The 144179-nt window shown below is 40.1% G+C and overlaps 2 protein-coding genes and 1 non-coding gene across 4 annotated transcripts; all 3 read right to left on the minus strand.

Moving 5' to 3' along the window:
* Positions 1–47856: 47856 nt before the first annotated feature.
* LOC121439375 lies at positions 47857–48022 on the minus strand. The gene has a single exon (XR_005973248.1). It is a non-coding gene; the product is annotated as a U1 spliceosomal RNA (small nuclear RNA).
* An 11102-nt stretch (positions 48023–59124) lies between these two features.
* Lnpk (lunapark, ER junction formation factor) lies at positions 59125–114767 on the minus strand. Of its 2 annotated transcripts, XM_041639820.1 has the most exons (14): positions 114626–114767; positions 108260–108348; positions 105472–105513; positions 104384–104571; positions 94630–94688; positions 91360–91400; positions 88301–88384; positions 88164–88215; positions 77475–77672; positions 71755–71860; positions 70278–70348; positions 69405–69575; positions 67892–67974; positions 61072–61206 (listed from the first exon to the last, which is right to left on the minus strand). In XM_041639820.1, exons 2-14 carry the CDS (start codon positions 108284–108286, stop codon positions 61198–61200), a joined length of 1131 nt encoding a protein of 376 aa, XP_041495754.1. In that variant the 5' UTR covers positions 108287–108348; positions 114626–114767; the 3' UTR covers positions 61072–61197. The 2 variants fall into 2 exon arrangements, with proteins under 2 accessions (XP_041495753.1, XP_041495754.1); XM_041639819.1 differs by lacking the exon at positions 67892–67974 and having other exon boundaries at positions 59125–61206; positions 114626–114762.
* LOC121439330 (ATP synthase subunit e, mitochondrial-like) lies at positions 105882–106154 on the minus strand. Its single transcript, XM_041639822.1, has one exon. It carries the CDS (start codon positions 106152–106154, stop codon positions 105939–105941), a length of 216 nt encoding a protein of 71 aa, XP_041495756.1. The 3' UTR covers positions 105882–105938.
* Positions 114768–144179: the final 29412 nt, after the last annotated feature.

Below are 144179 nucleotides of genomic sequence, written 5' to 3' on the forward strand. Positions count from 1 at the left end.
GAGTATCTTAGATGGGATGCTCTTTGCCTGGACCCTAAACTCTGACCAAATGCCTGCTGATAAAGACAATTGCAGGAAGGTGAATCTCTGCACTTACGTAGAAGAGAGGAACAAGGCCTGGGAGTGGGAAACTGTTCTGAACTAGAGAATTAAATCCTAAATATGTAACAGAAAGGGAGTTAGCTACAATGAAAAACTACAGCAAAGGACAGCCACTTCACTCACAAAGCAGTAAAGGCAAAAAGCCTTACCTTTTGGTTTAGCCTTTACCAAATCCCTTGGTTCTGATAAGTCACTCATGAAGAGGGCTGGGCAATTACTGTATAATGTTGCAGCTTATAGCAGGTGTGGACTTTTGTCTATTGATACAGATTTAAGATAGATTTGCTACATTGTATATATGTATTTCTGCTCTTGTTTAAGATATTGTGTTTGTGAAGCTCATTTAAAAATGTAAAGTATAAGTAAGAAATACAGATTAATTGATAGTCATCTATAATAGTTAAACTGTAGTCATGTAAGTTAGGTTTTTCTAGATGTACAGAGATGTAATTCAGATGGACAGATATTCTTCAAATCTTTCAAATGCCTACAGAATATGGCATTTAAAATGTTTTAAGAACTTAGAATTTTCTCGACAATGAGACATTTCTATTTCTAGCTGCACCAATTACTTCAAAGAGGTTTATGGGCATTGAAGAAACCCATTATGGAATTTGCTTTCAATGTGACAAATCTAGCCATTTGGGCAAGAAACTGCTTTTGCTTGGACTTCTTGATGGTATGCTGTATGAAGTAGACATGCAGGACTCACAGAAAAATGACTGCTGAACTTGACTTCTTAGGTGAGATGGTCCTTTGGGGTTCTTGCTTCACAGAAGAAACTGCCAGTCACTCTGCAGAACTCAAAAGTGACTGACAAACTGCCAATATAGGCGGAAACAGTCTTTTAAACTTCCTGCTTCATGAAAAAGTCTGCTGGACACTATGTGTCTGTAGGCTGAAGATGAATGCCTCAATGTTACAAAAGGACCTTGGGTGACTGACCAGGCAGTGAGATGTCTCTGTCAATCCTAGAACTTTGCAAATTGTTTACAATGCACTTCCTGTTTACTTAGGTAATATTATATCCTTCTGGGGTCTTTGGTGGAGCAGAAGACAGTCCTACTTATAGTTTTCCTTAGTTATGATAAAAGATAAATTAAATATAAAATTTTAGACTCACAAAAAATATTCTAACTCTAATTCTTGCTTGATACCCATTTTGTTATATGTAATTTTACTATGCTAAAGTTAAAAAATCTTCCTTTTTAATTAGACATAAAATGGGAGATGACATGGATGTCCTTCTGTATATGTGCTACTTTTATTGGTTGATGAATAAAGCTGTTTCAGCTAATGGCTTAGCAGAGTAAAGTTAGGCAGGAAATCAGAACAGGGACATAGAGAGAGAGTAGGCAAAGTCAGGGAGATGCTATGTAGCTGCTGAAGGAAAAAGACGAAAACTTATCGGTAAGCCACAGCCTCGTGGCAATACACAGATTAATAGAAACAGGTTAAATTAACATGTAAGAGGTAGCTAGGAGTATACCTGAGTCACTGGTCAAACAGTGTTGTATTAATATAGCTTCTGTATGATTATTCTGGTCTGGGCAGCCAGGAACAAATAAGCAGTCTCCACTTACTCCCTGGGCTTGAAGAGACAGACAAACATGAACTTAAATTCATCTCTGTCCCTCTGCAGAGGTGGTTCTTTGTTCCTGAAGTTCCTGGCACATATGTGGCTGTTTCCGGAACTTTCTAGGCACCCTCTACTATAGTCATCACAAGCCTAAAAAGCAAGAGCCATTCTCTTACCCAATTTTTAATTGATGAAACTGGAACTTGTAAGAGATAGTGGAGTCTGCCCAAACCACACAGCAGTCAGCACACAAGAAGACATCGAGGGTCATGCACCTCCTGTCCTGAAACAGGGAGAGTAGTGGCTACTCTCAGAATATCAGGAATTAATACAATGTATACCTGGGGCAAAAGATGGGTGCCATTTTGGAGAGCAGGTTCAGAAAGGGCATAGGGAAGGCAGTGGACTCTTCCAGTGGGTTGGCAGTGTTTGCTAACAGCATTACCCCCCTTGGAGAAGGGTTCTGGAGAACCACGGACCTCTGACTGCACAGGTGCACAGAGCAGCCCAGTGTTGACTGGAGGTATTCTGTCCCACCCAGTCCTGCAGCCGTTTAGTCTCAAAGAAACACACAGAGGTCTACATGAATTATAAACTGATTGGCCTAGTAGCACAGGCTTTTCTTATTAGCTCTTATAACTTATATTAGCCCATAATTCTTGTCTGTATCAGCCATGTGGCTTGGCACCTTTTTTCAGTCTCATTTTGCTTGCTCTGTGTCTGGGTGATGACTGCAGACTGAGTATTTTTCTCTTCCCAGAATTCTCCTGTTCTCATTGCCCCGCCTATACGTCCTGCCTGGCTACTGGCCAATCAGCATTTTATTAAACAAGTACAAGAAATAAATCTTTACAGGGTAAAACCACTGTCCCACAGCAGAGCAGTAATGTACAATCATCACAGTGAGTACAACCAAGCATTAGACAAAGTGCATCACATATATTTTTTTCCTCGAATGCCTATAAATCGTTAAAGGAATAGACATCATGACCCCTGTCTCTGGTAAGAAAAATTGGAGCCCAAGATTACATGTTTAATAAACAGCAAAGGTGGCCAAACACAGGGCTGAAAGAGTACAAACCCTGGCTCTTGACTAATATATTTCCCATGAGGGAGATTATTCACCATATAGGAGTCATCATGACAACTCTTGGCTTGGATAGAAATGGGCCCAATAAATGTCATTTCTATTTGGTCACTAACATTTGCTAAAGGGTAGGGGGTAGAATAAGGTAAATTAAGGCTAGGCCTTGGCAGAGTATCAAGCAGAAAGCTTTCTAGAGCAGTCTCCGCCCATTTCAGCCCATCATCAAAAGCAGACTGAGACCCACAACAGACCCAAAGAGGCCAACCAGAAGTGGGACCGCCTCCCTCGAAAGACAGGTGCCCAGACTTCTTAGGTACACTTTTCCAGGTGGATCTTACTCCAAAGCATCAGACAATCATAGGCCACAGTGGTGTTCTTGATATCACCACAGGCACAACTGGCTTCGCATAGAATTTGCTCTTAAGAACTGCATAGGTCATTCTTAGTAACAAGCAAATAAAGTAAACTTCAAAAGCTCAATTTATTTGTCTTATATCTAATGAGGTGCTGAAGAGAGAACAGTCATGGCATTTCATCAGCCTCGTCGTTCTGGTCAACATACCAGCCACATCTTGTCTGTGAACAATACTGTGAGGGAAACATTGTGACCACATGTCATCTTAATAGGCCGGGATTAATTACTGGATTCACTTATCTCCAAGCTGTTTAACACTACAGATATTTGAATGATGGCAGATAATTGATGGGCGTGCTAACACATCCCGTGACTCTAAGATGCTCTGCTCATATTAACATCACTGAAATCCAGATGTGTTTTGCTGCCAGCATCAGCCAGACTGCAATCTTGCCAGTTCTGGCATTGTCTGTTCGTGTGGGAATGTTTCAAGAACGAGCATGGAAACTTGCAGAGTGACGTCTTTAACAAGGAAGAAAATCACAGAGATCACAGTGGAGAGCAACTTGAGAGCCAGGGATGTGGTGCATGCCTGTGATATCAGCACTCAGGAGGCTGAGGCAGGAAGATGGCTGTAAGCTTAAAGCCAGCCTGGGTTACATAACAAGTATCTGGCCAGCCAGGACTACAGTGCAAGACTACAAGCAGGACCCCCCCTCCCCCCAAACAGAACAAAACAATACCCAGCATGGATCAGGGGGGAAGTCAAGAAGTCCTGCTTACTCCTAGCTGAACAGCTACTGGCAATTGATGGCTTTGGAAGAGGGAACATCTGTCTTCTTTGGGGACACACTCCCTGAGAGGCTACCCACGCTCCAGAAGGTGGTTATACACCCATGCTCATACTGGCAGTACTAAGTGGACTCAGTGGGTTTGATAAAAACGAAGAGCACAGAATTTGAGAGGGAAAAGTGAAGGGGGGGGAGAGAGATGGGGGAGATGGGGGAATGGGGAGTAGATTTGATAAGAATACCTTATACGCATGTATGGAATTCTCAAATTATTTAAAATATAATGTAGAAGAGATGGATGGAGGGAAAGAGAGACGAGCAAGGAAAAAGAAAGGGGGAGAGGAAGGGAAGGAGGGAAGAAGGGAAGGAGGGAGGAAGGGAGGGAGTGAGGGAGGGAGGGAGGGAAGAAGGGAAGGAGGGAGGGAGGGAAGCTGTATGTGTCTTGATGCTCTTCATGGCCTAGAAGAAAACATCCTGTAAAGAACATGGTTGTAGATAGCTCTAAGTTGAACACTTTAGAGTTGGACCTCAGATGGCAAGTTCTAGAAATGACCTAACTTACTCCATTTATATTTCCTTCTGTTAGTTATAGGACTCACGCATACCAACGAAAGCTTAAAGAACATCCAGCTAAGTTATAGGACTCACGCGTACCAATGAAAGCCTAAAGAACATCCAGCTAAAAACGGTTATCACTTAAACCAGAAAGCATCCCCCCATCGTTTAGCTGTGTGTTTCTACCTTTGTGGTAAATGACACAGGATGCAGCCGTTTGTACTTTAGGTTTGGTACAGTCGAGCTTACGTAACATGTAGATCACAGGTAACTCTAGGGAGATAACAATAACCAAAACCTCACTTGTTAAAACAAAATAAATATAGTTTCCCCTCACTATACACGCTTACAGCTCACTGTAGCATTGCTAGAGGACTCCCACCGCAGCGCAGACCAAAAAGGCATGGGGACTCCTCAGTTCACTCGTCAGGGCACAGACTCTACACTTCGCGGAGGAATTGGGGAAATTCTTAAGATGATTGCAGAGAGGAAGGTGGTAGAAAAGGATTAAGTGGATGGATGGAGATAGAGACAGAGACCCACACTGGAGCACTGGACTGAGCTCCCAAGGTCCCAATGAGGAGCAGAAGGAGGGAGAACATGAGCAAAGAAGTCGGGACCACGAGGGGTGCACCCACCCATTGAGACAGTGGAGCTGATCTACTGGGAGCTCACCAAGGCCAGCTGGACTGTGACTGAAAAAGCATGGGTTAAAACTGGACTCTCTGAACATGGCAAACAATGAGGGCTGATGAGAAGCCAAGGACAATGGCACGGGGTCTTGATCCTACGCAATGTGCTGGCTTTGTGGGAGCCTAGCCAGTTTGGATGTTCACCTTCCTAGATATGGACAGAGGGGGGAGGACCTAGGACTTACCACAGGGCAGAGAATCCTGACTGCTCTTTGGACTGGAGAGGGAGGGGGAGAGGAGTGGGAGGAGGGGGAGAAGGATGGGAGGAGGGGGAGAAGGGTGGGAGGAGGGGGAGGGAAATGGGAGGCTGGGAGGAGGTGGAAACTTGTTTTTTTTTTTTTCTTCCTTTTCTCAATAATAAAAAAAAATGAAAAAAAAAAGAATGATTTGGAACAAAAAAAAAAAAAGTGTTTACCCCTTGGTAGAGAATATCCCTCTTTTTACTCCCTTGAACAACCCAAGTCTTGGTTTCTTTGTAAACAGACATGTGTCCTGCTCTGTCACTGGCTCCTTATGAGACTGAGACTCACGTGCATATAAAATGCTTACTAAAAAAATCCTCACAGTAAGAAGCCAGGGATTTGTACATGTACTCCTGTGACTCCTTGACTTTCTGGCCCAGTGCTTAACAAATATTTGCTGAGAAAAACAGGTTTAAAAAAAATCATATGTCCATGATTTATAAAAAAGAAAAAACTTGGTCTTAGAATTATTTGAAAACTTTACTTTTAGAGAGATATAATGGTTTCCTCATATGTGAAAAAGTAGGATTTTTGTTTTGTTTTAGAGCATTTATGCAGAAAGGGAACTGGAAAAGAAAACCTGTGTTACTTTTTTTTAAAAAACAAAAACAAAAACAAAAAAACACCTAATGGTTCAGTGCAAAGAACAAAACAACCAAATGCAGCCTAGGAGTGTTCTTTTAGGGTTGAGCAGAAAAGGGTGAGAAAAGGAACCCCGAAATTAATGGTAATTAAATTTCAGTCTTTTAAGAAACAGATTCCGTTGTGGGGGTAGGGGGAGGGCCCTCTTTTACGGATCTTGAGATGTTTAGTCAAATGGGTCTTAAATGTCAGTCCTCTGTGGGGAAGGGAAAGGGCAATGCGCACAGCTCCTTCCCTGTTTGCTTCAGAGAAATGTGCAAGAAAAACTCAAATTAAAACAAAGAACAACAGTTGTGACCTACCCCTCTCTGGGAAAAAAAAAAATGGGAAAAGACATTTCTGAAGGATGGCTGTGGGTTTTAGAATCTTATAACCAAGTTTTTTTTTTAATTCTAAAAAATAAAGTATTTTTAGAACATGCTATTTCAAAATGTCGTTCTTTTATACAATGAGAAACACTTTTAGCAAATATCCCACATTTACATTACAAATTGCTTTTAGGAAAATAAATCTACCAGACATTAAATCACAGACAGAAGTGCACAGCTTCTTAAAGGGGCAATGAGGTGAAGGGAAGGGCCCTGGGAAGCACCCCAGAACTGACCCTCTTTCCAGGTGGTTCCCCAAAGCACCTGAGCAGCCCTGAAGATGACTCACGTCCTGTCTGGATTTCAGTTTCTTCATTTGGGCCTTAGGATCTCTAAGTCCCATCCAGCATTCTTTCACTATAGTTTAGATTTCCCAAGGTGACCTTAATGGTGATGACAAGGATACGGAATGTTATTCGGGGTTCCTGTCACTTCATCACCCCAAAGCTCTGACCACACCTTGACTCCTTTTACACTTCGAGACAGATGGCAACCTTCTATTGGTATACGTGTGAATATATCGCACACACACACACACACATGCGCACATGTACACACACTCACCCACGCGCACACACATGCGTGCACACATGCGTGCGCACACATACACACGCACACTCACGCACACATACGCACACATGCACACACACGCGAACACACACACACACGCGAACACACACACAAACACACATACACACACTTTGGAAGAATGACTACTAAAGAATCCAGCTGTGGGAATTGTTGCGGCAGCATTTCATGTCACGTGCTGGACACAGCCATGTCGCCAGTGTTAATTGTGAAAGGACAAACACAGAAAGCTCATATCCCTCCCTGAGTCTGCTGGACCACTTCATATGCCCTTCTAAGGTCAGTGTGATGTCCAAGCCAACAACCCCCCTCCTCCACCCTCTGCTGACCGGCGGACAGTGACCCACTTAAGCTTCTCAATGGCACAGCCACAAAGAAAAGGTGCAATTTAATTCTTGCTCTGAAACATAGCCCATTTGGAGGGACACCGGTCACTAGGGTATTGTTAGTGCCTTGAAATGGCCAACAGGGACTGCTGACTCTGCGCACACCACCGGAAAGGCAGGAATTCTATTTGAATTACTAACATAACAGATGTTTGCTGGGATCCACCATGCAGCCCGCATACAGTTATGCTAATTTGGCAGCCCTTCTCTTTCTGTTAGCTCTGAGCCATTAGAGCACCCAGCTAGTAGGTCCTTCTGTCTAACTAATAATTGCCTATTATTGATATTAATTAACATTTTTTGCACCTTTCCTTGGCTTTGACCTAGTATCTGTTGGTAGTCTAATCACTGTGGCCTATTAAAAGTCAAAATACAGGGGCCTGGAGCAGTCAGAAGCCATTTATCAAAAAGCAAACAAGGCCAATTAAACAGGCAGCCAGACAGTTGTCTTGATTCGCCTCTGACTGTTTCTTGATCACCATTATAAATTGCTAATAGGGCAGAAAGCACTAAGCAGGGCGCATCTGCGGGGGGCTGGTTATTGCTCACTCCCTGCCTGGTGACAGGTGAGAGGGAGGCCAGCGATGGTCTTATTGATGCGAACTGCCCATCAGTTGGTAGTTATTGTTGAAGTTCACGATGCTACAGCTGATCCCGTCCTGCTGAGAGTCAATCAAATTAATTAGTGCTCGAAAAATCTCCTTTATTATTTTAGAGCATGGGTACAGAAGTCCTGTGATTTGGATCCAAAGGCGAGGAAGAAAAAAAGAACCTCCACATAGTGTGGTGTGGAAAAAAAAATCAGCTATTGCTTCTTCCATTATTTATAATAAGGGCTGCGGCTAAAGGTTTTTATAGGCACAGATCAAGAGATCATAATAGAAGCATATTGACAGATTTTTTTTTCCTGCAATACTCCAAGGAACCGGCTGTAGCAGGAAAATATATCAAAACCTTATCATCAGAGCTGAGATCTTCTGTGAGAAATCAATAAAGAGTTATACATGGTTTGAGTTTAAACAGTTCTCTGTAGTCATTTAAACATAGTGCATCTGTATAGCCTTTTACCTCTGGAGACAGGTAACCTAGCAACTGCAGGGCTTAAACCGATTAACTACAAATGAAGTACTGTACGCCTATCAAAGCAATTGTTCATCGCCGTCTTTGTTGCAGAGACTAAGCTAATTGAACATGATACAGTATGAAGATAATTAACACCCATGAGTTTGTTAATTGCCTGTTAGCATTACAACACAGTCTCTTGGTTTCTTTTTAACTGTCTGCTTTGTAGCCTCCTACTTCCCTTAAAATGGTGCAGGACCTCTTTAACTAGCAATGATATCTTCACTTTATTAACCCTTTTTTAACTGGGGAAAGGGAAGAAAGAAAGAGAGAGGGGGAGAGGGAGGGAGAGAGGGAGGGAGGGAGGAAGGGAGGGAGGGAGGAAAGAAGGAAGGAAAGAAGGAAGGAAGGAAGACAGACAGACCTCTGTCTTAATGAAGTGTAGTGTGTGCTTGTTAAATGGAAGCTCAACTTTGTCTCCATTTTCCCAAGATTGGGAATTTGTTTTACAGATACTGTACAAACCATGTTTATTTTTCGTGCTAATTTATTTCAAGCAATTTAGCCATTGTAAATGCTCTCTGGAAAAAAAGAATGACCTAGGCCTTCGGTGAGTCTCTTTATTACTCAGCTGCTCTGCTTTTGAGAGGGAGCAGGGAATGTCTTTGAGGGCTGGAATATTAATTGAGGCAGCATCTGGTCAGCAGCTGGCCGGATCTGGTCGTCCTCCTCCTGCTCCCACCAGGCAGGCAAGAAGGAAGGGCTGCTGTATTCACTCGCCAGACTTGTGGGTTCCCTCCGTGCAGTGGACTAAAGGAACCCCCATTTTATCTCTGCTGGATCACTACATGGATGCCAGAAAATCAATTGAGCAGGAAAATCTGTTAATCTAAAATGAATTCAATCTAAGGAATCATTTCTAATAAAAATTTCGATCATTATCTTTTCGGAAAAGCACTTCATCTCCCTACACCCCGTTCCCCGAGTGTGAGTGTTTCTGTCATGATAATACATCGAAAACACCTATTACAAGCGTAATTCAAAGTCAATAGGATTGTCTAACAAAGAACAATTTGCTTTGAGGAATGTGGCTGATAGGAAGTTTTAAGAGGAAATGGAGAGCCAGTGGTGTACAGGACAGAAACGATTAAGAAGCTTGGGCCCAGGACACATGCAGACCCTGATGACAGACCCTTCTCAAGTTGAGAAGGAGCATCTTGGTTGTGTCACGATTATTTAACTTGGATTTTTCTAGATGATCCACCATGTACCCTTACTGTACCATGGTATAATACTTGCTGGTATGCCAGCCCCAAGAGGGCCACTTCTAGTGTCCAATTACAAGTTCTAACATCAATCATAAATATTATTTACTCAACAAAATGAACTACTAATTAACAACTGATGAACATTGTGGCCTTGAAGGTTATAGCATATTAATTATAGTTGGCATAGAAAGCGACTACCTGGCACATTTTCACCACCATTAGCCCCGGAAGTTTTCATGTAGAATGTCTATTAAGACAGCCAAAAAGGGAAAGGCTGGCTTCACTGCTTTCCCACATAAGACTTCTAGGCAAGACCAGTGCCAGTACCCCAACAAGGGTTTTCCTGAATGGTGGGATTTATATGAACAAGGAGACGGAGGAGGAAAAGCTTCCTATATGAGCCTGCACCCTCCCAGCCCTGCATGTGGAAATGCCATGAGAGCGTTCTAGGCCACAGCAGGGCAGGTGGAATATGGTCACTGTCTTATTTTTAGACATGGTTGTTGGCCAGCTCATATTCCTAGCTCAGGATGCAGGCAAGCTCAGCAGCTAAATCACTTGATCAGGCAGCTGGTGGGCCAGAACTGCTTGCATCTTGCCAGAGTCGGGTCTGAATGCATCCTCTCACCTTGAGGACCATCTCATCATGGGCTTAGAGAGGGGAAGCTATAAAATGCCCTGGCCACTGCTGAGCTGCGAGGAAGCAGTCATTTAAAGAGCATACACCCAAGGGTCAGTGATACTCAAAGGTTCTTTGAAAGCAGAATGAACCCACTCACTCTGTCCTGTGGACATAGCTGCCAGCCCAAAAATAATGACCTAGAGACTTATTATTAATTATGAAAGGCTGCCCTTTAGCTTAGGATTGCTTCCAATTAGCTCTTATACTTAATTAACACATATTTTTTTAACCTACATTCTGTCACGTGGATCTTCACCTTTCCCCAGTATGGCACCTCCAACTTACTCTAGGTCGGCTGGCATCTTCCCATCTCCGCCGCCTAGCTAGTGGCCATGCAGCTCTGTATTCCACCAATCACAGTGACACGTCCCCACAAAGGTCACAAATAACCCACATTTTTCCCCTTTGTCTAAATAAGAAGGAAAGGTTTTTAACTCTAATACAGCGAAACTATATAAAATAAGAACAATTATCAGGTAAGAATTACATTCACAATGTTCAGGGCATTTGCATTTGGCATATTTGGAGAAAATACTCTATTATCTATCTTATCATGATGAACTTTTACCCTAACTTGTATTACCATCCTAAGAATACCTTTTTAAATACCTTAAAACAACTTTTAGGTAAATAACTTAAGTTTCATGCTTTCGATCTTGTATACTTTACATCTCTTCTGAATTCGGTAACAAGGAAAGCTGTAGAACTATAACTGTCTACTCTTCAACCCCATCAAAGACCTGAGAAGGATATAATATTACCTGAGTAAGCTGCAAGAACAAGCAAATAAATTCCAAAGCTATAGAAATGACAGAAACATTTGGCTGCCCAAACAGTCACCCAACTTTTATCTGCAGTGTTGGGGCATCCATCTTCAGACTATAGGCCTAGAATATCTGACAGACTTTTCTGTGAAGCAAGAATTTTGAAGGGCTGTCCTATCTTGTCTTGGCAAAGTTTGGGGGTCACCTTCTTTTGTGTCTTGCTTGTCCAATTTGGACAGCATACTATCAGCAGTTGAGGCTAAGGCAGTTTCTTGTCCAGTGACCAACTTTGCCACAATGAAAGAAAACTACCAATCTGAAGTAGATTGGTGCTGCCAGGAGCAGACATGTCTCACTGTCATGAAAAGCCTTGTGTTATTAAAACATCTTAAATGCCATATTCTGTAGGTCTCTGAAGTTTTTGAAGACCTTGAAAACATACCTAACATGACTACAGGTTTGATTATTATAGATGACCAAGTACTAACCTACATTATCCTAAATAACTTTCAAAAACTAGGATTTACATTTTTAATGATCTGCATGGGTATAATACCATTAAAAAGAGTAGAAACATGTACACAGTATGTTCTAATCAAATAATAAATTTATATTAATATAAAAATGTCTACCAATGCAAAATATTTGAGACTAGTAGCTGTTTATTAGTTTAAATGTAGAGAAAAAATCTACCCTTTTTTTCTATCATTCCTATATCCCTCCTATTTTTCTTTTCAAAACAAGATCTCTAAATCTAATGTCCTTTGATAAATTTTCTCTCTGATGATGACCAGTAACAATTTGCAACCAACTCCCTTAAATGATGACAAACACCCATACCCCACTGAATGATCAAAACCCACCCACCCCACCTCTTGGGAACAGGGGCATCGTGCTCTTAAAATTACTTGCTTTTGTCTGTAGTATGATGATGGTATCCTTAGGGGACCCAGAGAAGGTTGGATTCATAGCCAAGTCCTGGGAGAGCTAGCCATATCGTTTGTCTATTGTCCAGTCTCTGTGTAATAGAAAAGTGTGGGGCCTCTCTGAAGTCTTAGCTCATAGTCTGTGAGGCTGGACCATCTTGGCTTGCAGTTTTGGAGTTGTTCTCGGTGTACATTTTTGAGGAAACTGCAACTGAGGTATTCTGAGAGGCTGGATCACCTGGGCTGCTTGTCTTTATGCATAACCAGTCCTATCTGATAACATGCAAACTTTTAACAGTAATGTATATATCTGCATTAACACAAGAATGGAATATACAGTGTGCAAAGGTCAGCTTAAGATGTTTTTTGTTCTATGTTTGAGCAAGCAGGTAAAATGGATCTGTCAATTTTATAACTCTGTTTGGACTGAATAACCAAACTGCCATGAGGCCTCTGTAGCCAACACGATTCATCATTTCTCATGCAGTCTCAGAGCTGTTCCCATGCAGAAGGATCAGCATATATGTCACCTGAACTGTTGTCTGTCTTTGCTTTTTTCCTCACGACTGTAGCTAAGATCTGCCGGATGTCTCCCCCAGTCAAATATGGTCCATATTAATTTTGAAGAAAGCTATGACTTTTTGTTTCCTATTAAAATAAAAGCAAAACCTCTCCCCCCAGGGCAACATATTCTCTGACTTCCATTCTGAGCTTACTTAAGACAGTCTTAAAAGATGCAGGTTGGTTTAATTTAGCAGTTTCCATATTCCAGTGTCTCTCTACAGCTATTGTTTTTTTGTTCATTGGCATTTTAAAAATTTAAAGTCAACAAACACCATACAGAACTCAGACGCCCTGTGTATTGCCCATCTTTACATGGAAATATTACCTTTTATAATATTTTACTCTTTAAAGATTTTATTATTTTAAATTTTTTATTTTTATGACTACATCTGTTTTTTCCTTTCTTTTGCAGCTAAGCCCATTTTTAGGCATACTATATTTGTTCAGGTGTTTTCTCCACCTGGACCTGGCTCTCTAAGCACCTGCAATCACACAGTTAGAGTGTTCTCTGACTATGTGAGTCAAACCTCAACGGCTAAGCTGCAGCTAGGCCCCCCTCCCTGTGGCTCCTATTAGCACATGACCAGCCGGCCGGCTCCATTCCCTTTTAGTCTGTCAGAGTGGAGCCTCATGCATGCAGACGTGGCCTAGAGAGACCCGGCCTAGAGCTGGTCTATCTGCCCCAGCTCCAGCAGTTACTCCTACCTGGTCTCCGGCCAAGGAGGAGCTATGTGCTGGGAGCACACAGTCCACTCAGAACTTTTTTCTTTTTTCAGCTTTTTCAGGCCTTGGTGGATTTACATGCCCCATATCGAATGCCATCTCATCAGGCTTTTGTGGACCACCAGCCCACAAATGATACAGAACATTAATTATGAAAGCTTGGCCTTGAGCTTAGTCTCGTTTTCAACTAGTCCTTATAACTTAACTCAACCCACTTTTTTAAAATTTATGCTCTATCACATGCCTTTTTCCTCAGTACAGCAGGTCCAAATTGCTCCAAGTCTGCTGGTGTCTCCCTGCTTCTCTTGAGTAGCTATTGACTAGTCAACTCTTTATTACACCAATCACAGTGACACATCTCTGCACAGTGTACAAATATCCACAACAGGGAGATCAATATATATTCTGTTTGTCTTTACAGATTGGCATTGAAAGGCCAAGGAATGAATTTTTATGGCTTTTGTTTCTTTGATTAACTGGTGGATGGATGGATGGATGGATGGATGGATGGATGGATCAGTGGGTCAATGGATCCATGGATCTATTGATCTGTGTAAGAGATCATAGACTCAAAATGTATTAGGCAATAATTGTCAGGACCACAAAGCAATGCCACCAAATAATCATAACCAATCCAGAGGTCAGTGAGTCTGTAAGGACACTAAAACCAAGAAACCAAAGTCCATGGAGGTTGTGACTTGTGACAGGAGCAGGAGGAAGACAAAGCTGGGATTTTCTGTCCTGGTGTCTTCCTTGGTTCCCTGCAGCTGACACCGGAAACACAGTCTCCTTCAGCTCAGGAAGAGAAGACCATGACACCAGGCTGCCTTCAGAAGACACTGGTGGCCATGCTGTCCTATTTCTCTACTGAACTCTAATATTAAGGGTTGAAAATTAGAATTAGATAACTGTCCACAAAAGCAAAATGACATGGTGTTTTAGATATCAATTGAGGGGTTCTAATTCCTGATTTGTTGCCCTTTTTCATAGTGGGGTGGAGCTGATTAAAAGACAAAGAACTATTTATTTCCTCTTTAGAGCCTGTGAAAATACTGCTGTTCCTAGGAAGAGCCTCTGCCTAGTTAGCCTAAGGTGTCTGAGAAAAATGGCATCATAACGCAGAATCTTACCTGGGAGTGAGACGCCTCTTCCCAAGCCCCCACCATCCCTTCTGATTTTCATGCTACAGTGTCTCTTCTAGATAAGACGGATCTGTTGTGAAGTTAGATAAGCTATAATCAATGTCCCCAGAAAATGGCAAAATCGTTTGCCCAGAGTATAAGGATTTGACCTCTTTTCCTTTGGTAGAAGACATGGAAAACAGCACTTAAAGACAAATGATCCAGTGTAGGAACCATTTTTCTGCTTTAACAGGCTTCATCTTCTAGTGAATAGAGAGAGAGTCAAGCTTGGCAAAGAAAATGCTTATCTGGGGATTAGCCCTCACAGACCAAGTTCCCTTGAGGACAGAGAGCTGGGTCCTGGAAACATGCTTCTAGGGAGATCAGGCTGAGGACATTAGTCCTGAGAGGACATCGACCTTCAGTCCAGTTCAGGCCAGGCTGTCCAGTAGCCTAGCATGACTTCAGGAGCCAGGGGCCAGGACGAACTCTCTGGCACTCTTGCCTGTTTGTGGTAAACCAGTTTCTCTGGAAAACGAGCCAACATTGTTCTCTCGGTCTCTGTCAGAAAAGTGTTTATCCAGGTACACCAGTTTGCTTCCCAGTCCAGGAGACCTGATGCCCATTAACTACGATGCTACGTCTCGATTTCTCAGGGCTTTCCCTAAGGACCGACTCACATTTTGGTGGCAAAGCCAGTGCTACAGAGCGTAAATTCCAGGTTCAGAGTCTCAATGTGGACCCTGACCCCACTCACAGTGGGCCTCAAGCAAAACACCACAAACTATGTGCCTGTTTGTCATCTGGAAAGCAGAGAAAGTAGCACCTTCTCCAGAAGGGTGTCACTAAGATCGAGTGGCTAGTTCACACAAAATCAGTGCCTGGTGTCAGCATGAGCCAATCTCCATCAAGGCCATTGTCTCTTTTCTTGTAAGTTCCCTGTGGAGGTTTCCTGCTCTCCTTCGTTTACCAGACTGGCACCTTAATCTCACCTGGACTCTCTTTCTTGCTAACCTTGTGGTGTCAGGGTCCACATATAAGCAAATATATAGAATTATATAATTTATAATGTTATTATAAGTGCTGGACACATAAAAGTATATTAGGAGCATTGAAATCAGTTTGTCAGTCATATTTGACCAAAGCTTCTTCATCAGCTCTGTCTATAATTCTAACAATAAGAAATTTATACCATATAAACTATAAATTCTCCTTAAGGGCTGGCCCCAAGCCCAGCAGGAGAAGGCCAACACAAAACAAACTCAGTGGTGTTTTTGTAGAAATTTTTTTGCTCATATGGCTTTGTTTGTGCATTTTATCTTACTGTCTTTTGCTTATATATTATGGTTTCTAATTTTGTGGTTTGGGGGGATTTTTTTACATGCATACCCTTTGTGTGTGTGTGTGCTTTCTCATGGATTTTTTTCCCCTCGGGCTTGTTTGTTTTTCTGTTTGCCTGTTTGTTTTCTAAAGAGAGAGAGAGGCATAGAGTTGGATGGGTAGGAAGGTGGAGAGACTCTTGGGGCATATTAGGGGTGAGTCATGATCAGAATATGTTGTAAGAATTTTATTTAAAAAATTACTGTCAAAAAAAAGAAAGAAATTTATACCCACTGAAGCTGCTAACCCTCATGCTCAGCCACCAAGAATAGAAAGTAAAACAGGCCAGGACTAGTCTTTATCTCTGTCCCATCCAACAGAGCAAGCACCCACTATCCTTCCTTCTGCAGGACCCACCACTGCACAGGACTCAGTAGAACCCTAAATGCCCTGCTGTTGCTGTTGCCAGAGCTGGAAGAGCAGCTGCTATAGCTGTCACAGGCTGGGGAAGCCAGTGATGAGTCAGGGGTAGCACGAGGTTCCTCAGCCTGAACCCTGTATTGGGAACAGTGGTGGCGAGACATATCTTCATATCACTCTGAACTGGAAATATGAGGAGAATAGCAAAAACAGAACGAAACTAATTGATGCCGGCAAATTCCCAAGCAAAGTATGAGAGTCCAGAAGCAGAATTTCTGCGAGGCTGATTCCAGCTGAACCATCCGAAGAACACGATTTCACAGAGTACAATTCCATGCCGCTTCATTACGGGAACTAACGCTGTCTAATTTGGGTTTTTCTTTGCCAGGAGCTGTCAGACTGGGGCTCCTTTCTTCCCGTGAACGGGGCCACTAATGAGGTTTCACAGGTGTAGCACAAGATCCAGATTAATGTACAGGAAGGAAACCGGCTTCAGATTTGAGCTGTTCTTCTGATAAAGTACATCCAGACAACTTCAGGTAGGGATCCCTCCCCCTTCTCCTGAGATGCCCTCTGCTTCACTGTAGGGAACAGAACAACGCCTCCCACCCAGATGTCTGCACTTTAATCTCCCAAACTTGGGATGCTTTTTACCTAACTAAAGGGCTTCTGCACATGCAGAGCTCAGGGGTTTGGCAAGGGAAATCACCCATGGGGAGGGGCCCAGGGGAATCAAGGGTTCTCATTAATGAGAGGAGAAACAGAAACATCAGGGTAGAACACATAGTGTGGGAAAGGTGGCCCATTACCCGGAGGAAGACAGGAGAAGGAGCCATGAGCCAGGGCGAGCGAGGACTTCTAGAAAACGTAAGGAAACCGGTTCTCTCACCAGCTCCTGCCACATCTTCATTTTGATCCTAGAGGAGACATATCTGACTTTGGTTATCCAGAAATGTAGGGTGACATTTAAGACACCAGATTTACAGTAATGTGTTACAGCAAAAATTGGAAACCAATGCATTCTCTTGCCCTTTCTCCTGCTGCACCTTGACCTCCCTCCACAAGCTTGGTGACCCCGGTTGAAACAAGACACTTTCTACTCTGGCTCTCATGACATACCCACAGAGCAGAGCACAGGCCTGCTTTTTTCCTCAGGGCTTTGGGGAGCACTGGTCCTCTACCGCGATTGCCTGGTGGTCTATCTGCCTCCCCCACCAGCCAGCAAACTGCTCTAGGCAAGAACTGCTCCTTGCACTGACCCTCTAAAGCAGTGGTTCTCCACCTGTGGGTTGTGACCCCCATTGGCAAACCTCTATCTCCAAAAACATTCACATTGCAGTTACGAAGTAACAACTAAAGCAGTTTTATGGCCAGAGGTCCCCACTGTACTAAAGGGTCTCAGCATTAGGATGATTGTGAAACACTGCTCAAACGCTTCTTTGTTTCCCCTTCTCTCACACATTACATCTTGACCACAGTTTCCCCTTCCTCCACTCCTCCCAGTTAACCCCCCCCCCCCCGCCACTCCCACTGTTAGGAGTCCCACAAGAACATCAAGCCTCACAACCATACACAAATGCAGAGGCCCTAGCCCAGACCCACGCAGGCTCCATGCTTAAACACTTCTTGGTGGGCCGCTGCTGCTCCCAAAAGCTCCAAGCATCTTATCTACCCGAAACAATGCCTGTGTCATCTGAGACTTTGAGCAAGGTCCAAATGGAGAACGAAAGGAGTGGTGATGGTTCAGAGTGCACCCATGTAGGAATCGCGTCCGGGAGCAGCAGCGCTGCCAGAACAACTTGGAGAGCCATCGAGCCACTGTGCAGGGCAAATCCTGTCCCACTGGCCATTCTGAAAGTAATTACATCATTTCTGCCCTTCCCTCTCTTCCCTCCAACCCCTCCCATGCATCCCCTTGCACTCTCTAAGTCGTGCCGTCTTTTTCTTTAATTGTGTGCGCGCGCGCGCACACACACACACACACACACACACACACACACACTCCTAAACATATAAATGCGACCTGCTCCATCTTGCTAGTGCTACTTTTATGGAAATGTTTTCATGGCTGACCAATTGTTACCGGATAGCCGATCTTTGTGCTCTTCCCTGGGGGAGACGATTTCACCCACTCTCAGCATCCCCTGGTTCCTGCATTTCTTTGTCTGGGGTTGAGGCCCAAAAAGATTTCCCGCTACATGGTAGCATGACAATTGATGTCACCTTTCTTCGGGTCTTGTCTAGGCAGCCGTGTGGAAACATGGGTGTGACTTCTCTGTCATTTTTAGGAAAGACAGACTCACGGCAGACGTCCTGTCCCTCTGGCTCTTAGACTCTTCCCGCCCTTGTCACAAGTCTTCTGCTGTACTGACCGCCAGCTCCCAAATAAGGACATGAAGATTCATTATTAATCATGAAAGTTAGCCCTATAGCTTAGGCTTGTTTCTAACCAGCTCTTATAACCTAAATTAACCCATTTCTAGTCATCTACATTTTTACCATGTGACTTTTTACCTTTCTTCCATTCTGTATGTCCAACTCCCTCTGTGTCTCGTTGGCGTATCCTCTGTGCCTCTGTCTTAGGGTTTCTATTGCTGTGATGAAACACCATGACCAAAAAGCAAATTGAGGAGGAAAGCTTTTATTAGGCTTACATTTCAGCATTGCTGTTCACCACTGAAGGAAGTCAGGACAGGAACTCAAACAGGGCAGGATCTCAGAGGCATGAGCTGATTCAGAGGCCAAGGAGGGGAGCTGCTTACTGGCTTGCTTCCCCTGGCTTGCTCAACCCACCTTCTTATAGAACCCAGGACCACCTGCCCAGGGATGGCACCTCCCACCATAGGCTGGGCCCTCCCTCAATGATCACCAAACGAGAAAATGCCTTATAGCTGGATCTCATTGAGGCATTTCCTCAACTGATGCTCCTTCCTTTCTAATGACTCTAGCTTGTGTCAAGTTGACACACAAAACCAGCCAGCACAGCCTCGATTATCTCCTTTCTCTGCCCAAAAGTCCCGGCTGTACATCCTGCTTAGCTATTGACCATTCGCCTCTTTATTAAACCAATCCCAGCAATATATCTTCTAACAGCACGCAAATATCCCACAACACACCCCCTCTGCCGAAGTGGTCCCTGAGCCTGTGATGCAGGAATCATATGGCAGGTGCATCGGGTGGAGCAGAGCAGCTCTTGTTCTCTGCATTTTAATGAGTCGTGATTTTCTGTATTGGTCTCCATCTGTTGCAAAGAGAAGTGTCTTTAATGAGAGGTGAGAACTACACTGATATGTGGATATGAGGGCAAATATTAGTACACAGTTAGGGATTATCCTAGCTTAGTAAAGAGATTGTAGGCTCTCCTCCAAGACCAGTGACCTCACTAGTGACGGATAGGTGCTAGTACCAGTACCTAGCATGAGCTCCCTCTTGTCAAGCAGGCCCCCATTGTGCTTGTTAGGCTCCCCAATTCTCCCCAAGACTACCCCATCAAGTTCTCTCTCAGTGGCCATCTCTGAGGATTTCAGCTGCTGTTCCCAGGGCTAACCCAGCCCAGCCAAATATTCCCTTTGTTCAAATAACTTTGCTTCGGGTTATTTTGTTCACAGCCATGCTACAAGAGAAGGTGACCTGTTTCGTTTTAAAAACATGAAGGCTTTATCTATATTAATAAAAGAAAAGTTATCAAAGCAATGCAGCTATCTTTCTGGAGGAAGAGGGAGGGAACTGCCTCATTGAGGGATATAAAATTCTGAAGGGAACAGAAGCAAGGTTTTACAAGACTATCTCAGATAATGTCAAGTACAAGAACAAAAGAACATAAACCAAGGCTCAGAAAGGGTCAGACCCTCAAGGAATTTAGGCAGAATTTCTTTAGACACAGAAGCAAGTTTATAGACTAGAAATCAGAGGGTTGGAATGGGGAAAGGCTGTTGTAAATTTATTTGAAGCTGTTAGACAAAAATTGTTCCCTGAGTTATCCTCAAACCATAGATCATGGCTTCTAATTCTTAGAACAAAGCAACTTGAATTGTGTAAAGGGCTCTATTTTCGAAGCGTCATCTTTTATCTTCTTTCAAATTAGTTCTTTAGCTGCTTGACTGCGTCTTAGGCTGTATACACCAGGCAACCCCATGCTCCAAAATTACCAGACAGCATTGTTCTCGCAGATGAGAAAACAGAGGTGTCCAAATGCACCACAGAGTAAGCAAGCAGCCACTCCCTGATTGGCACCCAGGGCATCCTTCTCATTTTCAGTTACCTCAACCCATGTGCCTCGGATGCCATGACTTCGGCCATGCCAAATATTGCCTTCTGTGAGGTTCGTTTGAAATTCCTCTTAAAGTTGTCTACATTAGGGTTCATATTGCTGCATGGAATTACCATGACCAAAAAGCCAGTTGGAATTTATTTGGCATACACTTCCATATTGCTGTTCATCATCAAAGGAAGGAACATTAGCACGGCCTCCTTCAGGTCTTGTCTAGGCAGCCATGTTGAGCACTCAATACTTACTGAATCTGGGCCTTTAGAAACATCTTGTTTTTTTCTCTGTCTCATGCTCTCTCTCTCTCTCTCTCTCTCTCTCTCTCTCTCTCATGCTCTCTCATTCTCTCATGTCTCCCTCTCACTCTCTTGCTCTCTTGTGCTCTCTTATCATTCTCTCTCTCTCTCTCTCTCTCTCACACACACACACACACACACACACACACACTCATGCTCTCTCTTGCTCGCTCTCTCTCTTGCTATCATGCTCCCACTCGCTCACTTGCTCACTCACTCGCTCTCCTCCTCACTCTCTCCCACTCTCTTTCCTGCTCTCTCCCACGCTCGTTCTCATTGCCTTCTGGACTCTGATGCAGCACTGACGTCATCCCCATGATTGAATCTTTGTGTCACTCCAAATTCAATGTTGAAATCCTATTACACGTGAGATAATGATTTCAGAAAGTAGGAGTTCTGGCAGCGAATTAGGCAGAATCCTCAAGAATGGAGCTGGTGACCTCCTTAAAGAGATTGCTAGGGTATTCCATCGCCCCTTACACAATGTGAGGATGAAGTCTCTTAAGACTCCTAGTGTCCCGGTATCTTTTCATAGACCCCATGGCATCCAGAACTGTGAAAATACATATGTGTTGGTCTTAAGCCAAGCTCACCTGCTAGGCAGGAGACAGTTATATCCCTCTACTTCATGTCCCTTTCAAAAGTGTCCTGCTAAGGCTTATACTCCTTTGTCAGAGCTTTGTATCAACCAGTTTAATGTAATAAAAACAGTGAGAGGCATCAAACACATGTTTGAGTTGAAATACTTGAATTATATATCCTCAAAAATAAAGTGGATGGTTTTGTGTTTTCTTTTCTTCAAATAACCTGAACCCCAAGCACAAGTCAGATGCTTCATCTGGTACTCAACCCAAAGCTAGTCATCTATCCCAACACTGAGGGCAACTGTATCAGATGTTGCATACATGTGGAGCCCTGTATAGTCAAGTTGACTGGCGATTCCATGTCGACGAGGAATACAAGCAGATCATCTCCTTATTGGCTGATCTTAAGATCTGACCTCACTCCATTGGTGTCCCTCTAACTCAAGCTCAAACAGACTGGCACCAGAGAGAGCTGATGGCTAATACTAATGGTTCCTACACAGTCTTTGCATAGTCAATGAGGGCAGTGTAGGAAGAAAGGTTTTTCCCAACGGGAATAACATGGTGACTGATATGTAAGGATAAGTGAAGAAAAACGGCTCTCAGCTGGCTTCCTCTTATACAGCAGGACTCGAATTCTGTCTTTTTCAAATTTATTTTAAAAGCCAACAGGGTCCAGATGGAGTTCCCGGTATCTCAGATGCTCTTTTCTAATTCATCATACGCCTTGGAAATAGCGCCATCCGTGAATACAGTCCAGCAGATAAAGTCTGCATTTACTAAGCATGCGTCAGGAACCTTGAGCACAGCACCTCCCTCCACATTATCTCTTGTTTGAGCCACGCCATCACTCCATGGGGTTGCTATTACTTTTGTTATTGTTGAGGACGCCGAGGCTCACGAAGCTTTGTTGTCTAATGGTAAAGCAAGGTTCAACCTTCTGTGGCTGATAACTAGCAATTGCTGGAGCAAGACAATGTTCCAGACCCTTGCTGGACTCTGGATATTTAATTACGGCCTTGATTAGATCAGAAAGTTTCCAAGACCTTTTCCCTTGTAACACATATTAAATAATACCTCCTTAACCTCTCTGCCATTTAGCAACTTGAGAAGCACTTTAGACATACCATCTCATTGATTAATAAGATTCCACAAAGCAGACATCACTTTTGGTTTTATCAATAAAACTGCTGGCTAGAGCATTAGAACTAAGTTAATATGGTTCAAAATGATGAACAATCTGTAAGTAGGGATAAAAGGACATGAACTCTGGCTTGCTAGGTAATATGGCATGGCCCAGAGTTAGGATGCTCATGCCATGAACAAGCAGCCACTCTTGTGGAAGCACCTTCAGCATCGGGTCCAGAGTCAGCTTGAAGGAAACCACATCTTTCTCCGCTGGAAACTGTTTTTGGCTCATGCTGAGCAGATTAAAACATTCCAAACTCATAGCAGGACTTAAGTCAGAATCCAAAACTTTTCTTTGCAATTTCCACAGTGTTTTTCTCTTTTCTAAGTTCTTCACTTAATTGAATCCCTGTCTGCTCCTACCCCTTCCTCAGTCACTTTCCAGAGTACAACAATTTATTGCTCATTCCCTAAACTGCAGCAGCCTTGTGTCTCTTCCCAGTTGTAGATCTCTTCAGTATATCTGTTTTTTAAAGCTAAACTCTTGGTTAAGGAGAAATTAGATGATATTTGGCTAGAGATCCAAAGAAACACAAATCCTACCCTTTCCATGGGGACCAAGAGGCAGAAAACACACAAGGAGAAGTAGTACAGATGAAATATAATACCACTTTCGTATTAGCCAGATGTGTGTGTCTTAGGTGAATCCTATTTCCTATATACCACTGTCGACCATGAGGAAATCCCTCTGGCCATTATGTTATATTTATGTTCCAGGAGTAATAGTGACAGCCTTGGATTTCACTCCTGGAAACTCTCCTGCTGTCGGCCTGCCAACACATACATACTAAATCCTATCTTCAGAGACCACAGAAACTGAAATTCAGTGCACAGTGGGAACGAGGTGTGGTTACAACATCATGTTCTGTCATTTCAGGCCACTCCGTCCTCTGGGTAGCTTCAGACAAATATAAAGCAACCAACAAAGCCAACAGAAGAAACACTCACAAGATAGGAATGGACATGTGTATGGGCATTAATTTGTAGCCCCTTCCTACCACTAAGGCACTAATAAATTCTCTATTGAAGTGTGACTGACAGTCAAAACTAGCCACTAATTTGCCTAATCCACCCAAGCAACCCATCAATGGAGAGGGCAGGAGAAGTCTCGCAAGGCGATCATTTCCCGCTGATAAAACTGTTGAGTTCTCCTAGTCCCAATAGTCAAAGCCACAGCAGGTAGGATAAAGTGTCACTCTTTGGAGTTATAACCTACGCTTTGCATCTTTGCTAGGAACAAAACCAAGAACAACAACAAAGCTAAAACGAAGTAAGTTTTAAAAAAAAAAAAAAGTCTAGCCAAAGCAATTAGTCCCACAAGTCCATCTGTGTGAGACCTGGGATCTTAAGATCTGAAAACAACCACCTTGTTAACAAACTTTAAAACAGCCCAAGTTCCCAGGCTTGCTCTAGAATGGTGCTGCTCAAGCTAAGTATGAGTCCTATGTCTGCATGTGTCACCACGTGTGCCCTCAGAGGCCAGAAGAGGGAATTAGATCCCCTGAATCAGGAGTTGCAGACAATTGTGAGCACCACGTGGGTGCTGGAAACTGAGCCTCAGTTCTCTGCAAGAGCAACAAGCGCCCTTAACAGTTGAACCATCCTTCCAGCCCCACAGTGTAGCCTGTAGACCAGTTATACGACTAGCTCTTGAGAGACTGATAGACATGCCATTTCTCCGGAACCATGACCCCTAATCAGAAGTCTGCAGGCAGAATCCAGCAAACTGTGTTCTCAGAGTCCTCCAGGTGATTCTGGTGTGTGCTTGAATTTCAAGAATCATGAATAAGGCTTCAGAATTATCCGGAAAACTGAAAAAAAAATCAGAACACCTAAGCCCTAATCCCAGAGTCATTTCTAACAAAATCCAAGGAGACACATTCCCTTCCCATCACAGAATGTCATTTTGAATAGCACTTCAGAATTCATGGTTCCCTGCCGAGTGTCCGCAGGAATCTGAGGAGAGCAAAATTGCCAGCCTTGAAGCACTTGAGTGAATAACTTTCAGTGATAGGATCAGGCCTCCAGCATTTTTCAAGATTTCCTCACACAATTCTCAAGCACAGTGAAGTGGAGAACAATCTCTACCGGGGCCTTCAGCTCCCCCGCCCACCTATGTTCTCATTTTTTATACTGGAAGCCTTCTGCACCCCTTCCTGCCTTAAGAAGTCAGTGCCAACGATTTCAATCATTGGTAGTTGCTTTTCAGAGTTCAGCCTCTCCTCAGCTGAGGCAGATTTGTAGCCAACAGTTGTTGCCTAACGCTTCTCGGATTCACACCTGAAGATGGTGTTGCTAGTGTGAGGGGCAGCTCTGCCGGTAGGTAGAACCCAGAGCAGTGAAAGTCACATGCCCTCTGGAAAACACATTTCCTGGCAAACGCAGTTCGGGCTGAGGACCAGACACACAGCTGGTCTAACAGTCTCAGTGTCGCAGCAAGATCCTTCCAAGCAGCTTCAGGGATGTCCAAGGAGATGCTAAACCCATTAACTTAAGTCAACACAGCTACTGAGAGGGCACCATGGGTCAGGGGACACTGTACAGGAGCATAAGACACTCTCAAGGCAATTCTTGGAGGGGATGCTCTCACGCCATACAAAACCACTGTGGAGACCATAAAACAAACCTTGACAAGAACTGTGGGTAAATGATAGTATACAGCCAAAACATTTATAGACCCACCGGCTAAACATGTCTTAGGCCTCAAGGATTTTATTTTTTCCCTCTGAAGTGGCATGCACTACTGACAGCTCATCAAACAAAAGGGAGCAGAAAGAATAGAAAATGCATATTCATGTGTGATAACAGAGGAAAAAGACACTGGAGGAGCAAATATTGATAGGCAAATATTTTCCTAGAGAAAGTGGTATGTATATTTTAGCTTCATAAAAATACACTTGAAAGACAAAAAACAAAACTTTTTTTTTTCCATTTTGGCTTCATTAGAACAACAAGAGGTTTTGTGTCTCCCATCAAAGTACGCCCAGACCCTTTTGTCATGTCTGAGAAACTAGTGATTCCGCTATTAAATTGTGCTATATGGAAAAATCTTGACAAGAGCAATATCATTTATTAGACTAACAAATATGTTAGTTGAACCAGCTTTGGAGGCTTCTAAAATCCATTATACAACTGCAGCTCTTTTTCAGAGACCAGGATGTGTTACAGAGACCAATTCTCAGGATACAGTATGACTAATTTACTGGCATATTCCGAGAGACCATTATATCTTAAGAAGTATAGAAAAATTATAACCTTCAACTTTGGAGAAAATCACTAGCGGCTGATGTGTCTGTACTGAAAACCTCAACAAGTCATGTCTACGGCTCCGAGTATTCTCCCACTCAGCACTCTCAGATGCTGAAAAGGACACACGAAGAGGAGCTACAGACAACAAACTGAACCGGAAGCTTGAGCTCCTTTGGAAATGACTAATATGCACAAGGTCGTCCAGCCCTCCCCCCAGCACTGTTCATACGGGGTTTTCCGCACACTCCAGTTCCCTCTGACCTATTTCATTCCTGCTTTACTTTTTCTACGGGCAGTACACCCACAGAGCCCTTTTAAGGGCCACTTGGTAAGTCCCAAGCACTCAGCCACTTGCCAGTCCTCAGCCTCTGGAATACAGGTGATAAGATGAAGATTCATCATAAAGCCCCAGTGAATCCGCAAGGAGGAAAAGAGCCCTAGTACCTTCATCCACACCGAGACGAGAGGCTTGCCATCAAGCAGACCAGAGACTTGGGGCAACGCCAGCCTGGCTCAACCTTTTTTGCTGGTTTGGCAGCTGCTGGTATAAAGAAGTAGGGATCTGGAAAGGGAGAAGAAGAAAAGAGAAAATGAAAACACCTAAGTGAAAAGAAGAGCCAAGGTCGAGAGTCCAAGGCTTACCCATAAGCAGTTCTCTTTGCCTCTAGGACATAGTTCAGGGAGAAATTGTTCTTGCAGAACTTGTTCTTCCACGCCCTTGGAAAACTCCATATGACTCGTTAGGCCAAAATGGGCTGCAGCGGTGTGCAGCATTTGCTACAAGCCCCTTCATGACACCCTACCCAGAGCAGGGAGAGCAGACGCTTTCGCAACAGAAGGCAAGTTGTACCAACACACGGGAGACCTTTGCCTGGAGTGTCACCCAGATCTCCAGACAATCTTGCTTCCATTTGCTACCATCCAACTCACTGAACTTTAGTGACTGAAAGAGGGGAGGCGTCTTCTCAGGCCTGCAGACCTGGTAAGTGCCACATTGGAACCTCCATACAGAGGGAAAGCTGACAAAATCTTGAGACTCCACGCTTAACCATAGTGCATCATAAAACACGTCTTTACCTACAGTCAAACAGAAATTTCACAGGGGGCTGCAGAGATGGTCTGACAAATAACAGTGCCAAACCTGAGTTCCGTCTCCAGGATCCAGAGTGAAAGAGGAAAACTGGCTCCCACAAGTCAACCTTTGACCTCCACATACCTACTATCTGTCTGTCTGTCTGTCTCTTTCTCTCACTGTACATAAATAAACATACAATAAAGAAAAATAAAGCTACTTTAAATATCTATGTAAAAACCAAAATTTTCTTTAGAAAAATATTTATTTAATCATTGAAAACTTAACATGGGAAACAAAGCAACTATTTTGTTTTTGTTTTTTGTTTTGTTTTGTTTTTTTTAACTTTTTCTTGGAGCTATCAATGCTCCATCTCCTCAGGTCCTCAAAGAGAGCAAGTGCCTGTGAGACACTGTTGAGTAATTGTTCTCTGTCTTTGCTAGGAAACAAAGCACTTCCGTTTAGGATCTATCTCCTTCCTGCTCTGGCAGATCTTCCTGCCTCATCTAAGCCACAGAAAAGATGCTATGAGTTTCCTGTGTAGATCAGACCTGCGACCTCTGGGACAGCTTCACGTCCTTCCTTTGTTCCCCTTGGATCAGCAGGATTGCTTGCAAGTTGCACGTTTGGGGTTCCCAGGTCTTTAGGGCAGCGTACCTTGCTGAAGTACAGCTGCCATCACTCTTCATTCCGGCCACTCTTGGTTACTTGTGTTCCTGTCTGTCCTTCGAACTAAATAAGAAAACAAACCAACAAACAAGTACAGACGTTTTTCTCTAGGCTTGTAATGGAACTTCGGGCTGACTGGGTATTTGGTGAATCTCGGAGATCTGACTTTTTAATTTAAAAGTTGTTTCGAAGGAACACTTGAGTCGAAATTCTAAATAACTGCCTGCCAGTTCCAACTAGCAGGCCTGGGAACCCAACAACAAGAGGCGGGTGTGCAACTGTCGGCAGGAATGAGACACCTTTCAACCCATAACCTGGAGGCTGGGCTGCATAACGACGGTGCGATTGAACAACTTATTCCAATGGAGTGAGCCTTCTGCCAGTGGGTACCACACACATCCTCCTCCTCGTTCTGTTTGTCTGGCGCAGGGTCTTTAAAAATGCTTCCATGTGTTCTGAGTATTTTATGAGCAGAAGATCTCATGTAGAATACAGACGGTAAACTTGTCTTGAAGTCAGATGATCTAGCAAACCAGGAAGTATGCCCCTCCCCTCAGATTATCCTGGCGAGTGAGCGGCCGGCCGCTGACCTTGGTTGGACTGGGCTGAACTCTCTGGCACTCAACCGTCTCTACTACTCCCTGACATCTGGTCTGTTGCCTGTTTGTCACCTCCCTGGATACTTTTAGAGCTTTTAGTCGGCCTGTTTAATCCAGATTGCTTAGTAACACAAGGAGATTGTGCACAGGGTATATGTGCCAAAAGCCTTTTTAAAACTCCTGACCTAGTGGGTCCCCTTTCCCTTGGTTAACTCCACCTAGCATTGCAAGACCTGCCCTCGAGAATACTTTGACTAACTAAAATGTCAGCCTGTGACTAATGTGCCTCTCTCAGACGAGAGCACCGCTCATCTACAGGAAACTCCATGTCTGGTTCTGGATGCTGACAGCCACAGTTACTTTAGATGCTGGGTCCAGCATGGCTGGAGCTGCACATGCAAGAAAGAAAGGTGAGGGGCAAAGTGCAGGGGCTGACTGACGGGAGGGGGCATTGCACTGAGCTACCGGATGGAGGAGAATCCAGAATCAGCTGGATACTTGCTAGGATAGCCCATGGATGGCCTTGAAGGCCACAAAGGGATGAGGAAGCCTGGTGATTTGTGCCTATAATCTCACCACTCAGGAGAGAGAAGCCAAGGATTGCCAAGAGTCCAACCTGGGCTATATTACAACTTTCAGGCTAGACTGGACTATAGAGTAAAATCTGGTCTGAAAAATTGAAACAAGGAAGCTACCCTATAATAAGGAGAAAATACTTTATCCAGACATATTAGACTCTCCTAAAAATTACAAGCTATTGCCATGTTCTTAGTTACGCTTCAGAACCGAGGGATATGAGACCATTGCTGAAGATAGCACATCCCTATGTCGTAGGACATGGAGAAATCAAGCTGGTACCAACCCAGAAGCTTCATCCCTACTGGCTAGCTTTTCCGGGGCTGGGAGGGTCTAGAGTGCCACAAGAGGGGGAAATCAACATTGTTACCAAGCTGCCAACCCTGTAGACTACAGTAACCACTGGCCTGGCAAGACACACCCACTGGTACAATAGCAGAATGTCTTATGGAAGTAACCAACCACTTTCTGGTTGAACTTAACACTCCTGCATAAGATAGAACCTATGCCTGGAACCTTCAATCAGACCAAAACTCCCTGGCTGGCTAGGTCAGACTCTAGGGTAGAACCTAACACAATTATTTTGATAAATGGATCTATTATTAAATGTCCCCATAAGTTCTTGTCTTTACACTCATAGGCTAGTGAGTCTCTCAGTCCTCATCAGAGAAACCTTTCTTTTTGTAGTAGATGACAGAGACCCACAATTGGCAAAGATGAAGAAAATAAGAGATTTTGGGGTATTCAGCTCTAAAAAGACATCTATATTACATTCCGTCCCTGAAGATTCAGGGATCGTTGAGAAGAGGTGGTGGAGAGATCATAAAAACCAAAGGGAATAGATGTCGGCACCAAGCCTATTTGTGAGACATGGAGAAATAGTTGCGCACATGAATTCACAACAGCTGCAACTGTATGTGCAAGACCTGCCCCAGGTCAAGCCAGCCAAAAGCCCACATGGGTGGTGGTGGGGGCATCATGAAGCCACACCCTTAGCTGGGGAACTATTGACAGCTGGTGACTATCCAGGGAGGCACGCTCAGTTTCAGGGATGCAGGCCCTGAGAAGCTACCAATGCCCCCAGGAAATGGCACCACACCCATGTGTGGATTCAGCGGGTGTTATGTTAGAAAGAGAGGGAGGTAAGAGGGAGGGAGATGGGGAGAGAGAGAAGGAGAGAGAAAGTTGGGAAGGGAAAGTGATGAGGGATAGGAGAAGAATTGAAAAGAAAGAAATGGGGATGGATTTGTTCAAAACATGTTACATGCATGCATTGAATAAATTAAATAAAAATAATTAAATAAATAAATTCTTTTTAATGGCAAGCAACTTTTTAAAAACAACAGCTTACTTTTTCATATCATTATATAGTAAAAGTTTAATAGTGGTCAGGCTGTGGTTGTGCAGGCCTTTAATCTCAGCACTTGGAAGGCAAAGGCAAAACCAAAGAAACAGGCTAATAGCTAATAAATATTAGCATAATTTTTTTAAAAAAATATAAAGCACCGTAAATGCAAAATAACAGCAAAGGAAGCATTGGTGCATGTTAAAACATTGATAAGCCTAAATAACATCATCCTAAACAAAAGAAGCAGACATGATTGATCACACACTGCATGCAGGAGATGCGAAGTACAAACAGGGGAGGCGTACAGCGGAGCGTTAGTTCTCTGGGACCGCAGGGAAGACTGTGCATAGAGCACAAGGAAATTCCAGCTTGTTTTATTCCAGCACTGCAGCTTGCATACAGCACAGGATGCACAAACTATTCCAAGTTGGGCAGGTGCTTTGGGAGTAAGACCCCTAAAGGCCAAACAAGCAGGGCAGACAAATGGCAAACGGAAAGAATTTCCAGTTCATGCATGCTATTTCCATGAACAATCCATGATGCACTGGTGGCCTGCAGAACCACAGTGTTGCACAGATGTTAACCATTTGTAAATTAACAACAGAAGTCCACTTAGGATTCTAAAGCAAAAGTCAGACAAGCAACTGTACATTTGTTCCACTTTCAGCAACCCACCCCAATATCATAAAATCATAAAAAAAATTTTACCTTTATTTTTTTTCTTTCAAACAGGGTTTCTCTGTGTAGCCTTAGCTGTCTTTGGCTGTCCTAGAACTTGCTTTGTAAACAGGGTAGACAAACACAGAGATCCTCCTGCCTCCTGAGTGCTGGGGTTAAAAGTGTGTGCCACACCCACCTGGCTAAAATAACAGAATCTTAGACACAAAAGGATCTTGGAATGAAATAAACAGATGAGATACAGAACCTCCCGAAGACAAGTCGACTTACACATCAGTACAAAAATAATTTCTTTAGGATTACTGAATGAGAAGTGGCTTCTGAAGGGAAGGTCATGGGAATACCAAAGCACAAGGCAAGGGAACAGCTGATGGCACCAGAACTTTCCCTGTGACTAGGTTATGACATAACGGAAGAGACTTGTGACAGCACATTGGCCATTTAAGTCAAAATGTTAAATGTCTGTGGCTTCAAACCACAGTTTCTACACTTAGAAATGTAAGCAAGGAAGATGTCTGGCGAGTCAGTGCATACCGTTTCTCATACTGGCATTCTATAACCACTAATAACTTAAAAATAATGAAATACCATTAATAAAATAAATTGAAAATGAATGAAAAGTATATAAGCAGGGTTTTTAAACAAATTAAGACATATAATACCATGTAGGTATTATTCAATCACAAAAATAATGATGTGATTCAATATTTACTAATATAAAAAAATTAAGGCACATTGTTAAATGTAAAAGAAAAATTAAAGGCACACTACTGAGGTTTATAAATTTAACAAGAAATTTTTAAGACTGCAGCATCTAAAACAACTCTGTTTGAAATACAGAAAGCCATATGTCCCAATTCTCAATTTTAAAAACTTATTATTTATGCATGTGCATGCATGTGTGTGTGTGTGTGTGTGAGAGAGAGAGAGAGAGAGAGAGAGAGAGAGAGAGAGAGAGAGAGAGTTGTGTGCACACACACGCACCTGTGGAAATCATAGGACAACTTTCATAAACTGGTTCTCTCTACTATACGGGTTCTGGGGATTAAATCTGATTGTTGAGTTTGGCAGCCAGTAGCCTTACCCACTGAGCCATCTCACCAGCTCTGGCGAAATTATGTCTAATATATAACACAGTAGGAGCTATAGTTGACAACAGTTAATTATATTTCAAAATAGCTCACAGAAGGGATTTTTAATTTTCCAAACACAAAGAAATGATTTAAAAAATGAAATGATAGATACGATCATTTATGTGTATTGAAATGTCACAGTATACCTTGTAAGTATATAAATTACCATGTATTAATTAAGATTTTGATTTTAGAAAGCAATTATCACTGATTTCTCAACAGCTTCTAGTGCTTTTCTCCAGCCACCAAAGCCTGACTGTGGGTGCAGGGTGTGCTTCAGCATGTGTAGGGGGAAGCCCCTTCCGCTGCAGTGAGTTTAGGATTTGCTGGCCTGTGTTGTTACAAGAAACCATTTACAACCCTGAGTGCCAAGCCTAAAGTAGGCATTCAGTTCAGGAACACTGTGGCTCTGTGATGTTCCCGTTGACCAGACCACACACCTGTGGTGACAGTCGCCACAAAGCTTGCTTGTACCACAGTCCAGACTCTTGAATGACCTCTGAAAAACCCCTGTGTCCCTCTCTTCCAAGAACTCACTTGTGCCTTCTCCCCACCCCACCCAAACCAGCTGGAGAAGTTGAGGGCAGCCATCCTTCCTTAACTGTGAGATGTGGGTTGCCAGACCTGCTCCATCCCTCCCCCGTTCTGAAATATATGATGCTTGAGTTGTTCATATAAAATGATATGTTAGCATATATAGCCTAGTGACTCCAAGCCATCCCTAGGTGACTTATGGTGTCTAATTCAACATAAATACTCTGTAAATCATTGTTGCACTAAATTGTTCACAGAATAATGACAAGAAAAGAAATCTTCAATAGATACAATATTTAAAAAATATTTGCAATCCTCGGTTGGCTGAATTCAAGATGAAGGACCATGAATACAGAAGATCAAATGTATTTTCTGTTGCACCAAAACTACTCATGCCCTGTAGTGTGAGCTCCTCGCTGTTTGACTACCTGCTCCCTCAAAAGTAAGGTAATACCCCAGGCTCCTTTTTGTGGGATCTATAAAGGAGAGGTAACTGGCGATCAGTGGTGTGCCCTCCGGGAAAATCTCATAGTGAGCAGTTCAAGAGCGAGGCTGCCCAACCCAGACAGTTGCTATCTACAGAGATGTACCTGGACTGACTTAAGGAGACTTTGTTGCCAAGGCTTGGGACGCAAGCAAGAGGCACAGCTCAGGCTAGCTCTGGTTCCCAAGGCTCTCTTTGCCTAAGTGAGTTTTTATCGCAAGCATTACAGGAGCTTTGGTGCCAGGTCACCGATTCCTGAGAAAGCCCGGAACCGACAGGGAGGGCTGAAACTGCCTGAAAAACATTTCATACTGTGTTACAAGCCAGCCCTGCCACACAGAAGGCCCCTATTCGGCTCGCTCCATGGTTCTGAAGTCTCTTCAAAGCACTCAATTAAAACAAAAATGTTGCTTCTATAAAACTCAGGGCAGACTATTACGGAGCAAACAGCTGCCGTGTCATTAGAAACACAGGAAATGTTCTGAAGAGGGGATGCTTGGTGTTCCCAAACTCTTCTTCTGTGCCCCAAGTATGATACCCAGAAAATGAAGCAGTGTGTTAACTCGTGTTGTTGATTTTGTTTTCAAAAAGACTATTATAAAAGAGATGAGTATTCGCTATGGAAGTATGTGAACACAGAGAAAGATCAGACTCACGATCTCAGCACTCTGAGTCTGCTCTTTCGGTGTTGGAACGTGTGTTTTGTAGCACACATTTTCTAATTCTTGAAGACATATTTCAGACAATGTCGTTAAAGCTTGAAAAATCTGTTTTTTTGCATAACTTTGGTCTATAACCATCCAATGGACATGACATCATGAGCTAATAATGTCCCAGGAAATAATTCTGTGATAAATAGCCTTGTGTCTCTCTTGATGCACATCAGATCACCTCCTGAGGGCGGCTTTACAGAACTCACATTGAGTAACAAGCTCTGGTTTGGGTTAATTAAAAGACAATATATTAAATATTAAAAGTAATAGCATCCTTACTTAAATTCCTACAGTGTCCTTTTAGTGTACCCTACTATTAAATATGTCATCAACCATTAATATACTAGCAAAGAAACAACTTTTTTCTCCTACAAGGCCTTTCTGAGTTATGAATCCATTTTTTGTAACTTATAATTCTGTTAAAACTGTCAACTGTGGCTAATCCTTAGGAAATAAAGCTTGATTTTTTTCTACTTTTCTTTTTTTTTATTGCATTTCCCCAGTTTTCTACAACAGACATAATAGCACGTTTACAGTGTTTCATAAAAGTAAAAGATTTTCAAGTAATGTGCATTCGTCCAACTCAGTGCTTTAGAAAAAGCACTATAGATGGCAAACACTGCTGTCTTCCTGCTTACTCAAGACCACAACAGGGAAAGTTGTATTACATATTTAAAATGAAGTTAAGTCGATTTGCACAAGATTAACTAAACTTATTTATAAAACCGTGTAATCATTTCTTTAGTGCTCCCAATATGATCTGCACAAACTTAAAGTGGTAAAGCAACAAAGCCCCCCCTTTCCTGAAGATTGATCTGGGGACACACACAGTCCACACTTAATGCTCAGCTTTGTCTCAACATATTTTCTGATTTGAAAAAGAAAGAAAGATAAATTGAGCAATGTTCCGAGAATGCCTTGGTGCGTTCATTATCCTCGTGGGTTTGGTAAGTAGCAAAGGAAGCATTACAGCATATAAAACCTCAGGCACAGAAAGTACAGGAATGAAAGTTAACTTGGGCAACAACCTTCTCTTGAAAGGAGGAAAAGAGAACTGATTAAATAGTTGATGTTGTGGGAGAAGCGAGCACCGCTACTCTTAGAGAAGGAACCGGACACTTAAAATACAAAACATTCAGAGACAAATGCGTACACCATATTAGTGTTCATCTTCCTCCATGACTCCTGATGTTACAGGCAAGATACACTACTTCCAACAACTCAAAGAAGGGGGCTTTTGAGAAAAAGCGGCAGAGAACTCTACTAAAGTCAAATATACTCACGTTATCATTTGGTCCCTGTAAGGCACACCAGGCTTAGATTAAATATACTCTGTAATAGTTGGGGCTTAGTAAGCAATGTTCTTTAATGTGTACCTGAGTGTTTTATATTTGTTCATATCTTGCTCTACTTTATTCCGTTGTTTATACTTAAAATTAGATTTATTTTGTATGCTCTTATTTTAACAGTATGAGTCTCTAGAGAAGAAGTTTTATTGACCTGGTTTCTAATACAGCTTTCTTTTATGTGTGTTTAGTAGATGCCTATAAGAATCTGTAAGCTAAAGCATTCACCTAGTGGCAGCTACCCAGATCTTAGGCACAGGACCATGGAGAAGATACTCACTAAAGGGTTATAATGGCAAATGCAAATCTGGTAATTAAAGACAAACTCACATTAGCCTAAATACTTCATGCCACAGTTAATGCTTGCTTCTTCCCCTGTTGCCATGGAGATGAAGAGCAGCTGGTGGGCCCTGTGTCTGTGGTTCCCCAGCTAGCCACGGCCGCACATCACAATCACCTGGGGATCTCTTAAAAGACCAGACTCTAACTTCATTTCCCCTCCCTGAAGTTCTCACTCAGTGCCGGGATCATCAACTAGGCTTTGCATATTCAGCTCCAGGATTTTCATAAAAATTGGTTTTCTCCAAATTATTTTCCAGTCTAGTGCCATCAAAGAGCAAGAAAATATGTAAAACATTTAGTCTATGACATTTTATAAAACTCCTACAGTTGTCCAGATGTTTGAATTGATTCAAATATTTAACCAAAAAAAAAGTTGCATTTTGATGGGATTTCATTAACAGACCCGATGCCAGAATATTCCTGCAAAAATAAGCTGCTTCACCCTCTTCTGATTCGACCTTTTAAGCAACTAATATCTATCACTTACAAGAGTTCCCTGAGCAATTTATAACATTAAGTAAATTTAATTGCTTAGTGGTTGATTTGTTGTTTTTTTTTATTTTGTTTTGTTTTCTGTTTTGGCTGTCTACCAAAATGGAAGAGACTATAAAGACATTTTCCACTGTAATTCTCTATATTTTTTTGTCCTCCTTTGCAAACAAATAAAATTAAGTGCTGAGCGAGAGAACAGACTAACAAGACCTACAAGGGAGGGGGGAGGGCAAACGAAGGCACAGCCAAAGCTGGCTCTCCGGTCCTGCGTGGGATACCTTACCTGTACTGAGAAATGGAATTTTCCCATTAATGTTTTGGGCTGAACTTGTAAATACAAGAAAAATAAGTGTCTGCTGGAGATTGAATGCTTTCTGCAGCAGATGCGAACACACTGGGAGTTTACAGCCTGTGCTGCTTCTGTTGATTTGTCTACCAGGCTACGTAACCAGCTCCTTGGAGACCAACAGTGTTAGCCACACAAAGGCCTATGAAGCAGGATTAAATTAAAGAATGAGTCTACGTCTGTAAAAGTTCTGTGCCCCCAAGGTACCACAGCCACTTATCTGAGTGAATGAATAACATTTTGGCTACAGATGGGGTTTTAAAAGGCATCTCAAGTCTTTAGTCCAAGGATCAGGCTTGGCGGGCAGAATTGTGGCATCCCGTTCCTATGTAAGACTGAACCTTAACTGGGCTATCAATCCAAGAAGAGGGTAGGCAGGAAATGAGTTCGGCCAGGGTAGTACAGCCTTCCTCCACTCCCATTCTCCACCGGGGCTGGCTTTGCAGGGCTTGAGGTGGCTGGCGCCCCTGCCCACAATGCAGATGCTCTCCTCTGAGGATCTCTTTGCCCTCAGTGCGCTGTCTCTTGACTCCCCCTGAACCCTGAGCTAAGCCTCCTCCCTGCAGCACGCCCATCTATGTAAAACGCTGCAAAGAGGATATAAGCAGTATAAAATCCTGATAGAACAAAATAAAATGTGCACCAATGTGCATCTGATAGATGTAGCAATTGATTTGTGGATTAGGTTTTTATTTTCAGCCCATTGAAAAGAAATAATGTATGGAGGCAATCTAGTACTAAGCATTTTAGAAAATCTATTTGAGATCATTTCTGCAGAAGCCCTGACAGTTTGTCATAAGAGGGGAGGAGAGCAAAGGATAATTGTCTCCAGTCTAGTAAAACACAGAATAACTGCCATCACACTTGAGTGAGCTTATAGCCAGCCGGTCCCAGGGCCTCCAGAAGATAGAGCAGTTAATGTTCCCTTTTATTTCAGAGGTTATGTCACTTGTATCACAGATTTATACCATGATACAGCAATTTCATCCAAACAGATGGATAATGATGTCAAAGGCAGAAACCCTGTTTTTATTGAGTTTTGCAAAGATTGCTCAGATAGCTGCTTCAATTGAAAAGCCCCAGCAGTCCTTCAGCTCTTAATCTTTGTAATCTCAGTGGTATTAAATTTCATCATTTTTGTTTGAAGGAGGAAAATTCTGCAGTAATGGCTTCCTAATAGGAAACACAGAGGCGGCAAAGCCGGGGGCTCTCGGTGCCGTTGCTCCATAAGCACTGCTGATTTATAGGGCTGTTTATGACAGAAAGGAAAATTATCTGCTGCAGGTATAAATCAGGTAAAGAGTAGGAAATTGAACTTAGATATCATCTTGTCAGATGCTTAATGTTCTTCCTCCTGTCATTTTGGATAGGCCCAATTTGTAGAAGACTGCAGAGGTAAGGGAAGACAATTAACAGTGACAGGGTAGTAATAGATGAAGCTATAAAGCCAACCTGCTGGTGCTGGATGCTATGTATGATTTTAAGATGAAGTGGTGCCAAAAGTATATATTAGCTCAAACCAAGCATTTCCTGTGTTCAGCAATACCCAGCGTGGCACTTGTTTGTCACCTTCATTGAGATCTACATACTACACTTTACATATTAATGAACCCATAACATCTCACCTTTCCTGAAAGTCAAAGAAGTTCCACGGCGACTTATTTGTTGTTTACTTATCAAAAACACCAGGACTATTTGCCTAAGGAGCAAATAAGGAGGCTTCTCATTACGATAATCACATTTCTGGCAAACACCCAGAGGAGGGAAGGGAATTTAAACTCTCCAAACCTTCGGAGGCAGGGGGAGCAATGAGAGCACAGTGCGGGGGGGGGGGGGGGGGGGGGGCTGTGGGAAGCTAACAGCAGTGCAGTCCCCAAAACTAGTCTAGGGAAGCATTCAAAGATCACCCCAGAGAGCCATGGCAGAGCTATCTCTTTGCCGTAAAGGCTGGGGAGGTTGGAGCAGAGACAGGTGGAGAAACTGACCGACCTTGGGGTTCAGGTCACTGAAGCCAATTATCCGCAGAGGCTATGAACAACACAGGAATGAAACGAACCCAGGGACAGCCACCATTTCAGCAGCTTCGTTAGGGCCAAGTAGAGACTCTGGCTGCCAAGAACGGAGGGTTTCTTGTTGTGGATTCTGTTTTGTTTTTCGTTCCATCAAAGCCTCACAGAGTATTTGGCCTGACAGGGATATTCTATTTAGGGAGAGCAAGGCACAGCACTCCAAGGTTCCCGCATCTCCCGATTAAGTTTCCACAGCTGGTAAATGAGATTCAGTTACACATTGGAGCCCGGTCAGTAAGCTGGCGGGTCCCAGGCAGAGAACAGTTTCAGGGTTAGGAAATCTACCGCAGCTCTGGTTAGCAGGAATTGTTAATAACGGTTATGATAGCCAAGATAAAAATGAGTTACCTGAGTACATGCTTCCCCAGAAGAAACAAATCTCAAGAATTCCAGAGACACGAACATGAGGAAGTTCTAAACCACCCCTGCTCAAACGTGTCATTTCCAGAAAACTCTTGGCACCTGTTGCAATGTACAGGAAGAAATATTTCAACTGAAGTTCCATGCCAGACTCAACCTAAGAATGATGACTTTGGGCGAGCCAAACTCTATACAATCTACCTAAGTAAGCTCTCCATCAGATGCTACATTGAAATTGACAGGTAGCAGCCAGGCGGTGGTGGTGCACACCTTTAATCCCAGCACTCGGGAGACAGAGAAGGGGGATCTCTGTGAGTTCTAGGCCAGCCTGGTCTACAAGAGTGAGTTCCAGGAAAGGCTCCAAAGCTTCAGAAAAACCCTGTCTCAAAAAATAAATAAATAATTGAAAGGTAGCATGTTGTTCATGCTCAATGGATTAAATCTGAACCAGTGTACACTTGGAATCTATGTTTTTTAAGAAAGAATATTGCTCTTGGATCAATCATTCTCCTCTGGTAAATAAAGATTTTTTTAAGTATACGTTGGTATTTGGCATGCAGTTTTGAATCTATACATTTTTCATTGTGGAACCGTTTTCCAACTAAGCGTTCATCTGTCTAATATGTGAGCATTTGGTTAAGCTCCTAATATCAGTGAACAGTGAAGAGAGTAGACAAGTGAGATAGCTGGGAGCCAGAAGAGGCAGGAACAAACGGAGAGCGGGCAGGCGGGCGGAGGGATTGGAGGGCAACGCTAGCGCTAGCGAGTCCTCTCCACCCAGGAAAAGGAGTTCAATTAAGGAGGCAGGGGCCAAAAGCAATAATAGGGGGAGAGAGGAAAATGAGCCACTTGCAGGCTGTAAAAGCCAGAAATGATCATAAACAAAGAAAATACAGTTGCAAATGGACCAGAGTTTATGGAGAAGGGTTTGTCAACAGTTCCTTACTAGACTAGGGCAGTGGAGAAAGGACATCCACAGGACATCAGGTGGCCATTGTAAGTTTTTCAAATGGAGTTACAGTTAACAGTAGGGGCAGAGGCAGACTGTGGAAGGTGGAGGAAGCAAGAACAGACTTTTCCAGATACTAGGGTGGGAAGAGAAAGCAAAGGCAAGGGATAGGAGAGATGGAGAAAAGGAAGAATTCCCTAGAAGGTTGGGAACAGGAAGGCATGTGGCAGGCCTTGGGATGGGAGCCAGGAGATTCACAACCAAACAAAGGGATCTGTTCTAGATATCTGTCAGATCACTAAGGTAAATAATGTCGAAAGAACCAAAGAACAAAACAAAACACACAGAATGTGTGCCTTTGTAAAAGTGCAGCTCATCATGCCTGACTTTCGAGGATCCAGCAATAAACAGTTAAACGTCAGACAACAGAATAACAATAAGCCAGCAATAATATCTTGAAATATCTTCTTCTGAATATTTATTCTATGTGTGTGGGTGCTTTGCCTGCATGTGTGTAAGTACTCCCTGTGTGTACCTCGTACCTGCAGAGGTCAGAAGAGAAAGCCCAATCCTCTGGAACTGAATTACAGATGGCTGTGGGCTGTTATGTGGGTGCTGGGAATTGAACCTGGATCCTCTGAAGAACAGCAGGGCTCTTAAGCTCCGAGCCTTCTCTCCAGGCCCTTTAAAAATTTTCTCGTTGTTAAGTAAATTAGCCTGGAAACTTCACAGTACTTGGAGAGATTTGTAATCCTTACTGTTTAAATTTAAATTGGTTTTTTTTTAACTTCTTAGATTGTTTTATATGAATGAGAAGCTATCTCTCTAGCCCCAATTTACTATAACCATTGAAGTGTTTAAGGCACTTGGATAAAATATCCCAAGAATGAATGCTCACTACTTTTTATGGCAGGGAGAAATAAAGGCTTATCAACAATTAAATAGGAAACTCATTATCTGTGGGGCCAAGTGTCAAACCCAAGATTTGCACATGCTAGGCTAGCCCTCTATTGAGCTCCACCCCCCCCCCCAGCCCCAAACGTGCTGTTCTGGAAGGATACTGTGCCTCTTGGGCACACAGTCAGATCCTGTCACTCTGGACCCTCACCAAGACAGAGAGTGTGTCTCCTTTTCTTCACAGGCAAAGGTCTCTGCAGACACAACTGGAACCAAGTCACAGCTTTATCCGTGTCTGCCAGACACAGTCCATCCTATTTGTGGGCAGGGATGGCAACCTCATGAGCCATCAAAAATGCAGATAAGCCGGGATGTTTAGCTAACTGAGGCTGCGAACGCTACTGTACATAGACTTTGCACAGTCAAGTACAACTAAGATGTCAGATATCCTCCACGGCAACTCACGTTTCTAAAACTTTGCAGCTGGCTGTTTCCGTAGACTGTTGGCTCTTCTTTAATCTGATCACTGATACCTAGGAGGAGATAGCATAAATCACATTCATTTCTGTCCTTGGCAGTTTTCACTTGACTTCTTAATGTTATTTGGCTTCTCTACATTTAACAGTTTGAATTAAGTTAAAGTCTAACAGGATTAGGAATCAGAATTTGTAAAATAAATCTTTCAACGAGCCCAATTTTTTTAAACCAAGATTATAAAATATTTCAAAGTATAAGAATATGAGAAATAAAAATGTCCCTTGCTCACTGTAAGATGCAAAGCTAAGTTTAAAAATATGAAGCTAATAATTTCAAAGCCAGGATTAATATATACCTCTCCTGCATACGAGAACAGATGCACATCATTTTGACTCTGCAAGGTTTCGTCATACAACTCTGAAGACAGAACTCTTGGGTAAGCTGATATCTAAAAATACATGGCAGTACTTCGTGTCTATGGGGGAGACTGAGCTAAGAGAACTGGCTATTTAGCCAATATCTAACTAAGTATATAGTACTTGAGTTGAGCTTTGAAGGTTGTTGGGACTTCCATAAAATAAAGATTAAATGAAGGAATCCCAGTTGGAATGGCAGAGGCAATATCAAGAATATCAATTTGGTATGGACGTGTTGTTAGTTATCATCAAATTGCCTTAATAGAAAGGATTTTGATCAAGGAAAGGAAGATAGAAGAGAGAGAGATAGAGATAATAGGTAGATTGATAATAGTTAGGTAGATAGATAGGAATTTGTGAATAAATATCTTTTTAAAAAGAAAAAGATTCAAAGAAAAGGCAAGAGAAATATCTCCTTTCATTTACTAAATTCTGAAAATACAGAAATGAGCAACCCTACAAACAAACAGCAGGTCAGTGTTGTTCGCCTTTGAAGTCTTTTGAGCACCCGAAAGAACAAAGCCAGACTTGCCCACCACAGGAACTTTGCACATCCATGAAGTATGACAAGGAGCACCCACACAGAAGAATGAGCTTATGCAAAGATGCTTAGACACTTTCCTGTAGATTGTATCCCTCTATTTATGTAATTATGAAAATAAGAAGAAAAACACAAATCAAGCCCTTAACTTTTTGTCAGGGGATGTCCTCCCATCGAATCTTCAGATTTCCCTGAGGTGGGTGTTATCTCCACCTAGCACAGGAGGAAGCTGAGGCACAACGGGTTAGGCATTCGCCCAAGGTCTCACAGCTAGAGGGTAGATTTCAACTCAGGAAGGCTGGATCTATTCACAGCTGTTAACTGAAACATCACCACAGACCCGTTAGTGGGTGAGGTGAAAGAAATCCGGGGGGTTTGTTCCACCAATATTAGAGTTTGGAGAACATTTTAACACCGCAAAGTCACTGGAAAGTAGCCATTCTCAAACACATGCGGTGTGTGTGTCTGCGTTGCTGCCTGTGAGACACTGCCAACTGCTCCAGGGACTTTGCCTTTCTGTTTGGAAATTGTGGTAGATGCCTGTCAGGGTTTCTGCTCAAAACTTCTATTCCCTTGAAAACAATTTTCCCTAAGCGCCTTCCTTTCCAGAGATTTGCTCGCAGTAGGGACCTCCTTGGTATCTGGGAGTCACAACAATAGGACTGAAATGGGAACTGGTGAATTGTGCTGTGCTAAAATATTGTAGGTTTGGTTGGCATCCTTGGCTGTTTCCTCCACCATGTAGATAACACTGCGTATAGCTGTTGGGGTAAAACCAGAAGCAGAGAGAAAAACATATGGTTGGAAATTGGAGAGAACATTCTGAGGGGATTTGAATGCCTAGGTTCTATTGTCCCTGAGTTCTAACATACCTCTTCTTCTTGAATTAAGGCATATGAGACAACCCTGTCATCTTCCAAACAGTCTCTTCTAGCTTAAACTAATTTAATTCTGCCACTTAGAGTAAAAAAATCATTCTAACAGAAACATAAAAAAGTCATATGCACACAAAAATACTCAAAATAACCTTTATAAACAAAAGTTGTTGTGCCACTGGATGGATAGATAAATAGACAGATGGATAGAATATGTGTATATATATTTATACATATATATATATTCTGATATATAGAGATATGCAGATAAATAACTAATCAGGAAACTATTTCATGAATGTGATTAGCAACTGAAAATTCAATTAATGTTGCCAAACTTCGTCTGATGATTTTAGGGCTGCCCTCTTCTCTGTTGCCAGGATTTGGGGCTAGGCATTTCACCAACAGTTTCCTGAGTTCTTAAAGAATCTGGGAAAGATGCATTTGGAGTCCAAGTGGTATATAAGCTCCAATTCTACAATAAAGAAACTGATTTTTAACTAACCATAGCAGAGAGTAAACCCCAAATGCATACGTTTCCCCTTCAAAGTCATTAGTCTACAGCAACACACTTAGTCTTCAGAGGCTACCGTTTCTCGAAGCAACACCAGAACTCTACTTGGGGGTAGCCTTCTCCGATTACCACCTATTTCCCTGAATATTCAGAACAGTACAAGGGTTTTATCACTGGAGACAAGTCTAAACTTTTGGAGTGAGCCAAATATTGAGAGCCAAAGTTGTTGATTAAGGTGAGTAACTGAGCTTAGAAAACCACTTGGCATTAAAATAATATTGAATGTAAATATGAAGATAGATTTTCTGTTTCATTATTTATAAACTGCCTTTGACAGGTAGTTTTACTTGGTTATATACTGTTTAAATTCTATATGCAGTTTAGCTAAAAAGTAAAACTTCCAAATATTACTTGTGTGATTCAGCTCATTTGTATAACAGATTCAAAAACAAAAATAAGGAAAGGTATTTTTCCTAAGTCTAAGGTCTGACAATAACATGAATACATAAACTGCCATATGCTTTTGTATATATTATGTAAGCGTATTTTTTCAGTCAAAATTTGATTTTTAACCTCACAAACAATGAACCATCATTTAGTCAGACAGCATTTTATCAGGAACAAGCGGGAACAATATGCAGAGATTCTTTAGTCTAAATGTAATTTTTTTCCTCTTTGAAAAATAGAGCAGTTATAGTATTAATCATGTCAGGGTTTCTTTTAAAACATTTCCTTCCTTTTCAAGGAATTCTTTCACCCTCTCTGAGACTAAGACACGCACTTGGAGGAGTCAAGCAACCGGCGCAAGCACTTGAATGCTTTCAGAAAGGACGCCATGACAGAGCTCTTCCAAAGCCGCCTTCCCATGTGTTCTCTGGGAAGTCATTCAACACAAAGATTTCAAAGCAAGTTCCCCAGAAGAATGTATACACCTGATTTGAAAAATCTATCAGCAAGATTGGGCCAGCATTATCTTTACTACTTATTTCTTGAATAAAAATAAATAAATAAATAAATCCCCCCCCCCCCCAATCTTTCTAGAACAACGTTTCAGACACCCGGACAGAAATGTCACATGCGTGGCACGGACGGCTGTTGCTCCTGTCCTGTTTCACGGTCTCGCATTCTGAGCAAACACAAAGGCTGTTTTCCCCAAAGGGTTCAGAGGGCACACGATTTCATTTCTTCAGAAAATTGTTTCTCGGAGTTTCAATCTTCTTAGCTGGAGATGACAAAACATAATATCAGAAGCACTTATTCCTCTGATCTGCGATATTTTCACTGCATAAATAAAAGCTCAGGATACATTTAAGACAGGTGGACTCAAACTTCGGGATAAGCCACATAGGTTACAAAAAGAAATTGGATAAACGTGAGACCATTTAATTGCAAAACGTTTAGGAGCATGATCGAAGTAAAAACCAAACCCTTTTAAAATAGTTTGAATTGTCAGTCTCGTTTTATTCGAGCAGCATTTGATTTTTCTAAATCTTGGGGTTAATGAGAGAAGCGACAAAAAACTAAATTGGATTTTAAGAAAAGGGGATTCGAACAAGCGCCATTTGGCTAACGCTTCTTCTTTCTATTTCTGCGCACTGTGGTGAGCACTATTTTGGTTTTCAACCTCATTACGCTCTTATTCATAAGGCATGGTATAAAAACTTTAAACCTCAAATGTTTTTAGAATAGAATAAACCATGCATCTATGAAAAGATGAGCATAATGACTTTTTGTAGCATGCCTGGCGCACTGCGCGACTGGCCTTGCCCCGCACTGGGTGAGCAATTCACATTAACATTAATATGTTCTTAGGCTCCTACTGTTCTATCATTTAAGCAATAATTCGAGGATCAATTTAATTTCATGGGAATTTCACTATTCCGGGCTGACTTTGTGGCTTTGTCATATAAAGAAATTGAGTTTGGAGCACCTAAGATTTCACGGTGATTCTTTTCTGGAGTAACTGACCATGACCACACCTGCACATCTATTATATACCTGTCACTAAACGTGTCATCGCGGATGAAACTAGTTATAAAAGGGGGCTGCTTCCGAGGTATGATACCACCTGTCTTGTCTCAGCTTCCAGATGATTTGGAAAAATCATACAAACTCTGTCACCTAGCAGAACATGAGTTACATATACCCTGGTCTATTATGGCTGCCATCTTGGATTAAGGCACTGCCTTAGCAGGTCCCTAATAACGCATTTTTATTTAATTTGAGAATGCTAACATAGTGTGTCACATGGAATGCCTCCTTTAGACATCACGCGGTTCAGGAAAGTGTTTCTGTGTAGGTGAAATAGCACTCACAGGATTGCTCTATGTTCTTAGCTATGAGGAGCTTCAGCAGACAGAGTAAGGCTCTTGAGGACTAGGGCAGGGGGCATGGGGAAGGGAACAAAAGCTAAGATTCTATTTCCAAATTCTTTTCAGTAGGTTTGAGCAACTAACTATATTCTTGTCTCCAAGAATTACTTCTAATGATTGCGAGATAGTCCAGAAAAGGTGTCTTTCTACTCTTAGACTGCAATTCACACATTCCCACTCGCTGGGGAGGGGAGGGCTGAGGAGTATGAGCATTATACTAAGACTCACACTTTGGGGAACTTCTGAACTTGGATAAAATGCATTGAGAAGGTATACCAAGTTTAAGTGCACATGTACCAGACAGACAGCAAGGCATATAAAAGGTCAAATGCACTCTGATATGACAGTGGGTGGTTCACTCAAGTTCAATAGGTCATCTAAAACCAAAACTCAAGGAAACCTCAGCGTTAAACCACACCACAGAGAAAATGGCTTAACAGGTAGATATGTAAAGGACGCTCCGTGGAAACGCTACAAAGGACACATTCTTCTTAATAGCACATGCACTGTCTTTATATATATTACGGTTGTGAGGATTCTGTGTGTGTGTGTGTGTGTGTGTGTGTGTGTGTGTGTGTGTGTGCATTCTTCATGGTCTTTCTTCATTCCTTCCCTCTTTCCTTCCTTCCTTTCTTTCATTCGATTATTCCTTGTATTTTATTTTAGTCTGTCTTTTTTTTATTTGCCTGTTTGTTTTCTTTTAAAAGAAGAAAAAGGCCTGCAGTTGGAAGGATGGAGAGGCAGGGAGGATCTGCAAGGGAATAAGGAAGGGAAAACTGTGATTGTGATATACTATATGAAAATAACTTTATTTTTAATCAAAATAAAATAAATAAATTCTAGCATAAGAGAAGGTATGGGAAACTTGTAAATGTTTAAGTCAGCTATCGGGGTATGCCCACATTTGGGGGAATGTGCCCAAGAGGATATCTTCCTTTACAGCCCTTTAAAGATACACTCATGAGAATAAACATTTTCTACCTTTTGGGAATAGTTCCATTAATTCATGACCATTAATTCATGACTAATCCAATGCTTTGAACAAAAAAATAAATCTGCCCAGGCCTCCTTCTTTGGCTCCTCTCGATTTTAAGTAGCAAACCTGGTGATCTATTTTATTCAGCACAAAATAAAAGCAGTGGTTGACTTCCATAACTGCCTTTGTTCTACCTTGTTGGCCCCTTTTTGCCCTATTTGAATAGCACTGTATCTCCTTCAGCTTCCATTCTTAATGAGGTTATTTACCTTGCATACCCAATGAACCCAATGAGATTGTACCTCATATAATAAATTCTCCACTCTCAGGTATGTCTGAGAGGGCAACCTATTTCACTATTAAAAGGTATAACCTTTTAACTGAGAGTGGTCCTAAGGCTGGACACAACTTCTCCACTGAATTTCCAATTACTTAAAGATGTCACCGTGGCATACAGGGGTGGTCACATTTACACACACTCGTGGATCAGCCACACGAACACCCACTCATTACAAAACGACTTTTAAAAGCTCATTTGCTACCACACGTATAAATGCTCTTGCTTATGTGTGTTAATGAAATACATGTGTGCTAATGCTGCAAGCTGGGCACTAAAGAATAATCATTTTAATGCGTTAGCGTAGCTATCAATTACGTGAGCTAATGAAATGCAAGCAACTCTAAATTTCCTTCCAGTCAGGAACTGCTATTCTCCCTATGCCCAGTGATTTCCCAGAAGCTGTAACGTTGACTACCTTAATTTCAACTTACATTATTACCATGGTGAGAAATAGCAAGCCGAGAAATGTCCGAAAGTTTTGAAGCAAACAAAGGACAAGGAAGCCTGGATAGTTTACCATTTTGACAGTGACTTTAGCCTGTCATCATTGATGGGACTGAGGCAGAGACTGTTAGTAATTGCAGGGAAGTGGGGGGAGGGGCTGTTATGCCTTTGAGTCCATTTAAGTCATAGCATTAGAAGATACTACTATTACAAAGCATTTTAAATAAACATATTAAATAAAATTGTTTTACTTAAAAATCATTTTAATAAAACTTTTCCTTAAAACCCTATCTCACCTTTTATTCTATTTTATTATCTTTCTATCGACACAAAGTCTCATTCTATAACCCAAGCTGACCTATAACTCACAATGAAGCCCAGTTTGGCCTCAGACAAACTCAAGGTAATCCTGACTTCAGCCTCGGGTAATGGGACGAAGGTGTGAGTCCTGGGACTTTTGTGCGTCTTTTCTCCCGGGGAGGGTGTGAACGCAGACCCCACCACCACCTCAAATTTTGCAGCTGAGTGTCCCCCATTTAGAGAAATTGCAGGGCTCAGTACATACGGTGCATGAGGGATGAGCCTGGCCCTGGGAAAACCACCTTGGTGATCATGGCATCTCCCCTGCCAGCTAAGTATACTTTCTCATGTCTTAATTTCAGATTTCCATGAACCTGATCAGTGTGCTTAATGCTGCTGCCCTAACCTAAAAAACATGTTTTCAGTGCCATCCAAGTATAGTGCTGGTCAGATTGAATACCTATATGGAGAAGAATGGAACTTGATTCTTATCTCCCACACCTCACAAAGCTGAACTCAACATAAGACCTGGGGCCCTGGACCTAGCAGAGGAGAAAGTAAGGAATATGCTTGAACTTATTGGAACAGAAAGCCTTTCTGGTCAGGACTCCAATAGCACAGGAAGTTCAGATCAACCGTTCGGCACATGGAGAGTGGCTCAGCGCTGATTGCCCTTCCAGAGGACTGACGTTCATGCCGAATACCCACACAAAAACTCACAACTATCTGTAGCTTCAGTCCTAGGGGATTCAACACCCTCTTCTGGCCTCTTCTAGCGCCAGGTACGCACATGGTACACAAACATGCATGCAGTCAAAACATCCATACACGTAAATAAAATTGTCAAAAGACCAACAATTAAGAAATAGGACCTCACAACGCTAAACGCTTTGTACAGCAAAGCACACCATCGTTCAAACTAATACTGACTAATCTGCACACTACCAAAGGAAAAACATAATCATCAGTCTTAGCTGTGGACCCTGAAAGCTACCATAATGTCTGGCCTGGCAAGACAAGCCTGCTAATGTAAAAGCAGTGTGAACATCAGGGAGTGACAAACTGTTTTCTAATCGGATTGAAGGCTCACGCTATAAGATGAAACCCATACCTGGGCACCATTGTCAGGCCAATAATTTGTGGCTTGACAGGTTAGGCTCTAGGGAAGAACCTACTACCGCTATTCTCCTAAATGGACACAGTAGCAAGCCAATTCTTAACGACTTATTATTGTAACCACAGGCCAAGGCATATCTCAATCCTCATCAGAAAAATCAATTTGCATCTATTTACATTAGATGTAAATGAACACAGAGACCCTCAACTGGACAAGGTGCCGAGAACGAGAGACTGCAGAACGCTTGGTCCTAAATGGGAAATCCGTTTCATATCCCCTCCTCCCGGGGTTCAAGTATCATTGTAAAAGGCAGGGTGGAAAGACTATGAGAGCCAGAGGTGGTGAATGAATACAAGAAAGCAGAGTCCTCTGGAGACAACAGGGCAGCTGCACAAGAGCTCAGCAAGTGTGACTCCATTCACAAGCCTTGTGTAAGGTCAAGGCAAAAGAAAGCCCTGCATGGAGAGGGAAGGTGGACATGAAGTCCCACCTCCGGCAAAGGAGCTATTGGCAACTGATAGCTGTTGGAAGACAGGAGCCGGTTTTCTTTAAGAGTTTTGCCCTTGGTAAATCGATCACACTGCCGTGGAAGGCCACACATCCAAGATTACATGGGCAGCACAGATTGGATTTGATGATGGGGGAGGGGGCGGGGAAGGACACAAAGTTGTGCAGGTTGGGAAAGGGGGAGATCTGAGAGGAGTTGGAGGAGGGGTGAATATGACCTAAAAACATTGTACAAAATTCTCAAAGAATAAAAGCCAAAAAAGACCAGCTCTCTTAAGCCAAAAGACTTTGCTTACAATTCTCAAGAAAGGAGTAATTAGAAGGAGAATCTCCTCCACATAAACCATCTTGTTCCTCTCTCCTGCGGGAGACCCAAGAAAGTCTAGCCTGCTAAGATCTCATAGGTTGTGCCTAGACAATTCAGACATTGACAACCTACCATTTTACAGGCATTGTAAACATAGCAGAGAACAAAACCTCAGATATTTCTGGCAATAAGCATTTTTTTCTACTGGTTGGGGATTTGATCTAGTAAGAAATATATATGCAGTATTTCAGACAAGGATAAGATTGCTGCTGGGTGCTGGCAATAACAGGGACGTTGGTTTTAATTTAATAAAGAAAGCAAGAAAGGGGAGTGAAGGAATATTTTAAAGAGATATGACCAGGTCAGAGACAGCAAGCTGCTGCGTATCTAAGATGAGTTTAAGGCAGAAAAAAGGGGGACACAGGAAGAGGACCATCACGCGGGCATGAGGGTGAGCAGTGTAGAGCTTGTAAGCCATTGTGCGGCAGGCTTCTGCTATAAACATGGAGGGCAATGACAGGCGAGCAGATAAGAGCCCATTCTAACAGCCCAGAGGAGAGAGGAGAGGGCCTTGGTGCTGAAAGGAAGGCTGAGCCCACAGCCGGACTCAGTCACCATCGATTCTGCAAAAATAGCTATATTACAAATTCTAATTCAACTACTACAAAATACAGAAAGGATACAATTTAGTGACTGCTGGGTGTTAAAATTTATTATAAAGTATATTTGTGTGTGTATCATTTAAGAGATTGAGTCAATAATCACGGCAAGCAAAGCTTCAAAGCTAAAAAAGAAAATGATTACAAGTTAACCTATGACATAATTTACACGGACCCATCTTCTAGTCTTATGTTGGTGTAGTATGAAGTGTGAATATTGTTACAACAAATAGACATGATTTTCAAAGACATTTCTTTTTATTATGTTATGCATATTAGTCTGCATGTGTATATGCTTGTATTGTGCATGCCTGGTGCCCAAGTAAGCCAGAGAGTGACGGAGCCCCTGGATCAGAGATTACCAGATAGTTGTAAGCTGCCATGTTGGTGCTGGGAATGAACCTGGGTTTTCTGCAAGAGAATCTAGCACTGTTAGCAACTGAGCTATCTCTTTGGCTCTGCAGAATTTTTAATAAGACAAATAAACACCTTTAAGTAAACAGGTAGTGATTATTTTAAATCAACAAGGACTGAGATCTGAAACAAGTCATAATCTTATAAAAGTCAAAAGTTAAAGTGCAAAGCTTGGTTGTGTTCACTCACTTTTTGGTATTAAGGACGGAGTCTGGGCCTCGCACACGCTAGCAAGAGCTCTTTACACTGAGCTAAGATCTTGTGCTGTATCCTTTTCATGGTATAAGTCAGTGAAACAAAACACAAGGAAGTTTTCAGTATAGGTTATTGGAAGAGGTTTTAAAGCAATTGTAATTTTAGCTTTCAATCAGGAGTCTCTTTAGCTTCATTTTACTTTACAATTCTCCTGAAATAACTGTGCTTAACTACTAACGATACCAATCTTTCCATCTGGACCTCTTTTACTGTATATATTTTAGCTTTTCTTGACTATGTGAGGAAAGCTAAAGTTGTTAAGCTACAGCTGTGTTGTAGTAGGAGTGGCAGGGCTGCGTCCCCGGCACCCGGCTGCCCCCACGGCTAGCTTTACCCGAAATAATTACACAGAAACTGTATTCTTTTAAACACCGCTTGGCCCATTTCTATCTAGCCTCTTCTAGGCTAGCTCTCACACCTGGACTAGCCCATTTCTAATAATCTGCTGTAGCCCACAAGCTGGCTTACCAGGAATGATCTTAACCTGCGTCTGCCTGGAGTGGGAGAATCATGGCGACTCACTGACTCAGCTTCTTTCTCCCAGCATTCTGTTCTGTTTACTCCTCCTACCTATGTTTTAACCTATGAGGGCCAGCCAAGCAGTTTCTTTATTGCTTAACCAATGAAATCAACAGATTGATATATGACACTCCCACATCACAGCTGGGTCCTCCTCGTATCTTTGTTGAATGGTTCCGCCCGATTCTAGGCCCTGGGAGAGCTGGACCCACCCCTCACTGACCACTGAAACTGGAGAGCTGGCCCCAATGGCTTTGGTGCTGGAGAGATGGCCCTGTCCTCGCCTAAGGGGTGGTTCCTGGAGGAGACCTGGCAGACCAACCCAGCTACCACCCAGGCTCACATCCAGGGCTTTGAGTTAGCCCAACCCAGTATCTACACCATCTATGACCTGCTGGAGCACGTGAAGGGGCCAGTCAGGCAGATCCATAGCCAAAGGCTCACCATGACTGGGGCAACAACAGGATAACTGAGAGTCTCGGTGAGAGTCTAGTATTGACAGCGTACCAGAAGCTAGGGGCCTTGAACCAGGCCAACAACTCATCGCAGAGCATATCTGCACGGAAAGCTGTTTGGGCAAATGGGCGTACTGTGCGTGCAACACAGTGCAGCTTCCAATATCACTACGGCGAATGAAGATGTGATGGAGAAGAGGGAAAGATGGAGGAGTGAAGTGACTTTATTTCATTTTGGGGGAAGCTACAAGGGTGGAGGGCAGACATGGAAGCACTGGAAAATGAGTGGGATGGGGGTACATGCTGTGAAATTCCCAAAGAACCAATTTTAAAAATTAGGTTAAAAAGGGAGTAGAGGATGCGTGAAATACTTACACAATGGATACCTAAGTTCAAACCTTGCCTCTACCCCTTACTGAAATAAGTAATTGGTGAGGCTTGTATCATAATTTGTAGTAACTGTTCTTTGTTGCATGAACATTCTAGACCAAACTATACTAGCATGCAATACTACATATTACAACATAATCATTTCTAAATTTATAAAGCCAACTTCAGGAAATTATTTGAACACACTTAAGGAATAGTCTCTGTAAGAGCTCAGTTGTGAGATGTCCAAAGAAATATGTTAAGGGATCAAAGATTATGGCATCATATTGAATATAATAAAATAAGTACTTATTAGAAGACAGAAGGTTTGATTCATTTCTCTCAATTAGAAGAATTAATGAGCTGTGCGTATCTATGTGCGAATAAAGGAAGACAGAGGAAATACGCAGCTGTGGGGAGAAGAGCCTTCACAGTGCAGACAAGCCAGCGTGCTGCAAGCCACTGGGAGCAACCACACTCTGGTTCCTTCCTAATGCTTAACCCTGGATCATTCACAGAGCATTCCTTCCTTCTCTCCATTTTCTGGGTAACAGGGGTCTCTAGATTTTATTGCTCCCAAAAACTCTTTTTCTCTCCAGACTCTGATCTCCCACTTTTAAAGCTGAATTTAAGTCAACTCTTTCCCAAAAGACTTTACACATATAAAAACATTCTGAATATGGAACTAAGAGTATTAACTGAGATCTGGCAATCTTTCTGTAGGGCCATTGTTCTAGATTTTAAGTTTATTTTAAAATAGTAAATGTAGATAGTCAGAAATAAATTAAGAATAAGTAGCAAATTTTGATAGTAAATTTAGAAAACTTAAGAAGAAAAGGAAAAAGTAATGCATATCCCACAGTTGAAGTAGTCAAACGTTGTATTTTTTCAAGTTCTTTTTATTTATGTCTAACACACGCACACACACACACACGCACACACACACACACGCACAAGCACGCACGCACGCACACATCTGAATCTTCAGATGTAAGATCAGACCATATGCATTGTAACTTTGTATCCAGTTTCCTCTTAACACCAAACAAGCATTCATCACACCGATTTTAAATTTTTTAAAGTATTTTAAAGAAATTAAAGACTCTCCCCCTTCCCTTTAGTATAGTGAAAAATATAAATGATCAGAATAATTCAAACTAAAAAGCAAATGGATGAAATTAAGGAGAAATTGAGGCAAGAACTGAGACTATGCACCCATGCATCCCTGCCCTCAGCTGTCTACATGGGAGGGGAAACTCATTATCGTTGGCAGCTGCTCCAGGTCTGTAAAGAGCAGGTTAAAGGGTTGCAGCCTCTTCTTGGTGGCAGATGTCTACAAGGCCGCGGATGATAGCGAGCGGACAGTGATTGATTCTAGAGTTTGGTGAGCGCAGTTCATGTGAAGACAGCTACAAGAAGCAAATTTTGGTCCCACCAGAGAGCATCTTGCTCAGACCCAGTTTTGCTTTAAGAATGTAGCTAATTATAGAGAGGTATTATATAATTTATAAGTATACAAACAGAAAAGACCGAATACTAAAAAGGAAGAAAACTATGTGTTAAAAAGATAGCAAGCTGTAAAAAGAGCTTCGCAGAAATTTTTGGTGCTGGGGATAAAACTCAGTGGTTGAGTGCTTACACTAGGCCCTAGGCTGAATCTCTAGACCTGAAAGGACAAAAAATAAACAACAAAAGACCACAAGATATAGCAAACATGAGTGAGCAAAATTAATTTTATGACATCATTGCAGAAGCAGGAGCATCCTAGAGTAAAGAAGTGGGAACTGAAGAATAAAATGGAATAAAATCAAGTAGAAATATGATATTTACAATATCAAATGTATTATGATTCATCACAATACACCATCTTATTTTCAAAACTAAAAATATGACACATTTCAAGCCATTCCTCCACTCAAAAGTGTCCGTTGATAAAGCTATCATGAGTCCAAAACCACACTGAACACACTTTTCCATTAACTTTACCACGTAGTGTGGCTTCTGTTCATGGGGACAGATTGAAGAATTCTCTAGTGCCTGAAGATTTGATTTTTCACACCAATCTAAACACTGCTATCATGCTGAGCAGTCATTTAGTGGTTAAGTGTTCCCATGGCACAACTGCCTCCCCGCTTTGACTCCTGGTCCTCTTAGGGAATTAAATGAGATCTGTGTTCTTCTCCAGGATCAATGTGTGCACACACACAAAACTACAAAGCATTCCCAGAGGCCTCCGAACTCCTTCCATCCCTAGTAACAACCTCTGCATCAGAAAAGGAGGGATTTCAAGAGAACTAGTAAAGAGGTAAACTGAGTCACAAGACAATGAAGACAGGGTGGGGGCTACAGAAAGAGCGCGACCATTCTGGGCCACACTGGCCAGTGTCCTTTTCACTTAACATCTAATTAAGTGACGTCACTGTGTTTTCATCTCAGAACTTCCTGTGGTTGAGCCAGACTATCAGACAAAACAGAGGCACTATGAATTCTTGAGAACAGGGTCCCAATCTCATTTCTATCCCCCATGTCTGGCTTGTGGATAGCATTCATCGAAGGGAAAATGAAGGACTAAATGAACACATCAGGATGAAAATCCTACAGATGGCAGAACCTATATGTGGCATTATGTTATTACAAAAGGGTCCTTATTATCACTAAATGTTCTTTTAGTCAATCACTGGCATATGTATTAAAATATCATTTGATAAAACTTCTTTGAGCTGTCAACTTATGCCTAAAACATAAAATAGCTTTACACTAATCTGCCTGTTATCAGAGCAATAATTAACTATCTTTATTAGTGAACAAGTGGATCTTTTGAAGACCAAGCTTGTGTTGGAAACAAATGTACAGATTACAGCTATTTCCAAAAAAACCCTAAACTTCACAAATTCATAACTGGAACTTAAATGCATTTTAATTTTTTGCAATAATTGCATGGAAGATAGAAGCTAAAGCAGCACTCAACAATACTAAAGGTAATTGCTGCATCGTGTTCATGTCGGGTTGATGGATGACTATGTAGCAAAGGTCAACCTTCTGCACTCATACATTATCAAATTTGAAAGCATAATATTTGATTCTGACCAACCTTTAAACTGCCCACAATACGTGTGAAAAATAGATGGAGTTTTACCTTGTTGCTGTTTTTTTTTTTTTAATGAACCCATGTTTCGGAAGCAGAAGGGTCAAGAAGGCGGTGGCAAGGCTAGATGTCAGTACTATGAATCTCGCAGTGTCTTAGCTTATCAGCCAGGTCTAGTGCAATGATTACTAGCAAAAATTGCTATACTAATGAAGACAAAGATCTAAGAAATTGACTAGCACAGGCCCCCCGACAAAGGGCAGTACTTGGTGGACAATGATGCAAAAATGGGGGCATAAATCACTCTTTAGAGATAATAAAAACCCATAGTCCCGCAATCATTTCCACGCCTGTGGAAGGAACAGCAGTGTCAGCTGCCACAACCCTCACTACTCTTCTGGAATGAGCGGCCTGCAACCCAGCTTCCCGGTCAGGAGACAAGTCATCCTTCTCACACTCCTCTTCCAACTCCACACTTACAACCCTGCTGACCTACAACTTAGCATTCTGGATTCAAAACTGGTGTGTGCTGCGTGGATAAACTGGTCTGAACCCGAAGAGCTTCTAGTCTCTCCAACAGAACCAGGGGACAGTAGGAAGGGAGAGTGAAGAACAGTAGACAGAAAATCTCGACTTTCAGTAGGCTATGGTTTATTAATAGGTTGTTTATTCAGAGTGGGAGCGTTGTGTCATGGGCCATGTGTGGAGGTCAGAGGACAACTTTCTGGAGTCATTTCTTTTCTTCCACAACGTAGGTCTTGGGGATTGAACTCACAAAGCCAGGCTTGGCAGCAAGTGCCTTTACCAACTAAACAATTTTGCCTGGCTATGCTTATTTTGAAATACGTTGGACGATAAAAGGTTGCTGTATTTAAGGAAAGAAAGGTCTCATAATTTGAAAGAATTGAAAAAAATCAAAAAAGGTCCTCAAAACCAAAAAATGTGTTGAAAAGGAGGACAAGAATCCGTCACATCTGTTAGTACCCTTATTTCTGTTAGTGTCCCATGGTGAGTGGGGTATTGAACTATAGTGTGTGGGGATTAATGTGTGATTTAAAATTTAGTAATGTTTCTTTTAAATATGAGGGTGCCCTTGTATTGGGGGCATAGATGTTCAGAATTGAGATTTTTCTCTTGATGGATTATTCCTGTAACAAATATGAAATGTCCTTCTCCATTTCTTTTGATTGATTTTAGTTTGAAGTCTATTTTGTTAGATATTAGGGTAGCTATACCAGCTTGTTTCTTAGGTCCATTTGACTGGAAAATCTTTTCCCAACTCTTTACTCTGAGGAAAAGTCTGTCTTTGAGGTAGAGGTATGTTTCTTGTATGTAGCAGAAGGATGGATTCTGTTTTTGTATTCAATTTACTAGCCTGTGTCTTTTTATATGTGAGTTGAGATCATTTATATTAATGGATATTAATGACCAGTGATTGCTAATTCCTGTTAGTTTTTGTTGGTGGTGATGTTATGTTCATAGCAGCTTCAGTCATTGGAAACAACCTAGATACCCATCAACTGGAGAATAGATAAAGAAAACATGGTTCATTTACACAATGGACTATTAGTCACTGGAAAAAAATAACATCTTGAAATTTGTAGTCAAATGGATGAATCTAGGAAGAAACATATTGAGTGAGGTAAACCAGACCCAGAAAGACAAATATAATGTGTACTTATAAGTGGCTTTTAGACATAAAGCAAAGAAAAACCAGCCAATCCACAACCCCAGAGAACCTAGACAACAAAGAGGACCCTAAGAGAGACATACATGGATCTACACAGGAAGGAGAAATAGACAAGATCTCCTGAGTAAATTGGGACTGTGGGGGTCACGAAAGAGGGTAGAAAGTTAGAGGGGAAGAAGGAAGTGGAGAAAAATGAAGAACACAATAAAAAAAAAAGAAAAGAAAAAGAATCCATCACAACATTCAGCAAAACTAGGTCTTAATATCAATTTTATTTCCATCTATATTCAGTTTCTATTACAAGACCCAAAGCATCCTAACCTGAAAATCCATACACTGTAGCTATGTGGACACATAGTTAAGAATAAAAGTTTATTTCAAATTTGCTTTTTTTGAAAAATTGTATAAAGCAAAATACTATTAACTGAAAAAAATGCATCAACTCCTAGAAAGTAAGAAAAGCCTTTGGAATTCTTGCTATAGACAATAAGACATGAATACCAGTTTCATTATAAGCAAACAGCTTATAATTCATCAAACAAACATTGGAATGTCTTCACTATACTTGTACAAGCGCAGGATCCATTTCCGTTGCGCTGTTTTGCTTTGAGGCACGTATCCAACTTTAAAATCTATATACTGGCCTATACATTAAAAAAGGAAACATTCTTAAATTATATTGCATACAAGGGGGTATGTGATTCTAGGCCACACTAGATCCAGACGTCTAAAGGCAGCAATTTAAGAAACGTTCTAAGCTACCATCAGTCATAGCATCAAATGGGTTGGAAATAGTTAAGTAAAAGTCAATACAGAACCGGGTGGTGTTACAGCCCTTAATCACAGCACCCTGAGGGCAGAGGGCAGAGGGCAGAGGCAGCTGAATCTCTCCAAGTTTATTAAGGCCAGCAAATTCAAGGCCAGCGAGAGATACACAGTGAAAGTGAGAATTTTATTTATAAAGACATCTTTAAATATCTTAGAGGAAGGAGGGAAAGGATTGTCAAACCCAAATCACCTTACCTGCAATTCATAATCCCAGCCCGAGCAACAGGATCTCCTGTGCTTGGGTCCAGTTCAGTTCATGCATGCTATCGAGGCTCTCCTATGTCAGGCACCAAGAGAACAACTGCAATACATCCTAGCCCCCATCTAATGCTCTGGGCAAGCACTCACTTTCTAGTGCTAGCTCCATCACTGATAGGAGTTTCAGACGGGAGATGAGGGGGCATCCCCGACAGAAAAGAATTAAGCTGACACTTCAGGCAGGAAAGGACAAAGCACAGCCACAGAGTGGAGAGGAGATTCTCACCTGAGAGCCTATGGAGGGTTATAGGTAGGAAAGACACAGAGAGAAGCTAAGCCCTGTCTGTAGGTCACACTGGACACATGACCTGCTGACCGTTTGTGGACAGGAAGTCGTCACTCTGGCTTAACAGCCTGCCCTCCCTCCCTCACACTAGTCACCACAATCAGAAATGGGTAGTCTCCTTCTCTTTAGCTGCTGACTTTAGAGTGAGATTTTCTGCTTTAAAATACGGTAATTACTTCTCTGTTGTGTTAGTTTTACTAACCTCCCTTTATGATTTGGATTTTTATATTTAATTGTGTGTATCTGTGGGGAAGAGAATGCCCATGAGTTTAGGAGGCCAGAGAGAAGGCATCAGATGGGCTGGTCCTGGAGCCCCAGGTGGGAGTCCAGGTGAGTGCTGAGAGGCACACTCGAGCACTTAACCACTGGCCACCTCTCTAGCCCTCCTCTGCCTTTCTTTTTGGAGGCATTTTTTATAATAGCTGCTTAGGTTCATCATTACATTCCTTTTCTCTGAGGTGCTCACCTTCAGATGTTTTTTAACAAGATTCAACAAGGTACTACCAACACACACACACTCATTCACACACTCACACAAACACACACACACACAGTGAAATTTAAAAACAAAAATGTTAGATGAGGCTGCAGAGACAGCTTTAGAGGTTAAGAGCACTTCCTGCTCTTCCAGCCAGATCTGATCCCCAGCATCCACGTGGAAGCTCACAATCATCTGTAACCATCATTTCAAGGGGTCAGTACCCTCTTCTGACACCTGCAGGTACCCGGTACACATGTGATGCACATACATTTCCGCAAGTGAAACAGTCACACTCATAAAAATAAACACATCTGTTTAAAAGGATTCTATTCCACAGTTCCACTTCTCCATTTCTTTAATCTATCATTTAGACACAAGCATATGACAGTAATGCAGCAAACTGTTTCTGTGCAGAGAAACCGACTCAGTGTTCATGCTTTTAAATTTCATTATCTCCCATAGAAATAACCTCCATATTTCATGAGGATTTCAATAAAAATAATAAAAATAAATAAATTCTACCATGTAACCTAATATCTACTAATTTTCCAGCAGGAAAGCTAGGCACATCATATAAATTATTTTTATCATTCGAGTACCTATGGAAAATGGATATTATTCTTTCCACTTTACAAATAAAGTGAATGCAGAGAGGTTAGGTGAAAAGCCCAGGATTACAAACCTGACATTCAAGTCTAGTTCCATATGCTTGAATTTATGGGCACTAACCTAAAATACCACAGACTGTTAAACTGGATTCTTTAATATATGTCAGATGAGATATTAAATCATAAAAATAAACTTTTAAAAGATAAAAAGTATATAGAATTGAAATAGACATTTATAACCAAAAAGATTAGCCAGATATACTATGCCAGCATGTCTCTCCTCTGGCATAGTGACTTCACTTCTAGGTGTTTCAATACTGGAGAAGACACATAAAAGGAAGCTAGAACAAACTATCATATTGTGTTTAAGAATAACTAGTCTATATCAAAATTCTCCCCACCTGATCCTAGGTATACATGTTCAATCCAGTAAGCTTCATTAGCACTTAACTGCCTACTCTAAAAAAAGTATTTGTCTCTCACAGTTAAAAGTACAAATGCCATAACGCATCTCAAAATCAGAAAATTTTAACTTCTGATTAAAAACACTATCTTATTTCTCTGAATTTGAAAGTCTAAATGAAAACCCAAAACATTATATATATTTATCATATAATGAACTCTCTCTACCAAAATTATTTTTCAGATAGCTGGTCATCCATCAAAACACATGTGAAGAAGTCTAGATATTTAACAAAGAATAAACATTGCCAGGTCATCTTTATTTTCCTTAACAAAACACACACATGAAAAAATTCATTTATATATCATCATTATTTTACAAATATAAATAATACCAAGAATTCAAGTACAGCCAAGTGCAGACGCAGTTCCTATCTGTTAATATGTAAACATAAACTAACTATATACATCATGTGCCTTTGGCCCAGCTGCAAAGGAAAAGACATCAAAAGAAACACTGCCCTTGACTGTTGGTGCATCTTACTGAGAGTTCGTACCGATGCCTATGTAATCAGGGTTGCAGCTTTCAGTGTCACCTAATGTAAACACCTAAACAGGTATTTCCTTCCCCACTGGCAAATATCTCAGGAGTTAAAATTTAATGATTTTAAATTCAAAATCCTAATTATGTTTCAATCCTTAACACTATTAAAGAAATTATTCCTAGCCAAAATTCCTATGTCAAAATGGGTATTACTTACAAGTTATAGATGTAGAAAACAAAAATGCTTTTTTGTTTAAACTTTAGAATGCACAAAGTACCTAACAGCTTCGTGGGTCTCTGCACACTCATTGACACCACGTGCTTTTACATTCAATGCCCAGTAGTCAGGACTTGAACACACTGAGCTCACTAGGCAATCTGAATTTGAATAATATTAAGCATATATCTAAAAGGCAAATTTTTGAGTACCACAAAAAAAAAGCAATAACTGACATCAACAAGACTACAAACATCCAGTTGAAGGCACATGGAATTATTTACTACTATGTCACCAAAGGTTCTCCACTTGGTTCAAGATTAGAAACAGAATCATCACTGAGCACGGCTGACTTGGCTTCATCTGCTGGCGTTTCCTCGGTCTCAGTCTCTTCTTGTTGCTCCTCTGCTTCCTCTGAACCAGATGTGTCTTCACTCACTGTGCTTGTCTGCTCTGCCACTGGCAGGTTTTCATCTCTCTGCTCTGTACTATTATCAAAACCATCTTGTTCTTCTAAAGATTCTGAAAAGAGAAAGACAGAAGACTTCAGGAATAGCCAAATGTCAAAAGTGCTAAATAAGGCAAAATCAGAGATAAACTACACATGTACTAAGAAACAGTAGGATGGTCCAATACTACCTCTTACATCTTCCACAGCAAGCACTTAACTCTACAGCACACCACTTAGAAATGAGTATAACTGAGTGACTGACAGAAATAAACCCATATTTTCATACACAACAGGCTTCTAAAGATACGTCGGCAAGTTCAGTGTCCAAAACTCAAGGCCCAACAGGATGAGATACTGTAAATTTATTGATTTTTGATGACTTGACACAGACTTGAGTCACCTGGGAAAAGGGAACTGAACTGAAGGACCACCTCATTCAGATTAGCCTGTGGGCTTGGGGCATTTCTATTTTTTCTTCTTTTTTTTTTTTTTCTTAGTTATGAATGCCTAGCCTTAGCTTGGCTTCTTTTTCTTTTTTTATAATTTATTTTATTTTATTTTTTTAAAAAAGAAAACAAACTATCTTTTTTTGTTTTACATACCAATTCCAGTTCCCACTTCCTCCCCTCCACCTACTTCCTTTCAACCACCCCCATCTACTCCTCAAAGAGGGTAAGGCACATCCCCAAGGCATTTCTTTTTTTTTTTTAATTTATTTATTTATTAAGGATTTCTGCCTCCTCCCCGCAACCGCCCCCATCAAGTCCCCCTCCCTCATCTGCTCGAAGAGCAATCAGGGTTCCCTGACCTGTGGGAAGCCCAAGGACCGCCCACCTCTATCCCAAGGCATTTCTTGATTAATGATTGATGTGGGAGAGGCCTGCACACTGTGACCTTGAGTTGTATTAGGTGGGCCTTTAATCCCAGCACTCGGGAGGCAGAGGCAGGCGGATCTCTGTGAGTTCAAGACCAGCCTGGTCTACAAGAGCTAGTTCCAGGACAGGCTCCAAAACCACAGAGAAACCCTGTCTCGAAAAACCAAAAAAAAAAAAAAAAAAACCACCAAGGTGAGCAAGTCACAGGGAGCAAGCCAGTAAACACACCCCTCTAGTCTCTACTTCAGTTCCTGCCTCCAGTTTCCAGCCCTGAGTTTTTGACCCAACATCCCTCAGAGATGGACTATGACCTGGAAGTTGGAAGTTATAAGGTGAAATAAACTATTTCTTCCATGAAATTAGCAAGAGAACCCTAACTAGGACAATAAGGTGAGAGTCTAGAAAACAAATGTACAATCTCCTAAGTTCCTGAACAGAAAACAGTTTTCCTAACACTCTAGACAATGTATAAATTATGCTTTTGTGATGAGCACATATGAGCATGTATGTATGTGTGTATGTATGTGTGTGTATATGCAGGCAGTACTCTACAGACCTTATTATACATTTCCATTATTCAAGAATGAGAGAAGTCAAGATCCACCTTTACAACTCTAAGTCTTGTCTCTCTTTATCCCTGTCCAAGACACCCCGCCCCCCGCCACTATTTAAACTTAGGGATTAGAATATGCTCCATACTTTACTGTGCTAGGACAAAAAAAACAGTCTTTTTCCTTCTGTCTATACACAGAAAGTCTGTCCCTACATGAGAACTTACTCCCTTTAAATCCTAATTATTTTTTATTTTTAATTTAAATCTCTTAATAATAATAATTTAGTAATAAAAATTGATTAATTAAACTTTCTTAAATCCTTTAAGGTGGGGGAGCGAGTGACAGAAGCAGTGAGAGCTTGGAGTCACCTAATTTTCAAGTCAAAGATAAAAATCCAGCTTTAAGGCATTTCCTTTTTTTATATATAATAAACTTAATATTCTTGCTAGCAGAAAAGTAATTAAACCACATCAGCTAAGCAAAAGACAAAATTTGCTATGCTCAAAATTGTTCTTTATGATAAACTACAAATGTCATTGATCCAAAAAAATCTGGGGGAAGGCCAGCCTGATTAAGAGTCTAGTAAAAGTCCTTGTAACATGTAGCCAAAATTTCACAAATAAATAGTTTTGTAAGAAAATGATAAGTATTATGTACACACCATTGTAAAAGTACTAGAAATGGATGGTTTAAGCACATTGGTTTTAATAAACACAAACACACCTTTTTGTCAGAATTTGGGAAATATTTTTAAAGTATTATCTCCTAAAACTTATATCCTGGATGCCCATCTACAGGATTAGTTACAACTACTTTCTCCTCAGAAACAAAAGGCTCAGACTCCACAATTAGGGGCATCCATATAGTAATATCTTACTGTATGACAATCCAAATAGTAGCAATCACACAAAGCAGTGAGGGATGGTCATAAATGATACTTGTGACACAATTATAGAAGTCTGGTTGTTATCATATGGAACTTAAAGGGCACTGCTGCACCATGGGAAGAAAAGCAATGAGTCACTCAGTTTTGTTAAATTAGCAGGGCAGAAAGGGCAAGCAAAAGTCTATGGATATATACAAATCACTTCTGCTACAAAACTCTATGGATATATACAAATCACTTCTGCTACAAAAGCAATCACCCTCTCCTGCAGAAAATTTAAGAGTTACCAACCATTTGTAATTCAACCCTCACAGAATTTATTCACAGTGGAATTTTAAGTCACAGCTTGGGCCTATGCTTGTTCCTTCCCAGTCCAGCTGTGGTTGACAGTTGTATGGCTGGGGCAGACTGAGGGGTCACTGGCAGAGGCACTGGGATTCATCTCTACTGCATGTACTGGCTTTTTTGGGATCCTATTCTCTTTGGATGTATTCCTTGCTCAGCATAAATGTAGTAGGGAGGGCCCTGGACCTTCCACAAAGCAAAATGCCTTACCCTCTCTTAGGATTAGAGGGGGGGTGGGAGAGTGGGTGGAGGAGAGGAGTGAGTGGGAATTTGGATTAGTATTTAAAAAAAAAATCTAATAAATTAAAAAAAAAAAGAGTCACAGTTTTCCATACTCTCTAGCCATAAACCAGTATTTATTCAGCAAGAAATTTGTCATTTGTTTAGTAAGCCTTCTGAAACCAACCCATCAAGCCATAAAAAAAAAAAAAAAAAAAAAAAAAAAAAAAAAAAAAGCAAGCTAGGGGCTGGAGAGATGGCTCAGTGGTTAAGAGCATTGCCTGCTCTTCCAAAGGTTCTGAGTTCAATTCCCGGCAACCACATGGTGGCTCACAACCATCTGTAATGAGATCTGGTGCCCTCTTCTGGCCTGCAGACATACACACAGATAGAATATTGTATACATAATAAATAAATAAATAAATATTAAAAAAAACAAAAACAAAACAAAACAAAAAAAAGCTAATAGCCAGGGTACAACCCACTAACACCACGTTTAAGTGAACATAGGCACATACCATTGGTTAAGTTCTAACACACAAACACAATAGCAGAGAGGTCAAGGTTCAAACTTTATTATATTAAACTTTTGTAATATTACTAACTTTAAAAACTTTACCAAGTCAAAGCCAATTTTAAAATTCTAGGTTTGTATAAAAAGCTAATACACAGAATGGAACTGGAATTTTAAACACCTATAATACATGAATTCAAAGAAATACCATGTGTCTCAATAACTAGAAAATATGACACAGTCTCCAGTCAAAATTATATTTCAGAAAATATATGGAAAACTAAAAACCTGTGAAATGATCAGTAGAAACTGAAAATAACCAAACTGCCTATTTATAAGTATTTCTCTTCTCTGGGGTTGATCTGTAAAACCAATCTTGATGGGAGCAACACTGAAAAAGAACTGGCGTGTTATACACCTACGACGCAAACCAGTCAGCATTTGATGTTGAGGGGTCAATTCCACCTTACAGGAAACCATACAAACAAGATCTAAAAGACCAGGTGCACAGAATTAACAGATATGGAACAATTCTACATTGAAACATTACAGTATTATAGTAAGACCACATACAATCCCTAAAGCACCAATTTCTATGAAAACATCATTTGCCTATCCTAATAAAAACAAAAACTGTTTTGTTTTGTTTAATGTAGCTTCAGTTTAAATTAGTTTGGTAATATAAAACAGTTTAAAATATGTTAGTGGCCGGGCGGTGGTGGCGCACGCCTTTAATTCCAGCACTCGGGAGGCAGAAGCAGGCGGATCTCTGTGAGTTCAAGACCAGCCTGGTCTACAAGAGCTAGTTCCAGGACAGGCTCCAAAACCACAGAGAAACCCTGTCTCGAAAAACAAAAAAACAAAAACAAAAAATGTTAGTATTTGACCATAAGATACCAAAAGACTAAGACTTAAGATAGTGACCTGAATGACCTGATTATATATGCAAAAAAAAATAATTCAAATCAGGTTTAATATCTATAATGCAAAACAAACAAAAAGAGTATACCAAAATATGATGAAACAAAAATGATAAATCAATCTGTTTTGGTTCCTATTCCTATTCACCACCTTCCCTCTAAAATTACTAAAACAGCAGTGTTTTTCTACCAAATAATAGCACTTAGTAACTGACTGTTTAGGCTGAGCCTCAGCTCAGCTAGAAGTCGCAAACTCAAAACCATGTAACTGTATAATAAAAACACTACTGCTTCACCTATAAACACACATGTGCAAAAACATAAAAAGGGCCTTTAGCTTTGGATTTTTATCCTAGCTCTTAAAGAAAACTAAATAATCTAGCAAAATAATTTCTTTTTTCTTTGTGGGGAAATCAAAACTTGGCCTTCTTATAGTGCTCACTATATATGTACACTGTACATATCCCTCCTCATCATTAAACTGAAGTTGGCAACTTCAATCTTTAAGTACATAGGTTGTAAAGAAGGCATTTTTGCTTTCCTTCGGGTCAGTATATTTAAGGAACAAAGGCATGAATTTCATCCCAAGTCATAAGAATGACTCAATAAATAATTCAATTAAATTATAACTAGGTTTTAAAAAATAGTTAAAATTCAAAATGTAGAATATTATATAGTTATTTATCACTAGTGAACAATTCAGTTAAACAAATTATGAGTTTCATTATGAAGCAATAACCTAAAACTAAATCATTAGGTGGAAATGTTTAGGAAAAAGGAATCAGAAGATCAAATTATATCTATATCTTACACAAAATAAAAAAATACTCAGAAGCTCAACATAAACAAATGTTGAAACATCGTGAGGAGTCTGACATATACACAGGAACCAACAACATTTTCAGTATCAAATGGTAAAATATCATAGAGCATCATAAGAAACACTAAAAACAAAATTCTTATTCGTTCAATAGAACCTAATAGTAACAGTATTCTGCATAAAAGAAAAAATAATACCAGATTACCAAATTTCATATTTTATAAAGTCTACTTAACTATCAGTACTAGATAGAAGCCAAGAATTTATATATCATAGAGTGAATAAAAGATATTTTCAACTAAAGCAATGACCTAGGCCCTAGATAATCATAACTGAGTAATGGAAACTATTTTTTTTTCAAATATGGTAGCAAAGAAAGCAGCACTAGACTCACACAATAATGTGGAGACCTCATTGCGCTGATTACAGAGTCCATGACTAGAATCTTAGACACAAAGCATTTTTGGAAGGACTTCCCTCATCAGCAGCATTATCAGTGTTGGAGAGGAGCACAGCTGGCGCTCTCTCTCCACCTAGATGGGGACTCAAGGACCAAATGTGGCTCAACAAACTTTCATGGCAAGGGCTTTTGCTCACTGAGTCATCTTCTGACCTCAGTTTTGGGGGGAGGAAAAACCAGTCAACCACTTCAATGTCCATTGGCAGAGTTAATTTTTTATATAGTTATGTATTGTATCATTTTATCATAAAAGAAAATAAGGAATCTAAAAGCAAGTCCTTGTTGGTATGTCATACCTGGTACAGTTTTAGAACTATAGCAATTAATACCACTAGTTTCTCGTATTTTTGTTATAATCTGTTATCAAAGTATCTGGATGTACAGTAAAAAAAGTTCAAGGATTAACATGATTTTGTCTAGGTCTCTTTGGTGAAATTAGATTCCAATGTTCTTCTGAAAAGTGATACAGAAAATTTAAAACCCTCACCCTAAGTGTGAATTCTTCTAATATCAGAATCCAGAAAAAACTTAGCTGCAAAGACACGTGACATAGACTGGGAAGAAAAAATCTTAGTTCTAGATCATTTCTAGAAATACTTACTGATATTTGCTGGAAGAAAACCTCAGAAGGAAGTTACCTTCTCAGTGTACTTGTAAATTCAGTAACATTCTCTGTACAGTTCCTGCTCAAGAAGCTATTTCAATATGCTTTAAAAATACAAAATGAAAACAAAATTTTTGTCCAGTCCTCAATTTTCTACAACCCTAATGAATTTAGAGATCAGAACTTTAATCCTCCAGCTCTATTGACTATTAGTCCAGAGATGATTGAAATCATACTGTCTTACTTAATAGCTCAATCTATCCACCACTGTTTAAAATATATGCAGCTCTCTTTGCTCATCAGAAATACTTGGCATCATTTGCTATAGGATCCAGTATAACTATGTCATCGTGCAGTAATAGGAGTCTTGGAGAAGTTTTCGTCTTCTGAAGAAACAACAAGAAAAAAGGTGGCCGGCCACTCCGATGAATCCAAAGAGAAGTACGAAAAGTTACTACTCTAAAAACGCCCTTTACAAGATGGAATTACTGCTTCAGCTCTTAGTACTAAGGAGTCATCAGACCCTGCCTCAAGTTTAGTCTTCGCCTATTAACATTACCTTACTGGGGTTCACTTTGAGCCAGTTAGACTTCATTCCGGAGATTTCAGATACAAAATGGGACATCTGAGGGACTGTTCCTCCTAGATTAGATGAGAAGGAAAAGTATGGCTGTGTTGTTTGCTAACTATCCAGCTTGACCTTAGCAGAAGAAATAAAGAATAGGACCCATTATCAAGATTTATATTTTGTTGTATTTTTTTCCTTTTCCTCTTTAAAAAGAAAATCAAACAAAAATACTATTGGCTTTCAAGCATTGACTTTAGCTTTCATAAGCATGGTTACTCATGAAGGGACTTGAGTCTTTCCTCTAGGCATCTTCAGTATGAAAGCCTTTATTCTCAGTGCCAAGGCAGATGGTCTGCATGTGTCAGCATGCAGCTCAGAGCATGACCTAAGCAAAAGAAAAAGGTGACACTGTGTTTGGAGTCGATGCTGCAGACTTGGAGACGAAGATGCAGTCACTCAGCGTTGGAAGTACACAGGCTCAGTCACAGCTGTCTGTATTCATGTTCGCTTCGATACTTGTTAGTAAGCCAAACGCCAAGCCAAATTCCACACATATTTCAGGTTCATTCCTCAAGGTTTAAAAAAAAAATCTTGAATCTCATACTAACTTTCTGATATCTAAAATATTCACTGCTTCATATAACCCAGCTAAAGCAATTCTAATGCTTTTATGAAAAATAAATCAAATGTATATGAATGATAATTGTTACTTAATTTATGAGCTTCCAGGATGTATTTAAACACTAGGCAATAGTAACAAACTCTTATGGTCTGTTTCATAATTTTAGCCATGTTCCTAATTTAGAAATGAGTGACAGGAAGTGAGTGAACACTACTAACAAGAAACGCTGGCAGCTTTCTACTTCCAACTGCTCAAGTTCCCAGGGAACTACCTTCAGAGTTCCTATGATAGACTTGCAAGAATAATTCTAAAACACGAGTTCTAGTAAATTTTGTTGCTATACAACAAAGTGACTCCTTTATCACAGATGATGCTAACTCATGGACTTCTAATAAACTGTCCAAATGAAAAAGTGCTATTAATATTAACCAAGTTGTCCAAAACATGCAAGGATGACTTTCCAATCCTAAGGTTCCTGATTTCCGATCATCTCTACCATCTGAATGGTAGCCGCACACCCATTCCACCCACATATATTCTAAATATTCTGCCCTTAGAACAGTTGTTTCTTAATTTCAGTGCTTCATTGTGACACATCAAAGGGATTCCATGAGAGCATCCCTAGTCCAGTCTCTTGGACTTTAGAAGAGTTCACTCCATAAACAATGCTTAGCCAGCTGGTGCTAAGTGCTGCGATCACAACATGATCCACATTGGAAAACTGAAACACATCATATCAATCACAGAAGCCATCAGTGCAATAGCTGACATATGCATGCTGAAGAACTTGGTAAATTAACCCACCATCATCTTCACAAGTATTGTGCTCTTATTCTTAGGCTATGCACGCTACCAGACAAACACTCACTAGCACAGTCATACCTTCACTGCGCTGGCTCTGTGTGGAGGGTGCACTTTCTGATGACATGGGGCCAGCTGAGCTTGAGCTTTCCACCGCCTGTCTCTTTTCAAAACTAAACTCTGGAAGTCGCGGAGCTTGAGGTCTGGTTTTTCTTGCAGGGTTCAAGAAAAAACAGTAGGCACATCGAAAAGCTACAGAGAAGTTTTTAAAAATGAAGAAAGAAAAAACAAATTTCAAGAACTAATCAGATAATTCACAAGATTACTTTTATAAATAGTCAGACTCAAGTTAAAATTTATAACTTCTGAATTTCTACCTTACTATCATTAATAGCTGTGCTAATCAACATTAATTTTAATGCATACTGCATGATTAGTATGAGAATTCAAATATTAATCTTAAATATGTAACAAGTTAAATAACAGTTTAATAGCAAAACTACATAATTATTTAAATACTTGACTGAACTTGGATTTCTAGTCAATAGAATAATTACATATTTTAAGACCCAGAATCTTGTCTAAGAAGATGTAGTATGTTAAATTTCTAAAGCAAAACTTATCATGTGAGCATTTAATAATGGCTGCATTATGAAAATAACTGGTGATCTTAAAAGTCAACACTAATGCTTAGCTCCCACCCCCGGAATTAAATCGGACTCCCTGTAGATGAGTCTGGGTAGCAGAATATCTGAGAACAGCTGGCCTAGCGGCTGTGCATTCTAAAAAGGAATTGCATTAGTTTTTCTCCTTTGTTTTTAGTATTAAACAAGGAGACAATGTATCTGGTCAATATGTACAGGCAGTACCTAAAATAAAATATTACATGGAAGTAGATGAGAATGATACATTTAAGAGTAAAATATTTAAACCTAACTATCCAAAAATCCTTACCAATGTATTCGAATTCTTCTTTCAAAGCCATGCCATTGTGAGAAAAACACTGCTGACATATGAGAGCGTACCTACACCACAGGGAAATAACACACTGGTTACACTCAGATGAAGTTCACCAGAGAGGCCATTTAGTCATTGTGACTCATGTCAAATACAGATGACTCTGCCATAATAAATGAATGTCAGCAAATCATTAACAACACTCCTTAAGCAAAAGCTGAAGCTAACCAAAACCAAAATTTCAACCAGTTTGAAATACGATTTGAGTTGGGAGTATAGCTCGGTGATAGGATGCTTGCTGAGCATGTGCAAGACCCTGAGCTCTTGCCCCGGCACCTAATAACAGGACATAAAGCATTTGAATGTATATGTGCACATGTAAATAGATGTGTATGTATGGGCATCTATATATACAAGACATTAAAAATAAACTAAGGAACAACTGAATATATCCTAAGTTAACAGAAACAAGTTTAGAAATTGAAGGCTTGAGAAATGGCTCAGCAGTTAAGATCATAGCATATACTACTCTTCCAGAGGACCTGAGTTTGATTCCCAGCACCTACACCAGGCAGCTCACAACCATCTGTGACTCCAACTCCAGGGAGTCATGTTCTGACTTGTGTGTACCTACATTAATATACACAGACAACTTCAAAATTAATAAAAAAATAAATCTTTTTTTTAAAAGTTTAGCAATAAAACACGTAAATTTCTCAATGATTTATTACTGGAGATGAAAACTTCCAAATTGTGTTTTACCAAGGCTGGAAATGATGGAACTTTCTTAGAGAGTCACAATAAATATTATAAAAAATAAGATAAAGAAGAAACACTGAAAACCCTTACAGAAAATAAATACATTCAATTCTATATAATTAGCACCAATAGTAACTTTTTTTATGATGTGGTTCCTGTACCTTTCTCATTATCAGTTATACTTAAACTCATTCTCATTTTCTGGTCTCTAATCAGATGGTTGGCTTAATCAGATCATTCTGTTTTGAATAACATACAACTTATATTAGCATTAAACTATGCTCCCTTTATGAAACTGATACTAACTAGAGAAGTTTTTTTGAAAGTAGAGTTTTTTTTTTAAGCCTACACAATGACAAATGCTTTGCACACTCATAACTACCTTCCTGGATTTATGGTAAGGACCAAGTAATACAATAATCTGAAAAACGTTTGAAAAATAGTAAGAGCTAAATAATGCACATTTTTTTTACTACTATTGGAAGTATTACCATCACCACCACCAACAGTGATACATATAAAAAATTCCATTTCTCATTAACCTACCAGGTTTGTACTATTTTTCCTCTCTTCAGTTTTAACAGTTGGAACAAAAATAATTCAATTTCTCTAAAATGATAACAACTGCAAGCCACAAAATATTACAAATATACACATATACTGGTCAGTAATTTTTTTTTTATGTTCCTTTATCTACTAGTGCAGCAAACATTACCTGTTCTGTGGACCATCACCAACTAAATATTCAACAATTCTATCCAGAGCACCTCGTTCTCGGGGGAGAATGGGTCTTGCTAAGGGTGGACCTGGAGGATGAAGGCCTAGCAAAGAAATAAAAATCAGAAGAAATTTGTGTGTATACAATACATATACAATATTTAATTCAACTACCAAAGTGATTCAGTTGTGTTAGAATATTTAACATTTGTTGAAAGATTTTAACAAAACAAAATACCAACTCTTATAAATCTCTATACAGCATGAAATGTTTAATAAACTATACTATTAAAATCTACTAAAAAGTCTATGATAGTAATTTAGACTTCCACTTTGGACTCAGAGTAAGACATCAGGGTTACCTTCCCCAAAGACTGTGAGAAATATGGGAAGTGTATTAAAAATCAACAACCCATGTGCATCAAACAATATATGTTAAATTTCCCTTAGAAAACTAAAAAGACAAACCCTGCAACTGCCCCAGCTTTTTGCTTACAGTCAGTTTCTAAACAGAGGTAGGAGGTAAACACAGTTGTCACCAGAGTTGGTAAGACAGCACTGGGGCTCTGGGGAAACAGATGCAGTTCAAACTCAGGACAGGGCCAGAGAAGGGGGCAACATGAAGAAAGAAAAGCACTTAAGTGTTATGGAATATTACTGTAACTATGTAAAGCTGTCTTACATTTGTTTATGTTGCATTTGTTTAATTATATCAACATGTGTTGTTGTTTTACTTTGCCTGCCTAAGGTACCTGGTTGGTCTAATAAAAAGCTGAATGGCCAATAGCTAGACAGTGAGGGATAGGAGGGCTGGCAGGCAGAGAGAATAAGCAGGAGGAAGAATCTAGGCTCCAGAGAGCAGAGAGTGAGGGAGACAATCAGGACCAGGCAAGCAGCCACCAGCCACGGGAGAAGGCAGGAAAAGTAGGACATAAAGAATGAAGGAAAGGTAAAAAGCCTGAAACAAAATGTAGAAGAGGAAACATGTTAATTTCAATTTAAAAAGCTAGCCAAAAACAAGCCTAAACTAAGACTGAGCATTCATAACTAGTAAGTCTCCATGTTATGACTTGGGAGCTGTTGGTGGCCCAATAGAAAGCCTGTTACACTTAAGCATCTACAGAGGGCCTCTCAAAACACTCAGCAGATTACTGACCAGCCCATGTATCTAAAAAACAGAGTAGAAAAATCTCCAAAAGATTAAAGAAAACAGTATTCACACACAATCAGAATGACTGCCTGTTTCCAAGAGCTAGAGTTAAAAAAAAAAAAAAAAACTCAAAAAAGGAAGAGAGGGAAGAAGGGAGGGAGGGGAGGGAGGGAGGGAGAGAGAGAGAAAGGGAGGGAGGGAAGAAGGAAGAAAAAGGGAAGTGGGTAGGAGGAAGAAGAAGAAACATACCCAGCAATATAAAATCTGCCATTTCTGGCATTCAAAAAGTACTAGCCAGACAAACAAACAAAAGTACAATGTACAGTGAAAAAAAATTGTTTCAGATGTGACTGAATTAGTAGGGAAAAATACTAAAACACTCCCACGTGTTTGAGAATCTAGGTGTGCTAAAAAAAGACATGAGACAAACTACAAGTATCAACACTAAACTTCACAGAAGTCTACAATGTGTAGGATGAAAAAACCCACAGATGAAATAAACAGACATTTAGACATTATAAAAAAGGTATCGGTGTAGTTGAAGACATGGCAATAAAAACCGTATAAAATGTAACAAAATAGACCAAAAATTAAGGGGGGGGGGGACCAGTAAGTTATATAACAATGAACAGTTCTGTAGAGAAACGAAAAAGGTATACATAATTAAAGAAATAGTATATAACTTTTTCCAAATTTGAGTTGTAAAGACACAGATAAAAGAATCTTAACAAATCCCAAACATAAGACACACTATTTTGTACACACAAACTGCTTAATAATAGGCCGAAAGGGGTACATTATAGAGAAAAAGGCGACAGAAGACTTTTAATCAGATGCAGGCTAAAACAAAACTTATCTTTAACGTTCTGAAAATGAAAGCTGTCAGACTAGAATCTGTATCCAGCATAAATATCTTTTTTAAACAAAAATAAGGCAAAATAAGATCTTTTTCCAAATGTTTAAAATAAAGAAATCATTCATTGGCCAAACTACATTACAGGAATAATTTTTAAAAATCCTTAAAGCCAAAGGAAGTGACAACAGGTATAAAAAAACAAAAATACAAACAAACAAACAAAACCAAAAAGTAGATCTAAGCTTCAGGGGCGGCACAGCCCTGGCTGTTCTTGCAGAGGAACTGGACTTGTTTGCCAGCACCCAGTGGAGGCTCACGCCATCTGTAACTCCGGTCCCATTAACATCTGACACCTCTTCTGTTCTCCATGGGTACTAGGCTCACAAACACAGAAGGTTGGGCTTAGCTGTGAACCAGCCAAGACTACATAGTGAGACTGCATAACTGATTAAATAAAAAAATAATTGTGAGACTTATAATATGTATAGAAGAAAAATGTAAAATAAAAGGAAAAGCCAAGAGAGGGAAATTGTTAACTGTATTTTTGTCAGATCTTTAAAACTATATGTGAGATGGTATCACATCACATGAACAACTGTGATTAGAGGTATTTACTAAATATCAGCACAACCATTAAAATCACATGTCAAAAGTGTTACAAACAATATGGCGGTGAAAAAAGATTAAATGTAGTCACAAAAATTTCAGTTCAAAGGGAAAGAGCAAATGGAGAAAAGGACAGCACACGCATGGGACAAAGGAGCTCACGTCCCACCAAATGTTTAAGCTCAAACCCAAACACAGTCACGGGACCATGGTCAGCACCGCATGATGAAACAGGCTCAGACGGGACAAAGAGGCAACTCTTCAATATATATATATATGCTACGAACATGCTTTAAAAAAAAAAAAACTAGAAAAATAAATTTTAAGTAAAATACGAAAATATGCTAACACTAAGCATAAGAAACTTTAAATGACTATAAAGGTCACAAGGACAAAGGCATCAACTTATCAAGAACTAGGGACCAGTAAGATGGCTCAGTGGGTAAAGGTGCCTACCACCAAGCCTGAGGGCGTGAGTTCAGTCTCTGGAGTCCACACAGTGGAGAGACCCTAACCCCGCAAGTTGTCTTCAGACCTCCATGCCCATGCGCACACCCACGTGCACACCCACAGGCACACCCATGCGCACACCCATGCGCGCACACACCCATGCGCACACCCACGCGCACACCCATGCGCACACACACCCATGTGCACACACACCCATGCGCACACCCATGCACACCCATGCGCACCCCCATGCACACCCATGCGCACACCCATGCGCACACACACCCACAAATGAATAAATGAATAATGACATACAGCTTTTCCTTGAAGTACAACCATGCCAAATATCCAAGTGCATCATAACAGAACGTCAAACCCATAACACAAAAACTAACAGAAATTCAAGAAAAGATAGACAAATAAAAATTATAATTAAAGGTTTTAACATTTTGTTACCAATAATTGACTAAAAATAAATAAATCTACAAAAAAATCAGGGGGAAAAAAGACTTGAACACTCACTATCACCAGCTTTATCTAATGGACTTTTAGAACTGCTCTACCCTAGAGAACAAATACATGTTTTTTTTTTTTCAAACAGAAAGAAAGCAGTTACCAAGACATGGCATAATGGGTCATTAAACAAGCCTCAATACATTTAATCAGATCCAAACAGCACACAGTATATTTTCTGACTACAAAAGAATTAGAATCAGCAGCAGAAAACATCTTAAAGCTCACCAAGCATTTAAAACTATCTAACTAATTCAGGATGCAAAGCAAAATCAAACAGAAATTAGAAAATATTTAGCTGAACTAAAAAGAAAAAGGAAACATAAAAATATATGTGTAGCTAATACAGTACTTAGGCAAACATTCTACCACTGAGCTACATTCCCAGTTTTCAAATTAGATTTTGAAAGCATTTATATCAATTTAGGTGGCTGGAGTATTTTACTTTTACATATTTAAAGTGAACATGTCCACAAAGCAATCTGGATACATAAAACAAAAGATTTCATTCAAGTATCTTAGGCTTCCTGAAACTTGGTAATAACTTGATTAAATAACTTGGCAACTTTAAAAATAATGCATCTTAATACTCATGATGTCATGGGGAACAGTAAATAATAAACATCAAAAGCAATTATTGTAGGAATACTGGGCATTTTTACAGTTTGGCAAATTATCAAGTACCTGCTGCTTATTAATTTTCAAACATATGGGAGCACTGCGGTAATATACATTAAATTGATTCTCTCACAAACATGTTGGAATAGAAAAATGAATTACTAATTTTCTCTATAATAAACTGTTTAACTCATTCACATTTTTGGCAATGTACAATATAAACAGTATTTTCATAGAAGCTAATTAGAAACGTATGCAAAACATGTTTTATTTACATGCACATGGAACTTAAGCTAGTTGCTTGTATAGCCCTATACTAGACAGTATAGTCCTTACAACTATATACGTGGCTAAGTTGCCTGCGAGTCAAAGACTCTTACCTGAGTCTTCGGTTCTTAAACAAACAAAATTTGAATTTACAAATTATGGGTATCTCAAATCACCTACAAAACAACTAAAAAAATGAACTGTTTCAGCCCATTAAGCTGTCTCAATTTCACAAATATATAACTATTTTATCATTACACATAAAATTGTAAGGTATTAAAATTATTTTAAATACTAAGATTTTTATGCATTCCATTCATAGTCAGTTCTCTTACCTTGTAAATCAATAGTTTCCTAGTCTTCTAAAACCTTAGCTGCATTTTTATAGGAATGCAAGCAAAAAATCTACCATAAATAACATTGGGGTTTTTCTATTTAATAAATGCTCTAAATACCCAACTGATTAAAGTAGTGTCTACTCTCAAAATCATTACTCTAGAAAGTAGCAACTAGTCATGAAGTACTAAAGTACTTCAATTAGAATTAAATACCATAAATAAAATACAGTTTACTCTTACTTAATAATCTGACATGGAAACCTACACAAACCATGTCATCTGCTAAAGCAATGAATAGATTTCCTTGCTCTAATCACACTTCAAAAAATAAAAAGTGGCTGGCCATATGTTACAGCACTGGATAAAATCCACAGATCAATCACACTCTTAATAGAACTTAAAAGAAGCCTATCAGAAAATACTATAGTTCCATGACTTAGGAGAAAAAAATCTACTAGCTCATATTTACAAAAGTATATCAGGCACTACAATACTTGAATATTTTTCCTGAAATATGGTAATTGTCATGTTTTAGTGTCTATATGAGGAATTAGCAAAGAATATAAGTACTTGCTAAAGTGTTCCCCTCTATCCCAACCATATATAAATCTAGAGCCATTCTAAGAATTGAATATAAAAAGATAATGCTACACTGTAGACTACAGAATGCTACAAAGTTTTATTGCCATTTAAACAAAGAAGCCATAACAGTTAAATGAGCTCAAGAAATAGGTTTGGTATCACAAGGTGCCAGCTGTAAAGAGTTATAGCTAATTGAATATGGAACTCCTGCTTAATCAGATAACTGCTCTGCTATTTCCAAATGAAATGCCATTTCCATACTGTCTGAAAATGGCTCATTTTATTGGTAACCAGAGAAAACAATATAAACTGTAAATAACATTAAGTGCTGTGTTTACCCATTCCAGGCACTGATGTAGCAGGGGATCCAAGGCGCCTGGGTAAGGCTGGAGCAGCAGTCCTTTCCGGAGGTCCCCCTGGAGCTGATGCATCCTTTGAAGGCCCAGGAGTGACTGGAACTTGTGGAGCAGGGCCCTGATTAGAGCTCGCTGGTGCTGGGGAAAGGTTTCTCTGAGCTGCAGTTCGCTGACGAATCTCTGAGAATAATAATATATTCTAGACTTAATGTCTAATATATTAGCCACAACCATAAATGACGTTTACTGAAATTTTTTAGCACCAACAGGCACTGTTTCTAAGCATTTATAATGTGAATTCTACAGAACATAAAAACTAGAGAACTCTTTCTATGAACCCATAATCCAATTGTACAAATTTATACAACCAAACTAGCCAGGCGGCGGTGGCACACACTTTAATCCGAGCACTCAGGGGGCAGAAACAGGCTGATCTCTTGAGTTCAAGGCCAGCCTGATCTACACAGTGAGTTCCAGGACAGCCAAGGTTACATACACACAAGATAAACTCTGTCTTGAAAAACAAAACAATAAAAAACCAACTTGATTTGTCTACTGACAAATTCAATGTAATAAAATCACCACCCTGTTACGTGTCACATCTTTTTATAACAAGCCTTCCAACAGAGATACGAAAAAGAAAACATCAGAAGTGGTGAAAATTTCAAACAGTAGATTTGTTTTTCAAGACTAAAAATAATAATTTTAATAAGGAAATATATACATGTATATTCTGTAATAATAAAATAATTTAAGTAGTCCTAAGAACACTATTTAAAAAGTATGCTTCAACTACTTAGGTACCTGCTCCTTCACACTATGGCTACCTTCTTGGGACACTGATTTGTGCAGTATATTCAGAGAGGAAAAACTTCTCTTGTGTATATATAATGTTCTGTCATACATAACCTTAGCTTTCAGTTTTAGAAATTACAAAATTCTCTACAGCAGAGATTGGTTCAATGTGCCAGATTGAAGCTGCCGCTGGGTTTGTAGTTTTTGTTTACATATTATCAACAATTGGGAAAAGGCACAAAAGGAGCACATGGCCCTTACGGCTATTTACTGACTGGCTACACAGACTATTTCATGATCTACTAGATGACCTAAGCGACATAAACAGTCCCTCTCACACCTTAGCATCAGAGAGCAAATAAAGAGACCCTCTGTGACTTTTTAATTCTGTATATCACAGTAAACTGTCACAAGCCTAAATTACTGGGTTGAAACTAAAGAAATCATATGTTCATTGGTCTAAGCAATAAAAGTGCATGAAACATTTTCGATTTGGATTCTATCTGACAGTTTTTTTTAAAAAAATGTTTGTTTAGATAGAGTAGATATATCATAGGGTACATAAATCATAGAGTACGTATATCAAACTCCTTAGAAGGACCTGGAACTTCTGATCCTCCTGCCTCCATCTCCCGGTAGTGGAATTAGAGCCATGTAGCATCAGGCCCAGGACTTCACATACCCTAGACAGACATTCTATCAACTGAGCTACACTCCAGCCTTAAATTCTCGACGGAAAGATGACATTAATAATCAGTCAACAAAATTTAGTTACCAAATATAAGAATATGCCCAGCTATGCTAGTTTAAATTCAAAACTAAGCCAGACTCAAATTACATTAGAATAAACAAAAGAAAATAAGTTTAAAAGTAATTCTAAAACAATGTTATGATAAGAAGACTCTCTACTCAATCTTCCTTAACTTCAGCTACATTGTTTACTGCATATGCACACAGCTTTTCTAAACTGATGACATCTCTCAACTTTGCTTCCTCATAAAGAAAATACTTAATCGCTATGGTTACTGTAAAGAATGAGAAAATTAACATTAAGAGCTTAGCCAGAGCACATGAAAAGTACTTAATAAGCAGTAGTTATTAGTATTAGCACTAATAAACAGGTTCCATGGATTACAATAACCAAAAACTAAGCAATCTAAAGCCAAGTATAGTAAACCACACGAAATCCAAGTAGTAAAGAGGCAAAGGCACAGATCGACTCAAAGTCAGTCTGGACTGCGTGGGGAGCTATAGTTAGGTAGTAGAACAACTGCCAGAAATCAGCAAAGCCCTGAGTTCAATCCCTAACACTGGAAAAATGAAAAGTAAAGAAATAAAAGTGGAAGCATTCTTAAGCAATCTAGTTCCTACAGGGATTACATTTTATAGGAATGGAAAACTGACTCAGCACTTAGGAGCAGAGTAGGTTCAGTTCCTGGAACCCACATGGCAGCTTACAATTGTCTGTAATCTCAGTTCTAGGGGTTCCAGTACCCTGTTCAGTCTTTCACGGGCACCTGGAAGGCATGAAGCACACTTACATAGGAAACATATATATATATAATACTATAAAAATTATTTCTTTTCTATGTAAGTGTTTGCCTTTGTGTATGTATGCCCACCACATGCATCATGCCTGGAGTCCTCATCAGATCCCCTGGAACTAGTACATCACCACTAGGTGCTGGGAAGGGAACCCAGGTCTTCTGTAAGCTGAGCCATCTCTCCAGCCTCTAGATATTTCTTTAAAAAAAACAAAACAAAACAGATATTTGGGGATTGGAGAAATGGTTCAGTGTTAAGAGCAATGGTTGTTTTCCCACAGGACCTGGGTTTGATTTCCAGCACACATACCAACATTGTGATCAACAGCTCCAGGGAATCTGATATCCTCTTTGGGCCTCTTCTAACACCAGGCACACACGTGGTACATAGATATACATGCAGGCAAACCACTCATATAAATTAAAATAATAAAATATTTAATTTATACATTAAATGTTTCACAAGTTATTTTGGGGTTTCTTTAGTGAAAATCTAACCATGTAAAAATTAAAATCTGTCCCTGGTGCATGAGTTGGCTTTTTGGAGCCCATTCCCTATGGTGGGGTGCCTTGCTCAGCAGTGGGGAGGGGCTTAGTCCTGCCTCAACTTAATGTGCCAGGCTTTGTTGACTCCCCATGGGGGGCCTTACCCTTTCAGAGGAGTGGATGGGGGGATGGGGGATGGGTTCAGGAAGAGGTAGGGGATGGGTGTGGGAAGGGGAGGAGGGGCAACTGTGGTTGGTATGTAAAATGAAAAAAAAATTTAAAAATTAAAATCTTTCTCTGTAGCTTTCTGTTAATAATTCTTGAGCTAAATATTCTAAAATGAAAATATAACTTAATTTTACTTTTCAAATGTGACCTAGGCATTTCCAATAGTGATTTGAATATCACCTTCTAACTCACAGAAACTATGGACTGTTCATGGAAGTATCTCCTTGTAACACTGGACAGACTGTGCAACCACATAACTGTTTGAACATCCTCACATAGAAAGGGCACCATGTCTTAAAAACTATACTACGAGGCTTTATTTTTGTAATGCCTCTCAAGAGACTTGGTAGATATGATTTAATGACTCCTCCAACTACCCACTACTTTCCAAATGCAATCACATCAAACTATGTCAATCTACTTTCTCTAGCTAGTCCAGTGGTTCTCAACCTTCCTGTAATACTGAGACCCTTTAACACAGTGCTTCTTGTTGTGATGACCAGAACCATAAGATTTCCACTGGTACTTCATAACTGTAGTTTTGCTATGTGATGAATCACAAAGTAAGTATGTTATACAACCCCGTAAAAGGGTCATCAGCCCTCCCAAAGGGGTCACGACCCAGAGGTTGAAAACCACTGCTCCAGTTGCTCCTTTTCCACTGACATTGCCATAACTTTGTATGATTCATGACCTCCTCTCATATCTATACTAGATTATATTATATCCTAAATTTTATGTCTCAGTTTTGTTCTCTATTCTATCCAATCTCCAGGATTTTTTTTTTAAAAAAAGGTCTTCTTGATTTAGATTTCATCTTACACCTGTCACAATGGTTATGACAATAAAACAAATAACAACTCATGCTGGCAAGGATGTGGAGTAAGGGGAAAACTCCTCCATGCTGGTGAGACTGCAAATTTATGCAGCCACTATGGAAATCAATGTGGCAGTTCCTCAGGAAGATGGGAATCGATCTACCTTAAGATTCAGCTATATTATTCTTGGGCATACACCCAAAGGAGACATCATCCTACCAAAGAGACAGTTGCTCAACCATGTTCATTGCTGTTCTATTCATAATAGCCAGAAACTGAAACAACCTAGATGTCCTCAACAGATGAATGGTGAGAAAATATGGTGCATTTACAATATGGACTATTACTCATCTGTTTTAAATGAAATGTAAAATTCCCAGGTATATGGGTGGAACTAGAAAACATCTTGAGTAAGGTAACTCAAGATAGACAAAAATGTATGTATTCTCTTATATGTGGATATTAGCTGTTAAGTCAATAATAACCAAGGTATAATCTAGAGTCACAAAGGTTAGGTACAAAGTAAGGGACTAAGAGGGGACAGATAAATCTCTCTAGGAAAGGTAAACAGAATAGATGGCTGTAGGTGGGATGGGGTGGAGAACAACTGGAACAGGGGGATCAAGTGGGGAGGGGGGAAAGGGAGAATGACAAGGGAGGAACATAAGGAGGAGGAGCTAAAATTAAGGGCCTTTTGAGGGGTAGTATGGAAACCTAATACAGTAGAAGCTTCCTAAAACATATAAATATATGAAGACAATCTAAATTAAACCACCAAATAAAGGGGGAAACAGAACCCCAAACTGAACAGGTCTTGTCACCAAATGAAGCTTCCAGGAATACAGAAATAAATTACATTTAAGTTGAGTTGCTGGCCATAGGGGTCCTACAGGAAAAACAACAACAACAAAAACAAACAAACAAACAAAAAAATCAGTTTGTTGCCAACACTATAGGTTGCTATCCATAAACTGGTGGCAAGTCCCTATTGCTGAAGACACCTACAGAGCTCATTGAATGTGGAGAAGTCTAGTTGATGCCTACATAGAGACTACCTATATATGCCATTGTCTATGGTATAGGAAAGTACTCTACCAAAGGAGAAAAAAAAAAAAAACCCAGCTTACAAACCCTTTGATCTACATACAACATTGTCTTACCCACAAGACATGCTAATGCAATGGTGGGTGAAGCTTGTGGGAGTAACCAACCAATATCTGATTTGACTTAAGGCCCACTCCACGAGATGAAATCCATACCCAACACGGCTTGGGTGACCAAAAACCTAAGACTAGATAGCCCAAAGACCAAAGGAAAAACCAAATACTACTATTCCACTAAAAGAACATAGCAATAAAATTACTTCTAACGACATTCTGCTGTACTCATTGATCACTGCCTTGCTCAGCCATCATCACAAAGCTTCCTCCTGTAGTAGAAGGGAACAAACACAGACTCACAGCCAGACATTAAACAGACTAAGAGAAACCTGAAACATCCCTAAATGGGTTTCTCCATCAAATCCCTCCCCTCAGGGATAAGGGACTCCACAGAATAGGAGGAGTATCCAGTGTAAGAACCAAAAGGGATAGAGGATATCAAGGAAATAAGGCCCTCTAACTCAACAGGATCAAGGCACATGTAAACTCAAAAATCTCCTATTCATCTGTACTGGCTGGTTTTATCTGTTACCTTGACACAAGCTACAATTCATCTGAGAGGAAGAAGACTCAGTTGAGGAAATGCCTCCATGAAATCCTGCTGTAAGGCATTTTCTCAATTAGTGATCAACAGGGGAGGGCCCAGCCCATTGTGGGTGGTGCTACACCTGAGCTGGTGTCCTGGGTTCTATAAGAAAGCAGTCTGAGCAAGCCATTAGAAGCAAGCTAGTAAGCAGTGCCGTTCCATGGCCTCTGCATCAGCTCCTGCCTCCAGGTTCTGGCCCTGTTTGAGTTCCTGTCTTGATTTCCTTTGATGATGAATAACAATGTGGAAGGTTTTTGTTGTTGTTGTTTTTATTTTTTTTTAAATTTATTTATTTATTTATTAAAGATTTCTGCCTCCTCCCCGCCACCGCCTCCCATTTCCCTCCCCCTCCCCCGATCAAGTCCTCCTCCCTTATCAGCTCAAAGAGCAATCAGGGTTCCCTGACGTGTGTGAAGTCCAAGGACCACCCACCTCCATCCAAATCTAGTAAGGTGAGGTTTCTAGCCATAAATAAAGGACATTGAGCCTATAATTCGCGATCCTAGAGAAGCTAAATAAGAAGGTGAATCCAAAGACAAACATATACGCATCCTCCTGAATATTAACCTTCATCAGGTGATGAAAGGAGACAGAGACAGAGACCCACATTGGAGCACCGGACAGAAATCTCAAGGTCCAAATCAGGAGCAGGAGAGAGAGCACGAGCAAGGAACTCAGGACCGCGAAGGGTGCACCCACACACTGAGACAATGGGGATGTCCTATCGGGAACAATGTGGAAGTTTAAGCCGAAGAAAAATAAGCCTTTCCTCTTCAACTTGCTTTTGGTCTTGGTATTTCATCATAGCAACAGTAACCGTAACAAAGAGAGTACATTAGAATTAAATATAGTTCTCGATTTCAAGATCTTGAAAATGAAGTTTGGTCCTTGAAAAATTTAGTCTTATATAATCAACATCTTGAAAGAAATTTAATTTTTCATCATTCCCAAATACTTACATTTCTATATAATATAGAGAGTACTCAGAAGTTTATATTGTGGCAAATTTCATTTTTCATTTGTCTAAGTTTTATCGCTTTTTAAAATGAGACAAAAATCTTCCTGTCTTCTAGTCCATAATAGCAGCAAACATTTCTACCTAATCTTTATGCACAGAGATCCCTACTTTGTATGCTTATTCCTTCATAGCAAAAAATAACCAATGTTTTTTTTAAGAATAAAATTATCTAAAAACTCCTTATAAAAAAAATGTTAGGGAAAGATCTCTGAAGGTCAAAAAACAAAGAAAAATCCAGAAACCATTTCAGTTAGAAGCTGTCTAAGAAGAAAAGACAACTAAACATTACTAGAACTCAAATGGTATCATAGAACAGAAAAGAGTAACATACAGCCTTCGGTTAACAATATGAACATATCACATGGCTACAAACATACCTTCTTGTTATGATAAAAGGAGAAACTTGGTGCAAGAAAAACAGGAACTCTACACTGTCTTTGACATTTGTTTACAAACCAAAGCTGTTCTTTAAAAAAAAAAAAATGAAATCTACTTGGAACTGAAAGAGAACGTCAGGGAAGATGGGTTAATCCTCCAGTAAGCATGCTATTTCTTTTAACATAAAACCTAGGCAAATCAAACAATACTATCCTTAAAAGTTATAGTCAGTCTAAGCACAGTAAACATTAACAACTCAGTTACATAAAATAATCTATTATACATGCATCAATTTTTGCAGGTCAGCATTTGTAAAAGAGCTAGCAAAATAGACACTTCAAATTAAAATCCTTTTGGAGAGTTGCCCTTTCAAGGGCCATATATGAATGCAATATATGTATTCAGTACTTTACCTCACTTTCTGTTAATCAAAACTCAGATGAAAAAGTAAGCGAAGGCAAGAAGGAATGAGAGAGGACGGGAAAAGAGGAGGGAGGGAAGGGAAGAGGGAAAGCGAGCATGCAAGTGAAGCAGAAACTAAAGATTTCAAACCAACAGGAACTCAGAACTAACACAAATATAAAACCAACACCTATGTAACCATCACCTATAAGAACAACAGCAGGTTAAGAAAGGTCGCACACATCTGCAATCCCAGCACTCAGGAGTCTGAGGCAGAAGGATTGCCACAAGTTCCAGATTAGTCTAGGCCACAGAGTGTAACCCTGTCTGCAATAAGCAAAGAAGATATGAAACTAAAAGATGCTGAATAAGATTCAATGTAACTAAAATGCAATTCTGAAAAGGTAGAATAAAAATTATAATACAATTTATATCTCTTTAAATTAGGGGAAAAAAACAGAGTCAAGATTTCCTGGAATAATATACCCCTCCCAAGAAGTGTATTTTAGTTAAAGTTTTAAGTTTTTGAGAGAGATGGGACTGGGAAAATAGCTCAATCATAAAATGTATGTAGTACAAGTTGCAGGACCTGAGCTCAGTCCCCAGAAACCACAAAATGAAAGACCGGACAAGAACCTCCTTTGTAATCCCAGTGCTGGGGAAGCAGAGACAGGCGGTCTCTAGGTTGCTAGCCAGACAACCTAGGCTACTTGGGGAGCTAAAGGAAAGTGAGAGACCCTGCCTCAAAAAAAAAAAAAGATGAACAGCACCTGAAGTGCCAGCATGAGGGTGTCCCCTGGCCTGCACATACATGTGCACACGTGTATATAACTATACATGCAAGAGGATATACACACACGCAATATAAATTTTTAAGGTTAAAAAATGATACCTTCATCTCTTTATTCTACAAGGCACCTGCCTATAAGTATTCGATACATTTTTAATTAAAAGTCTTTATTAATTAGAGGGAGAAAACTGTGTGCCTGTATGCCACAAAGCATATGTGGAGGTCAGAGGACACCTTCAAGGAGTCAGTTCTCCTTCTAACTGTGGATTCCGGGGTAGACTGAGGCCATAATCATGCTTGGCAGCAAAAGCCTTTACCCACTGAGACATCTTGCCTGCTCCTTAAATGCATTTTTTAAATGACTGATCACAATACAGCTAAAAATTAATCCTCTCTAAGACTATCCAAAAGCAGTGCAAGTATCCAAAGCAAACAAATCAGCAGTAGTTTTCTATAATTATGATATGGTGTCAGAAGAAAAATTGTATTTGTGTCTCAAAATTTTCTAAAAAAAAAATGTTCAAATTCTTAAAATAACTTGCTTGAAATATTTTAGTATTTAGAAAAGCAATAGCCATAGATTTTTGCAAAATACCACACTGAAAAACTATTTACTAGTGTTAAAACTTATTCAAAGAATTTCTTCAACATTATTAAACGATTCCTACAGTCAAGCTAATTAGACATTCCCATCATGCCAGTTTTTCTGTATACGGAGAACACATAAAATCCACTGTCGCCGGGCGGTGGTGGCGCACGCCTTTAATCCCAGCACTCGGGAGGCAGAGGCAGGTGAATCTCTGTGAGTTCGAGGCCAGCCTGGTCTACATAGGGAGTTCCAGGACAGGCTCCAAAGCTACAGAGAAACCCTGTCTCGAAAAAACCAAAAAAAATAAAAAAAAATAAAAAAAAATAAAATCCACTGTCATTGCGAATTTCAAGCAAACAATACAGCATTGCTAACTACAGTCACCATAGTGTGCATTAGCTGTCTGTGTGGCATATTCATCTACTTAACTACAGCTCTGGATTCTTTGACCAATATCTCCCTACTGCCCCCGTCACCTCTGTATCTCTGGAAACAACAATTTTATTCTCAGCGCCTATGGATTCAGACTTCAGCAGTACTTCTTAAAAGTATGTACACAAATTGTTTCACGCAGAATAAAACTTTTTTCTATGATTGCTTAACAAATGTATAAACTATAGAAAAACTTAACACTGATTATGAATATGGGAATTTCTTTAGAAACATATATATCTAATTTATTTTAATTGTATGTGAACTTTTACTTTTACCAAAAAAAAAAAAACAGTGAAAAAATAAAGAACAAGCTAATATTTCTCTAATTCAAAATCCTAGTTATAAAGACTGGTTATAAATTCTTCCCACACAGCCATACCAGTTAGGAAACCTAAAATATGACTCATTTAATCTTCATGGTCCTTATGGATATTTATAAAAAACATTCCCTCTCAAAGCTATAAATAGTATCGTAACTTTAAGATCAGGCTTCAATTCTGCATGGACCAGAGTTAGTTTTCTATGTATTTTTTTCTTCAATGCCACAAAAATCTTGAAAACTTACCAGATTCTACTGAAAAAAATAAAGATTAAAAACTAATGCACACTCAAAATATTCACATTCCACTTCAGGAGATATTTCATATAACCATATGAAATGACTTCTGGGGGCTGATGAGGAGACTCACTAGGGAAATGCTTACCGCATAGGCCTGAGAACCTATGCTCAATCCCTTTAACCTACAAAAAGGTGGAAGGATTGAGTCAACTGCACAGAGTTACCCTTTGACCGCTACACATGAGCCCTGGTATACATGACCCCCCACACAACAACACACATCCTACATACAATAATAATAAACTAAATTTAAATAATTCGCAATAAATATAAAATGACTTGAAATTTTATAATACTAAATGTAAAGGTGATGATAGGCAATACAACTGCAAAAATTTGTTGTTATATGAAATTTCTTTCTATATAGTTCTATATGAACTATATAAAAAATTCATATACATTCAATCCTCATTTTTCTCATTTTTAAATTATTAACTTTTTTATTTTAAAGTTTTTTAACTGTCACAAAAATCTTCATTCTCCAGAAGGAACTCATAAAAATGAAAAGATATTAATAACAGATATTCCTAAGACTATTATTTGCAAGGGGAAAAGCTCATTATAAGTAAAATTAATTAAATTTCAAAATTAAAACCAATTATTTATTTTAATCTCAATAAATATTCAATATTCTAACTTATCAATGTATTCCCACGAAAAGCAAAAATATTGTTATCTATTCTATGTCGTATGTCAGATTACCAAGTATAAATGAACATAAAAGCATTTAACTTTTTACACACCACCAACACACACTTGTGAACTCACTTGGGTAAATATGGATCTTTCCAACAGCAGCAGCAGTTTCTACAAAGTTATTTACCTTGTCCTGGTTTTGCAGTTACAGCTGCTCCAGCAGATGGCGGCTCAAACTCCTGTCAATTACAATCATGTTTAAATTACGAAGTCCCGAATACAATGGAGAAGTTGTAATGAAAAAACACAGAGTCACAGTTTTACCTTTGCTTTCTTTGATTCTGGATCAAACCTTTCGAGAATTAACTTAGCTGTCTTATAAGTTTCTTTTTCCATGACTTCTTCAAGCTACAAACAAAAATTCCCATAAATTGTTATATTTTGAATCATTATTTGTTTTTATAAATCGTATTCAAAAGATATTAAAATCTTGGAATCAAAAAAAAATAAAATCACCCCTCTCCTGTTTGTACTTACATTTAGCAAATGTATCTAAATAAAAAGATTTCCTACGATCAAATAATTAAAATCCAAGTTTTTAAAATAGTTTCTAACCTCTAACACATTGCTTGTATTTTAGCAGCTTTACTGCAAGGAAATACCAAATCTGGCTAATTGTTTACATATAATGAGGAGAATAATTACATGCACCGACTTCAATAATGGAATGTGCAGAAATCTATCAGCCATCATTATCGGAAGTTATTAGACATGACAAGCAAGTGACAGGCAATTCCTCAGATTTATTTCCTCATAGCACTTAATGCTATTAATTTAAGAAGGTCGTTAGCCAAGAGCTTTACAAAATAAAATCTCTGTGCCAATTAGCTGCTGTCAGCATCGATTTTAGATTATTTATTAGCAGAAGCAATTAGCTTGCTGCGAGTGCAGTGAAAACTCACTAACTGGAGAACAGCCATGGCTTTGCTCAAGTGACTCAAAAAGCTAACGTCCTCCCGGCCCCCTTTATTATTATTTTTTACTTAGATTCAAACGACTTTAGAATAAAAAAAAAATCCAACAGGATTTAAGTAAAATTTGTATTGGGTTTTACGCTCACACTAGGGCCTGTAATTAAAACGCTTCTTGTTCCAGCACTTTACTTACTATGTTCTCAAGTCACTTTAAAGCCTAATACAGGGGTTTGATTTTAAAAGTAATCACTAGTAAAATATCACTTCAGCAATACTTAGAGTTAAGATCTAGTCTAAGATAGTCAGCACGAAAAAAAAAAACTAGGGAAAAATTGGAACAGGACCTTCTCCTTCCCAGTGACCAATAACCACTTATATTCATTATAGGTCGTGTTCATTCCAGGGACACTTATTTTAGAAAGCGACTCAAATGACATTTACTTAGCTAAAGCATAGCTTTAAAAGAAATAACCCACACAACAGAAGTTAATAGATTCCCCATTAAATGTTCAACGTTTAAGAAGCTAAGTTCTGAGATTAATGAATCTCAATTTAGTAAAACTAAAATATTTTACTAATTATTCCACAATTATAACAAATTAATAATGATAAATAATATATAATAAATGAAGTTACTTTAATTTCATGATATAAAATTCATTTTGGACTAGAGAAAATTAAGAATAAGTAGAGAAAGGGTATCACACAATACATCCCCAAATCAATGTCATTATGGAATATTAAAGAATTTAATCTCTGATGCTAATGCTTTTTAGACCTCTTGTGAAACAGAACTCTCAGTAACAACAGAAATGCTCTACACTAGCACAACAGAAGTCACTAAGACGAATATGGTGAGTGAGCACTTAAAGTGTTGCATTGTGACCTACAGATAATTTACAGTTTTATTCCACTATGAATAATAAAAACATGAATGTCAGGGTGGCAAGAAGCTACTGATTCTATCAGCATAGCTACAGGTGCAGCCTACTGCTATGTTTACAAAGACTGGCGTGTTAAGGAAATTAAGCCAGTCTCAGAGAAGCAGGTATTGTGTGTTTTCTCCTGTATGTGATTCCTAGGTTTTACACACATACAAAAACATGTGTAAACATGCCATGAGTGAGAGTGTCTGCGGGGAAAAGTCTACTAATGGAAGTGGGGAGACCAGGGAGACACGAGAAGGGAACTTGCTCAATACAATACATACTTGTGTCAATATGTCCTTATGTAACGTAATAAATATAATGACTATATGTAGTGAAAGTTTTTAAAAGATAAAAATGTTTTAAATTTTTTTAAAGGTTAGACAAAACTGTCATCTTTAACAGAGAACTCAAATCAATGCTATTTCAACAACTGCAAATCCTAGTAAGTCAGTCAGTCTTAATATTCACGTGTGTGTCTGTTTCATTTATTTTCCTTAATAAGATAATTCTAAAGTACTAATTGATACAAACCCACTCTCCATTACATTTTGTAATTGTTACTAAAATTCTTTTCATACAACATGCACCCATCGTGAGATACTGTGCTACCGCAGGCAAGCAAGTGATCAAGGACTAAAACCTTTAAAGTCAGGAGCCAAAATGAATTGTCTTCAGTTTAAGTTGAACACCTCAGTTCTTTATCACAGCAACAGAAAACGAATCAACTTATTATACTCCAGACACAAGTACACTAAACAGATTACACTTGAGTAAATTCCATCTCATGAGTTTTCTATATAACTTCATACTACCAGCAATCACCGCCATTTCCATTTTAATTCTAAGAAAACGTGTAAAACCATAAAGGCAAACCCCAAGATCAACTCACTTATACAGACTTTCATGTGCTGACCTCTGAGCCCCTCAGCCCTTTGTCTTACTCTAGTACTCTTCCCAAAACACACAAAGCATTCACGAACTAGCCTCTCAATGGGTATCCGTGTGCTCACCACTGCAGGGGTAAAGCAAAAGATACCAGAAAAAATATCATAGTCTCTCATTTCAGTGTTTTCATGTTGAGTTTCCCTTATAACTAATATTCCTTTTTTCCTCTCTATCTCTGTCTCTCTCTCTCTGTACTCTGTACTAAAGAAACCTAAGAATGAACACAAGTATACATTTCCTCTACTGGGGCTCTAAAACACACTCTGAGCACTCACCTTTATACCCTCTGCCTCATTTAGTTCTTCAATATGAATTATTTGCTTACTTTCCCAACTAGTATAGTTCTCAGAATCTAAAAACACCACATCTAACCTTTTTCCTGTATATTATCATTAACTACAAAAAATCATAATTTCAACATCAAAATACTGTCAAAAGTGTTCCTTGAAGAGTCACTAAGGTATAATATATAAACATTAATTATTCCGTTCTTAACTTATTTATATAAATTAACTTTAGATAAAATTTAACTTACTATCTTTTTCTTCTGGGATTTTAAATCATCCAAAGCTTCATCTAGAAAAGAAGATTTAAATAAAAGCTAAATCAAATATTAAGATGCTTAGATATGAAACTCAATCATCATAAATAATATACATGAAGTAAACACAAGAAAATGTCCAGGATTCCTCTAAATTTATCACATATGCAGAGATAAAAATTATCTTAATGTTTACCCATATATTTCATATTCTGGCTGTATTATACATTTCAAGATTCAGGAAAAATATTAATGGACTTTATATAGACAAAATTTTTTGAACAATTTATTTTTATTTTATGTGCATTGGTGTTTTGCCTGCATGGATCTCTGTGTGAGGGTGTCAGATTCCCTAGAACTGTCTTGCACAGAACTAGAGTTTAGTTCCAAACACCCCATATCGGGCAACTCACAACCACCTAGAAGTCCAGTTCCAATGATCAAATGCCCTCTTCCAGTCTCCGCAGAATGTACTACATACATGGGGCATATAAATACATGCAGGTGCGCGCGCGCACACACACACACACACACACACACACATATATAATAAAACTTTTTAAGTGAAAATATTAAGTGTATTTTAGATAGTGTTTGTCAGAGATTAAGCATGTAGTTATATTCAAAGAGGATAGGGATACCAAAAAAATAGGATAAGGAAAAGTGTGAGAAAAAAAAAATCAAAGGTATCTCAAGATAAGTGGTTATTTGGACTCGGCCACATATACTGAAGCAGACAGAAGTGAGGTCGTATGCAAGGAGGATATTCTAAAGGCCATCTACTTATACAACCTTATTTACATACTGAATCAAACAAAATATTCTTAAAGCAAGTAGAACTTCTTAAATTACCAGAATTTTTATATTTTATATTAATATTTTATTAATATTTCTAAGTATGATTAATGCATTATATTATTATTACTCTATTTTAAAATATACTTCAAAATAATGTAAATAGTGAAGATGAAGGCAAAAACAAAATTAAGATAGACCGTGAGTTGATAACTGTTTCAGTAGAATGACAGATACTCGTTAATTCAATATACTAAACTTTGTACAGTGGGAAAAAAAAACAAAAAAAGAAAAAGAAGCAAACAATATGGAAAGTTTATTTTTAGAAGAATGTATACTTCTCATTGAACACAGAGAGGTCAAGCTGGTGCTTAGCTAGGGCCTTTGCTGTTAGTGAAGACTGGGGCTCATGTACTGAAAGATACTCGATACTGCAGAGGAAAAGGACCAACACCAGCCCAGCTACAAGTCCTGTAGTCCACGCTGTGACTTCTCTGCACGGCACTCTAGTACAACAATAGCACAGAAGCTGAGGGAGTAACCAGTCGCTCTCTACTTAGATTCTAGGCCCACCCCACAAGGTGGAACTCATGCCAGACACTGCTCAGGTGGCCAAAACTCTAAGACCTAGGAGAAAACTAAGTACTACTATTCTGTCAACACAGTGGTTTTCAACCTATGGGCCATAACTCCTGTACAGGTCAAATGACCCTTTTACAGGGATCGCATATCAGATATCCTGCAATCAGATATTTACATTATGATTCATAACAGAAGCAAAATTACAGTTATAAAGTGGCAATGGAACTAATTTTATGGTTAGCGTTCAGCACAACATGAGGAATGGCATTAAGGGGTCCCAGCATTAGGAAAGTTGAGAACCACTGTGCTCAAGGAACATAGCAATAAGAGAACCCATAATGGCATCCTGTCATACCCATAGATCATGCCTCACTCAACCATCACCAGAGAACCTTTCATTTGTAGTACATGGGAACTAACAGAGACTCACAACTAGACAATGTTTAGAGAGTGAGGGACTTTGGAACATTTCAGTCCTAAGTGGGATTCTTCAAACTCCTTCCCCCAGGGCTCAGAGACCTATGAAAGAGGCAGTGAGGAGACTGTACAGCCAGAGGGGATGGGTGACACCAAGGCAACAGTGTCTTCTAGACACAACAGGACAGGTGCACATATGAACTCAGAGAGACTTGGGGCAGCAAACACAGGGCTTACACAGTCATGTCAACACGGTTCAAGTGCTGAAAAATAGAAATGGATACGAGTTCCCAACCCTAAATAAAAAGCTTTCTCCAAATGGCATCCTCTCGCAAAGGAAAAATTAGTTTTCTCCAATGGAGTCTGATTGGGCATGTTAACCACACTTTAGGGCAGGCCCCATGCCCAGTAATACATGACCAACACAAAATTAATTCAAAGGTATTTTTATAGGCCTTTTGTCTCATATTTGCTTTTTGGACTTTTTTTGTTTGTTTGTTTTACTGGTCTTATAGATTATGATGTTTGATTTTGTGTTTTTATGAGTTTTGTTTTTGCATGTATCTGAGTGTATATATGTGTGTGTCTTGTGATATTTTTGTTTTTGCTTTTTTTATTCTGGCTTTTTCTTTAATTGCCTATTGTTTTCAAAAGAGAGAGAGAAAAGGGTGTGGAGTAAGCTAGGTATAGAAGGAGTAAGCTAGGGAAGGATCTGGGAGGATTGAGGGAGGGAAAACAATGATCAGAATATACTGTATGAAAACATTTTCAATAAATAAATGTATAACTGATTAAGATATTTCTTAAGACTTGAAAATCTTTACAACTTGCACATATATAAAACACACAGAAGCTGATTCTTTATTTTTATATTTCAGTTAAAACGAAGCTAAAGGGCTATGAGGTTAAGGAGAGTAATACAGTTAAAGAAAAAGTTAGAAGGCCAGAGAAATGGCTCTGTAGTTAAAAGCACTGGTTACTCTTCCAAAGGACCCAGGTTCAATTCCTAGCACACATAGACACTCATAACCATCTTTAACTAGGAGATCCAATGGCCTCTCCTTGACGCCACAGGTACCAAGTGGCTCACACAGTATAGACAAACATGCAGGTAAAATACCCATACACATAAAATAATAAACTAAGTAAAAAGAACAAGAATATGTGTGTTATATTTTACTTTGTACCAATGTTTCCCACAAAGATTAATTTAACAAATATAATTTGCTTTTATTTAAAAAAATGTTTTGTGAAAAAAAATCTAAATAAGAACTGATATATATGAAAAATAGAAATTTATTATATTCATAAACTTCATTTTATTGTCTAGCAAAGAATTCTGACACACAATGTAATCTCATACATACTATGGTCTCATAAACTATTTCATAACTAGCTTATAAAATATCACACAATGAGTTTGTTTATTTAATATATATTTATAAAAAAATATTTGGAACTTAAACTTACTATTTCTCTCTGTTCTCTTGGAAAAGAAGAAAATAAGCACAGTTCTTATGGTCCAGATGCTAGAGAGGAAGCAAAATTCAAAACAAAATCAGAATCCATAGACTTTAATTAGGGTTAGGTATTTCTCTCTACATATTAAAAGTCAAAAAGTAGTATATTCTATCAAGGAATCCAGTAGATTGCCTGAGCTTTCAACAGAGGAGTTCTTTACCTAAACTCCATAAGGGTTCCCTTGAATTACAAAACTGCCTTTGTATGAGTTTACTTCTCTAGAGAAACCATTACTTTTGTCAGTTTCTAAGGGGTCTATGAATCCCCCAAGGCATGAAGAACAATATTACAGAATGCTTTCTTTTATTAATATTTATTTTATTTTTACTTATGTGCATTTGTATGTGCACATGTATGGTGACGTCCATAGAGGCCAGAAGAAGGTGCAAGATACCTAAAGCTGAAGTTACAGTTGTAAACCTACTAACACAGATGCTAGGAACTGAACTCAAGTCTCTGCAAGAGCAGTACAAGTCTTAACCACTGAGTCATCTCTCCAACCTCAGGATGCTTTCTCTAAATAAGTATCAATTCCAAAGACTTTTCTTACATGTGCCCTTGTCGGAACAGGCATATATGTTCTCTTGTGTGAACAGGCAAGAATGTTTTGCTTTTCCAAACATGAGCATTATTATATAATCCATTGGAGAGTTCTTCTTTATGTAATAGAATAGGCTATCTGGAGAAGGAAATGGAGGGGAGGCTTACTTTCAAATAAATACTTGATAAAAAAAAATTTAGCTAAATAACTCCTTTTAAGATTTCATAGTAGCTAAGCAGTGGTGGCACATGTCTTTAATCCCAGCAATCGGGAGGCAGAGGCAGGTGGATCTCTGTGAGTTGGAAGCCAAACTGGTCTACAGAGAGTTCCAGGACAACCAAGGTCATACAGAGAAACCTTACCTCTAAAAAGGGTTTTATGGAAATAACTCTTTAGGCTTTGAACTACTATCATATCCAAAAATATTAAAAGAATTAAGAGAAACTCAAAACTAATCCTATCACAACCTTGTCAAGGTCATCTCTTCAAGTCAATATAAATATAGAAAAACAGTAGGCCAGCCAGATGGCTCTGAGGGTAAAGTGCTGTGAACACCTGATAACATGAAGGCACATAATCAGCCCCACAGGACTGTCCTCCTTAAGTGTGCCATGACATGTGTGAACACCCCCCCCAAACATACATACACACAAATGAAAAGATTAAAAATTAAATGAATTATAAAAAAAATGATATTAAACAAATAATAATAAATAAATGGATCTTTCAAATGAAACAGGCCCAGATGGATTACTAGTGAAATCTCCTGTTTTAAGAACGAACACTGAGCTTAAACTACTCCAGAAAATAGAAAGGGGAATAACACTACCAAACTTTTTATGAAGCCAGTATTATCTTGATACCAAAACCAGAAAACAAGATAAAACAACAAAAGAAGAAAATTATAGGCTAGTTTCCCTAGTGAATATAGAAATATAAAAATATTTACAATTCAAAAAAGCATCAAAAAGATCATCTACCACATCAAGCTCTAGCAAGCGAACAGACAAGAGGGAACCCTTATGTACACTGTTGGTGGGAATGTGAGCTAATCCAGCCTGTAATTATCATGCAAATTCCTGAAAAAATAACAAATAGATCAACTCTAAGATGCAGGCGTGTCAATCCAAAGTATTTACTAGAAGGTCTCCAGTTAGTCAAAAACACAGTTGGAGACATTCCATTCATACCAAACATCTCCCACAAATAACTGGCTCAAAATAAAGTAAATATAATATATAGAAAGCCTTTTTTATAAAACCAAAAAAATACATTATATTTAAAAACTAAAATTAACTTCTTTCTTATCACCAAAATGCACTAAATTTTAAACCAGAAATTCAAAGAGACTGACATACTGGATCATAAAATAAAATCTAATCCTTAACGTGAACTAACTTTCAAACTGTTTTCTCAGACTGAAAATCATGAACAGAGACATACCAGGGCCCAAAAAAGTAGAAAATGCTTATGTGGTATTAAATACCACAAAAACAAAGACTTAACTAGACAAAATTACTTATCTTTTTAATTTTACTACCACAAATTAGTTGGATAAAATAATGGGTTTCATTATAATGTTTCCTTACATATGTACATATTGCACTTCTAAAAGATCTATGAAAATAGTTTTTAAAGGTATGGCTCCTTTCTAAAAATTCACCCACTAAGCAGCATCTGGGGTTGGGGAGACTTCAACCAACATCTCATCCCTACACAAAAGTCAATTAAAAATACATTACAAACCAGTATAACATATTTCGTTTAAAAGGCTTAAAAAAAATCATCTCTGGGGAAATCTCTGGGGCATATAATTAAGGAAAAAGTTCTTAAACGTGATAGAAAAACAATATTCATAAAAATAAAACTGACAAACAGCATCTCATCAAAAAAATTTAAAACTTCTGTCATGGGAATCCTTGAGATGGGAAAGGTGTTTGCCATCAAGCCTAAGGACTAAGTGGAGGGAGAGAATCAGCTCCTTCAGGTTGTTCTCTGACCTCCACAGGGGTATATTTGTGTGGAGAAAAGGAAGGAAGGGAGAGAATGAAGGAGAGAGGGAGGAAGCAGTAGGCTGGCCAAATGACTGAATATACTTCAAAAGGCTGCCATGTTTGCCAGTCTTCTAACTAACTCAGGAAATACCCAGCAGTAGGAAGCATGAAAACTGTGTGAGATGGTTTGAATAAGAATGGTCCCCATAGCTCATATTTGAACACCTGGTGGTGGAACTGTTCGGAAGGGATTAGGAGATTTGATCTTGTTGGAGATGTCAGTGGGGGTGAGCGCTGAGGTTTCAAACGCCCAGGCATTTCCAGTGTGCCCCTCTGCCTCATGGCTGTTTTCTCAACATGTGAGCTCTCAGCTGCTGCTCTAGCACCATCCCTGCCTAACAGCTGCCACCATGCTCCCCGCCATGATGGTCATAGAGTAACCTTGGGAACCATGAGTCCCAAATTAAACTCTTTCTTTTAAACGTTACTTTGGTCATAGTATTTTGTCACTGCAATAGAAAAGTAAGTAGGATCAAAGTAACCATTTTGTTAAAACTATTCTTAACAGCTTCTAACTGAAGTGGGGAAAGAAAGAGAGAGAGAGAGAGAGAGAGAGAGAGAGAGAAAGATGACCACCTTTCTCGGTTCCCTTGCTTAAATTTCTTCCCTCAGAGTCCCAGAGAAAACAACAACAAAAAAGATTTGATTTAATTAAAAAACAAATCCACCATGAAGGAAGACAATGGTTTATTCCTCTAGGGAGATCAAATTTTTAAAGTAATTAATTTCTAAAATTAGAGAGAATAAAATGTCTAGAAATTTTTATTAAGAAAGAAAGGAAATGAAGGATTGAGAGAGGGAAGGAAGGAAAAGAAACGGAACATGTCTGAAAGAGTGCTTATGACATTAAAAGGTAAGTAGCTGAGGTATGACTAAGGGAAAGAGTGGTTGTCTAGCAAGCATGGGGCACTGGGCTTAATGACCACATACACACAAAAAACATCTAAAAGTTGTTCACTTTAAAATGAACCAATTAGAGCTAGACTGTAGTGATATTTTGTTTGTGATCTAACAAATAAAGCTTGCCTGATGATCAGAGTGCTGAGCTAAATCACTAGTTAGCCATAGAGGCCAGACGGTGGTGACACACACCTTTAATCCCAGCAGCACTCGGGAGGCAGAGGCAGACGGATCTCTCTTAGTTCAAAGCCACCCTGGGCTACACTAGATTGATCCAGTCTCAAAGAGAAACAGATTCAGGTGATGGTGGCTCACACCTTTAATCCCAGTACTTGGGAGTCACACGTCTTTAATCCCAGTACTCGGGAGGAGGAGACAGAAGTGATATGACTGGGCAGAGAGAGGAATATAAAACAGGAGGAGACAGGAGCTCAGATGCAGTCTGAGGACTTGTAGAGACAGGAGTGCCCTCCATCGGAGAGGATTTAAGAGACAGGAGTGCCCCTTCCATCGGAGAGGATTTAAGAGACAGGAGTGCCCCTTCCATCAGAGCACTGGTAGAGGTGAGAGCTCTCCAGTGGCTGACTGCTCTGCTTCTCTGGTCCTTCAGCTCTCACCCCCTAATATGTGACTCTGGGTTTTTATTCTTAATGCCAATTAGAATTCGTGCTATACCCGATGCAGTTCAGTCATAGATAGACTATTTACCTAGCATACACTGAGGCCTTGGGTTGGAGACACACACATACACACACACACACACCAAGCAGACCTGGCTGTGCACGCTTTTAATGCAGCCACTCAAGAAACTAAAATAGGAAAATCTAAATTCCAGGCCTTGTCCAAGCTACAGAGCAACTTCAAGGCCAGCCTGATCATTTGAGCAAGACCCTGTCTGAAAATAAAAGCTAAAAAGGGTTTGAGGATGTAGCTCAGATAGAATGATTGCCTAATACATATATCCCTAGCACCCCTTAAAAAAATAAAAAAAAAAAACTACTTACGTATGCATGTGCATGTCTGTCTGTGTATGTCTGTGTGTCTGTATAGCCAACTCAGACAGGCATGTAGAACATACCCATCTTCACAGCATTCAGGAGGATTACCAGTTGGAGGCCACCCTAGACTAGACTATGTACCGAGATATTATTTCTTTATTTCTTGAAGAAAACAGATCAATCAATCCCGAAAATAATGTACATCTGCAGAAATAAAAATGTCTAAGTATACCCAAACCTTGCTCCCTGTGGCAAAGCCTAACGATGCCCATGAAACAAACGCTACATTCTGAGTATAACTTAGTGGGTTAGAGGGTAGAATACCTGCCTAGTACATGTGAAGCCCTGGGGATTTGAGCCTTAGCACTGGGCGTGGGAAGCGAAGGGGAATATACCCCAGTAGTAGAGTATTTGTTTAGTATGTATAAGGCCTTGGATTTGATCCTCAGCACTAAAAAAGCAACATTTAAGTTTAAAAGAATTGAAAAAATTATATCCACTTAAGTCTATGTTCTAGGAAACAATAATGGAACCTAAAGTTCATCCGTCTTATAAACAAGGTGAAAACGGAGCACTGATACCCTACTACCAAGGGCAATTCTGCAACAGCTGTGACTGGACTGCAAAGGCTCTGTCTTGGCCCTTGACCTCTATAGTTGAGGCAGCGCCAAATACGTAATAGAGATAATGGTCACATTTTGAACATATCAGACAAATTTTCTAAGTGGTCGAATCAAGAAAAATGTGAAGAATAAAGCAATACATTTTATTGCTCCTTCTGCTTCCAATACTTGAAGTAAATCCTAGTCCAGCCGTCAGAACTGCTCTCTAAGGAAAAAAGGCCAATCAAACTTAAGTAATAGTTCCTACTACCAATAAAATAATCCAGGTGATAACTCTTTATTTACCTCAGCATCCACTTCCACACCTGTATTGTTTCATGCTGACTGTCACTGCCTGGAAAGACAATCTATTCTTTGTTAGGTAACTTGGCCTGTGCTTCCCAAAGTGAAGAGCTCACTGAAACAGAAGCCACAACAGTAGAGAACGGGGTAACAATGAACGAGACGAAGTGAAGTGGTTCTGCAACTTATCAAACCAGAGAGCACTAACTACAGTGACACATGGCAATCAGAGAGCACAGCAACCAAATGCTTCATGGGTAGGCAAGACGACTCGGTAGACAAAAGCTCTTGAAGCAGAGTAGGATAGCCCAAATTCAATCCCAGGACCCACATGGTAGAAGAGAACTGCCAGCCAAAAAGAATGTTATCTGACCTAAAGCCACATGTGCAAACACACACACACACACACACACACACACACACACACACACACACAAAATGAAGGAACAAATATAACTGTTCTAGCTGCCTTTCTGTGGCTGCTAAAACCCACTAACAAAACCCACTGAAGACAGGAACGCTTTGTTTGGTTTATACTCAAATGTCACAGTCCACCACTAAGGAACTCAAACAAGAACGTGAAGGTAGAAACCGTGAAGGAAAACTGTTTCCGGGCTTATGCCCAGGCTCATGCTTAGCAGCTGTCTTCAGGCCAATCTGATCCAGCGAACCCTTCAAGTGAGACCCCCTTCTCCAATGACTCTAGGCTATGTCAAGTCAACACTTAAACACTTAATGAAGTTTTTCTACTTTTAAAAATGATTCAGGCTAAGAATATAGCTCAGTGGAAAGTAACTCATGCACTGGGTTCCATCCCAGGATCATCAAAAATAATTACTATAATTATTTTAATAAAGTGATTGTTTCAAAAGTGATTCTTATGACTTAGTAACAGATCCAGCAAAGCACAATTTGGGGCAGCAGTTGAAATTAGCAGAGTTCTCTATCGGGGATCTATAAATTACCTTTTATAATCAGAAAATCAACTGCTCTATAGAACTGAATGTCAAGTAAGAGTAGTTTTCCTAGTTTTGTGAAAATATTTAAATCAAGTAAGTATCTCATACTTTTAACCTTATTTTCTCCCTTTTTTATGAAAAATATAAAGGAAACAGTATAAGAGTTCAGTATTATAAGTTCATCTACTTGAAATTTAAAAAGCTCCAAAAGATTTCTAAAAAGAAAGGAAACAAGCTAAGAGTGAGGCTGGTAGCAGAGCCCAGAGACAAAGCTCTAGCCAAGGACATGACGAGGCCCCACAGCCAATGTCCAGAAGATTAACTGCAATGTTCCACATGAACTCAATTCCAGTTCTCAGATCTGAACATAAAAATAAACTTGTTCACCTCTGCACATGCAAAGTTGATTACTTTATGGGTTTGGGAGTTCAAATTTAGAAATATGTCCCAGACTAAACGCAAAACCAAAATCTTAAATTTCTTTTTCTATATCCCATTTTTTCCTATCATATTGTGTCAGCTTTAACTTCTAAAACATTTCTAAATTATTTATTAACTTCTAGTGTTACTGTTACTGAGCAGCCCAATCACCTTTATCTTTAGATAAATTTATGAAACCAAGCATGGTAGTGTAGGTCTTTAATCACAGCGCTCAGGAGGCAAAAACAATCAATCTCTATGGGTTTGAGGCCAGCCTGGTGTACACAGTGAGTTGCAGGCCAGCTACTCCACACAATGAGACCTAGTCTCAAAAGTAAAACAAGATAAGTTAGATAGCAGCTTCCCAGGTGTTGTATTTTCTCCTCTCCTCTTACCAATCCTCACGACAGCACCTAAGTGACCCTCTGAATGTAATTTCCATCGTGCCATTCTTCCCATTCCGCCCGCTACGAGATGCTTCCTCCCAGCTTTGACTGCCCATGATCTGGAACTTGCCTGATTCTCCAAGCTCACTTCACAGCATTCTCCTCTCCGTCACACACCCCAAATACGCCCCTTCTCTGCCCTCACAGAAGGCATATATTCATATATCTTCTATTGAATTTTCTCTAACTTCCATACTCATACTCAACCATCCATCCGACAGCTCCAATTGGAAAATGAGGGGTCTACCAAACCTTCTCCTGCTCATGGTGTTCACTATTTTGATGAATGATAATAATCTCAGCCAAACATCCCAAACTAGAAGCCTGAATTTTATCCTTGAAATGATTCTTCCTCTTCACCCCATAATCAGCCAATCACCAAATGCCTCTCAATTCTACTAAATCTCCAACACATCAATTTCATTCAATCCATCTGCTCTTCTCCTACCCACCCAATACAAATCATTCATCATTTCTCTTTATCAACTATAATATCCTTCTAGCTTCCTACTCTAGATCCACTCTTACTTCCTTCTAATCTATTAGATCTTCACTCTCAGAGGCTATGATGATGTGCTGGTTATTCTTGTCAATTTGGCTGGATTTAGAATGACTTAGGAGAAAGACATCTGAACATGTCTGAGAGGCTCACCTAAAGTGGGAAAGCCTACGCTGCACATGGATAGACTGTGCTCGGGGCTGGGTCCCCGATAATAAAAAGGTAAATGCCCAGGGTAGCAATAGCATTCACCTCATTCTGCTCAAAACCACACACTCCTACAGCCATGGCTGCAGCTCCTCTTGCTGCCATGTCACGGCACGTCACACATATCCACTCTGCAAGTATAAAATTCAAACACCAGTTTTACAGGAGTCTGTAGTAGACAGCACCACAGATATCCTTCCTAACACAGTAATCTTGACAAAGTGTTGTGCAGACACAATCACAATAACTGTGCAGATACAATCACAGTTACTGATTTTAAGTGGGAGACTATCAGGGATTACCCAGGTAAATCAGAGTCGACCAACAACCTAAGTCTGCAGTTCTCCCGCAGAGACTCCAAATACACTTCTGTCTAACCCCTGCAGACTCACTCAGGCCTGGGTCTAAGCAAAGACCCAGTTAATCTGCCTGAGTTTCTGAACTTCAAAGCTCTGATATAATGGATATTGTTCTAAGCTGCTTAACTTGAGAACAATGGAAAACGTAACCAAGACTGTTTCTAGGACCTGTCCCCAAGCCTGGGTTAGGGCCCCTGTTAAAAGTTCCCATAGCATTTTGTATTTCTCTGTCATAACATTAATCACACTGATTCCTTAATATATATAAAACCTAAAATTTACAGCCAATGATTTTTTTAATTTTGTTCACCATATACTATTATAACCCAATGTCTACACAATTATTATTCATAAATGTTTGCTAATTAAATGAAGACTTAGTGTTTCCCAAAATCCTCAGTTGAGATACACCTCCCATAAAGTGCCAGATTATGAAATAGTTAAGAAGGAATAATTAATTGGCTGATAGCAATAATTAAAAAGAGAGGCATTAGGATGAAAGATACATACTTGGAGGCATTTGGACACTTATTATTTCGGTATTACAAACCCTCCCCACTCATCTCCATACTCCATATATCATGCCCAATGCCTATAGCAGTAATTCTCAGCCTTCCTAAGGCTGGGACCCTTTAATACCATTCTTCATGCTATAGTGACCCCCAAAACCATAAAATTATTTTCACTAATTCATAACTGCAATTTTTATGTTAAAAGTCATAATGTAAACATCTGATATGCAGGATATCTATTATGCAACCACTTTGAAAGGGTTATTTGACCTCTGAAGGGGTCAATACCCACAGGTTAAGAACCATTGGCCTACAGGAACTATGGTAGCCTAACAGAAAACTATAAAATATTACTAGCAACAATGGTGCTATCCCTAAGATATAGTGATATTTTATTTGTGTTTTAACAAGTAAAGTTGCCTGAAGATTTGAGTGCAGAACTAAGTAAGCCACTAGAAGCCAGGCGGTGGTGGCCCACATCTTTAATCCCAGCATTAGGGAGGTGGAGACAGGAAGGGATACAGCTGGGCAGTGAGAGGAATACAAGGCAGGAGGAGACAGGAGCTCAGACAGATGCAGTCTGTAAATGCAGTCTGAGGATACACAGGACCGCCCCTTCAGTCTGAGCATTGGGAGAGGTAAACCGTCTCTCTAGTGGCTGGCTCCCCTGCTACTCGGACCTCTAGGCTTTCACCCCCTAATACCTGACTCTGGGTTTTTATTAAGAACAACCCTTTAGGTTATAGACTAGAAATTATACAATTTAAAAAAATAGTTATCAAACTATAAAAATAGTCCAAACTTATTCAATCTGAGATAATATCTTATAATAAAAAGAGAATGAATATATTAAAAGTATCTGGTCAGAAAAAGAAAGGATCAACAAAAAGAAACTTTACTTACATAAAAGGAAAAGCAAAGAATGGGAGTGTCATGGCAAGTCTTGCTGTAAATTCGTCAGGAAGATACCACAGGTACACAATTAAGCATGTAAACAGATAAAGAACTGAAGAATAGATAATTAATCTTCCAACCCATAATTTTTGCAATCTCTGATTTTTTTCTCTAAATTCTTCCAATGCTTCAATTTCCTGTTAAAAGAGAAATATTCCGTATTATTAAATCTCATAAAGCATTTAAAAATTAAAATGAGAGAACTAACATGACAGAAAGATCATACAAGAGTCCTAAGAGTCAATGAAATTCAATGTTCTACTATTTCAAAGCAAACATAAGGGAAGGAAAACTAAAAATGAACTTAAAAACTAAAAAGTTTTTCTCAACAAATTATTTTTAAACTGAAATATTAAATGTTATTTTTAATCTATTAAATTAGCAAAGACTGGAGAAATGAAACTGATACCAGCAAATACTTATTGAGTCAAAAAAAAAAAAAAATAGCTCTCCACACATGGTCTTTAGAAATCTGGCAAGAAAAAAAAAAGAATATAAATTGTAACAATGTAGGGCCAGGATGGTAGTATACACCTTTAATACTGGGGTAGAGGGAGGCAGATTTCTCCAAGTTTGAGGCCAGCCTGGTCTAAACAGAGAGTCCTAGGCCAGACAGGCAGAATAATATTAGTGAGATTGTCTCCAAATAAACAACAAAATCAAAATAATGGCTGAAACTCCATCATTCCAGTCTATTCACTACTTCCAATATTCCTAGGAAAAAAATACTTTTTAAATAAGAGAAAAATGTCAAAGCTACAGAATTTTTGCTGACTGATAAAAGCTACACAGTAGCCAGCAACCTTTATTATGTTATCTGTTACATTCATTTACACCACGTTAGCTCTAATTGCATTCAATCAGATTCTACTTGATACAGGCTTCTTAAGTCACTGAGAGACCAGATTTTTTTTTTTTTGAGATCATGTAACACTAAAGTTCTCAGGATTCCGCTATATTATTTTTAAGTTCCCATATCTCTTCTAACGTAAAATTATTAAAATATTAAGATAAAATACTAGAGTCAATGAACATACCTTATCTATATTTTCTAGAACTTCGACTGTTGAAGGTTTTGCCTGTTTTAGAAACAGAAATAAGGCATGGCATTAGAACTTGTTACTGCAAACTTAGAAACACTTGGCTTTACAGTCATTAGAACATTTTAATTCACAACTAGGTTTCTCAATGTTATCAAGCTATAGTTCTACCTGTTTTAACTACAATAGAAAAATTAAAATTACCAAACTATATAGTTGGGGGGAGGGTTTGTTTTTTTCAAGACAAGATTTCTTTGTACAGACCTACCTTTCCTGGAAATAGCTCTGTAGACCAGGTGAGTCTTGAACTCACAAAGATCCACTTGCCTCTGCCTCCCAAGTGCTTAGATTATAAGGACTCCGCCTCCACTGTACAGCTAGGATTCTTTTTTTTTTTTTTTTTTTCGCATGACAAAGCTTTTATTCATTCTCAGCGACTTAAGAAAGGCAAGCTCACTGGCGCTTCACTTGAGTATGCTGTCATCTTGAGCTTCTGCCCGTTCTCTTTCAATCCGTTTCAGCTCATCTAGTCTCTTCTTCTCCTCCGCAGCCACCCTCCTCTCCTCCTCTGCCCGGGGCTTTAGGTAACTATAGCACTTGGCACCGTAGGCCATGCCGAGGACCAGGGCTGAGTATCGGCCAAGCTTGATGAGCGGAGAGACCTGAACTGGGGGCACCATCTTGTCCGTGACCTTCAAGCCGGAAGCTTCACAGCTAGGATTCTTAAAGTAACACTTTCCCTAAAACTTTCAACTGCGATAGTTCTACATTTACCATTCTTAACCTCAACAGAACAGACTTTTATATAAAGAAATAAATTTTCATCCAAAGGAATTAATATACCAAAATATTCACAGGCTAAAGATAGTTTAATTCAATAATGCTAAAAGCTCATTCACCTTGGGCTCTGCTAAGTACCACACTGTCTGATGCACTGAAGCACAAGGCTTTGCAGGTCTGATTCCTAAAGTACACGGTCTGGGGAAGAGTTGTTTTAAATGTGTATAGGTGTGTGCCTGCATGTATGTCTGTATACCCCATGCATCCTGGTGCCCACAGAGGTCAGAAGAGGGCACTGGACCTCCTAGAACTGAAGTTATAATAGTTGTGAGTGAGGGAAATTGTATGGCTGCTGAAATTGTATGCGACCAGTACCTTAACCTCTGAGCCATCGCTTCAGCCCCAAGTACACAGCTTCATAAAGATTAGATTTTTAAAGAGTATCTAAGAATAGTTTATAATAGCAGAGATTATTTGCCAAATATATTTTTATATAAGCCAGAATGATTTAAATGACAATTGAGAAAATATTTATCGAGACAGTAACAAATGTCAGTGCTAAAGTCCCTACTAGAGTTGTTTATGTAAGGCTGAATCACACAAAACTGCCATTTTTTTTTTTTTATGTCAAAGCAGAATACTGGCAACTTCATATAATCCAACCAAATAAAAAGAAAGAAATAATAAAATTCTCGGTCTGTCAGATTTTTAAAGAAAGTCATTTCACACATCACTGGGATAGAAAAAACCTGATCTCATAGGAGTAAAAAATGAAAAGCTACCAGTCTAGGGAAATTGGAGGTAGAGAGCTACAGGGGGTCAAAGGATACAAAACACCATATAGAATACATTCTACAGATCCACACAGCATGGGGACTATAGCTTATGGTTTATTTGTGTTTTAAGTATGCACATACACATTTATGTTTGTGTGTACTCAACGTGAGTACAGGGGACATGAGAAGCTAGAGGTGCCACATCCCTAAAACTGGAGTTCCAGGCAGCTGTGAATAACCTCTCTACGGTACTACAAACTGAACTCAGGCTTTGCAAGAGCAACAGGTGTTCTTAACCCCTTAACCATCTCTCTAGTCCTGATATACCATATTCTTGAAAAATGCTAACAAAGGGAATGTAATTATGAGCTAATGCATATGCTAATTAGCTAGATCTAAATAACATAATGTACACACTTTAAAATATCATGTTGCATATAATACATGCAATTTTACCTGTGAATTTTTAAAAAAGGGGGAGTCAATTTAGCACAAATCTAAAACATGGATTAATCTAACAAGTCAAAAGCTAAATAATATATCACTAGTCCCTATTATAAGAAATAAGAAAATTAATTTGTCCTAGACTATATAATCTCTTCTTACATTAGAAGAGTATTTAACAATATAATTTATATCTTTAACTTTGAGATACTTCCTCTAAAGGCTTAACAAAATCTTCATTTTTAATTTTGTTCAACCTATAACTCTTAAAAGCATATTTAGTGTGACATTAGTGAATTTATACGGCATGCTAAAAAAAATAAAATTCCTTAAGCCCCAGCACTAGGAAAGCAGAGATGAGGCAAATTTCTGTGAGTTCAAGGCTGCACAGTGAAACTCTGTCTCCAAAATAATTAATTAAATAAATAGACAGATAAATAAACAAGCAGATTATGCAGTCTATAAAAGCCATAACTACAGCATAAAACAAATTCAACTACTTTTAGAATAAACTTGGGATTTGGGCAATATAAGAAGAAAACTACTTGCATAAAATACACAAATAAAAATGAATTTCTGGAGACATTAGATACCCATAAAATAAACAGAACTACCAAAATAATGTCCAAAGAAGTAACTAACTCTAAATGGAGTTAAATGAGATTAAATATATAGTATCAAACTCACTGAAAAGTAAACCCCAAAGGAGACCTTTACAAAAACCTTTATGGAACATTTGTACGTCAGCCTTGAAAACTTGCAATACAGAAAATATGTTTTCTTACCCTCCATCGAGAAAACAGTCCACCCATCTTCTATTTGGAGAAGGTTGGCACAATAATAAATATCATGGGTTGTCCAAAAGAAGTCACAGCTAAAAACAAAGCAAATAGTTTAAAATTTTAGGTTAAATAGACAGCACGTTCTCTCTAAAACGTTCATGTTGCAATACTACATTAAATACCAGAAAGCGTCTGTGGGCCTCCGCTCAACTGAAACAGGCAGCCACTGGCATATTCAAAGTGAGGACACATTTGAAGGCAAAAATAGAGCTGGACACTTAATGACAAATCACTTTAGAAGTATACACATATCTACAAACTTTCTATTTTTTAAAGTGGTTTCCCTAAGTTATTCTTGTGATAAAAGAATAAATCCTTCAATAGTTTGAGCTTTAATTACTTTGTTAATTAAATATATCAATAGTTTGTCACAGTGCAGTCTTTACTGTAATCACCTTGGAGATAAGAAAACTCAGTGACACTGGAGTTAGTGACTTGTCCAATAGCACCTAAGAAACATGACTTAAAGTTCCTTTATCTTCAGACTTCAGACCTCGAGACCTATTTCTAAAAACACTGCTGTTCAATACCCAGCTAAGCATGTGTGACTAAAATTCTAAGACCCTCAAACTTAGATGACCTTCATTTCAGTTAACTGTGTATTCACTTTGTTTATCTGTGATTCTCAAATAGTGCATAAAAACTTAAAAATGATAATATATAAGTCAATTTAACAGATAAGAATATAATTTCTACTCTTTTAATTTGAAACAGTAATTTTTTTTTCCTTTGGTTTTTCGAGACAGGGTTTCTCTGTGGCTTTGGAGCCTGTCCTGGAACTAGCTCTTGTAGACCAGGCTGGCCTTGAACTCACAGAGATCTGCCTGACTCTGCCTCCTGAGTACTGGGATCAAAGGCATGCGCCACCACTGCCCGGAGAAAATAGTAAAATTTTACCTTCAAACTAATGTGTTTTTATCAGGCTACAAATATATGCTTATCAGTATGTAAAACTACTTCATTATACATTTGTGCACACACTTATTTTCATATATCCCCATATCTTAACCATAATAAATAATTATCAGCACCCAGGAAGAATTCCAACACTATTTTTATATAAGGATAGCTCAAGGCATACCTATTTTAAGAATTTCTTTTCTTAGAAAGTAAGGAATGCCTGATTACCAAGTGCTTTCATTTACAAAGTGACTCTTCAGGACACAAATATGATCTGTCCTAAGGTAGTCTGGAGCAACAAACAATTTCATAAACTACAATTAAATTGTAAACAATATTAATCCTGCAATACTAGCTCAGTATTAAAAATTCTAAGCTCTAACTATGAGGTATTTGGGAGCCCTAATAAACAAAAAGGAGTCATATCTGGGACAAGATATTAAACAAATCTTAAAACCTCCTTAAGAGGCTAAAAATAGTCACCAAGAAAGGTAGAAGGAAAGACATTCACATGAACAACTTAATTTGACATTCTCAAATTACACATCACCCCACTGTTTTGGAACTACTGTGTGCTATCTAACAATTTTTCATGAACAACTGGACTACTAAGATCCATTTCTGAAAGAACTATATCCTTCCAAGTCAAGTCTGTAGCCATCACACCTTGAGACCAAATTTTCTGTTTTGGTTTGGTTTTGGGGGACAGGGTCTCCCTATATAGTTTAGCCTACCCTCAGGTTCCACCTTCCTGCTTCAGCCTCCTGAGGACTGGCATTACAAAACTGCATCATCATGCCCTGCCTGGCTCAGACGGCTTTTTACTGTTGGAAATTAATGGCAACATCAACTACACACTTAGCACTAAATCTCTAAGGAACCCTAAAACAGATGGTTTGCAAAACTTTTATCACTTAGATACTGTCCCTCCACTCCACAAATTAAGACCCTGAGCCTACAGAAGTAATATGTTAAGCTCGGAAGATAAGTAGCAAAACCAAACATTGCACTTTAGCTTTTATTTTTTTTTTTTAATGCAACCAGTTATTCCCAATAGCATAAAATCAGAAATGGAGAATACTTAAATAGCGTAGGCTGGAATATATCTAAATATTTTGGAGTATCTATGTATAAGAAGAGACAGACAGATAGCTGAGGATACAGGTCATAAGTAGAGCACTTGCTAGTACATGTGGAGTCCTGAGCTCAATTCTTAGCACTGTAAAAAATAAAAACAAAAACAAAGTGAATTAAAATATATGAAAGCACCTTGAGCCTTCTCAAATAGTTGACAAGAAGAGCTGCTAAAATGGAAAATGAGTTATAAACACAAGAGACAGTGTTTATGGCAATGTATCAGGTTGCCCAGTTCCTTTATCTGATTAAATTTCAGTGCTAAAATCTGCATTAGAGAGAAGTTAAACTGCTGGCTAAATTTCTAGGACTCCAGTTAAAACTTTTAGAGCTACGGGCCTAAAACAGTCATTACTGTAACTTTTGAATGAGTATATTAACTATACGCATAAATCATAATAAATATCTATTTTATATCAAGTATTCATCTCCAGAATGTTTTGTGTTAAAAAAATTAGTCTCTCGTCTCCCTAAAGAAGTTGTGCTTTTAAATTTACCCTCTGAAATATTAGTGAGTCATTAAATCCATGCTTTCATACTTATAAGCAAAGAATCAATTCTTATAGATTCAGAAATTTTTCTATTAAATTATAATATCATTAAAGAAGCTGGTTGTTATAAACGATATGCACGTACACCAGTTTTGAACAAATAGGACACACAAAAAGATTAAATATTTTCTCCTGTATTAAGTTCATTTTTCCCTCACACTGCTTTTGTCCTTTCCATCCAGACATTTTAACTCCAATTCTGATTGCCCATCATTTCCTGGGAAACATGCGCAAATAAATCACTTAAACAGCCCTTTTTGTCAATTTCCTCATCTGCAAAGAGGGATAGTTAGAATCCTCTTAAATGCAGAAAGACTTAACGTCCTACACTATCTGCTCCAATCCCTGATAACGTGGTAATTACTAAGAATAAATTGTTTCTCTGACTGTAGTCCCTGCCATTTTCTAACCCATCTCTACTTTCTTGTCAAGTAACGCCAGCATTTCTTTAATAAATCACTCACTTGCCATTAAATGAAGCTCAGCAGCTGTCCCCAACCTGTACCATCTCTTTCCAGCTCTGATATTACAATGGGGTTTAGCATGTTTGACCATAGGGATTGAGTGCACCCACATATGTTTTAAGATTCACTTAACTTTACTTGTTTGAGCATTTTGCTTGCACCATATGTGTGCCTTGTGCCCAGGGAAGTCAGAAGAGGATGTTACTAGGATATTAGATACTCTAGAGCTAGGATGTGAGATACCCTAAAGCTAGAATGTTAGATACCCCAGAGCTAGGACCTTTAATAACCTAGAGCTAGGGTGTTAGATACCCCAGAGCTAGGGTGTTAGAGACCCCAGAGCTAGGGTGTTAGATACCCCAGACCTAGGGTGTTAGATACCCCAGAGCTAGGGTGTTAGATACCCCAGAGCTAGAGTGTTAGATACCCCAGAGCTAGGGTGTTAGATACCCCAGAGCTAGAGTGTTAGATACCCCAGACCTAGGGTGTTAGATACCCCAGAGCTAGAGTGTTAGATACCCCAGAGCTAGAGTGTTAGATACCCCAGAGCTAGAGTGTTAGATACCCCAGAGCTAGAGTGTTAGATACCCCAGAGCTAGAGTGTTAGATACCCCAGAGCTAGGGTGTTAGATACCCCAGAGCTAGAGTGTTAGAGACCCCGGAGCTAGGGTGTTGGATACCCCAGAGCGAGGGTGTTAGAGACCCCGGAGCTAGGGTGTTAGAGACCCCGGAGTTAGGGTGTTAGAGACCCCGGAGCTAGGGTGTTAGATACCCCGGAGCTAGGGTGTTAGAGACCCCGGAGCTAGGGTGTTAGATACCCCGGAGCTAGGGTGTTGGATACCCCGGAGCTAGAGTGTTAGATATCCCAGAGCTAGGGTGTTAGATACCCCAGACCTAGGGTGTTAGAGACCCCAGAGCTAGGGTGTTAGAGACCCCAGAGCTAGGGTGTTAGAGACCCCAGAGCGAGGGTGTTAGTTACCCCAGAGCTAGGGTGTTAGATACCCCAGACCTAGGGTGTTAGATACCCCAGAGCTAGGGTGTTAGAGACCCCAGAGCTAGGGTGTTAGAGACCCCAGAGCGAGGGTGTTAGATATCCCAGAGCTAGGGTGTTAGATACCCCAGAGCTAGAGCTGCTGATGGCCGTGAACCACCACGTGAGCCCTTTGAGTATTTCCAGCCTCTAACCCATCTCTCCAACTCCCCAAGTGTGTTTTTCAATAAGCAGCAATGCCTACCAAATTACATGATATTTTCTATTGGTATTCACACTCAGGTGGAAGTGACAGAACTTAAAATCTTAAATGTTTTTCTTGAATTCTCAACTCATTCCAAATCACATCAAAACAATGGGACAATGATTCAAAACACGGCTCAGCCACATACTAGCTATATGATTTTGGGTAAATTACTTAAACTCTCTAAGCCTTGGTTTATAAAGCAGTAAATATATTTACATTCCATGGAATTGTATAAATTAAGTGAACACACAGTGTTCAGCACATACTGTTTAATAAAATTGTAGCCATTACTACTGCTATTAACAAAACATCCACATGTAATATTTAAATGAAGTACATGCCTAAATTTTTAAATGAGTATTTATTTCATAACTTAAAATGTTTACAAATAAGTTTGTATCTTTACTGAAAGTATTTTTCTCACTTACTGTAGCATGAAAACAAAGAAGGCTATTTTTCAGGCACTTCTCATTAGAATAAACTCACAGGCCTTCATAGAATACAGCAAGGGAAGTTAAGTTGTGTGTTTAACTTAAGTCCGAAACTTAAATATAAGCTAGTCACCTTAATGCAATTTGTTCAAAATCGCTTTCAAATATCCAAACAGGCAATTCTGAAGTATCTAACACCAGGTTTATTGCCCGAAAATAAAAGAAAAGAAACACACCTCTAAAAGCACTTCAGATGCGTGAGATGACTGCCACAAAAGGAAAAAAAAAAAGGTGCAGGGAGATTTCTCTATGAATTCATAGATTTATGATAGTCACCTGCCCTTCCTTGCATTCTTCCAACATTACAGACACTACGTTTATTAACAGCGCCGCTGTGCTGACACTAGATGTCAAGGAACTTTTTTAAAACTCTACGTTTAAATGAGCCGCTCTTGTTTAAGAAAATGTATTCAGGGGGCTGGAGAGATGGCTCAGCGGTTAAGAGCATTGCCTGCTCTTCCAAAGGTCCTGAGTTCAATTCCTAGCAACCACATGGTGGCTGACAACCATCTGTAATGAGGTCTGGACAGAATATTGTATGCATAATAAATAAATAAATATTTAAAAAAAAGAAAATGTATTCAACATCAACCCCGTTCCTCTGAGACACTATGAAGACCTTTGGGGACCAGGGATTAGTCCTGCCTACCAGCTTCAACATATGCCTGAAACTAAATTTACTCCCAATCCATTACACCTCTAGACAATTTTGTCAACGCTGAGACCGAGGTCACTGAGACAGAAAACAACAGACTCTAAGCACAACAAACCAGAAGCCAAAAAGGAAGAGCAGAGCATGGAAAACTCGGTGAGTCACAGGTGTTGCTGACAACTGCACACAAAACTTAAATTCACCAATCCGAACTCTCCGTCCGAAAACACATCGTCAAAGGATTAAATCTACTGACCCGTCGTTTGGAGTAGCTTCGCTGCGGCCGCCCCTAACACCATTCAGCTTCGTCTTCTCCCCTTCACCCCTCCGCCGGCCGCGGTCCCTCTAATAAATAAGGACAATGGCCGTGGAGCTGCTCCTCTAAGGCGCTCCCAATCCACGCCCACACGCGCAGACTGAGCAGCGTGACACTGACAGTTTTCAGTCCTCCGCATCGTGCCAGCTCAAGTGGCCGCGGAGGGGATCAGAGCACTCGGGGTGGCGATTTCAGCTACGGGGGTGCTTGCTGGGGCCTTCGGGCACTTCTCAACACAGGTATGGCCATGGGTTCGAGCTCCAAACCACCGCCACTGCGCCAGGATCCCTGCGAACCTAGCCCGGAGAACCCCGGCCTGGGGGAGGCAGAGCCGGGTCTCGTGCGCTCCGGAGCCGCTCGGGCAGCTGGGCTGGGGGATCCACGGGAGAAGGTGAGCACCGTGTACGAGAGCTCAGCCCCGCCGCGTGTCCCCAGCCACTGCCGAGCCCTAGGCCACTTGGCATGGGCGGAGGCACCCGGGTCGGCGCGCGGGGGAACCGGGGCACCGATTCCCGCAGCCCGGAGCGCCGCCGTCTACACGGCCCTCCCCTTCACCGTCCTACCTGAGGAAAGCGGGAGCCGCCCAGCCCCGGCGTCCGCTCCGGCAAGCCCCGGTGGCCACAGAGCAGCCCGCCCCTGAAGCAAGCAGCAGCAGCTACTGATAGAGCGCTGGGCCCGGCCAATGCCTTCCCATCAAACCCCGCGCTCCCGCCGCCAGCCAATGGGCGCCGCGGCCGACGCGCGCCGCTCCCCCGTCACGTGATCCGGCCGTCTCAGCCGTTGGTGTCTACGAGCGACGCGTTTGGCCTGAGGGTTCCGGCTGCGTCTCCTCCGTGGGCCGGGCGGGCTGTCGGTTCCTTAGGTCACAGCAAGGTATAGCTGTTCCGATGACTCTTAACTAGGGTTTGATTCTTATTCTTTCTTTGCCTCCTTTGCTTTTGAACAACCTCCCTCCCCTAAGTATCTCCAGGAAAAGAAACTCATCCTGTTTGTTACAGACCTGAGCGAGAGAGAAGACTGGAGAGGACACAGAAGAAGGGTGTTGACGCTCTAGGCTAGGATGTGTGATAAAGAGCGGGTACCTGAGCAGCAGCTGTCATCCAGCAGGCCGCAGAAAGGTTTACGCTACCTAGCTCAGAAGAGGCCAATCCCAGCCAGGCCAGTGGAGACATGTATTTATTGCCTGCTTGAACCCCCTGAAGGCTTCTGTTGCTCGTGGACGTCAAAAAGGGTCCTTTGATGACTGGACGGTTACCTCACCAGAGTGAGATGAGCTTCAAACGCAAAGGATGGCCTTTTCAAACCTGTGGGTAGCAACAAAGGCCGAGCTTTCCATCTGTACACTCTTCACCTCAAGAACACTCTCCAAACGCTCGGCTTAACTGGGCCAGCATAGAACCATCGGGCTGTATTTCCACTGCCTAAGGAATGTTAAGTTCCTAGTCAACTGCAAGTATCAGTGATAAATGACACCTGAATGAGGAAGGGGAAAAACTAGAGATGTGAACCCCTAACAAGAAAGGAAACTTCAACAAAGGCTTTTATGTTTTATCCTGTGTGTCATCATTTTTATGGGTTCTTCAACTTTACTAAAGAAAATGTTTCTGATTTTCAAAACATAATAAGTATAATATGCTGTTTCCAATGAAGACGCAGGCAAAGAAGGGTAAAATGATATAGACATAGCGTATCTAATAAGATGACTCCCTAAGTACCAAAATCTGTAATTACAGCTCTGTTAAAAGAATTGGAGGAGAGAGCTAAACTTTAATGGGCAATGTGGGTCACCTAACAAATGTGGAAGAAAATGAACACCATTTCACCGGGTTTGATCTGGAAATTTTACCATTTTATTTCCTAGCCTTTGTAGTTTCTAAGTCTCTAAATCTTGTGCTGCTGTGCAGTTGCTTCTCGTCTCGGATCTTTCCTCAAAAGAACAGGAAAGAACATGTCTGACTGTTGCTAACACTTTGTCCTCTAGTTTTTCCTTGAGCCATCATGGTATATCGTAAAGGGAGTTTCAAAATAAATCAGGATGAGACAGAAGAGCTAGCTGGATACATGAGACTCTAAAAATCTAATCCTGGGAGAAAATGTCCTACAGGAATTATGTTAGAATGTAACCTAACTCGTTCAAAAGGAAAACATAAACTCCAAATCATTCCCCCCAAATCTTTCTAAGAAAGTATCGTTTTTCAAATGAAGAAACTGAAAATAGAAAGACTAGCACTATACCACTTTGTCTTCTATGTGGAGAGGTTAGATCTGCACTGAGGATATAGCTCAGTGGTAGTACACTTATCTAGTGTATTCGAGGCCCTGGGTTTTGTCCTCAATACCATGAAAGAAATGAAAAAAAGAAGTAAAAAGGAAGAGTTTGTCAAGGGTCAATGAGGGAAGGCAAACAGCAAACTAAACATGGGGTGTATTGTGAAATATATCCCATATATATGTGAAATCCAGAGAATACTTTGAGAGAGGTAACAAACTATTCAAGCTGATGGAATTATAAGTGGTCTAATTCAGCCAAAAAAACAATTTCCTTAAGTGTTATGAAACCTTACAGACGGGGCATTTATCAGTCTGGTCAGAGGTGTTAGAGAAAGCTTTCTTAAGAAAGCCACACTCAGATCTGAAGAATAAGAGACATAGTGTGGAAAACACAAGGAATGTCATAAGCAAAGGCCTTTTGTTAGAACCAGGCATTGCAAGCCTAAGAGACTAAAAGGAGGCCATTGTGGCTGGATCATAGATACGGGGAGACAGTGATACAGTGAAACTGGGCACCACACTAAAAGATGTTTCCCTGGCCTTGTTTTTAAAAAAAACAAAAGTTAATCCTTTTCTTGAGAAAAGAGCAGATTTGATAGGATCAGAGCAAAATCATTCCAGCTACAGTGTAGGAGCACAAGCACTGTCAACACTGGACAGACTAGAGTCTGCTAGTGATGGGTGAGGCTGGACATAGTTCAAGTGAAATGAGAGAAGAACCAAGAAATGGAAATAAGTGGTGCAGATGGAACAAATTAGAAAGTAAAATGAGAGGTCTCGGTGACAGATTGAGATCAAGGCTTAAGAAAAAAATTAAAAATAACTTGGTTTCTGGTGGTCCCATTAGATTGCTACTAAGGCCATCATTGAGATATGGGGAACACTCAGAAAGAACTAGAGTTAGAGAAAAATGGTGATTTTGGCGTGAACAAAGAGTTTAGGATGTTTTTACGACTTCAAAGGAAGTATAAACATTGGATTTATGGGTCTGAAACACCAGAAAGTCAGGGCTAGACAAAATGTGTTACCCTTTCTGCAGGATAGCCACTTTCTTTTCAATGAAGCTGTTCTTACTCTAAGCTGTTTGTCTTTACATTTAGAATAGAAAATACAAAGTAGAAGTCCCCATAGCAGAGTCCCAGGTTTCTCTGAGAATCACAAGGGACTCTTGTTAAAAATCTAAATTCTCAGGCTCCCCGTTAGAGATACTTGTCTGTTGTGAGGCCTGAAGTTTAATAAGTGCCACTATTGATTCTTTTTATGACTAAGTTTATTCAAGCCATGGTACTATGATGTCAGAGACTAACTGCATGAGAATCACCAAAGTACTTATTAAAATACAGACTTTTTCTCACTGGGAAACAAACTGCCCTTAAGGGTAGACTGCGTGCCCAGCAGTAGATGGCTAACAGAAAGCAAACTCAATGACATCTTTCAAGGTTCCTTTCCTTATAATGTCCTGTCTGGGCCTTTTCTTCTTTTTCTACTATTTTTCTTTTTACCCTTCAGGCTCTCTGTATCCATCGTAGCTTCTAGTTTTGTGTTTTTATGGGATCCTGAGTGTTCAAACGAGTGGGTCTCTGCATTTATATCTGTTTCTTGTGCCTTTTCGTGGACTCTTTTCCTGTTGTTTTTGTCCTACTCCAATTGCTTGGTTTTCTTTTATATTGTATTACCCCATAGATGCCTGTTTGTTTTCTCTTTCGAGAAAAGAGAAAATGAGAAAATCATTATTCTGAACGTGCTTTTGTGTTTTGTCTGTATGTATGAGAGTATCAGATCCCCTAGAACTGGAGGTACAGACAGTTGTGAGCTGCCATGTGGGTGCTGGGAATTGAACCCTGGTCCTCTGGAAAAGCAGCTAGTGCTCTTAATCACTGAGCCATCTCTCCAGCATCCACCTGTTTTCTAATGAGAAGCAAAAGTGGAGTGGATCCAGATGGGACGAGAAGTAGGGAGGTACTGGAAGAAGTGGAAGGAGGGAAAATGGTAATCAAGATAGAGTGTATGTAAAATCTATTTTTCAATAAAAGGAAAAACAGTTATTGAGATGCTGGGAATGTAGCTCATTGGTCGATCACGTGCCTAAGCATGTACTAGGATATAGGTTCCATTCATTATATGTTAAAAATAAGTAAATAAATGGACAAATAAGATGGAATTAAGAAGTTACAGCCATTTCTCTTTTTTGCATTCTTTTGCTTTCGTTTGTTTCTTAATATGTTTTACATTGTTGAAAATACAAGGCTCAAACATGATAGCATGCAATCTGTCTGAGTTATATTACCAATTCCTGTACATTGTTCTCTGTGAAGTTTAGAAAACTGTCTTGTTGTTTTGTCCATATTTCCCTATTTGTATTTACCTGATTGCACAGTTTCCCTCACTGCTGCTGATGTGATGGTTTTGAAGAATGAAACAGACTTGCACAGTGAGAAGCGATCTCACTGCCTTAGCTTCGTCCTTCTTTGTACATAGTTGATTTTATTTAGTGAGAATTTGGTTGGAATTTATAAATTTAAATTCATAAAGGATATTAATCTTTATCCTTTCCTTTGTCGTAATACTTTCCTCTGGCCTGAGCACTAGACTGTTAAATATTCTTGACTTAATAGAAATTCTAAACGATATATCTACGTATATAGTTTGTAACATACTATAAACAACTAGTATTATGTTTACCTCCAGGGTGATATGTGTGCCATTAAAGTTCTACCCTTCAGAATAAATTAGCATATTATTTTAAGAAAATACAGATTCTTGGGCCCTACAAACTAAAACCATTAGACATTAGATGAACAAGAAATAATAAAGGATGATGGTGTCATCTCTGGTAGATAAGGCTTTACCCTTCACCTTCGCTGGAGGCTGCCTGGGTCCTGTACAGTCGGCAGCTCTGAGGAGAGTGGGCCTTGCCAGCTACACTGAAAACTTTCCTAGCTCTTAGCCTGGGACTCCTGCCCTGTGCACAGAGACGGCCCTCAGCCTACTTAGGTAACTTTTTTATACTTCTTCCATCAAAGCCCACCCTCATCTCTCTAACCAATAATTTTCTTTGGTATGGTGCTCCAAAACCTTGTCTTTCAGTCCAGACCTTTTCACTGGTCAGGCCTAGAATATTAAACGAAAGGATGCATAACCAAAGACATGTTCTATCTTGCATTTCTTTGTAATGAAAAACCAATCACCTCCATATGAAAGTTTTCTCATTCAGTGTTTTCCCATTCGTATAGTGTGTTGCTGGTATTTTCTTATTGATTTGTGTTACTGCATTACATACCGGGAAAATAAATCTTATGTGTTGTGAGTGGTTTTCCCACTTTTATATCTCATCTCTTCAATGTGCTAATAATAATATCGTGACAGGAAAAATTACTAATGAAGTGAATTTATTGGTCTTTTCTTTATTAGTAATACCTGTTTCCTATTTCAGAGATCACTTCTTGCCCTTTTATATGAAGACTTTCAATTTTTTCTAAAATTTTATGATTTTGCTATCCTTGACTCTAGAAATCCATTTTTTTAAATTAGAGAAAGGTGAGAACTGTAGTTCTCCACCCCTCCACGAGGAAAGTCAACAATAGTGGGAAATGATGTGCTCTACTCTGCAGTGCTTTCGTGGTGTTCCATCTTGAGCCTATGACAAGAAGACAGATCACAGTAAGAATGTGTGGTAGAAGAATCTGCTTACCTTGCCTCGTGGTAGGAAGCAAGCAAAGAAGAGAAGAAAGGACAGTACTGACCTCCTGCCTGCTATCATCTTCATTTGCATAGCCCCAAAGAGCTAGCGTCCCTCCACTAGGACTCCTTCAAACAGGCACCAGTACCTCACAGCAGCAGTGCAGTGTGGCAAGCGGGCTGAGACACATGGCCTTGGGGACAGGTATAACCTTAACACTTGCTTATGAGTCAGCAGAGTCGTGTATGTGTGAAGTGCTCCTGGCTTTGGCTTTCTTTCCTGTTGATCTGCCATAGTCTTAGATATTGCTGAATTTGATATGCTATTTTGCTTCAAATGTATAGAGCTTTCACAAAGATGTGGACTTGTAATTATTTTTCTGTTAAGGTCTTTTGTAAGAGAACCTTCTGTCTATATGTTACTTTCATTGATCAAATAAAGAAACTGCCTTGGCCTTTTGATAGGACAGCAGCTTAGATAGGCTAAGTAGACCAACCAGAATGCTGGGAGGAAGAAGCAGAGTCAGGCAGATGCCATGATTCTCCAGCCCGAGACCAATGTAGGTTAGAATCTTGCCGGTAAGCCACAGTCTCGTGGTTCTACACAGATTATTAAAAATGGGTTAATCAAGATGTGAGAGTTAGCCAATAAGAGGCTAGAACTAATGGGCCAGGCAGTGTTTAAATGAATACAGTTTCTGTGTTATTATTTTTGGGGCTAAGCTAGTCATGCGGGAGCCGGGCGGGACGAAAAGCAGGCCCACAGTTCCTTATTATAACAGTCTTTCTCCGTGTTTAGTAATAAGGAAAATGAGCTACAGAATATATTTGCTTTTCCATGGTCAATTATCATTTTTTGCCTTTTATTTGCCTTATTTTTGGAATCAGGTTTTCCAGAACGTCACCCAAAAAAAAATACAATTCAAATTTTATCCAACTTTCTTTGTGTATATCATTTCCTTTCATGTATGCCTTTCTTTCTGGAACATTGTGTCTACATTGTTCTCACATAAGCCTCTTATTCTCCAAGTGTGTTCTCATTTTCATTATATCCCATACCTTGTAATAGGCAGGATTTTTGTAGGCCCATATTCCTATATGGTGTGGCAGCCCAGGCTCTGAAACCATAGGCCCCACCTGAGGATGATCACATAGCATCTACCAGACAGGCAGTCCGCAACCTAACAAAAGGTCAGGATGTTGTTGCTCCTTTGTAATTTGGAGGATGCCTGAAAGAGATGCTAATTCAAACCTACGTGACAGCAAGCATACACAGCAGACAGGTAGTTGTGGATGGGACTAAAAGCCATTCACCTGGTTACCTAGGAGACAGAATGCTAATGTATTTCCCCTAAATTAAGTTTTGGTATAAAGACTGTTTGGAGAATAAATGAGAGAAATTCTTCAGGATGTGAACTCAGGACTTTATGAGGGATCTCTGAGAACCTCCCTCCCGACAAAGCCATGTGAGCTGTGTCTTTATTCCCGTGCCTCCACATCAGTCCAGAGAGATAGTTTATGTTGGGGTCTGGTCTGGAGGAATAATTGAGGGTCCGGGCTAGCACTGGACCCCAAAAGATTCTAAAAGTATTCCTGTAAGATTCTGACCTCTAGTTAGTCAATAAAATAATGATACAATAATAATTAAGGAAATATGCAGAAGAAATTGACTCTATAGAACTTTTAAAGGGGAAAATTCTCCTAGACAATTTGAATGGAGCCAATTGAACTATTTCCCTGGCAAAAGGGGTTTAACTGGAGTCAGAGATAGGCAGAAAAGAAAAATTGAGCAAAAAAAAAAAAAAAGATGAGATAGGAAGTAATCAGAGATAGCCAAATTATAAGGATTTGGTGCTTCATCTGTGACTTTTAAAAACAGAGGAGATAGGCCAGGAGCCACGGAGGGCAGTTATCCTTTAGAAGCTCACCTGACTTAGAGCTGGCAAGTGAGAGATCAGCCCTCCCATTGTGTAGAATTAAACTCAAACTCCCTGAGTAACTTGGAAGCATTCTTCTCAACCAACAGAAAGGAACACACCCTGCTGATGTTTAAATCTTGTGAAACCTAAAACAGAGAACCAGCTAAGCTACACTGTCTGGATTTTTGACCTGCAGAACAATGTGATAATATATGTTACTTCAAGGTATGAAGTGTATGGTTGGGGCTAACTAGATGGCTCAGTGAGTGAAGTCACTTGATATCAAGTCTGAATTTGATCCAGTAACCCACATGGTGGAAGGAGAGAATGAACCCATACAGATTATCTTCTGACCTCCACACATGGCAATGTGTTAATTGCAGAAAAAAGAAAACCCGTTCTTATATGCAAAATTAATGATAATTCATCAGAGAGGTTTTTGTGTAGAGTGATGTCTTCAAGAATACACTGTGATATACATTGTTTGCCCATTTGGATTCATCCATCACACTCTACTGAAGTAAACAGTCTAAGTGAGTCTAGATAAGAGTTCCATGAACCTTTAGTAAGAATGCCTATATACTAAAGCCGAATGAAATCTGTAAATGTCTAAGTGACTGTGAAGATGTGATCAGGAGCAGGATACCCTACTGGCAGAGAGATGGCGAGAAGTGTGTCAAGAACCTGAAGCTGAGGTTCTCCATGAGCAGCCAGAAAAGCCACCGCTCTCACAGCTGCCAGGAGAGCAACAAGACGGGAACATAAGTATGCTGAACTTGCATGGGGGGGGGGGGGGCGGGGACTAAGATCCAGCAAGAAGTGGACACCCAGTAACCAAAACAAACACAGGTGTGTACAAGCCTGCCACACCCCTCATAGCCTCAACCACAGAAGCCAAGAATGGAAAGTAGGATTCCAAACACACGAGCATGCCAGAGACGAAGCTGTGAAGGACAAGAAAGACTCTCACACTGGGGAACTGCTGTAGAAAGTGGAGTTGCGTGTCCAAAGCAGGAGAAGCATTCTGACTTGAATAACAGACTACCAGCCCTGCTCTTCCTGCAGACCCTTCTACAAACGAGATTGGAGAAACCACATTCACCCCAGCTACAAGAAACATTGATACTAAAAACTTCAATTTTGTTTTTTTTCTTTTTTGAGACCAATTTTTGTTTTTTAAATTCTATTCTAGTTAGCTTACAGAATAACGGGGTTCTTTATGCTATTTTCTTACATTTTTTTTTTTTTGGTTTCATACACACCTCACCCCATACACATCTTCCTACTCATTCCCCGGCCATTTCCACTCTGACCTTCCCTCCAGTATCCCTCTTTATATCCCATACCCTCCCATCTACTCGCCTTAAAGCCCATTCCATGGCCCTTTCTAGTTTCCGGGCCACTATCCCCACTAATCCCAGACCTAAATATACATATTAGCCATCTTTATTTCATTTTGCTTTAGCTTGTAACTCATCTAAACGACTTTTACGACCTCTTTCCCAGTATATACAATAGTTTCCCTTGTACATCTCTGGCCTCTAACCATCCACTTTCTGTGCTGTTTTTTGTACTGTGTACTGTGTCACCATTTTCCTTCATCATCCCGAATCCTCTAACGTATCAACTTCCATGCTGTTCATTCTTTGCTCCCTCTTTTCCCATCTCCCCACCCCCTCCTTTTTATATCTTAACCATCAATCATGATGGTTTAAAAACCCCTGTAAACTACATTTTCCTCAGTCCATTCCCTGGGTCTGCTGTCCCCCAAACTTCTCTGGGATCCAAGTAAAATAAATGACTAGTTTTGCAGGTTAACACTGGTACTACTGCCGAATCATTGTGTGTGTGTGTGTGTGTTACCTCAGTAAGCTTCCTTCCTAAAACAAATGGGGATCACACATTCAGGTGACAACTCGCTGGAAAGAATCACAGATTCAAAACCAGTTACTGGAGAGTGAGCAGAAGGGAAGTGAAAGCCGGAGGGCACGGTCACTCCAACAGACTGGCAAAGCAGAACAAAGACACACGGGCAGGGAAAACGCCACTGTCATAGCTTTGAGATTCAGAGCTCCAGTGCTAGGAACTGAAGATGAGCTGAAATTCCACAAGAAAACCTTGAAATCCTAGTTTTTAAAAGGATCAGAGACCACACACAGACTCAATAAGCAGATGAATAGGGAAGTTAATCTGGAGCCTAGATAGAAAGGTTAAGCAGCATGAATGAAGAAATTTGAAGGTAAAATTCAAAATCATAGAGGAAATTTTCAGTTAAAAAAAAAGACTCTGGAAAAGAACCAAACAGACAAGCTGGAAATGGAAGAGCCAATCAAATAACACAGTGAACAGTGTCACAGTAGACAAGACAAAGCAAAAGAATAAATGTTGGAGATAGAGGACAGGATTGAGACAATAGCATTCAGACACATGTAAAGGGAAAAAATGAGAATGACCAAAACTTCCGAGAACTATTCAAGGACGACCCCTGGAGAGGGGTCTGAGTTCGCCCCTGGATGGCCCAGTTCTCTAGCCCCTGGAGGCACATCCTGCACCCAACCCCTACCCAGCGAAGCCCCACAGACCTGGGAGCAGACTCCCCATACCCACAAACTATATCTCACCGCTTCTCTGACCACTGGAGCCTTGGACCTGACTGCCCCAGGAGTGGTGTAGGGTTTCCACCTAGAGGGCCCTGATGGCCAGGCCCTGCACAAGGAAGAACGTCCCGTGCCCCACCCCAAACCACCAAAACCCAGAGACCCCGGAGCAGCTTTCCCACACTTACAACCATTCCCTGCTTCACCTACGACCCTTCACCTACAACTTGGCACTGACTGCACCTGGAGCGGAGCGGAGCCCCAGAGTCACATAGGCAACTACCAGAGGTACAGCCCCGCCTGCACCAGGAGGAAGAGTGAACACCTAAGTCACAGATCCCCATCTGCACCAACTGGAGGAAGAGAGACCCCTGAAGCACAGGCCCCACCTGCACCTCTTGTAGGAAGAGATAAGTGGCACAATTGCAAGAATACATTCAACCTAGAGAACAATATGTCAACACCTGAACCTAGTGGTCCTACAAAAGGAAGACCTGAACATCCTGACTCAGAAGAAGCAGAGGAAAACATCCTTTAATATAACCTTATGAAGATAATAGAGACCCTTAAAGAGGAAATGAAAAATTCCCTTAAAGAAATGAAGGAAGCCGGGTGGTGGTGGCGCACGCCTTTAATCCCAGCACTTGGGAGGCAGAGGCAGGCGGATCTCTGTGAGTTCGAGACCAGCCTGGTCTACAAGAGCTAGTTCCAGGACAGGCTCCAAAACCACAGAGAAACCCTGTCTCGAAAAACCAAAAAATAAAAAAAATAAAAAAATAAAAAAAGAAATAAATGAAGGAAAAGACAAACAAAAAAATGGAAGAAATCAATAAATCTCTTAAAGTCAAGAAAACCAAGAAAAAAAACATCAAAACAGGTTAAGCATGCTAAAAACTTTAATTTGATACTGAATAATACAAAACACAATGACAGTGGTGGAGGTGGTGATGGTGGTGGTGGTGGTGGTGGAGGTGGTTGGTGGTGGTGGAGGTGGTGGTTGTAGTAATTAGGGGCGATGGGGCTGCGTTCCCAGCACCCCGGCCGCCTGCCCGGCTAGCTTATGCCCGAAATAACAACACACAAACTGTATTCTTTTAGACACTGCTTGGCCCTTTAGCTCTAGCCCTTACTGGCTAATTCTGATATCCCGATCAACCCATCTCTAATAATCTGTGAGCACCGACCAGTCTTACCGGGAAAGGTTCAGCATGTCTAACCTGGCGGCTTGCTTCATCGCGTGTGTCTGCCCGGGAGAGCGGAGCATGGCATCTCTCTGAGGTGTCTGCTCCCGAGAGGAGAGCTGTGGAGTCTGAGCTCACTTCCTCTTCCTTACAGCGTTCTGTTCTGTTTACTCCTCCCACCTATCTTCTAACCAATGAGGGCCAAGCAGTTTCTTTTTATTTAACCAATGACCTTCCTCCATCAGGTGGTGGTGGTGGAGGTGGTGGAGGTGGTGAGGTGGTGGTGATGGTGGTGGTGGTGGTGGTGGTGAAGGTGGTGGTGGTGGTGGTGGTGGTGAGGTGGTGGTGGTGGTGAAGGTGGTGGTGGTGGAGGTGGTGATGGTGGAGGTGGAGGTGGTGGTGATGGTAGAGGTGGTGGTGGTGGTGAGGTGGTGAAGGTGGTGAAGGTGGTGGTGGTGATGGTGGTGGAGGTGGTGGTGGTGGTGGTGAAGGTGGTGGTGGTGGTGGTGGAGGTGGTGATGGTGGAGGTGGAGGTGGTGGTGATGGTGGAGGTGGTGGTGGTGGTGGAGGTGGTGGTAGTGGAGGAGGTGGTGGTGGTGGTGGTAGTGGTGGCAGTGATGGTAATGCAGGAGCTAGGTGTGGCAGTTTGCACCTATAATCCTAATACTAGCAAGGCTGAGGCAGGAAAACTGTCACAAATTAAAGATCAACATAGACAAACTGGACCTTGGTGGTACACACCTCTAATCCCAGCACTCAAGAGGCAGAGGCAGGAGTATCTCTGTGAATTTGAAGCCAGCCTAGTCTATAAGAACTAGTTCCAGGACAGGCTTCGAAGCTACAGAAAAACCATATCTCAAAAAACAAAACAACGACAACAACAACAAAATACCAACATAGACTACATAGTCAGAGTTTCAAGCCAATCTGGGCTACTGAGACCAAAAAAAAAAAAAAGATGACAGTAGGGGTTGGAGAGGAGGCTTGGAAATTAAGAACACATGTTCTTGGAGAGAACCAGAGTTAAATGGCAGCTCACAACTGTAACTCTAGATCCAGGTGATTCTTTGCCTTCTCCGGACATCAGGTACCAGGCACACACAAGGTGCATGGACACATATGTCTGGGCAAAACACCCATACACATAAAAAAAAAAATGGCAATGAGAATAGGACCTGTTGCTCTTATCAGGTAGATTCCATCAGACATGAGCAGTGTCGTTAGCTCCCATCATTGCGCTTTACTGTTGTTATTAAAAAGCTTATGCGTTGTTTTTAATTTTATCACCGAGGGAAAACTGGCCTGCAGCCTTATTCAAGAACGTGGAGCACGGGCCAGGTCTGGTGGCGCACGCCTTTAATCCCAGCACTTGGGATGCAGAGGCAGGCAGATCTCTGTGAGTTTGAAGCCAACCTGGTCTACAGAGTTCTAGAATAGCCAGGGATACACACAGAAACCCTATCTCAAAAAAACAAAACAAAACAAAAGTGAATTCCAAGCAAAGCATGGTTTCTGGGAGCCCCTGACTCGAGAGTAGTTTCTTAAGTCTGGATGGGGTTGACTGATCCCTCATAGTTTGATTCATTGGCATGTATCAGAAAACAGATTTCATCTCTCCTGTAAGTAGTTTTCCAATGGTGGGGTGGGAGTCCCTTTTCTGTTTTGTCTAGTTAAGCTGTTATGTTTGTCTCATGTACCGCCTATTGTTTAGTCTGGCTTTGGAGATTTATAGCCAGCCGTCCACGCTGTCGCTATGTAGCTGAGGGTCTGCTCCACACATGTGCGGCTCAGAAGGGAGACCAACTATTCCGTTGCTTAACCAACAGAACTTGAAGATTGTCTTCAAGCCTTTATCTTCCACGATTTCTCCCGCATCTTGCCTTCCACAAGAGCCCTAGTCTTCCTCTTCAGCTCCTAGCTGCCACAGTTCTCACCGCTGGGACCACCCACAAAGGAAACAGCAGGAGAAAAAAACTGACTTTTAGAACTGTGAACTCTCTGAGAGCCATGCGTCCGTTTCTTGACTCCTTTCAACAGAAAATGAGAACACACACACACACCTCCACGTTTTGCCTGCCTTTGATTAGTCAAGAAAAAAATATTACTCTCTGCAGTCTGGCTTGTCAGCCAGTAAACAGTCCTTTTTCCCAGTCTTCTGAACAGCAATTAGAATCTCAGAATTTTATCTGTCTGCATTTGGGATGTGTGGTGCTATCAGGGACCCTTGGCTTAAGACCCTGAATAAAAGAGGGGGGATGAGAGACTCACCCCTGAATAGCTCACCTCACCAATGTTTCCCACCTACCTGCCTCACTCTTTAAAGTCTCCAGCCTTATGGGCTTTGTTTAGAGATTTTAGTTATGAATTATAGTTATGAATATAAATATCAGACATCAGGAGTTCCGCCTGCACCCTTTTCTGTGGTGGGGCAGGCCATGGAGATCTGACTAAAGGCCTCCCGTTCTCTAAGCAAGGACTCCGCTCCTGAGCTATGCTGCAACTCCAAGCTTCAATACTTTAATAAGTTTCTTAATGAGGGTTTCTGTGTAGCCCTGGCTGTCCTGGAACTCACTCTGTAGACCAGGCTGGCCTTGAACTCACAGAGATCCACCTGCCTCTGCCTCCCTTGTACTGGGATTGAAGGTGTGCGCCACCACTGCCCTGCTAATAATAAAATTCCCCACCCCCTGCCTGTACACTTTTTGGTAATGTCTTGATTTGGCAGTGATTTTTTTAATATCTTCTATAAAGAAGAGAAACATAATGGAGTAGTTCGGTTAATTATAACTGACAGTAATGTTTCAACTTTGTATTAATAATGGATAAATGTTTGGGACAGATGTCAAATGTGGGGAGAGTACCTTTCGGGTTTTATATCTGTACCATAAAAACTCAGGGCTTGACTGACAAGATGGATTCGTGGCCCGTGGGGGTGGGGGTAGCAAAGACAGGTAATCTCTGAGTTCAGGGTCAGACTGGTCTACATAGTGAGGACCAGGACAGCCATAGGTCAGCAGGAAAGCGCTGTAAGGACCAGCTAACGACACTACTTACATCTGACCGAATCTGCACTGGAAGAGCACGAGTCTGTGTATCTGCCGAGTCTTTCACCGTGTATCTCTATTTCCCACTATGTCAATCAATTCTTCATAAACCACTATTGTTTTCATTTGGAGCATCTTTCCTTCAAGTTCCATGCAAAAAAATTAGCTGAAATCAATAGCGAGCACTAGGAGTTGCATTGGATTTTAATAATCTGAATCATGTCCATTATTGCCATCAATAACTGCTGACAATCCCCTATGTGACACAGTAACTTCAACTGTTCTTTCAGCACTTCGAAATAAAGGGGAAAGTCGCCAGCTGTCCTTTGATTTCTATATAACGGAGGGAAGCATGCTTCTCTGGTGCTAGCTGCAGTAGTCAAAGACGATGTGGGCTTTCGGTGTGCTCTTTCCATCCGGAAACCCACCAAATGTATAATAATAATATATGTTTAGAGTAAATAAATACATAAATATAATGTATAGTTGTAAATAATGTCTGCCATGAAAACTATTTATAAATAAAACAGGATTAGGCTAGGAGTCACGGACCATACCTATAATGTCAAAACCTGAGAGTCTGAGTCAGGAGGATTGCCTTGAGTACAAAGATGCCCGAATATAGAGTTAGACCCTTTGGCCACAAACAAAAAGATTTTCTGAAAGTGCTAATGAACACGTAATAGGAGTGCCAGGGTTGGGTTGCACAATTCCTAGCCAAACAAAACCATGTGAGATGTATATCCGTGTGTATGCTGTATGAGCAAGAATTCTTTGTAGTAACAAATTTAATTAAACCACATGCTGGTGAAAATTTAATCTACAATTTACAACTCTGCTTGTCTGATGACTGAAAGAATTTTCCACAGACTACGTTCTGCCTCCATACACTGCAAAGTTTGTCTCTACCCCACTGTCAACCTATTCCTGCTGTCCAGGTGCCAATCATAACATCATAACAGAGCCAGGCAGGGTGGCACATGCCCTTAATCCCAGCACTCTGGGGGCAGAGGCAGGTGGCCCTCTGAGCTTAAGGTCAGCCCCGACTACAGAGTTTGTCCCAGGATTGCCAGGGATACACAGAGAAAGTCTTGTCCAAACACACACACACACACACACACACACACACACACACACACAGTGCCCATATATGCAAGAAAAATCTTTTAATGTTTTTTTAAGTACAGCATTACTGTATCTTCCACAGAACTTTGTAAAAGGTCCTAAACTTTAATTTTCACTTTTTATTGAAACTACCTGTAGACTTTAGTTCTGGGTTTTAATGAGTTTCTCTTGTTGCTCAGAATATCCTGTTCCTTTTGCTCTTTCTAGTGAAACCACCCACTTCTTTCAGAACATGACTCAAATAACTAATTCCTGAGGCAGAAGCTAATATATTTAGAGGCTTCAATAAGAGACTATGTATCAGAAGCAAATTATTAACCTCTTTGTCTCCATTTTTATCTATAAAATATAGATAAGGATATTTGCTTTCCTGAATTGTCTGGGTTTTTTTGTTTGTTTGGTTTGGTTTGTTTCAGTTTAGCTTTCAAGACAGGGTTTCTCTGTATAACAGTCCTGGATGTCCTAGAACTCACTTTATAGACCAAGCTTGCCTTGAACTTACAGAGATCTGCCTGCCTCCACCTTTGGAATGTGGGGATTAAAGGCATGAGCCACCACCAATCATCCCAGGGTAAGATTTTCTTTTTAACTTAATAGCTCATTGGGTCATTATTTGTATTTTTATAGTAACCTTATATTTATCTATCTTTATAGTAGCCTTCAAGTAGCCCAGGGTGCTTGAGAGAGATGGGAGAAATGTCTAAGCAGTTAAGAAGGCCTATTGCCCTTACAGGGACCCTGGGTTCTCTGTAACCTTCATCTGGTGGTAACTTCAGTTCCAGGGCATCCAGTGTCATTCGGTACCACAACCTGCAAGACTTTGTCACTGACCTGATGAGGCCGATGGGAGAATGAAGAAACGGCAGACACATATACAGAAAAGCTGGAATCAATTAAAATAATTTCTAGCTTTGTATTGGGCATAATTTTATTCTAGACAAATGAACCTTTATGTTGAAGCCATTTAAATGTCACTCTCAAACTTTTGTGTACACTGTGACTCACAGAGCTCACTCGGTAGTGAGAAACTTTGTATTCCTGGTATTTAAGAAAAGAAAGAAGGAACTCTACTATACTGTCTTAGAATAGAAAGACACATTTCTAACTATTTCTAAAAGAATTCAAAACTCCATGTTCTGAACTAAAATAGATACGTAAAATTATGTAATAATAAAATTGGAAGTCTGCCCAAATAAATAAATCCTAGTGTTTGTTTCCACCCCACACTGTGCCAAAGTATAAAATACAGTTTTATATAAAAGTATAAAATGACTTTTGTGCTTCTTTTGAGTACTACAGAATACAAATTCAACAAATAATTTTGAAGTCACAAAAATTTAAATGTTTACTTCCAAAGCAATTGTTATGGCACTATTCAGTAATAAGAAATCAAACTTTACAAAACAAAACTCTCCCAGAGGAATACCTTCTCCTAATGAGAGTTTGTCTTTAGGGTGCTTCTAAGATGATAATTAAGGTTTGGGTACGAAGTATGAGCCAAAAGACTCATGAATTAGAGTATTGTTTCTCAGAGCAGTGATTGTCAGAGCCGCCACTGGCAGATGAAGGCTTTGATGACATCAGTGGACGAACCCTGGGATAGACTCAGAATGGGGTGGCGTTGTTGAGCGGTGGCAAAAGTGGTGCGGGGGGGGGGTATGCCGGCTTCCTTACGTCAACTTGACATTCAAACTAAGGTTTCTGAAAGGAACGGACCTTAGTTGAGAAAAAGCCTCCATAAGAGCTGGCTGTAAGACATTTCCTTAATTTGTTATTGGTGGCAAAGGGCCCAGCCCGTTGTGGGTGGTTCAGACCCTGGGCTGGTGGTCCTTAGTTCTGTAAGAAAGCAGGCTGAGAAAACCATAGAAACAAGACAGCACCCTTGCCCCATGGCCTCTGCATCAGCTCTTGTGTCTGTTCGGGTTCCTGCCCTGTTTAAGTTCCTGTCCTGTCTTCCTTTGATGGTGAACAGCAATGTGGAAGTATAATCCACATCAACCTTTCCTTCCCAACTTGCTCTTTGGCCGTGGTGTTTTATCACAGCAGTAGAAACCCTAGGAAGATAGGTGGCAACTGAGAGAAAGGAGGTCAGGAGAGGATGTGCCCTAGAAAGAGATGCTTCGCCCTGGCCCCACACATCTCTCTGCTTCCTGGCCTCCATGAGGTGAGCCACTTCGTCTCAGTACATACTCCTGCCACCGTGGTTTTCTGCCTCATCACAGGCCCTCAGAAATGGAGCAAACTGATCGTGAACCTCTGGCACTGTGACTAAAGTCTTCCCTCCTTCAAGATTTTCTCTCAAGTGTTTGTCACAGTGATGGAAAATGACCACAATGATTGTTAATGAGGAACATTAACACAGTAGAATTATTTTGGGGGTCCCAGTATGTACTCCTACTTAGTCTGGAACTCACTAATAAATCCAGGTGGCCATAAATTCACAGAGATCTGTCTGCCTCTGCCTCCTGAGTGCTGGGATTAAAGTTGTTTGCCATCAGGCCCTACATAGAATTAAAATACTATAACTTTAAAAAATAACTATTACATTGAAGACAGATGCTTAAAAGAAATCCCACACTAGCTCAGAATTGAGTGTAATAGAGGGTTTTTTTTATTTATTTAGGGGTAGACTCACAGATTACAGACCTCTGCTTGAACAGGGAACAGCAACCCAATTCTGTTGCAGGTAGGCCGCTTGTTCATCCCAGCTGCCCAGATCAAAATAACCACACTTCTGTATTATTTAAACCACTGCTTGGCCCGTTAGCTCTAGCTTCTTATTGGCTAACTCCCACATCTTAATTTAACCCGTTTCTATTAAGCTGTGCATCACCACAAGGTCATGGCCTACCAGCAAAGTTTCAGCATATCTATTTCTGGCAGTAGATCCATGGCATCTCTCTGACTCTGCCCTTCTTTCTCCCAGCATTCAGTCCAGTCCTCCCCGCCTACCTAAGTTCTGCCCTGTCAACAGGCCAAGACTGTTTCTTTATTCATTAATGGTAATCACAGCACACAGAAAGGGACTCCCATATCACCTCCCCATTTCTCTTTAAATAAAAAGGAAGGTTTTAACTTTTGTTCCCAGTTGCTCAGCTCTGAAATAATCACACAGAAACTGTATTAATTAAAACACTGCTTGACCCATTTGCTCTAACTTCTTATTGGCTAACTGTTACATATTCATTTAACTCATCTCTATTAATCTGTTTATCACCACATGGCAATGGCTTACTGGCAAAATTTCGGCATGTCTTACTCTGGCAGCAGCTCCATGGCAGCTCTCTGACTCTGCCTTCTTCCTCCCAGCATTCATTCCAGTTTTCCCCACCTACTTAAGTTCTGCCCTATCAACAGGCCAAGCCAGTTTCTTTATTCATTAACCAATAAACATAACACACAGACAGAAGGACCTCCCACACCAGAATCCCACAGCTGGAAGAGAGGCCGGACGTGCACTATTCATCAGTATATATAGTATAAGAGGCCACGCCCAAGTGGGCGGGTAACTTAAAGCCTACTGGCTGTAGGAATTCCTACAGCATTGCATTTTTTACAGTTCTACCACCAATGTAAGTAAATAAACATAAACAGTTTTATTATCTCCTGTGGCATATCCCTGTCAGTAGTAAAGCATTATGCTTATATCATTGTTATTAAATTTAATCTTACTAAATAAAGGATAGCACTTGAAATGTATCAGAAAGATTTAGCACTTCTCTGGCTTTTATTGTGTAGAAATCACTCTGTATCTTCAAAGGCCTAGATGTAAGACTGATTTTTTAATATTCTTATTTGGTAGGCTATTCTCTCATTTCCCTGTACTCCAACTCAAACTTAAGGTCTAACTCTCTCCAGTTATAGACAAGAAATGTCAGTTGATCAGACTGGTCACTGCAGTGAAGGGTGTGCTTACCAGAGACCCTTCTTGCCCTACATAGTGGCACAGGCATCTCAAATTGAAAAGAAGCTAACTCAAGGCATCATTTAATCTGAACCTTTCTCTTCTTGCAAGGCTCTGCCTAAAATGTCTAAGACAGATGGTTTCTCCTTAAAATTCACCTGAGATAGAGATTCTTCAGCGTCACCCTGGAGCCTTCTCTAATGTTTATCACTATGACTGTCGGATCAGTTTAAGCTCTTTCCTGCCGAGTTTTCCTCTGAAGACATGGGACACAATTAGTCAGCAAGCACTTTATAATCGCCTTTCCAATACACCAAGGCACTTACCAAGGAGCCTGGCACCTCATTTTTTTTCCTATAATTTACAATTTATCTTCTTTCCGTTTTTAATATATTACTACTTCTCCTTATTGTCTAGGTTACTTTTCATTGAACTTTTTCATTTGTTGCAGATCACTTGTAACTGGTTTTGCAATAAATTCCTCCATTGTGATAGAATGTATGCACTATTGCAGAGCAGGGGAGAACCATGAAGCTCATGCTTTGGGTTTTCTGTGATGTTTGGGAGCAGACCCTAGGGCTATATGAGCCCCACCACCGAGCTACAACTTCAGCTACTCTTTCAGTAGCTTACTAAGTAAATACTTACCTGGTACCAATGAAACAATGTATATCTCCTGCTCTCATGTAACAGTACGTTCCAGTAGAGGAAATAACAGCCCACACAATTTTTAGTAAAAGAAAAATAGTAAAACATCTTGTATTGACTGGAGAAGTGCAAGTTCACTGTGAGAAAGATGTAGATGTGGCGGCTTTAAAGTAGCGTGTTTCCCTTACCTTCTTTTCCCATGTGAATATCCTACATCAAAAAAAAAAAAAATCTCTGCTCCAAAACATCATCCACGGAATCCACCACAACCATCACTTCTTATTAGCATTCTTTCTACCTTTATTTATTCTCTCCTATATTACATCTTGACCACAGTTTCCCCGCCTTTCTCTCCTCCCAGTCCCTTCCCCTGACTTCTCTTTCACATTCCCTGATTGGTCACACACACACCCAATCCCCACCCCAGGAAAATGTTCTTGTTCTTTGCAATGCTGAAAATTGAATCTGGAGCCTTGGACTTTACCACCGAGGCACTCCTGATCCCAGAAGGATTTTTTTCTTTAGTTTGTGTTTTATTTATGTATATCAGTGTTATATGTATTTGCACCATATGTGTGTCTGGTATCTGATGACTGCATAGGCCAGAAGTATGTATCAAATCCTCTAGAATGGAGTTACATGCAGTAGTGATGGAGTTACAGATGGCTGTGAACTGCCATGTGGGTGCTGGGAAACAAACTCGATCCTCTGCAAGAGCAGCAAGTGATCTTACCTGCTGAGCCACCTCTTAAACCTCTCTTTCTAAAAATGTTATTTTATTTTTAATTAAGTGTGTGTGTGTGTTGTATGTGTGTGGTGTGTGTATGTGGTGTGTGTGTTGTATGTATGTGGTGTGTGTATGTGGTGTGTGTGTGTTGTATGTATGTGGTGTGTGTATGTGGTGTGTGTGTGTTGTATGTGTGTGGTGTGTGTATGTGGTGTGTGTGTGTGTTGTATGTGTGTGGTGTGTGTATGTGGTGTGTGTGTGTTGTATGTGTGTGGTGTGTGTATGTGGTGTGTGTGTGTTGTATGTGTGTGGTGTGTGTATGTGGTGTGTGTGTGTGTGCGTGAGTGCACATGTGCATTTGGGTGCCCACTGAGCCTGGAAAAGGGTGTCAGATAACAGGAACCGAATGCTTTATGCACCAGACATGCATGTGATGTGCAGATGTGCATGCAGGCAAAGCATTCACTCAGGCAAAACATTCATGCAATTAAAATAACTTAGAAATAATTTGTAAAGAATTTTATCAGCTTAAGAATACCTTTAAACGACCTTAAGTAATGCTAATAGGTTATTATATTTATTTTCACAAAAGTATCCTGAGAATGAACCATAGAATAAGAAGAATAGAATATGATGCTTTGTCTGAATGTAATAAAGAGCCGTGTGAGGGAGGGTGAGATACAAGCCTAAGCACAGGATCATGTCTTTGTAATACTTCAATAAAGCAGTCGTGCTTCAAGGAGATTAATGAAAGGATTGTTCATGGATGGTTTGCTTTTTATCTCCATTATCAGTACATGCAGCCACACAATACCAACACTACCAGGTACCAGTGCCTGCCCCAGCTCTCTGGGATTTGCATATAAGGAAACATTTTATCCAGTCTGTAATGCTACTATTTCAGAATGTTCTAGTTTGTAGTTAAATCTACACTTTCATTTTCTGAGGTGGTTTTGTTTGTTTGTTTGTTTGTTATTGTTATTTTTGTTCCTTTTCCCCCAACTTAGAAGTTTAAAAACAAAAAGATAACTCGAGCATTGAATTTTAACTTCATATTTGTTTCAAGGCCTGCAAAAGGCTACATAATTCGGGGACATACTAAAATTACTTAAGACATTTTCACACAAATGCCAAGAACTGTATCTGCTAATAAGCTTTACCCAGCTTGGAGACCAAACCCAACCACATAGTGTGAGAACGCCAGATATAGGACAATAAATATTTTTGGCATAGTTTCAAAGCTACATATTGCCAGACATAGACATGTAAAAGTAATGGCAAGAACTACAAAGATTATAAAAGAAATAAAGTCACAGTTCGTAATTCATACAATTACATATGCAAGCTTAGATGGCTATTCACATAATAAGAGCCACATGGAAAAGTATCAGAGATCTTACTCCGAAAAAAGATAACCAATATTGAAATAGTTTTTGAAAGTAAAATTTTGTTTAAAGCTTATAAACGTCTTTTTGCAAGCTAAAGGAATGTAACCTCAACTGTTTTATTTTTTTTCTATTGAGGTACCCAAATTGCTTCCTCTTTTGTCACAGACAAATGTAATAAGTAATAGCAATCTCCAAGACTACAGCGTCTTTTAAACATTGTCACTATAACCTCTCTGTCGAAACTGAGTTTAGGGGGAAATACTATTTGTCTTTAACTAAACAGTTCTTTGTACTTAGGGAAAGGATGAAGACAATATACTTAGAAGATGCTGGGTACTGATGATAGGTCTCAAAGCCAACATGAGCAAAACACTCTATAGCAATTCCACTATAGTCCTGACTAGAAGGTGATTGTATGGGGCCGATTTTCAAGGATCAAGATTCTAGCATGGTCTGTACTGTTCAGAATATTTCATTTTAAATGCAGAAAAAAATCAAGTTAAATCATGTCTGAGATGGGTTCAGTTTTGCAAAGATCAAAGACACACAGTTTTAGTGTTTAATGTGGGCTTCGTTTATGGATTAGAAGTGGTCAGCCGTCAGGGTGGGCTAACGAGAATCAAGACCGAGGGGAAAGCTGGTAACAGAGGAACAAATGAAACTGTAGGATCTGAGACAAACTGTCAGTCCCTTAGGCAAGATAAGCCAGAACACCACCGTTGCGAGATGGGCGAGCTAGGGTTCAGCTCGCAGTCATGGGCAGAACTGAGAATCATTCATTTTTTTTTTTTGGAAGGAATTTTAATAGGATAGAAAATAAAAGTTCAATAGATGGACTATTAAAAATAGTCATGTTTTAGGATTCTTTATTCAATACTCTACGGGACTAAATATATGGAATTTTTATTTTGTTATGGAATGCATAACAAATGTTTCTATTCCTCTTAAAGGCAGTGTAAATCGATAAGGTGCATAGCAGTTCTTACTGCATTACTTCCAACTTCTGCAGGGATTTTTAAGGTAATTCTCCTGCAGCCCATTGTGTTGAGCACACGAGCTACTCACAGGTAGTAAGACATACTTTAATGTAGCTAGGAATGTTTGAGAGCAAAAGACACTTGCCCGTTGAGTTCAATTCCCATTTACACATGGATCCTTTTAATGGATGTTGAGAGTTGATTTAGAACTTTTAATAGGCCCGTTTACATTTTTGCAAATCTCTACCTTTGAAATAAAATGCAGCGATCCACCCATCTGCAGACAATTAAGACCAGCAGCCAAGTAAAAAAGGGTGGACAACTTTTAATGGGTGTTTATAGATTGGAAGCACCGACCCCCTTTTAAATGAAAGAGGCCTAAGAAGAAATAGTAAGCGTTAAGAATAACCATGAAATTCATTTAACCCCCCAAGCCGAGATCTGTTATCAAAGAATTGACTGGATTCCAAACTTTCTAATCTGAAACCCTCAACTTTCGGAAAAGACCTTAGAAAGAAAGTCCTCATTTTGAAGTGGATCGATTATAATTCCACAGTTACTTAAAGGTCAAAACACAAGTCATCAGGAAGAGCAACAGTGAGGTATATGACATAAAAACAATTATTATCATAAAAATTTTTGCCCTAGCAGAAAGACAAACTCTTAGTAGGTTCAAGGTGGGAATTTGGGGAATAGTATTTTTTTTCCCCAGGAAATACTAGTTAGGCTTTTTATATAGGGGTTCTGCATTTGCGAAAGGATAATTTGCTCTAAAATATGTGGGCAAGCAGCCTAAATTCTCTAATTGAGTAGTTTGCTCATAACCCCAGGCCATTAGGTGAGTGTAAACTGTTACAGGCTTAGTAAGAAAATAGTCCCATTAGGGTTTTTGTGTTTGTATGCAGTTGTGAGCTAGGAGTAACTGTTTCCAAAATCCTGGATTAATGAAAAGCCCCTCCCCCCCCCCTTTTTTTTCTGAGTTTGCAAATACCAGCTTTGAAATGCTCAAACTAAAATTCAGCCAAGGGTCTCTATTTTTTTTTTTTTTCTGTTTTCTCACCAGTAACTGTTTCCAAGAGCGGGTCTCCGGGTTCCATGTCAGTTATCCAAGGAAAAATAGAGGTATTTAATCGACTAGCTGTTGGGAATAAAGGGACATGGACATATTTTCTTTGATACTGTCATTCGGATACATGGCTCCTGGTTTAAACGTCCCTGTGTTGGCATCCACCACGGACTTTAACGTATGGACAATGAGTACCGGTTTTAGGAAGATTAACGGGGAAACTCAAGAAATGTGGACATACGTTTCATTTGGCACAACTCTCAGAGGACACACACGCCGTGTTTATCCTGGCCTTCTTGTAAAGCTGGGCAGAACTCGGTGGCTGTGTTCAGTCAGCCTCGGGCGCCTCTCTCAGGGTGGTGCTGTGGTTCAGCCATCGCCTTCCCTTACCGGCCCTGACTCTTGCTAACTTACTCCTCTGAACTTTGTACTAAAAGTCGCATTCGCGTACATTCCAGAGCAAGCCAAAGAAGTCACGTGAAACAGACAACATAATATCCCCAAATGCAGGAAGGAAATGGAGAACTGCAGTCAAGGGAAGGAGCTGTCTGACCAAGTAGAGAGAGCAGGGACGTTTAACAGACAGATTCACCATCGGAAAAAAAAAAAAAATTCCACATCTTTTTTGTATCTCTGGTTCCTCTATGAATATGGGTCTAGCAAGGTTTTGAGTGTTAGTATTACATCAAGTCTTCTAAAAATTGAAGTACGTAGAATTTTTCTTAGCAATTAAATTCTAAAAAGAAAAGTCAAAATTCGAACCCAGTGTCAGTCTCTTCTCATCTCGACAGTGCTGGGGGTGGCATCTGCTGCTTAACTATTTCCTGGACAGTGCTGGCTGTGACATCGGCTGTTAAAGTATTTACTCTGTCACACTTTTTTGTCTCCTTTGTGTGTTTTGTTTTATAAAGGTCTTGTTTTGACGGGCATGGTGACACACGCCTTTAACCCCCGCACTTGGGAGGTAGAGGGAGGCGGATCTCTATCAGTTTGAGGTCAGCCTGGTCTACAAAGTGAGATCCAAGACAGCTAGGGCTGTTATAGAGAGAAACCCTGCCCGGAAAAAAGAAACAAAACAAGGCTTATTTCAAACACTGCAGCAGATCTGAAATAATACTGCTAACAACATCTTTGCCTGGTAATGTGAGGTATTTTCTTGATAGTGACTGACGCAGGAGAACCAATCCGTTGCCGGTGCCGGCATCCCTGGACACGTGATCCTGGCTGTATAAAAAGGCAGGCTGAGGGGCTGGAGAGATGGCTCAGCAGTTAAGAGCACTGACTGTTCTTCCAGAGGACCTGAGTTTAATTCCCAGCACCCACATGGCAGCTCGCAACTGTCTGTAACTCCAAGATCTGAAACTCTCACACAAACATACACCAATGCACATAAAGCAAAAATAAATAAATTATTTAAAAAAAAAAAGAAAAGAAAAGAAAAAAGAAAGCCGATGGAGCAAATCACGAGGAGCAAGGCAGTAAGCAACATTTTCCCCATGGCCTCTGCCTCGGGCTCCTGCCTTCAGTTCCTGCCCCGACTCCTCTTCATGAGGTTCTGGAGTCAGATATGTCTGAAATAAACCCTTTCCTCTCAAAGTTGCTTTTGGTCATGGTGTTTTATCACAGCAGTAGAAAGGCTAAGGAAGCTTTCTTTTGAGATCTGAAAGGATTTATTTATCACACCGCAGTCATTCGCTACTCCCACATTGATCAGCCCACTGCATTTTCTTTCATCCATGACAGAATTTAGTACATGATGGTTCTTTTCAACACTTTCTGACAGTGATGATGGTGGTGGTGGTGGTGATGATAAACACTTGTAGAGATGTCACTATTCCTTAGATTCTTGCTAATATTTTTATGTCAGTCCTAACTATGAATGATGTCAAGAGCAAAATAAAGAAGACTGTTTTCTGCCAGGTGTGGTGGCTCATGCCTTTAATCCCCACACTCAGGAGACAGAGGCAGGTGGATCTCAGTAAGTTCAAGCCCAGCTTGGTCTACAAAGCAAGTTCCAGGACAGCCAGAGATGCTACACTTACCTTGAAAAACCAAGAAAAAAAAAAGAGAGAAAGAAAGAAAAAAGAGGGGCTGGAGAGATGGCTCAGAGGTTAAGAGCACTGCCTGCTCTTCCAAAGGTCCTGAGTTCAATCCCCAGCAACCACATGGTGGCTCACAACCATCTGTAATGAAGTCTGGTGCCCTCTTCTGGCCTGCAGGCATACACACAACAGAATATTCTATACATAATAAATAAGTAAATATTTAAAAAAAAAAGAAAGAAAAAAGAGAAAGAAAAAGATAGTATTCATGGAGAACAATCACACTCAAAGTGAAATAAAACCAACAAAATTCCAATGACTTAAATCCATACACACAAACAAAAAAAATTAGAAACTCGCAGGTTGAAAAGGCTTCAGAAAGTGCTTTAGATAAACTCCTACAAGAAATGTAAGTGAACATTGAAGGAATAAGTGCCCATCACTCTTACATTCATGCATGCCTGCACACCTTTAATGCTGTTTGTTTCCTGATGGGAGGGCTCAAACATAAGGCCTTGCACTTGCTAGGCAAATGCCCACCAGCGGGGCTACATCTCAAGCTCAGTAAAGAATTTAAGACAAAAAGAAGAAAAAGTCAGTGTGCTTCTGATACAATATCTAACTTGCAAGAACAGAAGTCTCAGAAATCTGAATGTTTGTCTTTGAGTATTTACTGAAATGTATCTTCAGGTGCGTCTCTGGTAAATGACTGCCGGAGTCAGGGGGGAGGATCCCGTTGCCCTAGTCTCTCTTACGAAAGTTTGAATTTCCTGTAGGAGCACATTTAAAATACGTAAAGCAAGATTCCTAAGGGGTTGGAAAGTGGATTGATTGGCGCTTGCAGAAATCATACTTAATCCTCAAAAATGGGAGAATTAGGGCTGGAGAGATGGCTCAGTGGTTAAGAGCATCGCCTGCTCCTCCAAAGGTCCCGAGTTCAATTCCCAGCAACCACATGGTGGCTCACAACCATCTGTAATGAGGTCTGGTGCCCTCTTCTGGCCTGGAGACATACACGCAAAACAGAATATTGTATACATAATAAATAAATATTTTAAAAAAAAATGGGAGAATTATCGTAGAATTTTTCCTGTGGGAAAGATGGCTGGGTGAAGGGATAATGGTGTGGCATCTGCTCTGGCAGGTGAGAATAAAATAAAGAGGTGGGCTGAGAGAGAAAGGGAAGGCAGAAGGAAGGGGCAGGGCAGCGTTCTAAGTGCGGTGGCTGTTTTAATGTTACAAGCCTTTGTTTTTCTGACGCTCTGCCACCTCATTAACCTATGTGTCATTCTGAAGTATTTTGCCATGCTCTGATGATTACAGTCTCACTTGCTAACAACACAATGTTTTAAATGCAAGCTCTTCCCTGGAGTCATGGTGAATTAATTTTCAATTAGTTTTCATTAATGAACTTCATTTTTATGGGCCTAATTGCTGTCCCAGCTTCAGGAAATGGACAAGTACTTTGGTCAGGTGTGGGGTAGAGGACTGTTGGAAGACTCGAGAACATCCTGGGCTTTTGAAAATGACTTTACTTCCTTAAGTGTCTAGAAACACATAGTCAGAAGTCATGTCTATGATAAGTAAAACACCCGTCTATGGAGCCCATGAATCTCCTCTATATTCGTGGGAGACACTTTTTATTATTACCTGTATCTTATGAGTATCCTTTCTTCATAGTTATTTGTTTTTATTTTATATATATTGGTGTTTTATTTACATGTGTATGAGGGTGTTGGAGTGATGGAGGAAGGTCATTGGCTAATAAAGGCACTGCCCTGGCCCATTTTATTGGTTAGAGGATAGGTGGGAGGAGTAAACAGAACAAAATGCTGGGAGGAAGAGGAAGAGAGCTCAGAGACACGACAGCTCTCCTCTCAGGAGCATACGCCTAAGAGAGACGCCATGCCCCGCTCCCGGGCAGACACACGGCATGAAGCTCCAACCCAGGATGAACTAGGCTAGAATCTTCCCGGTAAGACCGGTTCTCACAGATTATTAGAGATGGGTTGATCGGGATGTGAGAATTAGCCTGTAAGTGCTAGAGCTAAAGGGCCAAGCAGTGCTTAAAAGAATACAGTGTCTGTGTAATTATTTTGGGGCATAAGCTAGCCGAGCAGGTGGCCGGGGTGCTAGGAATGCAGCCCCGCCGCCCTAATTACTACATTGGAGCCCCTGGAACTGGAGTTACAGACAGTTGTGAGCTGCCATGTGGGTGCTGGGAATTGAACCTAGATCCTCTGGAAGAGTAGTCAGTGCTCTTAACTGCTGAGCCATCTCTCCAGTCCTCTCATGATTACCTGAAGAGATGAATTAGATTTCAGTAGAGAAAGGAAAACTACTGAAGGTCTCAGAGAAGTTAACAGTAAAAAGGGAATTATTTTATTTTCCTTTCTGGGAAAAAGAGAGAGAAAACGAGAAGACAATTGCCTATGATATCTTACTATATGGTTCATGTCTACATTTCCAGAAGGCGAGCGAGATTCTAGAAACTAGGTCATATCAGTGTCTTTCTTCAGTGAGAGAGATGAACACCACTCCTCAGATGCTCCTTGCTTCTACAGAGAAACTAACCATCACCTCTGCCCCCTAGGCATCACTGTTAAGCTCAGGGTAGACAATCTCTATGCCTTCAGAAGTGTCAAGTAATAATTACACTTCGTTTAAAACAACTTCCTCCTCTTGCTAACCCTTGTTATCTGTCTGCCACATGGCATTCTGTCTTGAATGGCTTTCATGTGAAAAATAACACTACATTTCTTGCTACTTGGACAGTTTTACATCACTATTAATATCATCAGACAGGACTTTACTTCGCTGCTTTCCAAGCACTGCACATATAAATAATACCAAGAGGGGCAGGAGAGATGGCTCAATGGTTAAGAGCACTGACTGCTCTTCCAGAGATCCTGAGTTCAATTCCCAGCAACCACATGGTGGCTCACAACCACCTATAATGAGATCTGGTGCCCTCTTCTGGCCTACAGGCAGGATACTGTATAAATAAATAAATCTTAATAGATAAATAAATAAATAATACCAAGACTAAGAGGCATGGTTTGAAGTAGTTTCTCCATGTTTTTGCTGCCCAGGAGAGTCACGTGCCCCTCCCACTCCCTAGTTCTTTCCTCACATATTTTCAGTTTCAAATAAGACTAGTTTAAAGGCATTTTCAGATAATCAGGAATCAGTATATGCATAAAGGCAAAGTACCCAGTGCTTTGAATTGCTCATGAGTTGCTAATAAACAGCTTATAGCCTACACAACACACTCACAACCTCAGACTGTAACAACTTCCCAAGAAGCCAGAGCCATGCTCTGGGCCACAGACTTGAAAATAAGGTGTCTGTGTTCTTTCTATTTCCACTTATAAATTCTATACCTAGGGCTGTCATCCAGCCTGAGAACTTCAACTCCAAAAAATTCAATTGTTTTTATTTTTAATTTTATTTATTTTCAACCAGTACATAAAAACCATACAAGCTATATACATCTATGGAGTATCATATGATGATCTAATACTTGTCTATGGTGTGTAATTTGTAAATC

The sequence above is a fragment of the Microtus oregoni genome, unplaced genomic scaffold (genome assembly GCF_018167655.1).
Source record: "Microtus oregoni isolate MIOR12 unplaced genomic scaffold, Mior012 000060F_ref0000265, whole genome shotgun sequence".
NCBI classification, from domain to species: Eukaryota; Metazoa; Chordata; class Mammalia; order Rodentia; family Cricetidae; genus Microtus; species Microtus oregoni.

What these genes read in the sequence shown, in the direction of transcription:
- LOC121439330 (XM_041639822.1), bottom strand. Translation starts at nt 106,154, where the DNA reads ATGGTGCCCCCAGTTCAGGTCTCTCCGCTCATCAAGCTTGGCCGATAC.
- Lnpk (XM_041639819.1), bottom strand. Translation starts at nt 108,286, where the DNA reads ATGGGTGGACTGTTTTCTCGATGGAGG. An exon ending in TTCTAGAAAATATAGATAAG is followed by an intron (nt 104,572 to 105,471) that starts GTATGTTCATTG and finishes CTCTTTTAACAG; the next exon opens with GAAATTGAAGCATTGGAAGA. An exon ending in AGAAGAATTCGAATACATTG is followed by an intron (nt 69,576 to 70,277) that starts GTAAGGATTTTT and finishes ACTTCTCTGTAG; the next exon opens with CTTTTCGATGTGCCTACTGT.